At 39.1% G+C, this 144179-nt stretch overlaps 5 protein-coding genes across 7 annotated transcripts; 1 reads left to right on the top strand and 4 right to left on the bottom strand.

The window, feature by feature from the left end:
* Positions 1–8837: 8837 nt before the first annotated feature.
* BIRC2 (baculoviral IAP repeat containing 2) lies at positions 8838–22711 on the top strand. Of its 3 annotated transcripts, none has more exons than XM_088140618.1 (9): positions 8838–9049; positions 12828–13786; positions 13897–13996; positions 15378–15456; positions 16398–16446; positions 18533–18775; positions 21116–21367; positions 21667–21708; positions 22076–22711. In XM_088140618.1, the coding sequence occupies exons 1-9, from the start codon at positions 8856–8858 to the stop codon at positions 22267–22269; spliced, it is 2112 nt and encodes a 703-aa protein (XP_087996744.1). In that variant the 5' UTR covers positions 8838–8855; the 3' UTR covers positions 22270–22711. The 3 variants fall into 3 exon arrangements, with proteins under 3 accessions (XP_087996744.1, XP_087996746.1, XP_087996745.1); XM_088140620.1 differs by having other exon boundaries at positions 8841–9049; positions 13017–13786; XM_088140619.1 differs by having other exon boundaries at positions 8913–9049; positions 11895–13786.
* A 1854-nt stretch (positions 22712–24565) lies between these two features.
* TMEM123 (transmembrane protein 123) lies at positions 24566–52617 on the bottom strand. The gene is made up of 5 exons (XM_015889189.3): positions 52138–52617; positions 44445–44522; positions 33214–33456; positions 31237–31381; positions 24566–28187 (listed from the first exon to the last, which is right to left on the bottom strand). Exons 1-5 carry the CDS (start codon positions 52199–52201, stop codon positions 28163–28165), a joined length of 555 nt encoding a protein of 184 aa, XP_015744675.1. The 5' UTR covers positions 52202–52617; the 3' UTR covers positions 24566–28162.
* A 10061-nt stretch (positions 52618–62678) lies between these two features.
* Positions 62679–73042, bottom strand: LOC103053231 (macrophage metalloelastase). The gene is made up of 6 exons (XM_007434762.4): positions 72745–73042; positions 70402–70625; positions 70155–70300; positions 66964–67086; positions 65079–65240; positions 62679–62969 (listed from the first exon to the last, which is right to left on the bottom strand). The coding sequence occupies exons 1-6, from the start codon at positions 72856–72858 to the stop codon at positions 62953–62955; spliced, it is 786 nt and encodes a 261-aa protein (XP_007434824.2). The 5' UTR covers positions 72859–73042; the 3' UTR covers positions 62679–62952.
* A 12773-nt stretch (positions 73043–85815) lies between these two features.
* Positions 85816–92929, bottom strand: LOC103055014 (macrophage metalloelastase-like). Its single transcript, XM_007443136.4, has 6 exons — positions 92745–92929; positions 91008–91225; positions 90766–90911; positions 89283–89408; positions 87757–87918; positions 85816–86321 (listed from the first exon to the last, which is right to left on the bottom strand). The coding sequence occupies exons 1-6, from the start codon at positions 92850–92852 to the stop codon at positions 86308–86310; spliced, it is 774 nt and encodes a 257-aa protein (XP_007443198.2). The 5' UTR covers positions 92853–92929; the 3' UTR covers positions 85816–86307.
* Positions 92930–126049: 33120 nt separating this feature from the next.
* On the bottom strand, positions 126050–140719 carry MMP20 (matrix metallopeptidase 20). The gene is made up of 10 exons (XM_088140850.1): positions 140594–140719; positions 138269–138513; positions 134780–134928; positions 133868–133993; positions 132802–132963; positions 131609–131759; positions 129431–129567; positions 128385–128541; positions 127180–127283; positions 126050–126150 (listed from the first exon to the last, which is right to left on the bottom strand). Exons 1-10 carry the CDS (start codon positions 140717–140719, stop codon positions 126050–126052), a joined length of 1458 nt encoding a protein of 485 aa, XP_087996976.1.
* Positions 140720–144179: the final 3460 nt, after the last annotated feature.

The raw sequence follows: 144179 nt of genomic DNA on the forward strand, positions 1-144179 counted from the left end.
GAAGATTCCTGGCCTTTTGTCCTCTCAGTTTACGTGCCTCTTCATCTTTAGTGATGGCATCTTCAGCCTAGTCTCACAAGTTCCCCCTTCACCCAAATGATTAAATTGCTAAGGCAGAACTACTGTAATATAAATCTGTCTGGAACGTCCATGGGAAGGTGGGATGGTCAAAAATGTCAGGATGGTGACCACTGCTATGCCACTGAAGCCCTGCCCCTCTTTTTACATGTTTTGCAAGGGAAAAACTCCAACTTAGACACTAGTTCTTGGTTACAAGATGGAATTCACCCTTCTTAGAGCAGTTGCACCTGTTGCTGTAGCCTGCTCACACTTGAAAAGGAGATCTTGGAGAATCTCTAGGAAATTCTGTAGATCTCAACTCTCATCTTCTCTTTTTTGTGTATGGTGAAGCAGCAAAGACAACAGAAATGGAAAGCTGCCTTCAAAGCTGCCTTTCTTCTGCCATGGACAGTCCATTAGTCATTTTTCCCCCCAATCTATTAATCTTTTTTCTCTTCATCAACAATTAATTTCCCTAATTTCAGACCCATTATCTCCCTACTCTCTAATTTTGACCCCAGCTTCTCTCCACACTTCCAGCAATATGAAGGAGAGCAGACCTCAACATACACTATTTCATTTGGAGAGAGAGAGAGAAAAAAAAAGGGGGGGTTCTTATTTGCCACTTTCATTGTATTTGTCAGTTTTAATAACTCTTCCCCCACCCCACCCAATAGCTAGTAAGTGTCAATTGTCCTGCTCTACAAGCCCTTCCTAGTGACACAGTTATGACAGGACCTGCCTTGCTCCTCTCCAGAGGCATCTGCAGCCCCCCCCCCCCCCCAGTAAAGTTGGGCACCACAATTATGAGATTAAAGTCACAACACGTGTAAAAAAGAATGAAGCTTCAATCACATCATTGCAGCTACCATTTTTACTTTTTTGACACACACACACGCATGCACACACACAAACCATGGATACCCTTGCACTTCTCTAAAGCTCTTTATTTCATATTATTGTAAATCCAAGGGATGCCCAAACGAAGTGTTGAGAGGGGACAGACAAAACAGCATAATGAAGCCAGTTATAGCCCTCAAGTCAGACCCTCCCCATTCCTGCTGACTGATGAGTGGATGTTTCTCCCCCCAACATGTGACTCTATATTGTGTTGCCTTACACAAGTGGTACAGTCACAGATCAAGACAACATCACACAGCAGTGACTCAGAATAGCAATGACAGGGATAGGATAGAAATTGGCAATGGGAATGGCAATTTTTACTCCTGTGTTGTTTTATGTTGACTCAGAGATGGGGGTAGCACCAACTCCACACTGGGGAAAGGAAACACTGAAGGATCATTTCTAATCCTCAAGATTGTGAAAGGGAAAAAAGAACAATGGAAGGAGAGAGCCAACCTTGATATTTTTGTGGATTTGTTCTCCAAATCAATAACATGCTTTCCAGCCTCTTTGGGGTGTGTATAAATCCTAACATTGATGAGTTTCATAAGAAGTCACTGAAGGATTAGTCACTTCAGAGTCCCTTCAGACTAGAATTGCCAAATCCATGGAAAAAAACAAAAATTCTTCTTCCCACTCCAGAGTGCAAGACTACATGTGCTCTGACAGCATCATGTTCCCAACAGTGTTGCTGAGTTTCATCAGCACAATTGCTCAAAGTCACACTGTCGGTGAGGCAGAACCCCAAAACATAATAAAATAGCTAAAAAGAAACAAAAAGACCTAACCTACTTCTCCAAGATGGGGGGAAAAATAGAAACTCCCAGCATTGTCCAAGAGTGTGGTGTGTCCTCATCCACTTTGCATCACTACTCCGCCTCCTTCATGACATGAGCCCCCCTACCGTAGTTTATTTATTTAATTATTACATTTGTATGCTGCCCATCTCTCCCAGATTACAACCGTAATGTGTCCCCCTGGACACTCTTGATTTAAAACCTGGGGACAGAGCTCCAGAGAGAATATATATAGGTGGAAGAGAAATCCTGTCATCCTGGGTTTAATAAGCAATTGCTAGCAAGTAATTTGTAGCTGACAACTGCCAGCTGCTAAGGCTGTGATGGCTACTGATTCAGCCCTTCTGGCAAGTACCAAAGCAGTTTCTCCAAATGAAACTTCCATCTAATCCAAACACATACAATACAAAATGCCCTGAGTTACACATGTACATAATGTCGGGAGCACATCATGGCTATGTTTACACAACGTGCTCAGGCAAATCAACAAAAGATCTAAGTGGCCGCATTAGTACAACATACTAAACTAGGTTGGTTTTAGCCTTGGCTGGGTTTTTTCCCTAGTTTAGCAGGTTGTACAAACTCAGAAAGAGCATCTGCCCTCTGAAATGAGCCCCCCTTGAGAGCGTCCTACTCCGATGGCATTCCGGAAGGCCTTAAAGACCTGTCTGTTTTCCCTTGGGGCAGGATGGATGGAGCCCCTTGTTTGCTCTGCTTGACATATGTTGCATATGCTTTGGTGTTCGTTGTCTGGGTTTTCTATCTTGTTTACTTTTATTGTATTTACTTACCTTATTGCCTTTCTATTTCATTTTTTATATTGTGAACTGTCAGAGGCAATCTGGAGCCAGGCAGCACCGAAGTCTAAACAAACAAAAACATCTCACTAACCAGCATGTTGTGAATGCAGCTGAAGAGTAAGACTGCGTGCCACATTAGACTCTTGATTTTTATTTAGGTATTATTTCTCCATAGGGGGTTCCCCCCAAGAAGGTGAAGAGAGCAAAAACTGGTAAAGTTCCATGTCATGCCTGAGACTGAACCTTGTAGGAGTTTCATGGGTCATCTTCAAAAAAAGATAACAGAAAATTCCCCAAATCTGCTACTAATTATCTCTAGAGTAGAGGGCAAATATTTGTGTGAAGCTGTTGCTGTGACTAATTCTCAGGGTATTTTTGATGGATCTTCCCCCTGAAATGCATGACCATGCAGATGTTATATCAGGGCTTTTTATTACTTTCTGTAATCTGCCTTCATGCCTCCATGAAGAACTATATATTGCACTGTGTACTCATTCATCATCAGAAAATGATAGCTTGGACAATCTTTAACCTATAGTCCAATTACTTTACCTATTCTCAAGGCCTCTTACTCCACAGGACAGGGCATAGGTTACACCAGATTGGTATACAAAGTTGCCCTATGTGAAAAATGACAACAACCAATTACTACTACCTAGCTCTTGATTTTTTTTAAAAGAATATTACCAGCATGTCATCTGTAATAATATGGACTAGAAATGTGATCTTATTTAGGCACATAAATTGACAGTCTTCTGGAATGCCTTCTCTTAGGTGGAATGGGATGCTGTAGGTTACATGGCCCGCCTCCCTGTCCCACTTGACACTGTGATTATCACTGTGGTTATTTACATCCTAGCCCTAGCTATCACAATTGTTGTTGTTTTGGTGTCTTCAAATCAGCGTTGACTCCTGCACAAATCCCTGCAGTTTCCTTTGCAATATTTTTGGAAATGGTTTGCCATTGCCTCCTTCCCAGGGCTGAGAGAGAGTGACTGGACCAAGTACACCCAGCTGGCTTTGTGCCTAGGGTGGGACTAGAACTCACATCTCCCAGCTTCTAGCCCGGGGCTTCAACCACTACACCGAAGTAGCTCTCATGCTACATATGCAGTATCTTAACAAACAGAAAAAACAACATGGAATGCAGGCAAGAGCTAGGAAAGAGTGAGACAACCCAGAGATCCAGGAGACAACCCAGTGTTGTCTACCAATCTTCTGCTGAGAACAAGGCACCCCAACATGAGTTCTCTGACAGAGTCTGGCTGGCTTCAAAAAAGGGTTGGACCACTTCATGGAAGTCCTGAGGATCAATGGCTATCAGCCTTGATGGCAGTGTGACTGCCTCTGAAGGCTACCTGGTAGGAGACTCGTGGGCTTCCTTGTGCAGCTGGTTGGCCACTATGAAAACAGACTGCAGGACTAGATGGGCCAGAGGTCCCATCCAGCAGGGTACTGCTTGGGTTCTTACGTTGACTTGGGAACTGATGGTCTACTGAAAAGGGAAAACTTCAGCCCTGCTCCCTTAATCCTGTTGAAAGATTTGGTCTTTCTGGCTTTATTTGAACTGTATGGAGCTCTTCAAATAAAAAACCTGTTATTTAGCTTTACAACTGGGAGCTGGAGAGTTTCTCCTGGCAACCCATTTAAGCCCACTTTGGGTGTCCAATCTTATTCAGCTGTGAAGAACTATCTTCCCCCCCCCACCTCCCGTATGTAAGAAATTCAGGGGTTTTTCAAGCTTCAAATAAATAACTATGCTAAGAGAAAGCTGAATGAATGAAGGAGATGTTTGTTTGAGCTAAGAATGGTGGGGAAAACCATTCTCAGTTATGAATATCCGAAAAAGAAAATGAGAATACGGAAAGGAAAAGAAAAGAAAAAAAAAGCTGAAGTAAAGACTCGATGAAAAGCAATTATGAACCTTCTTAATGCGTAAGGGTCTTTTCCCCAAAAATTGGTCTAAGTATAGCATTCAGAGAAATCAACTGGGTTAAGAGGAGAGTCTGTCATTCCCCCCTCCCCCCAATAAAAAGACATCATGCTATAAAATTCCTCCTCTTTCAGGAAGAAGGCAAAATGCCTTCTGGCCAAAATGTCTTTTTTTTAAAAAAGAACTTTCTTAAGTTTTAAAAAGCAAAAGGATAAAAAAACTAACAAGAACTAATAATCAAGAAGAAGAGTAGAAAGCAAGAAAGCTAGAAATAAAGAAAAGTGGTAGAAAATAGAGAAGAAAAAGAGGAAAAAAGAAATACACAAAAAAAAAACCCTTCCGACTTCTTATATAGCAGATATAAATGAATCATATAATAACCTCTTACTCTAAAACTACATCTTAACATATATATTTTGTATAATCTATTAATTTCATCATCCATATATAATTTCATTATTTTCTGTTTCCTGCAAAAAGTCCAAAAGGGGCTTCCAACTGGCATTAAAGTTAATATTTTTTCTCTGATCAAAACTGTCAATTTCGCCGTCTCAGCTAACTCCATCAACTTTACCATCCATTCTTCCATTGTAGGTAATGTCGAACCTTTCCACCTTCAAGCATATAAAAGTCTAGCTGCAGTTATTATATACAGAAACAAAGATCCATGAGCTTTTCCCAGTAGTTTATCCATCAGTCCCAAAAGGAAAGTCTTTGGGGAATGTTAAGTGCATGGCTGGTTACATTGCTAAATTACTAGTTTCCAAAATACAAAGTACCTTTTCAACACAGGAGCCAGTATAGAAGGAACATTGAAGCAACAGTGCAAGGGGAAACCAAGTAAGGGGAAGTTACATAGAAAAATAAATGGTAATTTATCCAATTCAGAACTGGGCTACTAGGTCCCCCTTCTTGGCTCTGGGTACATCCTCAAATTCTGTCTGTGGGCCTTATAAGACAGGGCTGGCAATGCTGTTCTATTACCAAAGTGAACGTTTCAGTTTTCTGTTCCTGTTTTGGCTCTGGGAAGGCTAAAGGGTAACACTGATACTTTAACCTAATTTCTTAAATCAGTGTTTCTCAACCTTGGCAACTTTAAGATGCGTGGACTTCAATTCCAGAATTCCCCGGCATTTCCCAAATTACTCCTTAAACCTTCAAAAAGGAAAAACAGAGGTCCCACATTTTCGTTGTATCCACTCTGGAAGGTCACATTCAGTCTTTGGGTGGCCTATTTCTGCTCCAGATACATCAAGCTTCCAAACAGAGCAGAAAGGTTGAACTGACGCTGTGATAAGCCATCATGTGGTTTGTTTTGGTTTACTGTTGTGTGTGCTTTGCAAACAATGAATTATGGCTGAGCATGTGTGTGTGTCCAACAAATTTCGGTTCACTGAACATACCATAGTTATGAAAACCATGATTTAGTGTGATGGGTGAATGAAGCCTAACACAATTACAGGCCAGACATTTAAATGACTTCTTTCACAATCAACAGCAGCAATTGTCACAAATATGTTTCTCAAAAGAAAAGATGGCTTAAGGGTTTTTTGGGGGAGGCTAGTTATTTAAGTAGAACCTGCTGCATTTTACAGATTAACACTTCATAAGGTATGCTTCCTTTTGATCTTCTTACATTATATCACCCTTTAATTATACTAAATACTATAGCTATAACTATAGCTGCTTTACAAAGAAGGGTGGTGATGAAGACAACCCTCCCCCCAAAGAAAAAAAAAATCAAGTTGTAACAATAGTCCAACATTTATTCTGTCATGTAAGATCAGGTAAGATATAGCTCTAAAAATCAGCCACATATTCACCCCTTACTACAAATGCCTGACCTTCATATGAAAACTAGAGTCTGTCCGCTAAGTTCAACCTTGGCACATTTTTTCAAATGCTGCTATGTAATAACTTGCAAAGCTTTTGTGTAGTGTAAATATCTAGAAGTAAAACTGCATTGTACCACAGGTTTATTAAACAAAGCAAAACAAAGAAATAGCCAGCAGTGTGATTTTATCCTTTAATCAGTTAGGTTGCACCTACAGTTCCACTGAATTGCCCAAGAAGAAAAGGGTAATGGAATATATACATAATCAACTTACATTTAAACCAGCCTGAAACACTGTGAAAAACCCACTGTGGCTAAAATACATATTTATTAATTTTCACAACATTCTAGGAAGTGAGAGAATCACGAATGTACTTTTTATTGTCACTTACAGAAACATATAAAGTCAGATACCAGATGAGAAACCGTATGCCCTATAGAAGACTATGGAAAGAGACCAAGTCTTCATTAAAAGAAGCTAGTGGTCATGGAACAACAATGTTGGGTAGCCCTCATTCTGAAAGGCTCCTGTTAGCAAGTTTGTTGCACAGCTTACTAAAAAGGCTGTCTGTCTCATATGACATATACAGGAAATAATTCAGGGACTGGAATTCCCCTTCTCAAATGCGTTATGTGAAATGGAAACATACTTCTGCTGGGTTTCCCCTGGACAAAAAGCCCCTAATGTCCTCGGAACTCCGTGTACTTAATTAAATAGTTCTTTCTGTTTCAAAGATTTAACTCTTTTCTACAAAACCAGATTAATTTAAAATGAATGGTGTCTGCCCTGAAATAAACATCAGTCTTGATTTTCTGTATGACCAATGGTAGTTTTTCCACCTTGTGATAACCATAAGATAGTCAGAAACGTTCCCTTTTAATTTACCCCAGACATTTGCTTATCTTTTTTCAACAAGAAAGAGTTGGTTTTCACCTGGAATTCCTAGAAGGGAAACTTTGCATTTCCTCATTTGAAAATGCTCCTATCAACTCACCAAGCAGACTTACTCAAGCCAATCTTTCAGCCTTGCTCCTAGTGACAAATGAATATAATACTGCCAGGATATCAAACTATGTGCTTTTGAGCACTGAGAAACATCACAGGGATACGACTTCTTTCTAACCATCCACCTCATACTAATAAGCATGTAGGCCCTACTGGTGGCTCACATGGAGATCACGTTTCAGATATTTAAGGCATGTGTGTAAACACAGATGTACTATAAATACTGCTGATGCCAACCACATCTAACCCTTGGGAAAATCAAAGGTATGGAGGCCCCCCCGACCTCTCCCTCAATAATGCTGTGGCCATGCAAAATTCGTAGTAGTACATGAAAACTTTGTGCTTGAATCACTTATATAACTCAGCCAGCATGACAAAGGAATTTAGCAACACACCCAGTGATTGGATTCACACCCCACCTTAACCTGACTTCTGAATCGACTCATGTCCTGGATAGGCACATTAAGCCATAAAACTAACCGGTGTGCAAATACCGGTAGCTGCACTTAGGACTTCAAACTGAGCTGGTGGAGTATACAGCGCCCATGTCAAGATGAAGCTCGGGCAGTGGCAGAAAATAGCTCGGAAATCATTGCTCCAGAATGGCCCAACCGTCTGCAAGCAAGAAGCTGGTATCTTCTTTCAGCCGCAGGCCTGCTGCTCTCTTCGGTCCAAGGCAAGAGGGCATGGTCCAGCTGTGGCGTTATTCTAGCTGGAAGCACCCAGAAAGCATTAAGAACTGGGCCTGGGGGGCATGGCACCCCACCAGAACGCACCCCTGGCAACTCTCTTGCCATGCATGCTTTGGATTTTCCCTTCCTTCGGCTTTCTTAGCCTCCGCTCCAGTCCAGGTCCTTCTGATGCGAGTCCCCCCAAGATACAGGACAAATGCAAAACGTGGGAAACCTGACAAACTCGCTGCTGCCTATCTCCAAAAAGCTGGTTCTATTCTCCCCACGCCCAAGTCCTGACGCGCTTATCTGCCACGGGCACTGCCTGCCCCAGTCCAGCAGCCTGCAACTGGGATCCTCGACAGTGTGCCTCTTAGTGTAACAGGAACAATACTAAATACGCAATAACAACAACGAGAGAGAGAGAGAGAGTGGAAGGCGCAGTCTCGCTCGGACTCAGGGAAGTCACGGTTCTTACCCTCCCCCAGGCTACTTAGGACTGGTTTCCCGATCTGTTCCAGAAATTACTCGTTGTCTGGGTTCGCACGACCCACAGGACCTTCCAGGGAGCCAATTAAAAAACCCTGCGGACGGGCACGCTTGGAGGCCACCAGATTAGGGAAAGAAGAGGCTTTAACTCGCAATCCAGGACAGGTGGCTTTCCCTGAACCCGGAAACCAACAGGAGCAACCCGAATTAATTTAAACAAACAAAAGAATAACACGCGAATCCAAGCCACCCGCCCTTCCCAGGTGGCGCATGCGCGCCGAGAGGCAACACCCTCCCTTCTTAGAGCGGTGACGCCACAGGGGCTGTGACTAAAAGGCTCTTCCTCTGTTCTTTCCCTTCGAATGGAATGGGGGCGGAGCCGCTGGGTCGCCTGGAGTTTCCGTTTGTCAAAGCGGGGGCGGGGCTTCGGCCCAACCGCCGCGTCCCCGTCGTTCGATGCTCTTCATAATCCTCCCCTCCACCCCCGCCTTCGGAATATAAAAAGTTTGCGCTCGCCCTTCGCTTTAAGAGCAGGCGGCGTGGCAGCGGCTGTGGGGTAAGCGGGGGTGAATGGGGGTGGGGGCCGCGCACGCGTGGGGCGTGGTGGGCGGGGCTTGCTGGGGCGGTGTCCCTTTAGGGCGCGTTGTCTCGCGAGGGAGGGGGCGGGGGACTGAGGGTTGGGGGGCTGTGGTTGCGAGGGGTGTGTGTAAATCGGGGTACGGTACTTATCTCGGAATAAGCCCAATAGCTGCGTTCACATACAGCAGACTTCTGGATTCGCCTCGAGCTGCGAACTATGATTCCATTAACCATGGTTGTGTACATGCAGCCGCTAGGGCAAGGGTGCGGTGTGAATCCAGCCTCCGAGACAGCCCTGCCCGTTCTTTTGAGGGGACCTCGCTGGTCCCCTAATGCTATGTGAGGTTGGAGCGGGTTAGTGCTGGGAAAGGAGGCCATGAGGAAATCCCAGGGCTAACTACCGGAAGAAGGTGATGACAGACAGGTTCTAGCCAAAAAAATTATAGGGTGCATCCGTGGAATTGCCAGAAGGGAAGCTTGATTCAAAGGAGGATTTACCTCTACTTTTTATCTTCTAGATAGGGTTGAACTGCAACTTCCAGTGGTGGGGATTCTGGAGGCTGCAGTCCAGCAACATCTGGAGGATGACATGTCCCTTGTTTTTCGCAGGATTGAGATAGCCAATACCAGGTCTGAAAGTTTTTGGTCAGGTTACTACAATCTAATGATCTCTAGTTTGTTTGTTTTCTTTGTTTATTTATTTATTAAATTTGTCCCCCGCCCATCTCCCCCCAATGGGGGACTCTGGGCGGCTCACAACACATTAAAACAATAAATAAATATACAATTAAAACCTATAACAATACACATTCACAAAAATACAAGGGAAAAAATCCAGGAGGCCGATGGGTCAAGGCAGCAATGCCAGGCCACTAAGGGACTAGCCAACCCCACACTTGATGCCTGGGAATAATTGGGGATGCAGGCTGATACACCTGGAGAGGTTCATGTTGGGAAGGCTGCTATAGTTGGGTGTTGTTGACTGTGGTCTTTCTGGAAACCAGGTCTGCCATTACTGATAAGATTCCTAGGAGCTTTCAGGGTTTCCTGGAGCACAGTTTCCATTTTTTTTAAGCAAATAGGTGGAATTATTAGGATGAGAATATAATGTTAAAAGAGAGAAATTAAACGCAGTTGTTAATTTGGCTTTTGGAGCCAGAAAGGAAAAGTGACATGCAAATGTCATCTTCAGAGGTAGGAGGATATCCTGATATTTTAGAAGATGGAACTTCTGATAACCAAAGAATTACCAGTGTGTTTTTGATGGACTAAAGCAGCATAAAAAGTACTGCTTTTATTTATTTATTTAATTTATTTATCGTATTTATATAGCCGCCTGTCTCTCCCAAAGTGACTCTTGGGTCTATTTAAGACTAGTATTGGATATTTAACAAAAATCAGCTGAATGTGAACAAGATATGATGAATATAGCAGGTGGCTTCACTTGGACGCCATCTTTCTCTTCTTTTTATATGGTCACTCCAATTCTGCTAATCTGCTGACCCTTTATTCTGTTGCTTTTGATGTTCATCTGATCTCCACTGTCCTTCTTTATAATGCAATCGAATAATAGCTACCCTTCATCATCCTCTGCTTTCCAATGAATATCTTAAGTTTACAACAGGCCATTGCAGCTTTATATAGTCTTAATTATGATTAGTCATTAAGCTTGATCCAAGGAATTTTACATTATTTCAGGAGCTTTGGGGAAATGTGTTTCATCCATTCTTCATTTTCGAGATCTTATCTTTTATGAAGGACATTAGTAACACAACAGTTTTCTTAATAGATTTTCCAGTTGTGCTGAATTGTAAGTTTTTATAAATATCATGCACTGCTAGTTCACATTGAATTGCTGGTTTCCCAGCTGAGTTGGGTTACAACTATTCTGGATCTCTTCTTCTTATTGAGAGACAGCGTACAAGTTTAATAAATGATTATTACCTTGACTGAACCTCATTTTCTTTTGTATCCTAAAGTATAGTTTGCCTTTTTGGTTTGGGCTCACTCTGTAAAACCATTCCTTTCCCTCTCTGTATAAAATGTACCTATTCACTAGTGTTTCCATCATTAGACAAGAGATCAAACACAGTAGTATATGCCAAAATAAAGTGGTAGTGACCAATTAATGTGATCAAAAATTGTGTCAGTCTAAACAGAGTTCTGTGATTTCTTTTTGAGGAATCAAGGATAGCCTACCTGATTCTGTCTAAGTGTTTTGGACTACAATTCCCTCTAGCTGTAGTTATTGGCCATGCAGGCTACCACAAAGAGTTGTAAATGTTTGGAAGCATTAGATCTGGTCCTGAGGTGGATCTTTTCTAGTCTACTGTAGCTTCATAGACAGTGAATAGCAACTTTATTTTAAAGCTGGAAATCCAGAGTTTATTTTTGTAACATGGACATAAAAACTTAGGCATATGTTGCTCTCTAGTGATACCTAAAATGCATAATTGAGTTAAAGTTATTTAATAATTTTGAGGAAACTGTAAGTATGAGTTTAAGATATTAGAGAGTCTTGAGGTTTGTCAGAGCTGTGTAGTCAACTTGAGTTGTTCAGGAATGATATCCTTGAAATTAACACTATAAATTATTGATGATTTAGTATAGATACAATGGGATTTTGTATACCAAATCAGTTTAAGCTTACTTCTAGTCCTTTGTGACTGATGACCCCTAAGTTTAAACTTTTAATCTAAAAATGTTATAACCATGGAATAAAGTTTAAACTTTATTTCTCAAATATATGCATTCTTTATAACAGTATATATACACAGTTAATTGTTGTTTAAAGGAGCTTACGTATTTTTCTTTTCATGCAGGTTTCAGTAACTCGAAATCCATTGTATTTTTCACTTTTTTTAAAAAATTCTCTTTGTGAATACTATATTGTAATATGGCTGCTTAAGCCCCTTGAAAGGACTAGAGTCTGAAGTTTGGGAGATAATTTTATGCATAAATATTCAAATTGCTTTTGCCACTATGCAGGACAACTGCATTCATTTACCAAACACTATCTGCAATGATATGTTAGTTAATAAATTTAAACGATTATTGATTTGTGGTGGAAAACTCCATAAATTGGTTAAATTCAATAACCCTTTAATAGTAATAACGCAACCTGACTGAAAATTCACCACAGTCTTAAGTGAGAATATAAAGAAAGATAACAGTCCAAGGCTATTAAGAGCTATTGGTGACCCAGATTGCTCTTGATCACATTGTTTTATTTATGTGTGCCAAGATAAACCTTCAAGGAGTGTTTTGTCAAGTATTACGAAGTGAAATGATGTATTACTTGATAAGAAAAAAAATTGGTTTCTTATTGTAAGGAGTATTCAGAGATGTGTATTTGATTTAAGTTGGCTTTTCTATAGTACTATACATGTAGTTCCACTTATATCCATTGTTTTGGCCCTGCTCTTTAAGAAATAAAAGTTTAAAAATATTCCTAAATTGTTTTACTTGGAAATAATTCAGATTCATTAGGACTCAGTCCCAATGTATGCAAGCTTCTAATGAAAGCCTTGCTTATTCATACTTCCTTTATTTTAAATATGTTCCTCCCTCTTTTTGGTAAGACTTATGTAATTACAGATGAAGGAAAAGGAACTACAATATTTTAAAGAACTCTGGATTGTGAAAATGGAGGAAATTACCCTGTCAAAAAGAAAGTACTGAATGAATGAATGTGATATTTTAAATTGTGTGTGTGGTGTGTTTTTAAAAGCATTGCATATTATGTTAACTTTCAGGTTTTTATTTTATTATGGCCTGGGAGTTGATCAGAATTGCACAAAACTATCTCCCAAACTTCAGACTCGTCCTCTGCTCTTTTCCTGTTTTATCTTCGTCATGAATGTTATTGGCTCATTTCTGTCAAAACTGAAGAATGATGCAGATGTGACTGAACTGAAGTATGACCTATCTTGTGAACTCTACAGGATGTCCACATTTTCTACTTTTCCACTGAACGTACCAATATCTGAAAGGAGTCTTGCCCGTGCTGGTTTCTATTACACTGGTCTAAAAGACAAAGTGAAATGTTACAGTTGTGGCTTAATGTTGGATAACTGGAAGAAAGGCGACAGTGCTCTGGAGAAGCATAAACAACTCTATCCTAGTTGCAGTTTTGTTCAGAGTCTGACTTCAGTGACTGAACTTGGCTCATCATTTCGTTCTGCCTTTTCACCTCCAACTAACTCTGGACTTACCTCTACGCATTCCCCAATGCAAACATTAAGTTTGGGTCAAGTTGGCTATTACAATGGAAGCTTTTCCAGTTTTCCTCAAGATCCAGTTACATCTGCAGGAATGGAAGATCTGTCGCATTTGAGATCAAAGTCTAGCAACCATGCAATGAGCACAGAAGAAAGCAGATTACTTACTTTCAAGACATGGCCCCTGACATTTTTGTCCCCATCTTCTTTAGCAAAAGCTGGGTTTTATTACGTGGGACCTGCAGACAAGGTGGCTTGTTTTGCCTGTGGTGGTCAATTGAGTAATTGGGAACCAAAGGATAATGCTATGTCAGAACATCGAAGGCACTTTCCAAACTGTCCTTTTGTGGAACAAATTCAAAACAATTCAAGTTTTGCTGTCTTTAATTTGGGCATGCAAATGTACGTAGCGCGTGTCCAATCTTTCAGAAATTGGCCAGTTACAGTTCCGGTTCAGCCACAGCAACTGGCGGAAGCTGGCTTCTATTATGTGGGTAAGTGAACTTGTCCTTCTTGCATGTTTTCGATCTACTCCAGTTTTTGAACAGTTAATTTTACTGTTTGTCTTTCTGTTTAACTACTTCATGAATGTTTTGTTGTTAAGGTCGCAATGATGATGTCAAATGTTTCTGCTGTGATGGTGGACTCCGGTGTTGGGAGTCTGGGGATGATCCATGGGTGGAGCATGCTAAATGGTTTCCAAGGTACCCTTCATTTTTTAAAAATATAATAACAAAGAGCTAATTGCAATACTGCTGCCCTGTTGAATTAAAGGTAGAACTATTCCTGATTTCTTTGAAAAGGATAACTGAGTGAGATCTATTTTAAAATTTTCATGCTGGAACAGACTAGCTTCTGTGTTAGTGTGAAGCATCTTCATCATGAGTGTTTATCTCAGGTACATCCTTAACTTCAAAAGTGGTTTGTGAAGGCAGCAGGAAACGTTGCTATTCAAGAAATAAATCTGAAGTTTTGGGAGAACATATGGAATGAATAGCTGGCATACCTTGTGCTAGAACTGAACTTTAGTTAAACTGGCAGGAATTATTTGAAAGATGGCTTGAAAAGGATTGTGTTTTTCTGGAGATACTGAATACCTTTAAAGCAGTTGTCTCTGCTGGTCATGTGGCTGCTTCTTACACATCCAGTCACAGTTTCTGAAGCTGCCATGTACTACTGGGAAAATTGTATGACTGCTTTACTCATTTGAAAGGAGGTGCTTCATCAGTCTTGCGTGTATTTGCATACTGAATACAAATTGCTATGGGAGAAGTCTTTCCTTCTCTGCTTGGCTGTACAGATTTGGAGCATTTTCTTAGCTGCCGTGGAAAGCAAGATGCTGAACTTTGGTTCAAGTATGAAAGTGTTCCTCCTCTGTAGCTATTTCAAAGGTCCTGTTGGGTTAAACCCCCCCCCCCAACAATATTGACAGTTTTAAAGAACACGAAATATTAAGGTATTTAACAAAGCCATTTTATCTAGGTTCTAATCAAGTATTGTAATGACTGGGTCATACTCCATATGCCAGGATAACTAAAGTTAGATTTTAAAAAAAATATATGATTCTAATCCAGGGAGTGGAATAAATAACTCCTTTTGGTCCATGAAGTAGAGTAAAACCTTAGGAGTTTCCAGGTGAATGAAATCTTGGCTCACCATTCTAGGGATCTGGGCCAAGCTCGGCTTAAGATATGGTTTATACAAAAATACAGTTCTTGAATTTTAATATAACTGTGTCTAATAAAGATTCCATTTGTAGTGAAGATGTTTGGAGCTAGTAATTTTGGAATTACTTTGAAATGTGATAGGATATAAATTGCATATAAAATAAAGACTGTAGGCTGCTAGAGTTGATATAATTAGTTCTGGTTCTCTCGCTGTTCATTGGGTAATGTTTTTCACATACTTCTAAATTCAGTTTAAATGGAATGGATACATTTAATGCTTCAACGTATTTTCCTGGGTCAGGTTTTAATATTTATATCTCTGGCCCACTAAGCAGAGCATTGTGGCTAATAATAAATGTTCTTACAACAGCAGCTATCCTGCATATTGAAATTTAAGCTTGATATACTTTTCTTCTAGTTGTGAATACCTGATTTATAGGAAAGGCCAAGAGTTTGTCCGTCAGGTTCAAGCAAGATATCCCCATCTTCTTCAACAGGTATGCAAATATTTTATTTTCAGTGATAGCATGATTTGCTTTTCTCTTGTTGTATATTCATATAGTACATGATTGGTTTAGAGAATTAACCTATTTTCAGAGTTGTATAGTACCTTGAACTTTATCTGAACAGTTTGTCTTTACAGAATAGGCCAAAGTCTGGCAAATAGCACGTAGAGGTAGAAGTGCGGGTTTAGACTTGCAACCTCTATGCTAGTACTGCCTCTAGCAAGGACAAAATATGCTGCAAAACCACAGCCTATAACAAGATATACATTAACTAAAAATTTGAAAATGCAGGTGTAATATAGTGAGATACTATACTGTATATGTGTCCTTTAAAAAGTTAAATATTAAGCTATCAGACTGTAATACTGAGTAGCTGGAGATCAAAAACAAAATAATAGACATGAACTGTGTGAAAGCAAGTTGGCTGTAGTTGGCGGGCAATTCCTGATGAATTTTGCACACTGTTACACAAACTTGGCAACATTATTATGAGGGGGTTGGAGTTAGAGTAGTAGGTAGATGTATTATTAGCTACAATCAAGTGTAGTGTAGCATGGCAGTTCAAACAAAATACATGCAGATGTTTAGGGTGAAGATTCACCAATTCCCCCCACTTAGTGGCATCCAGATAAATTGAGACAATTCTCAGTTGTTGCAGCCCCATTCTATCTGGAGCAGTGTTGTCCAAACTTGGCCACTTTAAGATGAGTGGACTTCAACTCCCAAAATTCCCCAGCCCCATGCTGGCTGGGGAATTCTGGGAGTTGAAGTCCACTCATCTTAAAGTGGCCAAGTTTGGACAACACTGATATGGAGGAATCATATTGGGAAAGACTGGTTAAACGTGTTACTCTTAGCAAACTGTCTGAACCATGTGTCTTTTCAAACAGCAAAATTTTCCTTCTAAGAATCTTTTTTTGTGTGTGTTGTAGTTGTTATCCACTGCAGATACACCTGTAGATGAAACTACTGAAGCACCAAGTAAGTATTTTGATTGATTTATTTTGTGCCTTTGGGTTAGTGTTGACTCCTGGTGACTGCCTGGACCAGTCCCTGCAGTTTTCTTGGCAAGTAGTTTTTGGAAGTAGTTTGCTATTGCTGCCTTCTTCCTAGGGCTGAGAGAGAATGACTGGCCCAGTGTCAACCAGATGGCTTTGTGGCTAAGGCAGGACTAGAACGTAAGGTCTCCTGGTTTCTAGCCCAGTGCTTTAACTACTATACCAAAGTGACTGTTATCAGTATTTTGATAGCATTTGTAAAACTGGTATGAGAACATAGCACTCAAATGTTAACACATTGATCCTTAATGGTCTGTGGCAATTAGGTTTTGTTATTTTTACCAAGTTAGTAAGATGACTTTGTCATTGTTTTTAAGTCAAAAATTCCTGAAGCTGACCATTCAAATTTAATCTTAAACCAGAAAAATTACAATTTTGCAATACAATCAAATTACACATGCAAAAAATAAGTGAAAAATAACCTGCCTCAGCTGCCTGCTTAAAATCTCAACATATGAAGAACCATATGTATTTAAATCACTGAGGCCCTCTGGTGGTGAATATGTTATCAATATTTTTCTAAATTATCATGAATTGTCTATTTATTCTGGATAAAAGATGGGCAGTTTTCATCTGTGGAAGAGGCTGAGTCTAGATCTTCTAAAAGCAAGTTCTGTAGTTCAGTAGTGCACATAAGGCTTGAATCTGATGCATTATTGTCTAATTATGACCTTTTCAAGCAGTGGGACTAATGAAACTGACATGAGTCTGTAGAGAATAGGCTGAAGGCTTGATATGGCATCTGTATATAGTCACATATTCAAATTCTGTGTTTGAAAAATGCAGCTGGAATACTTATGCCTTTTTAAGGAAAGAAGCCATGGATTTGCACTGTCTTAGATGTGGAATCCAGTGCAAAAGTGATTTTTTTCCTTTGTCTATGTTTAATTATTTTGAATCCCATAAGATACTGTTATATTTTAAATAATTTATTTATATTTCACATTTGCCACCGCCTCTCTCACTGGAAGGGACTCTGGGTGATTTACAGTAAAAGAATAAATATTAATTAAAATACAATATGACAATATTCCTACAAATAATAAATATCTTCCAAGATATTGATGATAAACTAAAAATTATTAGGCTCAGGGAGCATCTTCAAGGTGCCAGTCACCTCCAGCATTGGTTATATCTCCTCTCGCCCCATGCAAATCAGCAGAGCCAGGTCTTCAGTTCTTTCTGAAAAACCTGGGAGGCCCCTCACCTCTGGGGGGAGAATATTCCATACGGCGGGGACAACAGCAGAGAAGGCTCTCCTGCCGGGCCCTGCCAGTCAACATTCTCTCGCCGACAGGGTCCGCAACATGCCCTCTCTGTCTGACTGGGTGCAACAGGTTGATGTGGTTGGGGTGAGACAGACCCTTAGGTAACCTGGACCTATGTCATGTAGGGCTTTAAAGGTGATAACCAACACCTTGAATTGGACCCGGAAGCAAACTGGCACCCAATGCAGCTCCTACAGCAAAGGTGTTACATGTGCCATCCTTGGGGCACCCAAAATTGCCTGTGTGGCCGCATTTTGAACCAGCTGTAGCTTCTGGATAATCTTCAAGGGCAGCCCCATGTATAGCGCATTGCAATAGTCTAAATGAGAGATGACCAGTGCTTGAGTGACTGACTGGAGGGCCTCCTGATCCAGGAAGTGGCGCAATTGATGCACAACACAAAGTTGAGCAAAGACCTTCGTGGCCATGACTAAGGCCTTCCTGACCATGACTGAGTCCAGAAGGATCCCCAGATTACACACTGGGTCTGTCTGGGGTAGTGCAACCCCATCCAGAACCAAGATGGTATACCCCCAGATATAGAGGGACCTTCAATCCATAGCCACTCTGTCTTACCAGGGTTCAGCTGAAGCCTGTTGTACCCCATTCAGAACCCCACAGCCTTCAGGCATCGGGAAAGGGTGGTTACAGCATCTCTCAAGTCGCCCGGGATGGAAATGTATAACTGGGTAAATAATAATAAATAAAAATAATAAATAATGCTATGTTTTCTCTGAATAGTCATTCGTTTTGAACCTGGTGAGAATGCGTCAGAAGATGCAATCATAATGAAAACACCCATGGTTGAAGCTGTTTTGGAGATGGGATTCAGCAGAAGACTGGTCAAGCAAACTGTTCAGAGTAAAATCTTAACGTCGGGGGAGAATTATAAAACAGTAAATGATCTTGTGTCTGACCTTATTACTGCAGAAGATGAGAAGAAGGAAGAGGAGAAGGAGGATCCATCAGAGAAAATAACATCAGGTATATAAAAGTTCCATTGCATCAATTTGATGAATTGATTGTTGCTCTTCCTGCTGTATGATAGTTTTACTGAGAAAGACCCCTTCTCAAAATACCTTTTGTGGAAATATTTGTCCTTGAGTTATTCTTCGTTGGAATGGTCTAATTCAATCCTATTATCAGTTCAAGAAACCCAGAACTAGAATATCCTAATAGATTGTTGTTTAGCCTCTAATTCTATAGAAACAACCTCTAGAAAAAACAATATTTGGTTCTATTGTCTGTTCTTTCTACCCAGAAATGTTCCTTATTCAGCTAAAACCTGTTTCTGCTGTAAGCCCAGTAGGATTGTGAAAGTATAGTAGAAACCCAGAGTTTGCCTTTTTCTCTATTATAATCCTTCAGTCATTTGAAAACTACTATCTTATTTCTCTCAATCTTCTCTTTTCCAGGCTGAATATAACCAATTGTTATCCATATAGGGAAATTGACCATTTTGGTTGCCCACTTCTGAACACATTGTAGTTTATTTTCATTCTTCTTAAAAATGTCCTGAACTGGAAATAGTGTTCTAAATAAGCTATCCCTGTTTACTGGAGAAAGTTCAATCAATTTGTAATACACTTTACTGTCCCTTCTATTCATTTTGGCATAAAGACCTAATGGTACATTTTTTGTAGAAATTCAGAAGAGGAAGACTCTGTTCTCTTCCTTTTAGTCAATAAGCCAATGATGAAGTCCCTAGTGAACAGGGACAGCAATGTTCTCCAGAGGAGAATTGTTGAATTTTCCTCCTAATTTTACTGATGGCAACATGTCCTACCTAGCCAAGTTGAAAGCAATCCTATGCTTTGGGCATAGGATGTTAGTAGTTAGGTTGAAAAAAGGTCTGCTAAATAAACCAGAACAATTCAGTTTGGAACTGGAACAGAGATATTTCTGCAGCTCTAAGTCAAAGACCTTCTATTTCACCTTAGATGGGGCATTTTCAGATCCTAATGAGCTCAGATAACTGAGTGGAAAGGCCACAACATTTTTATTCCAAATTAACTATTTAGCCATGAAGACGGGAGAGCCAGGGAAGCTAAAGGACCCTCAACATAGATTAAGCCAGTGTTTTAGGTGAGCCTCAGCAGAGATCAGATCAGACTCCAAACTTAGCAGGGAGTTGAATGTACAGTGGAGCATACTTAGCAAATCCTCTAAGAATTTTGATTGCATAATTTAAAAAGGAGCCTTGTTACTGTATTTACAAATCTGCATGCCATAAATGAGGTAGCTCAAGACTTTGTCCTGTAGATTTTAATAGCTGCCTGGACATGTTTCTTACCATTGCGACTCTCAAAGCAAAATAGTATTTGTGAAACTTTCTAGACTCATCCTGTGTGTTCTTTCCAGGATGTTAGGGCAGAGAAAGAAACCACAGAACCTTTAAAGGAGTCAGCCTGATTAATATTGATGCTGTCAGTTTTTTAGCACTTACCGCATACAATAGAGCATCTTGACAACAGACTTGTTATAGTTTTGTGATGACTGAAAACAAGGCCATTTTTCATAACAAAGGGCAAAATACCTTCTCAAGCCAACTTGGGATGTTATAAGGTTTTATTGTCTATGTGCAGTAGAGCCAATATAGGGGTATAAGCTAATGGGGGAGGGTGGTGAAACACTGCTGTTGACAAAACTTGCAGTAATTAATTTGTATAAAAGTTGAAAGTAATTAGTGCCATCCTGTGGTTGGATGTAGTTTTTTAATGTATTGATAAAGTTACTCATATTTGTCAGTTTCACCAGCATACTAAATGCTATACTATTATGCTAATTTATGCATAGTATGATTCATTTCTTAAAGTAGATTGATGTCTGAGTTTAAAAATGTTTTTAAAAAGTTCCTTTCAACAAAGGTAGTAGATCTTTTGGATTCTGTGAAACTGGAAAACTGTAGCTTTTATCAGGTAAGAAAGTAATACAGGTAGTCCCTAGGTTAAGTATACCTGGTTTAAGGATTACCCATAGTTAAGAATGAAGCCTTTTGTAGCAAAATTCAAGTTAAATACCCAATGATTCAAGTTAAATATATGATGGTTCGAGTTAATTACACAATACTACTTATACAGTATTATACAATAATACTGTTCCGGCTTATATAAAAATTCGAATTGAGGACAGATCTTGGGAACGGAACTCGTTCTTAAACTGGGGACGACCTGTATTGCATTATATTCTGTCTCTGCCTCCATCCGACCCTTTCCCTGGAAGAGTTCGGAACCGTGGGAAATTTCCATCTTTACTCAAATTTTCTGCTAAGACTGCTAAAAAATGAGTTTACACTGTGTCATCTTTTCATTTATTGTATTTCAGATCTGGCCTTAATCAGAAAGAATCGAATGGCATTATTTCAGCGCTTGACATGCACGCTCCCTATCTTGGAAAGTTTATTAAGTTCCAAAGTAATAAGTGACTTTGAACACCAAGTTATTAAACAAAAAACCCAGACATCCTTGCAAGCTAGAGAACTGATTGATACCATTTTGGTGAAAGGAAATGCTGCAGCAGACATATTCAAAAACTGTTTACAAGAATGTGATCCTGCATTATACAAGGATTTGTTCGGTGAGTTTCCTAGAAAAATGCTTTGAATTTGCTTTGAATTGTCATTTTCTTGAGGAGTAGTAACTTTAGTCTGTTGCAATTCACAACTGTAATAGATTTATGAGTTTTTATAGGTTACTAACAGTTTTCTTCCTCTTATATAAACTAATGCAGAGGAAATTCTGTTGATTAGACATTCCAAAAGCAATATGCTGTTATGTTAATGGTTCTTAAGCAGAGGTGTTAGAGTTTATCTGCATTCTGATGAATTCAAGATAATTTATTATTTGGTCTAACAGTATTTAACTTATTTTCCTTAGTGGAGAAGAATATGACATACATTCCAACGGAAGATGTTTCAGGTAAATACTTAATTTACTACATAAACAGATGCATTTGGAATATAAGGATTGCAGTATTTTTAAGAAAACAGCCTAAGGTGAAATAGCTCAAATTGGGAGTATGAGTGAATACTTAGGAAACTGACATGGACTACTATTTTGAGTATTTTGAAATTTAGTTTGATAAGGATAGAAGCACGCGGACTAGGGAATCTCTGGCGCTAAAATGGAAGATTCTTCATTAGAATATCTCAGCATAAGTTGATGGATTTAGGAAGAGAGGGGTTATGAATGGCAGGGAAGTCAGGAATGCATTTCTTCTTACAATTAAACTAAAGCGTAGTTCAAAATGTTATTTTTTCATATACAATAGAACCTTTAATTGCAGGCTTACCTATGGAAGAACAGCTGAGACGATTGCAGGAGGAGAGAACATGCAAAGTCTGCATGGACAAGGAAGTATCCATTGTCTTCATTCCATGTGGCCATTTAGTTGTTTGCAAAGAATGTGCCCCTTCCCTTAGGAAATGCCCTATTTGCAGAGGAACCATCAAGGGTACAGTGAGGACATTTCTTTCGTGAAGGAGAGAAACCTATTTTTTTCAAGCAAATGTTTTTGTACTTTCTGAATGACACTAAGAGCTAATTCATAATACCTTGATCCCTAAAGTATTTGCAAAATACAATCTAATCCGTGCAGCTCAGTTCTGATGAAGGTCACAAATCTGATGCTTTTGAGGTCAATTATTATCTCTCAAGCGACTATTTAGATTTGTAAATCTGGGTAGGCTGGCCCTTAGTTCCATGGTGGTTTGAAAAGACGTGAGGTGGGTGATGATCTGTCTATCAGTGTTTCCTACTGTTGTTGATAAGTAAAAGAAATTGTTGATGATTTATGACTTGGAGTGTGTTCTGGAGAGTTTGACCTCTGATATAACTTGCTGACTAGTTGAAAATATCTTTTATTATTTACAATAAATAAAATTTTGATGTGGTTGAAACATCCATTCTGGAACTGTTGTATCTGTTCATATTTGTTGTAGAATAATTGGGAACTACAGAGTTAATGATTATGTAGCATAATTCACAAGCATCTTGAAATACAGTGTTAAATATCTTTGTGAAACTAGGCAAATGTTGCTAAATATTATGCAGAAAAAAATTATTGACTTGATTTGCAAACTTTTATTATACTCAACAGATTACACAAATGTAATTAGTATATTAGGAAATATTTTTTAAAAAATTGTTGCTTGCCAGTCTTTTTAGCTATCCCATGCCTGAAGATTGTTCTTTAGAGCAGCTGAATTTCAAGAACAAATTCCTGCCTTCCTACATACCTATTTCTTGGTTTATATATTTAATGGTGCAGCCTCACACACTTAGTTTAAACAGTTTGTAATATGTCTCTTATTTCATATATTTTCCTTTATTGGCACTATAAAGAATTAATGTTGGACTCTTGATCCTTCATATTACAAACCATGCATTATAGCAGAATGTTGTATCTCTATCACAGTGAAGCTACTATGCACACCCACATGGATGAAGACTTCCTTAGTATTTCAAGTAGGAGTCCATTGAAGGTGGGCAGCTAATACATTTAAAGAAATAATAAATTCATGCCACTGTGCTGCACTGAATACCATTCTGAATGCTTTGCAGACCCATACAGCCTAATGTGAACACAAACTATAAACATATTTCCTTATGAACAAATTTTTCTCATAGTTGATTTGCCATGGGATGTTTATCTAGAAAGCCAAAGCTCAGGATGAGTCAAGATTGGTGAAGAGGCCAAGAATGTTCCAAAAGCTTCACATATGTTCAAGATAAAAGAATTGCTAGATATCCTCCTTAGTGAAGATGGTAAAAGCGTAACAGGTACCAAAGTAAAGGCAGAATTTCTCAACTACTTTGACTCGGTCATCTCTGAGCAAAGAATATGTATATTCCACTTGATAATTGTGACGAACTGGCTGAGAGAGCAGGATTCTATCTTAGTTGGAGAGGAACATCAAGAAATACGTACTGATCTTGAATGAGATCTTGAGGCCCAGATGGTTGGCCTCCAAGGCTGAAGTTGCTTGCTGATGATCTAGCTGAACCTGTATCCATATCTGGCAGAAAACTAGAGGAGCAAATGTCCCTATCTTGGGCCAGTCACCCTCCCATTGAATCCTCCTCGCTGGTTGGTGGTTGTGGAGGTAAAATGAAGTGAGATTCCCATGTAAGTCAATGTAAGCTCTTAGAGGAAAGATGGGATATAAATCCAACAATCAGATTTCAAGGACTTGCAGGGATGTTACACAGAGGTGGGGAAAAAACAAAATGTATTGGGGTGCAAATCCCCTACCAGCTGCCATTGTGGCCACTTTCTGTTTGACATGGAATTTGTGATTGTTCACTGCAGAATATTTTCCCAAGACTATCAAGAGACTGGAAAAACAAGTATTTAAAAAAATTATGAATAGTCCTGCGTATATTTCACCTTTTGAAGAGTTCAGTCTTGGAAAGTGGGCCAGGACAAAGAAATGGCTAGAACCTGAAGAAACTAAATTTAATTTAGATTAAATACAACTAATGGTGGGCCATACACTGTGTGCCTCTTCTCTGAATGCCAAAAACTCCAACGGGCTCATAGATGGTCTTCCAGTTGGGGCAAACACATATAAATCCCAACCGGTGGCTTACATCTTCCAGGACCAACAAGTTTGGTTGCCATGTGTGACTTAGGAGATGGGGTAGAATGATTTCATTTGTAGCCCAGTGTTTTGCTGCTCTTGCCTTATACTTTTAATTGGGCAGAGGCCGGACTTTCTTCTAGTGAAGGCAGCAATTCTTGGTACAGCATTCAAATAAGACATGACACAGTGCGTTGTTGGAAGTGTTGCTTACTTTAATGAACTGCCCCCCCCCGCAAAAGCAGAGAATTCTGTCTCCCCACAATAGCTGTTGCCCATACGGACTCAGAAGATGCACAGCAGGGGATGGGGGTCAAAGCATCTGTTCTCTAACATCTCAGCGTCACTTCTTGCACCACAAACATTGCCATCGGGGAAACAGTCCCCTTACTCTGTCTAACACGAGCTGTTCCAGGCTGCTCGGCACAGAGATCTCTCACGCGAGTTGTAACCATGGGCAGACCCATCCCTGAATAAAATTGCTTTTCCTCAGAATCTTTAAACATTCAGAACGGAGTGTAACAAAAAAGGCAATGAAAAGGGTGGACTCATTCCCATATTCAACTTGAAACCTTAACAGTTGCTTACAGACAGGGTGGGCAAGTACAGGCTGTCTGCAGCTGTGCCAGCATCCCATTTGGAGCCTCCAGAAATACCCTAATTGAATAAAACTGACATTTTTAGACATTTTTTCCTTTCCTTGCATTAAAGTTTAAGTGCCAAAAATGGACTCATATTCGCAGTATATAGAATTAAGTATACAGAATTAGCGTAATTCATCCACACACTGAACCATAAGTTCACTGGCTTGCACAATCCATTAATTCACAAGAAAGCCATTGACATTTAGCTGATGTGTCATGTGAACAGGGCCACAGAAGTATATAAAAAAAAAAAAAGTAATAATTAGCCTTCTTTCTGAAGTGGCAAGTCCAAGACATTTTGAAAATGGTAACATTCCTGCATGAACCATTGGTGAAAATGGGCAGAAGCAGGTTCATATGGACCCAGATCAAACATTACAAGACTTCAAGATGGGGGAAAAATACGAATTCACTTCCCAAATTGCCTATAGAGACTGCATTACAGTAGGTTTGTTTGCACATTATGGAGGAGAGGACATGAGCAAACTATTGTGGCCTTCTGCTTATTTAAAAAAATAAAAATAAAACTGCATTATAGAAGTTGGCAAATTGGTAATGCATGATTTGGCCTTTGGAAGACAACCAGTACCAGAAGCATAGGTTAAAAATTGCAAGTTGCAAATTGTTGTGCGTTAGGAACACGTTTCACAACAGCTCCATTCTCTACTGCATCTTCAGTTATATCACTGCAGTCCTAAAGAGATGTGCAATTAGTAGTCAACTTATAGCAAGCAAAGCAAGTACCATGGCCATTAATTATTCTGATACACCAACACACAGACACACAGAAAGAGAGGGAAAGGCACATTTATCTCATTAACCTTGTGCAGTTGTGAAAACACCTTAAAGCGTGCATCCGAACACACTTGTAAAGTTAAACAGCAGAGAAGAAAACTACAAAGAAGTTGCTTGTGTGCAGATCCTATTCAAGTCGTGTATAGGGGTCAAGAGGAGTCTGATTATTCTGAGGGCTTGAGATGGAAAGGAAGATCATACTAAGGGGAGGTAGAACTAAGACCATAGTCCAACAAGACAGATTTCCCCCACCCCCAATGAAAGTTAGTTATCAATACAATGCAATACAGTAAGTGTTCTCTTTCTGGTAACAGTTCCTGAATCTCAGCAGAGATCAAATAAATAGAGTACAAATTCTACTTTTATATCTGGCCATTCCCCCAGCTTTTGTCATTCATAGAAAAAGCTTGCTTGCCCAGTGGAAGAAAGATGGTACAAGTTGTGGGATCTGTCACACAAAAACCCAATCCTTAGCATTAAAAAAATTCTGAGTAATGGCACTTGACTAATACAATATATATATAACCAGGAAGTAATTTGGAAGTTGCAGGCTCTGTGAACTAGAAGGTGTCATAGCCAGAATGCACAGGCCTTTCTCTTGGTGCACACTTTACTCATGTGCAAGAAAAGAGATACAAACTCCATTTAAACAATTATGGTGGAGGCTATCTTAAAACCTGACTGAAGAACAGAAGGAACGATTTCTGATGGAAGTGTAGTTCTGGGGTGGGGTGAGTTATCCCTTTACTCTCCATTAGCAACTTCGGCTTATTATCTACTACTTCAGTTTTAGTGCTGTTATTAAAGAAAGATGTAAGGCAAAATGTTGCACCGGGGGGATGGGTCATAACATTGGAAAGAGTTAGGCTTTCCACCTTTACAGAAATTCCTATTCAAACCTCCTCCATGCAGCAACTTGTGTTAATAATACTTTCCATTGGCAACAATGGAGGCTGCTTTTATGTCTTCTGAAGAAGGAAAAAAAATCTCCCATCTCCAAGAAGGTTGGAGAAGAGCTTGGATGTTTGTCCTCTGAATGTTTGTTTGTTTGTTTATTTTTATTTATCTAACTTGTCACTGCCCATCTCGTTGAAACAAATGTTGGGTTCCTTGTGAGAATCAAGTGAGGGCTTCTTTGAGAATCTAGTGAACCAGATGAGGAATTTTGTGGAGCACATTTATATATTTAAGTTAAGGGAGTTTAAGTTCCCCATGCCTGCTCAATTTCAAGTTTGTTTCATTTCCGAAATATACTCTGGATGTTGGGTAGCATGGAATAATTTGTTGCTACCATTGTTGATTCCCCTTAGATAACACACACAACAGTCAAAGCCTATGATTAAATAATTATTGGTGGAAATGTTCTGGATTTTTATTCCTTAACCAGCTTCTCTACTTTCGTGTGAAAGTGTAAATACAATGTAGTAATTACACAAGTATCTATATTAAGCTGATTAGTCACACTGTCCCTTGTCTAAGAGTTAACTCATATGACCTTCTGCAGGATTATTTTTGACATGGTGACTCCAAATCGAACAGATTTCATTAGATGGAACCCAAATGAATGATTCCAGAATGCTTTCAAACTGGAGGAGATTTTGGCCTCCCCTTCTATAAAAGAGTCTGAAGATGCCTACTTTATATCTATCTGCTTCCGGGCAGGGACAATCCTATTCATTTCTCAAGTTTTAAAATGCATAAAACACATCCACCACCTCAAAAGCTTCAAATCCACCTTTGCATTCCTACCTGTTGCACCTGTTTTTTGGAACCACAAAGTTAAAAAAAAAAATCTTAAACATCCAACAAGGCAAATACAATATTTGAATTTCCCCAGATTGTTAAGGAAACAATATTCCACCATCTCACACAAATGATCTGGAAATACTATTTTTGTGACATCTTTGGAAAGGGAACTCTTATTTGTCCATCAATGTCTGATTTGTCTTCCTGAATTAAAAGACTGGAGATTAAAACATGTCAGAAAGAAAAAGGTTCAGAACCCAACACTTGAAGTTGTATTCTGTTGTGGACTTGTCATCTCTGATCTTCTGTAGATAAGAGCCAAGTGGTTACAATGTTTATTTCAACAGTTTTCAAAAGAGAGTGATTAAAAGCAGGTGCCAATATCAATTCCTTGAAATGCTTCACTGAAGGCACTCTGAAGTATGCAGTCCTTATGGAGTTCCTCAGATTTGCAGGTAAACGCATGTCAAAAAAGGGATGAAACAGTCAATATCAGATCAGATAATGAAAAAAAAAATTATTAAGGCCTGTTTCCCAGAGAGAAAGTGTTCCTAAAAGCAGGAGTACACGTGCGGATGTCTGCTTTCTGTCTTTTCAGCGCAGGCTTTAAATAATGGCATCATGTTCATCACTGGAGGAAAAAAAAGGAAAGGAGCTATGTAATACACATCACTGGAAGCTGAAGTCACAGAATTATTAAATCAGATTAACAAATATGCAGAACTTTCTGGACTGTTTTCTGTGCTGGAAAAAAACCTTATTTAGATCTTCACAAATAAGCCAGGTTCTACTGATCAACACAGTGTTTAAGGTTATCGTGATTGTATATGAACTAACAAAACCATTGCTGGATCTTCACACAAACCATATAGACATCATGGTAAAGTGACTGGAGAGAAGAGATTGGCCATATCATGGGAACAGAACCAATGTAATTCTCCATAACAAATCTTGTTGCTGGGGGTTTCACCCTTTGGCACTCCCCAAAACATGACCAAGGGGTTGAATATTGGGTACTAGGTTATGCAAGCAATTTTATTTGTCAATGCATGTTACTAAATTTGAGCACAGAAATGTCAGTGAGGTACAATGTGGAAAGAATATGGTAATGTGGAAGAGTAATATATCCTCAGTATTATGCATGTATCCTTCTGTCCATTCATTCTAATGGGATACAATTAAATATACAAATGGAAGTAGGAGCGGGAGGGATTATTTCAACAGTAAAAACAATGAAGGTAGAGAACAAGATATCTGGCCAGGGAAAAGGTATTTTGTGGTTTCTTTACCAATAACAGCTTGGTAAAGAAAACTCATATTGTAGCTAAAAAAAGAATCTCCAGGAGTTAAAAACAGCTGAATGCAGGTTGTCCTGCATTTGGCAGAATATTCCTTGCATGAACTGGAATCTACAGCTACGTGTAATGGTATGTGGGAATGGCCTTGGGAAATAGGAGGAAGAGCCACAGACTGGACAACCACCATGTAAAAGTTATCTCAGTCCACAGAAGGGGAGGTGTGGCATGGAAAGCATCTCAGAAGGGACCCTCCCTAGTTTTCCGGACAGGGAAAGGAAAGGAAAGGAAAGGAAAGGAAAGGAAAGGAAAGGAAAGGAAAGGAAAGGAAAGGAAAGGAAAGGAAAGGAAAGGAAAGGAAAGGAAAGGAAAGGAAAGGAGAGATACTTTCAGTCTTGCAAGATTCTGTTAATGTAACCTTTAAATAAATATAGAGTTAATACTCATGGTTATGCTTCTTGTCGGGAATATTGCAAAGGGCTAACACTGTGTGAGAACCACAACCACCACAACAAAAAAACCCAAACCCAAAACAAAACAATGTTTTTGGGAAGGACAGAAAATGCATCCTTTTTTACTGTGCACTTAAAAATAAACCCAACGAGGTTGGTGAACAAAATGGGACGTTCTTGGATTAGAGAGTGCTGGCAAGGAAGCACAAGATAAAGAGTGTGGCTTCCTTCAAAGGCTAAAGGAAAAGTTATTCTATCTTAGGATCAGCTACGTGCTCAGGTATATGGCACAATACTTTTATGAACAACAGCAGGAGGCAAGAGAGCTTGCTTTGAGCTGTAACAGAAAAGGTAGGGTCCAACAAGGGGCTAAAATAGTTCAAAAGACGGGACGTGGCAGAGCTTCTGGCCCCTACCCATGTTGAGCAAATGAAAGGAAGTAATCACAAAATAAACAAAAGAACTCCTATTGTTAGGAAGGGTTACAAAGGGTTTAGCACTATGACATTTCCTCTTGGGCAAGGGCGTGCTAGTCTCGCTTAGCAGAGGAATAAAAACATAAAGAGTTGAGATGAAAGCAACCGGACAAATTCTATTACTAACAACCCGTTCTTAAATTTTGCTATTTCATTAGGATTATGAGCCCAATCTTAGGGCTCACTGAGTCGATTATTAGTGGAGGGAGGATCAAGATTCCACACACTTAGCAGCAGCTAATATTGTGCCAGTTCTCGTGCCTGGGTTTGCAGTAAAAATGTTGGAGAACATGGATGACAACAGCAGAATAAACATCAATGACCTGCAGAAAAATAGAAAACTGCCTTCTACCGGGTCAGATCATCAATCAATTTAGTTTAAGATTTTCTCTGGATCAGTCTCTGGCATGATTTATCTGCTGACCTCAAACAATTCGATCAGTGAGTCTTATGGTTGAGTGATGGACTGATATGGTTGCCGATGCTCAGAAAGATACTAGCTGGCTAGTTGGACAACTAGTCTGAGTTAATACAAAGTGTCTTTCTACAATGAAAAACTCAGTGGAGAGGCCATGCTTTGAATACAGTCACCGGGGTCTCAGGTAGGGCTGGGAAAAACTCCTGTCTGACTTTTAAGTTAGTAGAACTGCTTCTAATCAGTCTAGATAATTACTGGCTATTTCTGTGGTGGGTAGAGGCAAATTAAGAATTGTTCTAGACAATTAACAGAAATTCAATTTTTGTTTTTTAATTCTCCTGAATATAGTTGAACAAATCTGTTATTGTCCAAGAATGTTTAGTGACTGAATGGGCAAACCTATGTTAGGTTTACAGGCACAGAATCAGTGAGACGTTGCCAGACCACTGTTCTTAGCAAGCTTCTGTTTTACTATATTGAATACATACTTAATTTTTCATATTGTCTAAATGTCTGCTTTAACATATGATCCATTTTTTGTCTCAGTCCAGATGTAGAGAGCATAAGTAATGGCCTTAAAGGACAGAAAAAAGAGCCGCTACCAAGGCAACCGTTAGATAAGAGGACCTTGAGCCCGGAGCCAAGAAATTAGGGTAAATATCTCAAACAGGCTCCTCCATAGTTCACACGAAGATAATGTGAGGAACGGGGGAAGCACATTCAGACTTGCAAGATTCTGTTACTATAGCTGTTATAATAAAAGTAGTCCTGACCTATAAGGCATTGGTCTCTTGGTCTGGCCTACCTTGTTAGGCTGGCATCAGATTATGCCTGAAATTACTTTACCTTACCATTAGTTTCACTACTGTGTTAGAAAAATATGGGTGTCAGCCTGTTCAGGTTTCCTGCTAATTTTGTAATAGCTGAATTTTGTATTTTATCCTATTCTCTAGTGCTCAGGCAGAAGATGACATTCTTCCTCAAACCTTGTTCAGTATTACACTTAGAGAAAAATCAACAAATATTCAACCCAACGTACATGGTTCGATATTGAACACCTCTTTTTGTGTGGTAGATTCTGCATCCAATATAGCCAACAGCGAGAAGTCCCAGAGTCAACACAATGCCACCAATGAAGCTGCCGGCACTGAACCTCGATGGGATGGCTTGAACTGCTGAAGCTTCTGGAATGGTTTAAAAAAAGATAGAGCATTCATATACTTTTGCTGAAATATTAGTTTATCTTTTCTTCTAAGTGTGTATATTGTACAGTTCTTGCCTGCAAGCCCTTGCACATTTAATTCTTATCATGTTTTACCATATTTCTTTTTAAGGACACCCTGCAGCAGATGGTAATGTGTAGCTAATGTTGGCTGATCCTGAGAAGCTAAGCAAGTTGGCCATGATTAGTACTTGGTCAGGGGTTTACCAGGAAATCCCAATCTGTCGAACAGACTGGGAAACTGGGTGGGGAGGGGGGACTTCCTGGAGGAAGCCACTGATAAATGCTTCTGACATGTTGCCAAGAAAACTATATCTATGGAAGAACTAGATCAACTCAAAAGAATCTTGATCTTACTTTATTTTTCTAGGACAAGTCTTCCTTTAGGTGACTTTTCCTTTAACATGCAAGTAAAGTGACTTCTGTTTGGTTGCAGGAGCCCATCCCAAGTTGGATTTCTCTTAGCTGACTTTTAGAGCATGAGTGGGCAACTCCCCGAGAACCTCTTTCCAATGCCCCAGGAGACTCCTCCCACCACCCCTAAAGCCTTGAAGACATTGTTTCTAATGATTCTGAAAGAGGAATAACAACTGCAGTGAATGCTCTAGAATAGTATAGTTCACTAAGAATCAGCCATCTCCAAACTTGGGGAAAACAGAAATGCTTGGTCTTGCCTATGTGTATAATGTTGCTCTTTTGTTCATCCTGTCCCCCACACCACCCAGATATATTAAATTAATATTACCTTATGTTTTGGAGGATAATTCCTATCATCTTTCCATATGTCAATGGCATCATTGGGAAATTCTTCCTAATTTGAAGCAAAAATCCGTTCCCTGTAATTGCAGCTAGTTGGCTTTAAATATTCGGAGAGGGATATCATACTACCTCTTCATCTTCTTCTCTCCATTCTACACCTCATGTCCAACTCAAATGTTCCCTCAAAGACATATGGTCTCCAGGCTTCATTCAATTTTTGTTGTCCCCTTCTGGACATATCCTTGTTTATTGACAGCTTTCTCACTCCACATGCCCGACAAAGAAATAAGGGACCTTCCATCTTCCAATGGTTTTGGACTTCAACTACCATCAAGCCATGTCAGTGTAGCCAAATACAAGGGACAGTGGCTGTCAGCTACAACAGGGTTAAGCAACCTGATGTTTTTCATATGTGTTGGAGTATAGGAAAAACATCAGGTTGCTTAGCCCTGTTGTAGGACATGTAAACTAACCTGCATTCAAGAGCTGTTAGAAAAGGGATTTCCTTCTTATTACTGGTGTCCTTTGTAGAATCTGCTTTTGGAAGGGACCAGATAGGTTTGTTCCTTTCTGATGTTTAGGTGCCAAACTTTCTTACTTAGGCAAACTTCTATAGTCGCTGTATTTCAGAACTGTAACTATTGAAGAGCATTAATAAATTGGACAATGAGTTTTATTCTTAGCAAGCAACTGGACTGCCTCCACTGGATGCTGGCTTAGAATTCAGGAACTTGTTGTCCAAATACTTCTGAAATATATCTGGTTGGAAAAGTTATAGCATTTTGGTTGTTTACTACATAGTTTCTCTTGAATCAGTATTGGGTCATAAGTCAGACACAAACCAAATACATGTGAATGTACTAAATGACCCATAATATTCTAATTTATTAGAATGTTCTGGAACAGATGTGCCTTGTCTCTGAGGTTCTGGGAGACTTTCTTTAAAAAGAAAGACAACTAGGATGAATTGAATGAGGTGAGGCACAGATACCATCTAGATAACAATCAAGTAGGAAGTGAATTATCAGTACTTACCTGTCACCAAAGCAGAAGATGGCCCAGTTACAGGAACTGCAATGGTCTTACTGTGCGACCCAGATTCAGTTGGTGAATGCTTTGTACTGGCAGGTAGTGTAGATTTAACTGTTTGGATGGTTATCGCAGGTTTTGCAGCAGTGATGGTCTTGGTGGTGACTGTTGTGATCTTAGAAATCGCAGGAGGATGGGTTGTGGTATTCGTTGATTTTTGGGTGGCATTAGTAACAGTAATGGTCTTTGCTGGTTTAGGAAGATACATAAACTTTGTAAAATAGTGCTTGCATTACAGTGTAAACCAGTGTTTCTCAACCTTGGGAATTTTAAGATGTGTGGAGTTCAACTCTCAGAATTCCGCAGCCAGCCCTGCTGGCTGGGGAATTCTGGGAGTTGAAGTCCACACATCTTAAAGTTCCCAAGGTTGAGAAATACTGGTGCATGTTTATTAACATATCAAAAGGTATAATAACAAGGATGTGCAATTCCTACCATTCTTGGAGCAGAACATTCCAAGAAGTTGCCAATCCAGCCATTCTGGGAGTGTTCCTGCAGTTTTCCAGAAGTAAAAAGTCTGGAACAGCGAATAGTATGCAGGAGAACTAATGGGCCACCCCAGAATGGCCAGATCTCTGTGTTCCCAAAGAAATACAGGATGTTCTCTCCTTGGAATGATAGGTTTTGCACATCTCCAAACCATAAAATACATCTTTAATGAAATAGCAACAGCACTCATAGGGATAACATAGCTTATATACTCCTTATCTTATCCCCTGACAAATTACTTTGCTACAAAGATTAGATACTACTCATTCCTTGATGGGGCTGGTTTACACTGTAATTTCACTTCCATAATACATTTGGGATGTACTTTCCCTAGCAGTCAATAGTTAAATTCTTCTTCACCAGGGGAGTTTCTAGCTTACCAATCGTGAGAAAATACCCTCTTTTCTCCAGAACTTGTGAAACTACATTCCATCCTTTGTTTTCATCTTGGTGAGCCAAGCTTGCTAAGGAGATGAGAAATACCGAAGCACCTTCCTATTCAATTTCTGCTGCAGTTACACTTTCACCGTGGAGGGGACTGATAGCATCAGCTGTAGAAGTGGGCATGCGTCAGAAATATACCAATCATGCATTCCTGAATCATGTACTTTGGAAAACAGAAAGCAAATAGTACCTAATACCTCATACTACATCCCGAACAGAAACGTGTGCCATGTGTTTCATGCCATTTATATACTGTTTTATTGATTTATATTCTATCTGCATGATTTATATGTTGATTCATTGATTGATTGATTTGTATAGTTATATACCGGGAAATTCCTGGGATTTCTAAACCTCTTTGGGCAATAATCCATTTTTTCTCCCTGTTTCCATTATTAATTACTAATGAAGACCGCATTTAACATTTTTTAACATTTAAACATTACCCACCCCAAATTGACTGCAACAAATTGGTACGTACCAAGTTAAATGCAGTCTATCAGCAACATTATAGTGGGAGAAACCACCTACTGTATATATCCTTTTATTGTTATTCTAAGATTAACATGTGACACAAATATCATTAGGAACAGTTCCTGGTACTCCAGTTATATCTGATGTTCTAGCTTAAAAACTATAGATGGCTTTGCAGAATTGTGAGTTTCTGGATTTTTGTCATCTGATCTAACAGGTCCAGCAGAGCAACAAAATAAATCTACTAAGTTGAATCCTGAATAAAGACAAATGAACGTTCTACTAAATTAGATTATCTATTTTATTTTATTTTTAATTTAATCAATTTATCTGGGCCCCCTACCCCACTCCCCAAGTGACTCTGGGCAGCTGCCAAGGGTTAAAAGAACAAATAATATGCCAAAAGGAAAATGGTGAAATAATAAAACATAAGGCATTAAAACATACTTTGCCAGGGACTAGATATACAACTCCTATCATACAGTAGACTCATCTCACTCCCTGACCCTGCACCAAACCAAACCAACTAACCAGCAAAAAACAAGCAAGGTATTACTTAAATGTTAAAAAAAATTATACTGATATATGAGCAACTTATCTAGGGAGCCAGGATGAGAGACACAGCTAAATTTTGGAGTATTACAGTGAGAGACTGCTGACAGAATGAAAGTGGCCAGGGAATGGGAAAATTTCTTCTAATTACAATATGGAGTGGGTGTGACCCCTTCATTATGGATAGTTAGCCTTTGGGTGAGCATCTTAGCATCAAGCTTCCAGCTATTACTTTGGAGGTTAAAACTTTAGATGGCCATGAAAGCAAGAAAGACTCTGAGTGGTGATAACATTCCTATAGATTTCATCAAAGTTAACCCTGATAGATACATACTTGATCTAGCAGCTATGAATGTTTCTATCTATCTATCTATCTATCTATCTATCTATCTATCTATCTATCTATCTGCTTATATACCCAAAGACTGGAAATCAACAATTATCCCACTTTATAAAAAAGAGAATAAATAAGATCCCTTTAATTACAGACCAAACAGTTTGCTGAGTGTTATTAGTAACATATATGCAAGGCATCTACACTGGAAGGTATCCAACTCCAATATTATTAGAGATGAACAGTCAAGTTTTAGGCCAAGATGTCCTAGAGGGAGGGTTTACATTCTATGGCATCTGGTGAAGAAATATATGAATAAATCCAGAGTAGTATTATATGCAGTTGTTAACAAGTCTATGGCTGCTTTTGACTCAATATGGAGACAGACTGTAGAATAAATTTGAAGGTACTTCCACAGATTTGCTAATTACGAGGAAAGAATATGAAAGCTCCTATCTACATATCCACACCAATTTGCAGGTTCATGTGACTAATATAATACCCACTGTGAAATGGCATGCCAAATGCATTTAAAGGGTGACAAATTTGAAATATAAATAAATATAAATAAAATAACATAACATAAATACATGGACATGGATTATATTACCAAGGAAACCAACTATATTCAAGGGCACTTAACACAATATTAAAAAAAAATAACAAATATGTAACATTGTAATACGTATATGCACTTCCGTATTGATCCATTCAATCAATAACAAGACAATGCTTTTAATAGAGTATGATAATTTTAGGTAGTGTGATTTATTCAAGTTAAACTGGAAGCTAGAGGCCATAAATTACTTTATTGCCGCCATACAGTTTTGAATGAAAGGCTAAATTTTGGTTAGAGGTGAGTATAAAAAAAAGTTGTAATCCTTTTCCCACTGAATTTCAGAGACCCTCTGAAATGTATCCATGTACCCCTGGTTAAGAACTCCTGTTTTGTAAGAAGCAGGAGGTCCTCATTACAGATACCAGCGTTATGCACCATAAACAATGGCATTTATTGTGCCCACAGTCTGCTTCCCAGTATATGGTCTGGTCTTTGTTATCTGTCTCTTCTCTTTCCAGTGGCCATCCCATGGGTTTGTTTTGTTTGCTCCTTTGTATTTCTGGACCTTTCCTCATGCCATGGACTAGTCATCACTATTAATATTTTTTCCCCTTTTTCTCTTTAGCCGTGCCCTTAAACATATGCCTGCTTATCCTGTGAAATCTGTTTTGTGTGTATTTGTGTTGAATGTCCTTGTATGTGTGTAAAGTTCTTTTAGGTTTTGGGTACCCTTTTGGGTACAGCTGATCATGGACGGTAATACAGAATGACTGAGTGATTCCCATAAGGATGTTGACTCAGGACTTTGCTTCCCAAGAATAATTTGCACTTTTTAATATGCAAAATTGAAATACGTCAACAAATGCATTGTCTGTGTGAAATGTCCACCAAACAGTGACTGTGAACAGAGCCATTCATTAACTCTTTTGATGGGGAAAAAAGAAAGATTTAGAAGCAGAGTCTTCCCTGCTAGTTTCAGAACTGAAGAGAACCGATTTTATTGCAACTGCAATGAGAACGGAAACAAAACGCTTCATGTTGGTTAGGACTGGGGAAGGAGAAAAAAAGGAAATGCGTGCCTTCAAGTCAGTTTTTTGACTCACAGTGACTGCCTGGACAAGTCCCTGCAGTTTTCTTGACAAGAATTTCAGAAGTGGCTTGCCAGTTCCTTGTTTCTGGGGCTGAGAGGGACTGGCTGAAACTCACCCAGCTGGTTTTGTGCCCCAGGTGGGACCAGAACTCACAGTCTTTGGTTTTTTAGCTTGAAGCTTTAACCACTACACCTAATTGGCTGTCACACCCAGGTACAAATTCCTATTAAATTACAAAGCTCATTGGATGATCGTGAGCCAGTTGCTACCACTCAGATTAGGAACCCCATTGAGATTTGTGACAATAAAATGTGGAAGGAGGGAATGAACCTTCTTTGAGAAGAAAGCCAGGATGTGTATGTCACAAATTGAAATAAATAGCTCTTATCCCTTATTGAGACAGAGCACTAACACGTAGGCATAGTGTAAGCTGTGAAGTATTTGTAACATCTTACGGGGAAGAGCCTGTGAGCCCTCCAGAAATCCAAGGAAAAGAGGAATGCAAATATTTATATGCAGCCACCATATAAATAAAGGACACTGCAGTTCATGTTTTGGTTTACAGTTGTTATAGGACAGAAGGGATAAAACCATCTGCACCATTTCGAATTGCAAATCCAGAGGAGTATTTTCAGAAGGAAGCAGAAAATTCTCTGGAGCAAGTTAGTGCACTGGAAAAAAGTGTTCCAACTCAGGTGGGTGGATTTTATCTCCACCATGTTTAATTATAATCACACAGTTGGAGTTTCTGTAGACCATCTAAAGCAGGGCTTCCAACAAGGGCAACTCCACCACTCTTTTAAGTAATGACTTCAGTGTCAAACTGTCCTTGCCCAAAGAAATGTAAATTATCATTAAATAAAATCTCCCCACCCCTCCACAATTCAAGAGTAGACAATGTTTAAAATTTTGAAAGCATTTGGCACGTACATCTACAGCATGGCTGTCATGGGACAGTTGCCTATTCATAAAAGAGCTGATTTGTAACCAGAAATGATAGGAACTAAGTGAGAAGTATTCTTCATGCAAATAATCTGTTCTGCATGCCTTCTCCTAAACACCTTTTGCACATGAAGTAATATAAGTTGTACCCAACTACCATTATCTTTCACGAGTGGTATTTTAATTTGCAATTTGCTTAAGTCACAATTGTTATTTGCATCAGAGAAAAGAGGGCATCAAAACATATAACTCAGTTGCAGAACCACTCCTGGGGATTTTTGCAGCAGCCTTTATAAAAGGAAGTTGTGGAGAACAGTTATCTTTAGCACATTGCAAACAGATCAGTTGTGGTTTCAAAGATCAAATTGCAGCTTCCTGAAATAAGCCTTATTCGTTTTTCTTGTCATTTGAGAGCCAACTTAATGTCCCCCTGCCCCAAATATCATTTAAAGACAGCATTAATTATGGGTAAAGGACCATGGCATTCTCTTGGTGAAGTACTCACCTTGTGACAATTAGAAATGATCCTCTTGTGAAGCATGTATGAAATATAGGAACAGATACAATAAATGTGTAGATCACTTCTTAAAACGATAAACAAGGCCTGCCCCCCCCCATTGTTTTTCCTTTTACAACATGTGATTTTTAAAAACAGGATAATCACATTGCTCTTTTGCCTACAGCACTATAGAACTAGCTAACGTAACATTTTGTTGTAGATTCTATTACTTTTACTATAACTACAAGGCTCTGATCTTGATTAGGATGACTGAAAGTGATTTGGAGAAGCTTTAACATTCCTCCTTCCACTCATTTTTTTTTGAAATTTGGAGATTTCCTTTCCTTTCCTTTCCTTTCCTTTCCTTTCCTTTCCTTTCCTTTCCTTTCCTTTCCTTTCCTTTCCTTTCCTTTCCTTTCCTTTCCACCCACAGATTCCCCCATGAAGCATGGGAGAAATGGAGATTGAAGGGCAATTCTGATGCAGGATGTGTATATTTCCAAAAAGGATCCTCTTGATCCATGGAACATTCTGGCATATAATAAGCCCACAGATACAACTATGTAGAGGAAGAAAGAAGGTCCATTTTAGAAGTTCAAAAATACAAGCACTGCTTTTTGAAGGCTGGTCCTATAACCATTAAGGCATATTTTCAGCAAACAGGAAGAAATTATTGGGTTGGTTAATGACAGCCACCGTTTAACTAAAAAATGAGTAAGGCTAAATATACTTCATGCATCGCAAGCAATGTATGTGAAGAAAAAGACCCAGAAGCGGCAAAATGCTCACCAATCTTATTCCCTGATTAGCATTCAGTATAAGCTACAAAAGAACCGAGGTACCAAAAGTTGGGGGATAGGCTCAATCTTTGCAAAACACAACCTACATTTGTTTATAAACAGAGAGCAAACCTCATTCCCTTCTGGCACTGAAGATGTTACCTAAGCGGGTAATGAAATGTCTGCAAGAAAGCAACTAAGCTCAGAGAGCCCCAAGGACTCCACAGTTCAACCCTGAGCTTCCTCTTCTATCGGTACCACATATGGGCATCAAATATGTCAGAAAGGATACAAATGGGAGAAATTTGGATGTAGGCAAACGTCCACCAAGGAACAACTATTCTTCTACATGAATGTCTATGACAGAATACCATGCCCACCAGTATCAGATACAAACCTCCAATAAATTGCAGAGCTGGATGGAAAATAGCTCAACAAAGCGGCCGTAAAATGATGCGACTAATGATCATGGATGCTACCTCAGACTCAACAAATACCAACACACCATAGTCAATCTCAAGAAGCAAGTGGAACAAACCATGATCCTAGAACACACAAAAAATACTGACAACTACCATCAAGACAACCACATCACATCCCTAAGACAAGGTGAAAAAAGGAAAACAAAACTCCAAACCAAACTGCTCAAGCTAAACCCCAGAAACCAAGAGGTACCTGAACCCGAATAAGAAGTCAACACGTTCAGCTGACCACTATCCACTGCAGAACACAATGTCCTCCAGAAAGGCCTCAACTATAACATGGACAATGCTAACCAGTCAGAATTCTGTGCAGCCTTAGAGACAGCACTCAAAACCACAGGACGTAACACAGAGACCCAAGAAAACATAAGGCAGACAATCATACCACAGATCAGAAGAACACAGAATCAGAACCAATTCAAAGCAGAGGACCAAGCAGTCCTCAAAAACCTAAAGAAGGACCAAACCATCATCATCCTCCCAGCAGTCAAAGGCCAAACCATGATTATCATGGATACACAATACTTTAGAGATTGTAATGCACACAATACATACTTTAGAGATTGTAACGCAGCGTCTAGAAATTTAACACTTCCACGCATACAACCAAAAGTATGGATCCAGTATGTGGACAACACCTTCGTCATAATAAAAAAGGAACAACTAGAGAACACACATGAAACAGTCAACAACATCTTCAAAGGAATAAAATTTTCTAGGGAAGAAGAAAACAACAACACACTACCCTTCCTGGATATCCACATCAGCAGAGGAAATGATGGCAAATTAGGAACACAAGTCTATCAAAAAACAGCCCACACTAACCAAGTGCTCCATTACTAAATTAACAACCCAGCTTCCCACAAGAGGAGTTGTGTGAGAACATTATTCAGCCGAGCACAAATGCACTGCAGGAACCCAGAACAGCAGAAAAAGGAAACAGACCACATATATAACATCTTCCAACAAAATGGATATCCATACAACTTTATCAAAAAGTGTTTGACCACTCAACCCACTACAGCACAACCAACACAAGTTATGAAAAGGATAACACTGCCATACATCAAAAACGTCTCAGAAACCACCAACAGACTATTAAAACCACATGGCATCACCGTAGCACACAAACCAACTAAAGCCCTCCAAAACATCTTAAGTAAACCAAAAGACCCAGTAGCCCAAGAATTAAAAACAGGAGTCATCTACCACATACGGTGTAAGGACTGTAACAGCCACTATGTAGGACAGACAGGCAGAAGACTAGGAGAGCGCATCCATGAACACCAACAAGCAACCAGAAGACATGATGAAAATTCCTTAATTTCACAACACATGGATGGACTTAACCATAATTTCAACTGGGAAACTGTCAGCATTTTAGACCAAGCTAAATGCAAAAATGCAAGGGAATTCCTGGAAACTTGGTATTCAGACAAAACGTATCAAACCAAAAGAAAATAAGTTTAGTTGCCATAACTCAACCTCCAGATAATTCCACCTGGATGACTGAGAATCTTCATCAACATACTCTCTCTTATTCTGAACTTGTGTAGGCAAAAGGCAGGAAGATATAATGAAGTCCTATTTTCTGCATCTTCAGTACAATATATGAAAAATTGGAAGCCAGGGTAAAGAATTTGTGGACTTCCAGAAATTTCTAAACTACAATGCTCAGCAGCCTCAGTAGCATAGGAATTATATCCTTCTGTGATGTTCTGTAACGTAATTTTTTTCACTCTGTTTGAAGCAGCTTCCATAGCTTTACATCCATTAATTCTGTTGGGAGAGTAATCTCCCTTCTAATAGCTTTTCATATAAGACTTTCTTTTCCTGCAGTCATTCTAGTTTCACTTCAGTTAGTTCTTTCCTTTCCTTCCATGCTCATTTTTTTCCAAGATGCACTCTTGACACTACTAAATAACTAGAAGACCAACATTCAAAACCTCTTATCACGCTTAAATCCTTCACTAGTTTTTTCAATCTTTTTCATCATCAATAATCAAATCAAATCAATCATGGCTTTAGACTTATATTTACTACTTCACCATGTGTACATATGAGCAAATTTACCTAAACCTTGTATTCAAAATAAACAGCCCTTTTTCTAAACAGATATTCACCAAAAACCCAAAATTCTCAGTCTCCAAGTAACCCAATAATCTTTTCAGTATTCTTTTGTCTTGCTCCCACCCATCCATTCATCAAACCTAACAGAATATATTATTTCTTGGATTGCATTCCCTGAAATGTTCCACAATGTTACACAAAACATGTCTCTAGTTTTTCCAATACCGCTATTCACCAGAGCGTAAAATGCAACAATCACCAACCTATGGATTCCTACACTAGAGGACATCAATTCCTATTTTCTGACACAAATTTTAGTTTCTATTGGTGTAATTAAACCTACACCTTTCCACTCCTCTTTCATTCAGACCTTTTTCTTCGTTCCAGACACATAATCTCTATTTTTCTTATTTGTGAATTCATATTATTTACCATTTACTCTTCTTACATTCCAAGTCATAGTCATCACCAGATAGGCCTATAGATATATGTAACTCCCTCCCCACAATAGATTACACTGCCCATTATTGTTTTGGTCATTTGAGATTTCACATAATGCTTTTTAGTATGTAGAGTAGGCTACCAGTGTTAGTCACATGCAACATTGCCTACTAATGGTAAGTTCTGGCATATTTAACCATATACATAATCAAAACCAAAGCTCACTTTTATTCCTGTAGCATGTTCATACTACTCTATGCAAGCTCCAGACTGCCCTTCCAGCCAGTGCATATATTGCCTGCATCCCACCTACTTAGAGGAACATGGGGGGTACTGACACACATTTAAAATGCCAAAATAAACCCTTTTCAGAATTCGCAGAACAACAGATGCAACAACTATGGATCAAAATCTGGCGAAGATAGTTCAAAATATCTAACTTTTTACCAAGTTCTTCTTAATAATAGCAGAGCAGCAAGGAATCCAACCAGTGAATTTCAACTGGTGCTGAACACATGGAATCTTAAATTAAACAGGCACCCACCCCCCTTTCCCCCAACAGGATAATCGATGGGACAACCCCAAAGGGAAATGCCTGAAGTTTGGATTCAATAAATCGTTTTGCAGATTTTATTAGTAATAGGCTGGGAGAGGAAAGGCTTGCACAATGCTTGAGAGCCACTGACAGCAAATTCCCAGAGTTCTCAGCAGTATCTGTGCTGAAAAGGGAACTGTGGGACTGGAAGTCCATACATCTAAATCAGTGTTTCTCAACCTGGGAAGCTTTAAGACAGGTGGACTTCAACTCCCAGAATTCCCCAGCCAGCCCTGCTGGCTGGGGAATTCTGGGAGTTGAAGTCCACCTGTCTTAAAGCTGCCCAGGTTGAGAAACACTGGTCTAGAGGATGCCCAGGTTGGAGCAAGTAAAAGAATAAAGGACCAGGACCAAGGAAAGGAGACATTGAAGAGAGGAGGACTGAAGTGAGGGAGCTCAGAAGGGGAATCCTCAGAAGGATGTGGAGAGAGAATGGCATGGTGCAGGGAAGATGTCTATGCTTGCTATGCTGCTCTTAAGATAGTTCGTGTGCCATCCTGGCTTATATAAATACTTGTTTGGAGGTACATGCTTGTTATTTGACAGATGAGCCCGGTGAATCTAATTAAGCCTACAGAAAACAAGAACACCACCCCTTTTTTTTTTTCCTCCGGTGCAGTCATTTTGCTCCAGGGAGCAAAGGCAGAAAAAAAAGAGAAAGATCAGAAAGGGCCTCTATTAACTCACGGGTTTGAGTTTTTGCCTCTTTCTCTCTGGTATCTTGTAGGCAAGCCTCCACCCAGGCAGATAGCAACAGCAACCTGTACCTCCAGTTCTATGCCTCACGTACAGCTTCTAGCAAATACACAATGCTAAAGCATGATTACAGGGTTACTGGTAGCCCAAGGATTTTGTAACTTCTTCCCTCAAGCTGTAGCACTACCTTCTAGAACAGTGTTTCTCAACCTTGGTGACTTTAAGATGGGTGGATCTCAATGCCCAGCTCCCCATGCTGGCTGGGGGAATTCCGGGAGTTGAAATCTACACATCTTAAAGTCGCTGAGGTTGAGAAACACTGTCCTAGAAATCCTTGCTAAGTTCCCATTACCCTTTTCCAGAAATTATCCTCCACTCTGAAAGAATGGTGGTCACTGCCAGACTTTCCTTTCTTAGCTCTTGAAAGCCAGTGAAATAAAGCCTCTTGGCCATGAAGTGTTTGCCCCCACATCCATGATAAAGGCCTTATACTTTGAATCTCAACCTTTCCATTTAAAAACAGACAGAGAGAACATAGCACTCTTTTGCATGACCTGTCCTAAGGGAAAAAAATAGATACAATCACCCTGAGTGGGAGCACTAACATCTCTATTCCAGGTGTGATTCTTCATAACATATTTGATTTCTTCCTCAAGTAGAAAAAGAAGCATTTAAATTTGCCTTGAAGGGGGTTTGCAAAACAAAGCAGTGAAAGAGGAAGGAAGCTTACCTGTTGTTGAAGAATTACTTACTGTTGAAGAATTTAAATGGGCAGCAGTTGTATGGGTGACATTTTCCTTTGTGTTCTCTGAAATAAAACAGATACACATCAATGTAATATTTGCAATGTTTCCCCCATACAGTAATTTTCAGATAGCTATCCAAGATCTTCATTTGTAAAAAAAAAAAGAAAGAAAGAAAAGGCAATAATACACCGTGATACAACTCTTACACAACATTAGCTGTAGTACACACCTTCCTTACGGAGACTTCCCTAGATCCAGTAGTATTAGACAACAATTGTCCTGTCTCCAATCTTCACTTTTTGTAGATGATTGCTACAAAGCATTCTAGACAAGTGGATTATTTGAACCCTTTTCAATGGGACAGAAACCATCCTGGTTATCTGGCTGATGATGAATGTCAGGGCCTAGATGGGGAGAGTCTACTCCTTCTGGTCCTATTAGACTTCTCAGCGGTTTTCTTTCTCTGCCTCCTTCAAAGTTGGGAACTGGGGGTGCTGGGCTTCAGTGATTTCAGTCCTTCCTTAGCATATAGTTCCAGTTGCCAGCTGGGAGCAAGAGGGTTCATCCTGGTGGCCTCTTACATGTGGTGTGCCACAGGAATCACTTCTCTCCTCCCTCCTTTTTAACATCTACATGAAGCTACTAGGAGAGACCATATGTAGGTTTAGAGTGCAGTATTGTCCATACCACAGTGATACCCACTGGGATGTGGATGAAGTCCTGTCCTAGTATTAGAGACTGTCAGGGTCTAGACAGGACTGACTGAAGTTGAATCAAAGCAGTGCAGAGCTGTTTGTTCACTAAGGATCCCTGTCATCTCTGGTGTTGTCTTCTGAATGGCTGGCCCTGCCCTTGAGGGAGCAGGTCTTGATTGTGAGGTCTTCTAGGACTCACTGCTACTACTAGATGAGCAGGTGAAAACCATGGCCAGGAGGGCCTTTGCTGGTGTACTAATTACAGACTTGCCTGGAGCAAGAGGAGGTTGCAGAAGTAACTCTCAACACTACTTGCCTGGACTACTACAATGTGCTCTGCATGGCCTTTCAAGATCAACTGGAAATTGAAGTTCATGCAAAATGCAGTGGCCCATGTGCTAACTGGCATGAAATGCCATGAATGTATTTCACCTATCAGGGCCTTTTTTGGTTACCAATAGGTTTTTGGGTGCAAATTAAAATGCTGGTTTTAATCTATAAAGTAGGACTGGCTCCTTCAGCTAGAATTGATCCATCTGATACAAATATAATGATAACAATTACTTGTAATTCCTCCCTACTCTGAAGTCAGGGGGTCAGAGGCCAAGAGGAGATGTTCTGTCATGGTCCCCATGTGGAACAACCTTCCACTGGAAATTAGTCTTGACTTAAGCCTGTTGAGCAAGTGAAGCAGTTAAAGTGGAAATTATTTATGGGGCTTTGTAAACTAGTTAAGATAATGTCATAACAAGGTTGTTCATTTCACATCCTTGGGTTTTTATTGATGTTATTATTGTATTCAATATGCAATAATAATGTACCTACTGTGCAGGTTTTACATTTTTATGCACTGCAGAGAGTGGCATGATTGCAGTGATAAAAGAATGTAATAAATAGATGTGAGAAGGATGCAAATTGGTCTGATTAACAATTCATATGAGAGAATTCACATATGAAAAAAAAGCACAGGTTGGCCTAAAATATTTTGCACCCTGCTGAATGCTACACATATGTTTGAAAGTTTTCAAAAACCTCAAGAGGCAAGAAAATAGCACAAAAGCCAATTGTTTCAGGCTGCGCACGCCTACACAGCAGAGTTTCAAATGGGGGTTTTTGCAAACAATCATAGCAACAGCAGGCAGCCTATCTCAATTAAGTTTAGTTAATTAATTAATCAATCAATTAAGTTTAAGCTATGTGACCGCTTACTGGCAACAGTTGTCTGATCTTGGGCAAGCTCAGTATATTTATTATCTTAAAATACATCCCTTCCTTTTTCCACATTTTCCTTTTCAGATTTGTTGTATCATTTAATCTACCACATGCCTGCAGAATTAATAAGATAATGATGATTGTACCTGCATACAGTCAGGTGTTAGCCTTGTCTCCCATTTTCTCTCCATGAGGACTGAGAACAGCTGTCTCAAAAATGACATGGGAACTGGGATGTACTGAGTCTTCTGCAGCATTGAATGATGAAATCTGTCCACTAGAATCCAGTGTCATAACATCTGGAGTTTGTGGTATCTTATAAACAAGGGTAGATTACATTTTTCACCACAAACTCCTTCCCATTAAGATTTCTATAATCTGTCTCATGTTATTAGTATGATGGTATGATGCACTGTTTTCGGCCCAACTTCCACCACCATCCATTAATTTCTCAAGAGTATCCTGAAGACTTATGTCAGAATTTGTATAAGGGGAAAATCCTCATTTTTCTATAGAAACTGTAAAGCCAGCCCCTCCCTCTTTTTTTTTTTTTTAAACTTTTAGAGATTCCTGGGTAAAAGTGGAAGAGAAGCCATGGAGAAAGGGTGGAGGGAGATTTTTTGAATGCCATATATATTACTAAAGACACCTGAAAAGTGTCTTAGAAATTAAGTTTAAGCTTAAGCTTAATTTCTGCGTAGCCTGGAGCAGTGCACATTAATAGGCTGCTACGTTTCTGGAATAATGTTTCAGAATTAAGTTAAGATGTATGTCTATATGAGGCAAGATGGGAGAAACTGTCTTAATCTGCGTAGAATGAGGAACTTAAGAAGAACCTAATTAAAAAAACAACAACAAACATTGGAAAAAATGGATAAAAAGCTGTGGAAGAGCAATCGGCAGGCCAAGTCCAATCTAGCTAATGCCAAAGATATCACTGCAGAGTTGCATGAGTGCTTACTAGTGACAGTTGTGTGACTTTCCATCTTAGGCAAGCTTGGTATATTTGTTATATTAAAATACATCTCTTCTGTTTTCTACATTGTCCTTTTCAGGTTCGTTATATCATTTAATTCAGTGTTTCTCAACCTTGGCAACTTTAAGGTGTCTGGACTTCAACTCCCAGAATTCCCCTTGAAGTCCAGACACCTTAAAGTTGCCAAGGTTGAGAAATACTGATTTAATCTATCACATGCCTGATGTAGGTTGCAGAAATCTTCAGCTACAAAGAGCAGTGTAGTTCAAATGAGATTAATGGTTATTTTAATGTTAGTAGACAAGCCTCTTTCATCACAGTGAGTCTCTACATTTTTCCCATGGCTGATGAAGCACAAGTTCCTCTCACACATACATATTCTATAAAGCTGGAAGGCAGAATTGCTAGAGATGGTGAGAGCTTAGGCTGATTTTTTAAAATCCTTTTCAACAAAGACTTACATATCACAAACGCAATTTTGGAAATCTACCAAGAGAACTGTGGTCTGGATACAACAATCAGCTTGATGAACCTTAATTTACTGGGCAAAATACAAGTCTTGCGTCCAGCCTCTGTCCTGTATTTAAACCATGATTTCTGCTGTTATTTGAACTAGGAGCTGCTTGCAGATCAAGATATGATCCATTTCTGTCAGGTCTAGGAGGTAGACCACATTAAGAGATCAACTCCACAGGAAGACTATAACTAAATTTAACTGAGAAAGGCTATAGTAACAGAATCTTGAAAATCTGTTTGTGTATTAACTTCCCTCCCTCTTATACCCCCTTTGAGTCAGGAAGGAGTCAAGCTGAGTCTCTTCCTGATACTATTGCCTTTCCCAGGGCTTAAAAATGCTTCTGTCTTAATTATTTCTGTAACAGTTTCTGAATATTCTCTTCAAGGCCATCTTGATGGCTGTCTATTATTTCCTAGTTCAGATACCATTCAAAATGAGGTTAACTTCTGCAAATTGTTGTCATGACTTGGATTTGGACTGTCATGCTATCATTATTTAGCATTAAATAAATAAATAAATAAATAAATAAGGCAGCTCCATTATTTTTAACATCCCTTCATCTGTTATTGTTTCCTCTTTTACTTGGTTTTTATATCTTTTAACATACAGTATTTATTGATTGTTTTTAGCCTTGTTGTATGCCGCCCAGAGCCACTTGCCGGTGAGATGGGTGGCTATATAAATTGTATGTATAAATAAATAAATAAATAAGTAAATAAATAAATACATACATACATACATACTTTTTAGCAAGCCTGATTATGCAATTGGAAATATTAATCATGCAGGCACATTGCCCAATTGGAGATGGAAGTGAGAAAGCAGAAAAGCAATGAAAAGATGCAGCTGCCTAATTCTTCTGGTCTTCTGGTACACAACAACTCCTCTAACTTCTGTTTTCAACTATCACATTTCAATATTTAAGATGATAGAAGAGAAAAATCTTAACTGCATGATGTTTCCATCCAGTTTTTGACATGTGAACTTCAGCATAACACTCAAAGGGGAAATGCAGCCCTTGGACCACAAAAGATAGTGTGTTCCCATCTTACAAAGTCTTCCTAAAGCAGAAGGCAACTTGCCCATTCTGGCGCCCTTCTGTGACTCAGCTTCTATCAGCCTTAGCCAACCAGACAGTTTGCATAGAAAACAACAACACAACATTCATACAAGTTGTGTCAATGGCAAAACACAATTCAAGTATCTAATTGCGAGAGTAGGATAGAAACTTCCTTGCCAGATAGCAACAAGAGAAGCTGACACTTGGCACCTTTTTCTTGTCCTGCATCCTTGAAGAAACACTGGCTTGGCTCATGTATACTTTGTGCAATCCTATATATGTCTACTGAGATGCTAGTCCCAGTGCATAAGTAACTGCTGTCTGCAAGAACTTCTTATTTACAGTATGACGCTGTGACCAAGATGTACTTCTTGTTAAAACACTGCAATCCAATTCTTGAAGTTCTATGGAGTGTGCCATAAATACAGTCACACTCCTTGTTTTTCAAGGATATCAAAAACAGTGTATTTCTGATCAGGTTAAGGACCATAAAAGTGTAAAAAAATAATTTCTTTTTTTAAAAAAAGTTTGATGCCTTATTTTCTTTATCACTTCTTACATACTATTTTCGTCTTCCTTGAGTGATCCCACCTGGACAGCAGCCAGGTTGCAGGTATGATTAATTGAATTCATAAAGTTATGGAGCAAATTGGGCAACATGGTACAACAGAGGTCTGACAAAATCAATTCTTACTTATACTGTATATAGGAGTGATCCTCGCTAATCAGGGGTCATGAACCTGCTATCATGAAGGTAAATGAAGTCTACTGAGAAGCTCAGTCATATTTCCTAAGTAGGAAAACATTTTTTGTTTGTTTGTTTAAAAGAAATGTCTGGGGGGAAAATTACCAAAGCTTATCCTTAATAATGCACTAGAGTGATCAAAGTGCACTTGATGTATTGTACAAACACATCTCCTATTGAAATTAAGCTAACCTGAACTCAGTAGGACTTGCTTCTGAGAAATTATGCACCATATCGCACTCAAGCCCAACTTCACTTAGTTTTATTATATTTTCTTTAATCTTCAAAACATGAGCTGCCTTGGAAGAAATCTGCTTATGTGACTTTCTAAGTTGCCCCGCATACTGAGAATGCTCCTTAAAGGATATGTTAGTTCTAATCTTTTTGAGCACTGGTCAAATTATTCTGGGACTGGATCCAGCCCATGGATATCTAATTGCCCATTCCCAGTCTAGGAGTTACTTGGAATGACCTGCTTTTTCAGCCAAAGACCTTCGACCTGCAGTCCATTTGTGGCCCTCTAAAGAGAGGGTTGGGGCCTGCGCACAACAGCAGTGAAAGCCCTAAGCCACTCTCCCGCCTCTCTGGTTCAGACCTTCAAGTGACAGTGGCTCCTTCCCAAATGTTTGTGGCAAGTTCATCAAGTTGCTTGCCCAATATTCCTGCCCAACATACCCAGAAAGAATGGGGGCTTCGCACCTGCTTCCCCCAAACTGTCCACCCATCATTATCATCAGCTCGACCATGCTGTTGGCTTCTGATCCTTTGCTGCCCCCTAGCCCCTGGGACTCTCTGCTTCCCTCCCTCCCTCCCTCCCTTCTTGCCCCAATCTTTTCTTCTCCTTTCTTGCCTGACATCTGACCAGTTGGACAAAGTACACTAATCAGTAATAGGGAGGGTGAGAAGTGAGCATATTTGTTTGTGTATATGCAGCCACATCTCCTTCATACTGTCACAGGCACCTATAGCTTCTGGCACACTTGGGGGATATACTTTCCCTGGTTCAGAAAAGTTTGTCCAAATTTGAGTAGGACTGATTTGATTAGCAGCCAGCCACATGGTTTACAGCCTTACTTGGAAGAAGCAAGTTCTCTAGAAATAAATGGGACTCGCTTCCTTGTCTACAATGAGTTTTGACTCAATATGGAAAGCTGTATTTATGGCTTGGTTTTGATTTTATGAGGACAGGAAGGCCTGGCGCAATATGGTTCATGGGGTCACGAAGAGTCGGACACGACTTAATGACTGAACAACAACAAAATTTGATTTTATGAAGATTGCTCCCCACTGCTGTCAGTGCAACCTTGGAGGAGCCAAAATGCAATATTCCAATGCCTTTCAAAATATGCTGCAGTAATTATGACATATAACCCTGTTAACAAATGAACAATGCAAGCACGCTAGCATCGGGGGGAAAAAAAATAAAGAGTAAAATGTTGCTGAACTATTAGCATTTACAAGAGACAATGAGACTTCCAGAACAAAATTAGTATCTGTCCAAAAGTGAGCCTCTAGAGCAAAACAGAACAATCTCTTTTGATAAATGGGGCTCGAAAGAAAAGTTTACAATGTGGTGTGTACATTTTTGCTGTTCCAGTCAATCAACCGAATCTCCCTCCTCCTGTTCCACCTCCCACCCTTTTCCAGTTTTCTTCCAAACAAGCCATCAGCATTCCCAGGTCAGTGTACATGTAATCCCTGGATTCCTCCATCAATAGGTCTTCCCCTCCTCCAAAGATGTACAACTTTTGCAACCTTCAGGATCTTATAAAGCAGTGTTTTTCAAACTTGGCAACCAAGTTTGAAAAACACTGGTTTAAATGAAGGACAGATAATCCGATGGGTTTTGCCTTCCTTTAAAAAAAAAAAAAGTATCCAAGAACCATCTGTCCATAACCTACCTACATATCCATGATTCCAGTATCTATTTCATTTAGATTTATAACTCACTTTTAACTAGGAGCTCAAGGCAACACGCATGGGGTCTCCTCACCACAAACCTCCCTGACAGGGGTTGGGCTGAGAGTGACGGCCTAAATTCGCTGCTGAGCCTCCCTGACTCAGGCTGGACTCATCCTGGCCCAACACCTTCATCAGCACCCGACTGAACCCAGAAGAGGAAGCGCCGGCCTCTTTTCCAGCGCAGGCACGCCTGACTCCGAGTCGAAACTGGCTTTTCGCACGTCTGCGGGGGAGCGAAGGGACCGCGAGCCGCACGGGCCACCTTCTCCGAAGAAAGCTACCCCAAAGCAGTCCCTTTGAAACCGGCGGCCGGCAAGTGGGAGGGCCGCCTCGGACCCCCCTCTGTCCCCCCGTCTCCCGAAGAGCCGGCGGGGGTGATGGAAAGCGCCGTCCAAGACTTTGGAGAGCCACGCGTTGGGGAAACATGGAAGGAGGAGAAAGTGTGTGTGTCGGCGGGGGGGTCCCTTGTCACTTACTTCCCGGGGAGGGGCGTCTCCCGGGGTCACCTACCCGAAATCCCAGCAAGGCAGAAGGGGGGAAGGAGAGTCAGCAGCAGCAGCGGCAACAGGTTCATGGTGGCCTCGGCGGAGAAGTTCCTCCCACGGCCGGAATGCGGAGTCGTGATGCCCTCCAGCTGTTAGCGCCAGCAAAGACTCCGCCGCTCACCCGCCGCAGCGCCACTTCCCCTCGGCCGCGCGAGAAGGCGCGGCTGCTCGGGTTAGGAGCCCGGGGAGAGCTTCCCACGTGATGCAGGCGAAGGAGGCGGGTCGGCGGGTCCCGGCTCGGGCAGGGGGACCCGGGGGCCGCGATCGGCCTTGCGGGGTTTCCTTTGCCCCCTCGCAGGGGAGACCCCGCAGGCCCGGACCTTTGGCAGCCGGCGGTGGACGCGCCGGCGGTGCCCAAATCCAGGGGCAGCTCCCGAGGGCGGTTTAAAGTCAAGGCGTGCGAACAGGCTTCCCCGCGCCCCTCGGTCCTTGGTGGCGGGTGAATCGCCGCGGTCTGGGACGTTTTCTCTGGTCCAAAGCAGGTCCCAACTTCCCTTTTGTTTCCGAAGTTGCGTGGGCTGCGGGAGAGCGAGGATGGAGCGTTGCAGATCCGGGAGGATCCCGTTTTAACTCCCCGGCGGAGTTTCTTCTCTTCGCTTTCTTCGCTTTTCCTCACTTTCACTTTTTTTAACCCTACAGGCTTGCAGAGATTGAACAGTGTGGCTCGTTTCTACGGTATACGCTTAGGCCTAATTCTGAGCCGTGGTATAATGGATCCTGTTTTCTAGGTTCCCATGGCACGCGGGACCCCAAATTAGCCACGGAGGCTGGATTCCCACCATGCATGAGGCGGGGGATAAGCAACCTGTGGGGTCCCCGATACTGTGAGCTGCCACTTTGCAGCACCCCAGCCAGGATAGTGAAGGGGGGGAACTACCCCGACCCAATGGACAGTGGAGACCACCCAATCTACTTGAGCCAAGTTCATTGAGCTGGGCAGGGAACAGAATAGAAAGTTATGCCCACAGAATGAGGGGAGAGGCAGCTTATGTGATGGCCTTCTTTATGGGAAAGACAGTATGGTGCCTTAGTGACCGAGCACACCCAAACCCATATCCAAAGCAACCCGGTATTTTTAGCCTTTGATTCGTGTGGTCAGCAAGCCTTGAGTATCAGTCACGGGTCTGCAAGGGGTAGACTTCTCCGGAACATAGGCGCTGAGTTTGTGGTTTCACACTCTTAGTAAGCGATTTGCATTTTGCACTGGGGTAACCATTGATTCAAGAGCCAGTCTGGTGTAGTGGTTAAAGTGCCAGGCTAGAAACCGGGAGACCGGGAGTCCCAGTCCTGGCTCAGGCCCGAGGCCAGCGGGGTGACCGTGGGCCAGTCCCTCTCTCAGCCCTGGGAAGAAGGCGGCGGCCGGGCAAACCCCTTCCGAAATCTTGCCAAGAAAGCTGCAGGGACTTGTCCAGGCAGTCGCCAGGAATCAACACTGACTCGAAGACACCAAAACAAACAAACACGCAAAAACAGGGATGCATCTCTGTAGCTATTTTGTTGGGCCAAACTGCTTTATTAATTATTTCCTCCTGCAATAGCCAGCACTGAAAGATTCTGGTATGGACCGTCAGCAAATCCGGAGTGCCCTTGATTCCTTAGTCCTGCACTCAGATGAACTACACGTGCCTGAGTTTGTGGTTTGTATCTTACGGTAACAAAGTCATTGTCCTTTTGCTATTTGCGGTAGAAAACAGGGAAATGCCATTTCCTTTTGTGAGCGAGCTGTGCTGGGCCAGCAAGCTAGGGCAGGCTGTTATTTGCCCTTGGGGTGGGGACAGTGTTGTATAATTTATTTATCAAATTTATATGGCCACCCATCTCACAAGAAGTGACTCTGGGCGGTGTACAACAATTAAATAAAACAATAAATATATAAAACAATCTTTATTAAAAATATAAACAATCATTATTAAAATATACAGACCACCAGGCACAGGAGAGAGTAAAGATTAACCCCAATGATAGAGCCGTCTTAGAATATCACCGGTCCCCTGGGCCCCCCAGGCAGGTCTCGAGGGACTTCCAGAACATTAACAGGAATGGAGTTAACCTCACTTCAGGGGGGAGAATGTCCATTTATTTATTGCTTTAAAAATAATAACAGAAAAAGAAAAGGAATGAAACACAAAAATAATTATCATGCAAATACAGTTTAAAAAAAAGTGCATAAGAAGTGCTTTAAAAAAAGTGAACAAATGGAACAGAAAAAGGAAAAGAAAAAACCCCCAGTGTAATGCATTGTTATAGCAGTTAACAGTTATAATTCTATATACACTTACCTAATGTAAATATTGTTCAAGTACATATATACTTATTTCTATTACACTTATATAACTATCATTCTTTTGGGGGAGAATGTTCCATTAGGTGGGCACCAAGGCCCGTCTCCTGGGGCTTGCCAAGTGTAAGTCCCTAGACGACAGGGCCCGCAGCGTGCCCCCTCTCCCAGTGCTGATGGGTTGGGCAGATGTAATTGGGGAGAGGCGGTCCCTCAGATAACCTGGTCCCATGCCATTGGAGGGATAAACCTACAAAGGAGTTTGGGGTTCAATTTCCAGTCTCCTAATGCATTTTGACAAGAAAGATATTTGGCGGGGGCGGGGGGAAGAAGGCTGATGCAATTTATGGACTGGAGCAGTTTCAGGACACTGTACGTAAGCAAAACCTCCGATTTTCTGGGTCCTGCTTCTCTTCCTTCTTAGAACAGAAATGAACGTTTCTCATCTATTGCAAGAGGCCTTTTTTAACCCAGTCTCTTGTATACAGAGCAGGCTGGACTGACTGGGGTGCAAGTGGCATAGATAAAGAAGCCAGAGAAAGCATTTACTTACTTTATCAGGTTTACATCCTGCCTTTTCTCCAAAAGTTCTTGATCAGCTTTTTGACTGATCGAAACTCTTCTGGCTAATTTGGATTAAGCATCAGTTTGGCTTTCTTCAGAGAGGGACCAAGACCAGACATGGAGGCTTTTTGGAAGGTATTGACTAGATCCCAGGCGGGGCTATTCCTGGGGGAGGGCGAGGGGGACAGGTGACACCATATTTATCATGAGATCATCACAAAAATGACACGTATTTTGCAATTGGCACTGTTTATGCAATGAGGTCATGACACATTTGACTACGCTGTGGCTTGTACCAGGTGCCTGACTCCAGGTTTACATTTTGAGAAAGAAAATAGAATAAACATACCAGTTTCTCCATGGTAGACTGTCTTGATTTCTAGAATTGTTAGAGGTACCTGTACTCTGATACTGTGAGAACTTCTTAAAAATAAATATGGAAGCAGACACATCTGCAGTTCCAGGAACAAGCATTCAATTCCAAGAACATTGGCGCAGTATAGAATTAAAATAATGTAATGATTGTATTAAGTGACCTGTTAAAAGAAGAGCTGATTCACAATATGAAATTGATGCAAGCTCCAAATCCTGGTCAGATATGTCCATTTCTTCCCTACTGCAAAAAAATACAACCTGTAGATGCATTGCTAATCGCTAGAGCAGTGTTTCTCAACCTTGACCACTTTAAGATGTCTGGACTCCAACTCCCAGAAATCCCCAGCCAGCATGCTGGCTGGGGAATTCTGGGAGTTGAAGTCCACATGTCTTAAAGTGGTCAAGGTTGAGAAACACTGCTCTAGATACCCCACCTCTCCTCCAATAGGGTGAGAAGGGGTGCAGATTAATCGTAGAGCCTCTATTTTGTGTACAGTAAATCCCAAATTTAATCCATGGGTTCTCCAGATATAGCTGGGAAAGATTACATACAATCTGAGAGTCCTAAGAACTGTTTGCAGGCTCAGCTAGATGGACTAGGGTCAGACTCAGTGTAAGGCAGCTTCTCATGTTCCTATTCTAGAACATGGGATGTTTTTCCTAACAAATCATGCATTATAAAAATTGTGCTTTTTTAGCACTCCTTGTAGGCAGAAAACTAGTATTATACAGGATAAGACTTGACATTCCATGGTAATTTTCTTGGTTAACAATGCCTCTTAAATTTTCTTGGGAAGAGGGGAAGAGTCTTTAAATACTCAGTTGGGAGTCCTTGCAGTTATCTGAGCTTGATGGTTTTCTTGCAAATGTTTTATTATCCGGCTAGGTAGCATCTTCAGTGCTAGAATGGGATGGGGTTTGCTTTCTCAGTTCCATATATATATACTCTGCACTGGATAATTCTAGAAAAATGTAACTGCTGGTTTCAGTGAATGCTATTAAAAAGCTCAGATAAACTTTGCAAATTGTATAACTGATAGGCCCGTCGTAAAAGCACATGCAGAAAATATATTCTGTGTTGATGACAATCTCAGCTCTGCTGCCACCTAGTGTTACAATTTTTCATTATTTTTCTTCAGACGATTCTACCATAAAGGAATGTTCTTTTCCCTTCTCCCGTTCTATGAAATAGGCCGACCGACATGTTTGGGTTGCAAAATAATTAACAAGTCTTTTCTAAACATTCAAGAGCATTTTTCCAATCATTTGCAATGCACTTCTCTTGTATGAGACACAGACATTTTGCTGGCTTAAATTATTAAGGTGTAACTTTTTAGGGGAGTGATGAGCAATTTTGATGGGTTTCATATTTTTGAGAGGCCTGCGGGAGGTACAGCAGGGGTCGCTTGAAATGATGAGACTGAAAATTTTCTCCCCATTTTTCCATTTTGTAAAGTTTTAGTTTACTTCTTTTGTAAATTGTTATTAAATATATTCAGCCTATCAGAACCTCAAAATCGTGGCTTTATGATTTTGTTAAAGAGCAGCAATTTGGTGGGTTGCTGAGAAATTTTGGAGACTTGATTGCAACTGTAGGAAAGGGGATGTGGGTCTGTACATAATCCCTCTCTTACACAAAGGAGAAAAATTAGAAGAAGAGAAGCTGTAGAAGGCAGTAGAGATGGTATTTGGAAGCCTACAGAAGTTTAGAACTTAAGAAGATTTGTGTATGCATGTAATTAATTTTAATGCACATTTATTTATTTGTAGGATTTTTAAACTGCATCACTCCAAAAGCTATAGGCAATGTACAAAATGTTAATCAAGCAGTCTAATCTAAATTTGAAATTGTGTCTTTCAGTTCAGGAAAGTAAAATATAACCCATCTCAAGTACTGCAGACCCAAGTTGGAATTGATTTATTAATTGATTTATTGTATCAGTTTTGTTTATTGATGTATCATGCTGTGTACGGAATACCTACATGCTTCTGTAGAAAATAATCGTATCCATCACTAAGAAATAATCTTATCCATCACTAAGATAAATATTTAGAGAAACATTCTGGCTGTTTTAGGCTATTCTACAATGACAGCACTTTGAAACCAAAAAAAAAAAAAAAAAGGCTATAAAAATCAGAAAATAAACACCAAGGTCAAGAATCCAAAGGAAAATAGGCAATAAAGCCCATTTACAAAGGTCTGATTTTTACAAAAATTCATTTACAAGTGTATTTTTGTTTTTTCCCATTGGTGTCATCAGAAAAAAGTGCTATCAAGTCTTGCCTATTGAGATATCTGCTCCTCTCTTTTTTCTTCCCTCTCTTTCCATCATGCCACCACAACACGCTCCCTGATGATTAGTTTAATTAATTGCCTGACACCTATGACACCCTGAAGAATAAACAAATCATATGGGCTGGATTTCCATCACACTCTAGGCCAGTGTTTCTCAAACGTGGCAACTTGAAATGTGTGGACTTCAACTCCCAGGATTCCCCAGCCAGCATGATTCAGGACCAAGCTACTCTCCAACTTCAGTCCTAATCCAGCTTAGCCCTGCCACGTGTGGGCGAGTTTATAGGAGCGGGCAGCTATAATAATAATGTGTGGACAAATATAGTCACCCCAAATGGTGAGCATTACCTTGAGAAAGCTGTCATTAAAAGAAGCTTTGGATTTGAAAATCCAGAAGGTGTTGAAAGGAGGACTGGAGATCCAATTCAACCATGGAAACTGTCTCTCCCTGGTTATATCTACTGTTTTGTTATATTCAGCAGGAGATGTGTGCTTTGGGTCCCGTCTGTCAAGGACTGTCATCTGGCAGGACCCAGATGCCCTTTTTGTCATGGCATCTACTCTCTGGAACATTAGTCCCCTGGAGATCAGATTTGCCCAGACCCTGCTGGCCTTCCACAAGGCCTTGAAGACCTGGTTTGCTTGTTGAGCTTGGGGCCTGGAGATGTGGGGGAGCCTGTTGTATGGTTATATTAATTGGTGTTGTTGGCTTCCACTCCCAAGTTGCTATTTATGTTATTTATAGTTGTGTTATATTGTTTTTATTATGTTTTAAGCCACCCAAAGTTATGCAGTTGAGATGGGTGACCATATACATTCAACAAACAAACAGACAAACTCATTGGATGGCTTTGGGTTGCTCGGTCTCGGCACAACCTAGTTTATAGGATTGTTTTTGTATGGATCAAATAAAAGGAGATCTGTAAGTAAGTTGCCTTGAACTCCTGGAGAAAAGGCAGGAGGGAGGGATAAAATCAATTGTAATGAATAAATTATGTATTTGTATGTTTTCCAAAATCCACTGCGCACAAAAGTAGGCACTGAAAAAAACGCTTCTAAGACCGTTGATTTGGATTGTGCCAAGTTACAAACGAAAATAACTAAAGTCTGTAGGACAAAGGTGAGCATCCTTCAGCTTCAGAGCTATATGTGGCTCCAAAATTCCTTTTTTCAGCCCTGGGTGCCTCCTCTGACTACTGTACAACTGCCGAAAACTCAGAACAGATTAGGGGGAATTTCTGCTTATCTATCTCTGAACTGCTTTGGCCACTAGATGGCAGCAAGAGATTTGAGAAGAATCTAGAGCTCCTGGGGATACTAAAAAAGAAAAAAACTGTTTACTGGAGATCATGGGTTGGTCCTTGATTTTCGATTAAGACAGTCACTTAAAAAATGAATTTAGATTCCATAAAATCAAGGGCAACTTTGCTCCTTGAAGAGAATTGAGAATTGTCTCAGCTGGACCTAGGAATCAGAGAAGTCATTTGAATATCTTATGGGGTTTTTTTAGGGCAGAATAGCATTTCAAAGTTCATCTCCAAAAGGTGCTTCAGGACATGAGCACAGCACCTCAAAGTCTCTGCAGATTTTCCCAGGGTTGCACGGCAGACATGGAGGCAGATGAACAATCTAGGAAAAGACATGGCTATTTTAATGTTGCAAAATGTTGCAGACAGGTGTTGCATTCATGTTGTGGCAAATCCCTATTTCTGGAGATTGAATCTGAAGTGCTGCACTTCAAAAGGAATCAAAAAGGAAAAAAATCAAAAGGAAAAAAAAATCAGGGAAGGGGGAGAAAATCTAGTAATAATAAAATAAGAACAGAACCAAACTAGAAATGTTCAGTTTTAGTCCATTTCCAATACTACCAATTCATTTTTTTAATTAACACTGTTTAGGTTCAATAATTAACCTGCTTTGATATTGGAGTGGCCCTTCTGAAGATGTTTTCTCATCAGAGGCTTATTATTAATCAGGCAGGAGGGAGGGGGCTTCTCCTGCATAATGCATTCCTTCCAGGTTGTGGAATTCAGTCCCTTGGGGGCTGTTAAGCCTCCTTTCCACCTTTAGAAGAAAGCCAAGAGATCTCTTTCATCAGCCCTTTGAAAAACAATGGTTTTATTTATGTTTTAATCTACCTTTTCATATCTCTCAGTCTCTCTCTCTCTGCCTGCATGATGGCCAAATTCTGTGTAGCCAAAAAAACTGCATATAGTTTACCTATATGTAGGTTTTTGTAAATTTGCTGATAATTTGTTTAAATAAACATTCTTCTACCTTGTATATTTTACTCTGTATTTATATTAATTTTTGTATGCATCTGTATTTTGATTTTAAGCCCCCTTAATTTGCATATGCATTTAATAAATTAATGAAGGCTAAATCTCTATTAAGACCATATTTGATATGCAATTAAAAGCAAGAGAAATACATTGCCTGGAAATAGAGGGTCATCAGTGCTAGTGAATGTGAGGAACAAACTAGGGAGCAAACCCCACATTCTCTCACACTGATGATGTTACCTAGTTGGGTAATAAAACTTCTGCAAGCAAGCAACCAAGCTCAGAGAGCACCAAGGGCTTCATAACCCTACAGTCATGATCCCAAGGTGGGCTCAATCAGCAACCTGGCCCAGAACCTGGCGAAAGAGTTGGCCTTTAATGCCTTACAAAATGTTGATAATTATCATTCTGATCATTTCAATTTATTCAAGAATGAAATGAATGTTTGCAATGTTCAGGTTGTGGATAGCCTAGAGGCCGTAAGTTATGTCCTTAGTGAATTGAAAGGAAAAGGCTCTATTGTTATGCATTACTAGGCTTGCTTTTAACAGAATCAATTTAGGATCCTTTACCTTTTGAAATCCTTGGAATTAAATTTTCTGTTATTGAAATTTGGTACTCCAGTTTCATGATGCTGATGAAATTTCCAGAAGCGTACCTGAAGGTACATGGCAGTTAAGATTCCATCTTGAAATATAACCTTGTTAAAATAAAGGCATGGAGAGACAATCTAATCCAGATTGGGTTTCTGGTCTAGAGTCCAGAAATAGTCTAGCCTAATTTGATATCTGGATCCAAAGTCAGATTCAGGAAAATAGAGCTCTTATGAGAAGAACACGCAAGTAGATAGATAGATAGATAGATAGATAGATAGATAGATAGATAGATAGATAGATAGATAATAGAGAAATGATAGATAACTTTTTGGCAGAAAAGCTAGATGTTTAGAAGGGTGGTGTATTCCTTTACAATCTTATTTCAGAGCGCCAATAACTTTGAACTTTGAACTGTTATTGTTTTCAGCAATAACAGCCACTGTTGTGGGAAACTGCAGACTGTTTTGTGAAACTGGGAAGAGTTTTTTCTAAGAAATAATGCTCCTTTCTTAATGTTGTAGACTTGATGGTTGGGGGTTGATTTGGAAGTATATGGAGTAGCTCACTGGTCTTTTCCATAAAATAAATCAGCCCTTGAAACAGGTCAACTGGCTAATGCAGTTGACAAAACATGACATACAGTAATTATTTAGGACAAAAGACGGGGTGACAATGAGACGAAGCAAATGGTACAAGTAAGATATTGTCTTGGTCCTCAAGATTTCCCTCCCCTCCCTGGGAGAACTTTGTAAAGAAAACATGGAATGTTGGAATCTTCCGATTCAATCGTGGCGCCTGTATTTAGCAGAGCATACATATGTGGATAGAATTAAACTCATCAAGAGTATCTAGAAACAGATACTAAAAGTCCATAAAATAAAATGAAATGTATAAAGGAAGTTACGTGCTGGAGTGGGAAATCAGTATCCTTTTTGTCCTCAGGGTGGGGGGAAGTAGAGAAAGAAAGCTTTTCTAGTAGGAAGTGGAAGAGGAGCATCTAAGACTATCAATCTTCTAGTCAAGGGGGAAAAAAGCAAGAAAAACAGGAACAAAGAAGGTGCTGTTTACTTGCTCTCTCCACTTCTGATGACCCAAGTGGTCAGTAGAATAAAAAGGTTGAAAGCGATGAAGCTTTTGTAGCTCGTCTCCAACATCCGTGATTAGAAAGATCAGTGGTGGTGTGATTACAAAAGTGTTTTGTTCGGCACTTAATCCAGAGTTCCCATTCTTTCCCTTCCCTGCTATGGTTTCAAGAAAACAATGAAATGTGCTTGTGTCTGTGTGCTGTTGTCAAAGTATCATTATTCACAGCATGTGAAAATCCAGCAAAAGAGGTTGGGAACTGAATTTTACAGAGGCCCAGACATGGAATAGGAATTGATTCCAACTTGTTCAACTTGGATAAAAGAAAATCTGCCCCAAATCCTGGCTTAACAAAAGGTTTACTGGTTCCCTTCTTCCTCTCACCCATTTTTTTTTTTGTTCTTTCAACCTAATATTTACTTATTTATTAAATCCTTTTAAAACTATGTTCATTACAGATGTCAGGACAGTATGTCAGGGCATAACACAATAAAAGTGCTGAAACTAAATAATGATCATCATCAGCAAACGGGGAAAGCACATAAAATCAATTGGTAATGCTTTTGTGAACAAAAATATTCCAGCGAGTGCTGAAAATAATTGCAAAGTTGGCACTGCTTTTATTTATCTGTGTTATTCTAACACTAACCCTTTTCAATACTTGGTGGTAAACATTAGAAGAAAGAAAGAGGGAAAGAGTTCCCAAGGTTGTTGCTGCTAAAATTTGGTGACAAGCGATAACGCCATCAATTTTCTGCAGCAGAAAATAGATTCGAGGGCCAAACAAGATTTTGAGCATCCAGGGCTCATAGAAAATTGGTGCTTAAATATTTTGGGAACTACTTTTATCTCAGAAGGCAGTCCTGCAGTGGCCATAGAGAACTCAAAGAAAATCCTGTAACTCGGGGAGAACATTCTTTTGCTCAGCAACCCTTCTGAATCTATTTACTTATATAAAAAACACGTTTCTTAAACACACATAGAGTCACACTTCCCTCAAGTAAGTTGCTTTGAAAACACAAGTAGAATCATTCATTTAGCCTTTATTATTCATTTCACAATTCTTCCTTCAAAACTGCATGAATTCTTGTGATTTTGCATTGGTAAAATCATGGAATCATAGAGTTGGAAGGCGCCCTTGAGGCTATCCAGTCCAACCTCTAGCTCAGTGCAAAGATCAGTAGAGAATCTCAGACAGGCAGACAGACAGACAGCTATTCAGCCTCTTCTTAAAGGCCTCCGGTGATGGAGAACTCATGATAAATGGGTTTCAATACAAAATAGGTCCGTTCCATTTTTTCCCATATTAATTCGTCTTCCTTCCTGGATGAACGAAATAGGAACAAAAAGGAAGTAAGAAAACGCTCACACAAATCATCTCAGATACAGAACTCAATGGGAATGAAGGTCTTACAGAAATTGGCTTCCCCTAACACATGAACAAACCAATCCTGCTTGGATTAGCCAAGTGATGTCAGCCTCTTGCCAAGCCTTCCAGCCTTCCAGCCTATGACCATGACCCTTGCTCTGGGCAAGGATCAGTATCCTATAGAAGCCAGGGCACAAACAAGCAATTTTATACACAAAGGGTTTTTTTCTTTACTTTCATAGGCAAGCAGGGCAGGGTTGCAGCTCCAAGTATTGTCATCTGAAAGCAATTGTGGACATTTTAGAATGCAACTAAAAAAGTGGGTGCATGAACATGCTGTGCTGCTAACTCAGTTGTCTTTTTTTCTTGGCTAGTTCTTCAGTCAGGCCCTAGTCAGACTTTTTCAAATTAGGGTTTTACTGAAAAAAAGAATACATGTGCACAGGTTCTTCCTTACTCATGTTTCATCCCTGCTCCTGCAGCTTTAGTAAAACCTCTGTTTAACAGGCTTTGGACCTAATGGACAGATTTGCCTGGCAGATATCTTGTGACAATGGACAGTTTTTGTAAAAAATAGACTTCATCTCCATTTAACTGATTTGTGTCCATTAAATGACCATTTGCCATTTGCCTTTGACTCTGTCTGCTGCTACTATTTTTTAGTTAAGCTGAATCTGCTGTAAGTCAACACAATAACTTTACTCTAGGAGAGGTCATAGGAGCATTTTTGGGGGGGGATCGCTTTCTTTAAGGCTCTTGCATTGGGTCTGGCTCAGCATTGCATTTTTCCACATAGGCATAGCTTATTGTTCCTGATGGTTCTTATTTTAAAACAAAATTGTTACAAAGCTCAGATATCCAGACTTGGGCAGAACAACATAAATGATGTAATTCTGCATATCATGTAACTTGATGCAAAAGATGTACATTTGGATTTAATGGTCATTCAGATTTAATGGACAACTCTCCCCTCTAATGCAGCATGAAATCAAGGTTCATTAAAGCTGTATAAAGCATTTGAAAAGGGCATTTTGCAAAGTTGTTAGTGCACCCAAAGCACCTTGAAGTATTAAGGAGGGGTGGATCTTTTAAGCTAACATGGTTTCTTTGAAGGCTCTTTCTGGTAGTCTATCATACACAGACAATTCTTTCACTAGGACTTCTACTGAAGCTAACATGCAGATAGCCTGCAGCCTCTGAGATTAATGTGGCCCTGATTCTATGTTATATTTGGGGCTACCTGATAATTACTTTTTTTTTTTTTTGGCAGTCTTAGTTTTAGAACAACGTTGGCAACTTTAAGATGTGTGGACTCCAACTCCCAGAATGTCTGTGGACTTCAACTCCACAAGATGCGTGTACTTCAACTCCCAGCATTTCTGGCTGGGGAATTCTGGAAACTGAAGTCCATGCAACTTATAGTTGTCAAGGTTGAGAAACACTGTTTTAGAAGAGTAATGAAAACATTCCCAATCCATTAAGCCTTTGGAAGGGAGACCTCATTGTTTAAAAAATAAACACAGTTTCTTAAACCACTTGATATATTTACTACATGTGATGCTGTTACTTACAAGTATCATTTCAATGGAAATAATTTTATATTGATTATATTGTTTCTGACCGTGCTTTAGATCAGTTTTCACATCTGGCCAATATCTTTTCATGAAATACAGAGTTCAGTCCAAAATATGATATACTATAGTATTTCCATAGCATCAGGATGACTGATAATATTCTAGTGCCACTAAATCATCCGTGTTAGTGCTATGATGGTTAAAATTATAACTCCTAATTATTTTTTTCCTGTCGAATAACACATTTCATACATTTTTCTGACATGATTTATTGCTGCCTCAGTGGAAATATCTCCAAAGAATGAGCTGAATCTGTGACCTGATTCTGAAATACACTACTAGTTTTATATGCTGTGAATAAAACCATTTTTGATTTTTTTTTGTTTTGTTTTCACTATTCATTGAACTTTTAAGAAGAAGAGTCACATTAGCTGTGGATCTCTGCAGCAGAATTCAAAATTTGGGAAATATTTTTCTCAGTGAAGTTACCATATAAACTCTGAATTCCTCGCCGATCATCATCTGGAAGACGAAAATTGTTTGGATTCACATAGGAGTAGGTAGGAAACATCAAGGCACCACGGACATCAGAGTGAGCTAGTCCCAGGGAATGCCCAAATTCATGTGCAGCAACAAGGAATAGATTAATTTCTAAAACATAGAAGACAAGGTGAATGCATTTTAAGTATTGGTCTTACAGACTTCTGCATACACAGAAAGATGAATGTACAGGATATTCATACACACCTCTCTGTCATCTCCTAATGAAGCTAAGAGCAAGAACTCACAAGAATTCCACTTCTATTTTCCTCTGAAAACATGTTCAAATGCATTACTCCTCATCAATTTGAAAGGGAATCATTGAAGCAAATACAGACATTGAAATAAATACAGTTCACACCATCAGAGACTGCTAATATCAACTTCCACTATTTATAGATGAAGAATACAAATGTCATATCTGATCTTGGATCACATCAAAGAGGGTTTGTCGCTTATTTTAAGGCAGACCCTCCCAAATTTGGCATGGGATAGAAAATATAAGAAGGTAACATAAGAAGAAGCTGAATGGATCATGCCAAAGAAGAACCTGCTCCTTTTTTTACTGTTGCTCTCATAGGACATAAGAAACATCACACCTAGGAATCATTGACAGATTTAGTGCTGGTTTACACCTACCTGTAAACCATAGCTTTTAAATATGGTTTATTGAATAAAGCACAATTAGCTAATTTTTCACAACACACTAAACCATGAAACGTGATGTTCACACAACACATGAAGTCAAACCACATAGTGACTTAGAGTTATGTGTGAAACAATCTCACTCTCCATGAATTTGCTTTTCAGTGTTAAAGCAATCTAAGCTGGTCCTTGTATCTTGGCCAAGGGCAGCACCTATTCAACTTTAACTGGTCTTGAAAAGCTAAGCAAGATCAGTCATGGTAAGTAGTTAGATGGGGGACCACCCTGGGAATTCTAGGGCATTGGCTAGACTAGAAGTGGAAAAAATATTGGAAGAAGGCAACAATAAACAATAACATGTCAAGAAAACTGCATAAAGTTACAGGAGTTGTGCTGTAAGGAGTAAAGAAGAGTAAATAAAAATATATGCATGGTCATAGGCCAAATGTTCCTATAATATACATATAAGCATATTAAAATGGTAAAATATGTAGCTAGTAGACTTCCAATGTGAAAATGGTCAATCACATTTTATTTAAACCCTGAGTTTTCTTACAGCCATGAACTGAAGAAATTTTATGTTTTAAGCAACTGGTTGCTTTGACATTTGGAAGCACTGAACTCCATGAATTCATCATTTATAAAACAATGCAATATGGGTAGTCCTTGTTGAATGACCATTTGTTCAGCGACCGTTTGAAGTTCTGATGGTGCTGAACACAGGGAACTTGTGATAGCTCCTCATAATTGTGGCCATCACAGCATCCAGCTTCAGGCACTTGGCAACCAGCTTGCAATGACAATGTCGCAGTAACCTGTGGTCACATGATTCCCATTTGCAACCTTCATTGCTGGCTTCTAACAAGCAAAGTCAATGGAGAAGCTGGCAGGAACTCGCAAATGGTGATCATGTGACCTGACTGCAGGATGCTGCGACCGTGTGGGATTCATTTAATGACAACATCTGGGACTGCTGCAATTGCTGTCGTAACTTGGAACAGTCACGTGATGTCACATTTTACAACCATGTGCAATAGAGTTCTTGGTCCCAAATACTGTCAGTAAGCAAGGACTACCTGTGGGATATACTGTTTTTTATTCCCATGCAGCATTTGATGTGGCCAATGAAAGTGACGCAGGTGTATAAATCAGGTAGCAGAGATCTGGTGCACATATTTTGATAGCAAACCTTTATCGACTTCTGACCAGGCCTCATCCTCATCAAAGTGAGCATCACCACCTAGGCCTGGTCCAGGGGCAAAAGCATGTGCCAGAATTCCACCTCTTCCATCAAAAGGAGCATCACCATGATCTAAATGGAAAAGAATCAAAGTGCCATCAGCAATATCAGGGCCTGCATAGCTATTTAAGAAATCTGTACGATTCCTAGTAAGAACTGCTTGTTAACTCTCTCCTTAGGATTGAGGAGGCATTGCCAGAAAGACAAAAAAAGGAAATTAGAGAGAATGATTGTCCCCCACCTCCTTTTAACTCTGGTCCCACCCCTTGTTTTAGCCCCACCTACCACTGGCCCCAGTGATGACATCTGAAGGAATGTGGTCATCAGAAAAAAGTTTGCTCACGCTGACCAAGTCAGCTGCAGCAACTGCAAGATCTACAACTTGGAATTGTCTCATGGAGTGCTTTATCAGACTGGCACAATGTCACAATATCTTTCCAGCATGGGTCCACCTACCCAGGCTGATTAATTGGCCCTCCTGCATCTGGATAATGCTGAAAGGCTTCTTCTTTGCCTTGAAACTTGCCTGGAGCACTATGAATTCTCGCCTAATTGCTTGGTTTTGATTTTATCAGCTCACAGTTTATATCTGAGCTGTATCTTAACGGAATCACAACAGCTTTCAGAATAGTCTCCAAAGGGTTGAATAGGTTGTTACCGAATGACGTTAATGTTTCTTGAGAGGTTTTCCTCTTTTCTTTCCCCTTGCAGCTTTCATACCTCTAAAATTTATTCTGGATGTTCCAATGCCCAGAGCAAATGGGAGATTGTAGAAAAAAGATGGAATCTCATTGCATGTTCTACAGGCTAAATCTATTCTACTGGCCATAGATATTAAAAGTCTCAATATCTCAATCTTTAGACAAAACAGTCTTACTTGGAACAGTCTGACAAAATGTCCCAAGTTCCTTATGCTCTACATAAACACAGAGTTTCTCAACCTTGGCCACTTTAAGATGCGTGGACTTATCTCCCAGAATTCCCCAACCAGCATGGCTGGCTGGGGAATTCTGGGAGTTGAAGTCCACCCATCTTAAAGTTACTGAGGTTGAGAAATCCTGCTCCAACAGAACAAAAAGTCAGAACACCTGAAGTGCTCCATGATGAACAGCTGAGTAATTTTGCTATTAGAAAAAATGGGAACTTGAAACTACTGTAACTCTTGCTCCTTCAATTTTGTAACCAACAGCCACAAAACTAGATGGGTTGGTAGTCCATACTATCTTCTATCCAACCTATAAAAATTGACCAAGGAGATAATTTTTTAAAAAAATTGAAAACATTTAAAAAGTTCTGTTAGGTATCAAAGGATGTGACAATTGAATCATATTTTCCAAATTATCTATACAAATTGCTATGGAAACCTAGCAAAGTGCAATACGCAGCTTGATTCACTTTAGCACATACCATGGACAGTAGTGACAATCACATTTCCCTGGCTAATGGCTGAGACTTTGCTCACTTCGTAATGCAACTTGGCCTTGTGTATAATAGGCAGCCTTAAAGCTTAATAGCAACATAAGCATGCAGAATGCGCACACTGAAGTTCAGTAATAAAAAGAAGGATCAGTCTTTTACAGCCTGAAAATCTCAAGAGCATTTTAGCAACACTTGTATAATGTACAATACACACCTTTGCATTTGCCTAATGGCAACATACAACATGTACAAAATACAACCCACGAATTTTAACTTCCACAATGCAAAGTTTTTTTTTTTTTAAATGCAAGTACATTTATTTAGCAAGTAGCCAGACAGCTCTGAACAATCCTTATGACTTCACCCTTCAGAATTCCATATGCTACAGACATTTCTTTTTTTACCACCCAGGTGATTTAGGGATTGCAGCCTTACCCCAGCAACCATATCTATTTGTGCTTAAATTACTGCCACTTTCCCCTCACCCTAATCTTCATTTATACCCCCACCTCACCACTCCCCATCTTGTCTTGGCCAATAGCAGCAAGAAAGGAACCAACTCATTCTGGAAAAAAAAAGGTTGGGAAAAAAAATTAAAGCCAAGCCAATTACATCTTATCAAAAGAACAAGCTGATTTTCAAGACTCTTGAAATGTTCAAAGCAATGCTGTCTGAAATGGTCCCATTTTATCTTGTGTTTGGAACAAAACTAATGAACTTTGCTCTTGAAATATTTGGAAATGTTTGAGTTAGCAACTTTTGCACATCCTTATGCTTAACCAGTCTATGCAGGATTGAGTTTTAATCAAATAAAACAATGGACGACATTTCCATGTTATTCGAACAGTTAAGCTTAGCTAACGTCAGTTAATCCCTATTATAAAGGAAAGTTTATTTCTAGTTCTATTTATTTATTTTAAAATATATATTGCCCTTCAAAACACAATTTGTTCTCAAGAAACTGAAGAAATGTGTTAAAGATTACAATCTATTTCAATTTGTTTTACTTTCCATAAGGAATTGTGTTCAGCTTTGCAACAGTTTCCATTTTCTTTTTTAAAGTCTCCTCTAATGATTTCACCCCTTTCATGACTAAACCAACCCAATGGACCTGAATGTGTAGAAGCTGTCACCAGGTTTCACCACTGTTCTGGTGACATCTAAGTCACCATCAGATGGTCCTTACGTCAACATGGTGGAGACCACTTCTTCCAATGATCCAGTCTAGTAATGGAGAAGGAGGAACAATATAAGCAGAGTCAAGGACAGGACAGCTTTCCATGAGAATAACATGGGAAAGGTTGGGAATATTTTTCATAGCAAGTAAAATAACTACCAGATGATATTTTCTATGTGGTAGTGCATAAAGGAATTTAGAGCTGACCTTGGGGACAGGAAAAGAATGAGCAAGCTGTAAAAGGAGGAGTTGCAGAAAAGATTACATAGCCCAGAGGTAGAAGGAATCATGAGAAAGAAACTCTAAATAACCCTGTATTGATTTTGTTTAGTATAGGGTAGGACAGACAGAAACTTTGACAGGCTTTCAAGATTTTGTTATTCTACCTTCCTACAATAAAGACCAATCTAGGAATCCCTGTTGTGTCTGTTTCTTAAACCAGCCTACCACAAAGTAGTGACAACACCCATGCTTCAGCAGATGTGAGACATAAACAATAAATAAAAATTATTTTTTAAAAATAGACAAACTGAAGCAGGCTTACCACCATAAGCAAAAAGGATTTCAATATCAGCAGGTCTGGTGGTCCTTCTGAACTGTAGGGGGGTCACATCACTCCACACTTTCAGTGCGTTTGCTATGGCTTTGTCTACTTTGTGTTTAGGCATATCAGGGGTGTAGTTGTTAATCCTTTGAGCAAGGGAGGAAAACACAATACATGCAATTAGGAAATAGACTTTTTCTGTTTGCTTGCTTCTATCTCTCAGAAGTCAAACAGAAATATAACTTACCTGTACGTCAATATATTTTTATTCCATTTTGGTGCTCCTGGAAATTTCCTGAATTCCAAGAGATCTGGAACTCCACACCTGGGCTGTTCCATTACCTTGATTGTTTCAGTATCTATCTTCCCCGTTACAGTCAAATGGAAGAACCTCTGCATTACTCTGATCCGTTCTTCTAAGGTTTGCTTGATTGCTTTATCAATTTGTGGGAAAAAGCGATCAAGGTAAGCCTGCATAACCAAGAATGAGGAAAATCAGAATTTTTTATTGTATGTCTACCTTACTAAACTTCTCAAATACCTACATATGTGTATGTTTGCCCATCCATCCATTCTTCCATCCACTTTTAAACATTATTACTATTTTTGGCAGCTTAGGGCTGCGGTGTGTAGGGCAGAGACTTTATGGCATCACTGAAGTAGGCAGAGCCAGGCTTTCTTAAGTGAAGATCGGTGTTGGGGAGAATAATGATCTTGCTTGCTTGTTTGTTTGCTTGATAAATGAATACAATTTTATTATTCTCCCACTCCCCAACACACACTGAAACTTTTCAGAAAATGGCACCATTGTTGCTTGGTACATTGTTGTTCAAATGAGATGGCATCTCTTCAGACCAAAACAAAGAATTCAGTGCCACAGATTGTGGCTTGCCCAAATCTGTCAGTGAAGTTAGGCATTGATTTTGGGCAGGTTCATTTGAGAAAAGGTGTTCCTGGGTCCCAAGATCTTTAGGCTTTTAAAGGTGAGCAAGATGACTTCATATATTTGAGGGTTAAAAGAGGAGGAGGAGGAGGAGGAGGAGGAGGAGGAGGAGGAGGAGGAGGAGAAGGAGAAGAAGAAGAAGCAGAAGCAGAAGCAGAAGCAGAAGAAGAAGAAGAAGAAGAAGAAGAAGAAGAAGAAGAAGAAGAAGAAGAAGAAGAAGAAGAAGAAGAAGTTGTTGATGGCTATTAAGAATAGAATGGGCAGAAAGCAGATTTGGATTACCCCTAGTAGACTGACAAGAATTACAGATTCCAGTGCAGTGCAGTAACAAAAGGATCCCTCTTCTCTTAACTTCATAAAACTGAAATGAAGAAAGCTAGGGATAACTAGAGGGTGATTTTCTTCTTGTATGAACAATTTGTGAGCCCCATTCAGTTCTGGGACTTGAAACACATTCCTGGGCCCAGAATTGCATGTATGCATCTGGTGCACAGCTTTCCTGAGGAAGAAACCAAATGATTCCCAGGAAATCAGACGTGAAAACTACGTGGCATGGTTGCATCCTTATGTTAAGACCGTAGTGCTTGAACACAGTTTGTTTGTTTGTTTGTTACCAGTTTACAATCTTATCTATATTCTGCCTTTCCTCTAAGAACTCAAGGTAGAGAGTCTTCATGCTGACAACAGCAGTCCTGTGAGACAGGTTATATTGCGATATATGATTGACTCAGTTACACATGTCCACAGTCAAGCTGGAACCCTTCATCAAAGATCTTTCTTTCAAGCGCAGTGCATTTTACAAAGTGAACAACCTATGCAGTCAGAATTAAGGAAACACTATCAATAACAATACAGCTTATTCGAAGAAAATTCCAGACAAGCTGGCAGCCATGCCCTGTAAAACCTTCTTAGAGATTATTATTATTATTATTAATAACAATAATAATTTGTGCTCCATGATGAATATATTCAGAAACGTATAAATAATAGAAATTTAGAATATAAATAGTCGTGCCCTAGGGACAAGTTTAAGAATTGTTACTTATTGGTTTGGCTCTCATTTTTTAATTCCTCATAATTTGTCACTGCACCATTGAGCATGCACCTACAGAATAGAAATGCAGATCAAAGATGTGCATACAAGTGATGAAACATATGCATATAAAGTATGTAAATGTACTTGGATAGAATCGAGTCTTGGAAGAAGTTGAGTTTCAGAAATCAAATATCAAACCTTTATTTAAGTTTCACATGAAGAAAACGAAAGCATGGCCCTGTGTTATAAATAACTTGCACGTATATGTCACTGTTTAGAGTTTCCATAGCATATGTATCAGTTTAGTAAATCTCATAAGAACTCTTTATAGGCAAGATGTGAAAGAAGCATTTTCTAGTTCATTGCACACACTGTTAATTCCTGCACACAGATATAGCTTGAGATAGCATTTACAGCTAACTTAAGCTACATCTCAATCATTTCTTGCACATGTTGAATGCACCTGTAAAAGGAATCATGCATCACTGCATTCTTAATACATTGTATTTATCCCATGACATATTCTCAAAATGAAAAGGTTCTCAGAAGTCAGCAGCAGAGCACTTCTCCATTTCTATGGCATCACAGATAAGATTTGGGTAGTTACATACCTCTATAAATTTCAGGTCCTTGGAGCTGGATAGTGCAGATTGGGGATTGGACAATGGAAAGGCAATGTTGCATGGCAGCAGCATCAGAGCACTCAAGACCACCAAGTGCTTCATGGTGGAGTTTACGAACCAGCTTTAAAGAGGCAAGTCTTTGGTCTTCAGTATCTTGAAGCCCAAGAACACCAGCTTATATAAGTCTGAGTGACCAGTGACATGTTGTAAAAGTCCAGGTGACTCACTTTATGGTTGCTTTTTGTCTGCTTTTCTCTGCATGTTTCTGAAACTTTTTTTGTTCAAGTGTCAGAATTTCAAAATGCTATCAGGAAACACAGCTTGATATCTTTTTGTTCCTCCTTGTTGACATTTCCACTGATGTCATATCAGTGCAGGAGGTACTTCATTTCTCTCCCCCTTTCCATACTTTACTTTCATCTCCTAAACCACAGGATAGAGGGAAGTTGGCTCTTCTAAATTCAGTCCAACACAGCTTCTGTATGACCCAATGTTGTTTGACTTGCCCAATCTTCTTTGTTTGCCACCAAGACTCATTGCAACATTTTGATTTGGTTATTTTATGTATTTTTGGACTTATTCTCTCTCTCTCTCTTTCTCTCTCTTTTGTGGATGTCATTTAAAATTTTAGGATGAGATTGTTAGCTGCCCAGAGCCCTTGGGATTAAAGGACATGCAAATGAAGTAAACAAACAAACAAACATTATCTTCTGTGAAGAGTTGCGGAGAGCTGTGTATGCAAAGAAATGAAAAGCAGGAGGGCCATTCACAGATTAAGATCCTGATTTAAAAGAATACAAAGGGTCATGCTTTGTAAAAGTAGTCATAGTGGATTGCCTATAGGACTGTTGGAAATTTGGAGTACACAAATGCAATGACATCATTGCTGGATGGCACACTATGTCACTGGCTTTAATCACTTTCAGCTGATAAGGTTGCATCCATTTCCTATTGGAGATAGATCTGGTGCACTGGAAACCCTAGGATCAGACTGCTGCAACTATACTTTTTATGGGGCAGCTCTTGAAGATGGCCTGAAAGTTATAACTGAGCTGGAACGCAGCATCAAAGGTGATAATTGGTGGCCCACCCTGCACTGAAACAGCTGCACTGGTTGTAGCTGATCTCTCAGCTTATTTAAGGTGCTATATGCTTTATTGCATAAAGCCTTTCATGGCTCGGACCTTGATTACTAACGAATGAAACTGTATATACATGGAGGGGTTTTAGCCATTTCATCATTTGCCTGAACACAGTGGACTTCAACTGAGGAAAGAATGGGGCCAACCTGCACCTACTCTGCCATACTGTCATGCATTCAGCTGTCCTGTCATCCACTTGCCCTGGGACTTTGAAAAGCAGGCTCCCAGGTTACATAGGGAAATATGGACCCATTTGGGGATTCTCCTTCTCCTTCTCCTTCTCCTTCTCCTTCTCCTTCTCCTTCTCCTTCTCCTTCTCCTTCTCCTTCTCCTCTCTCAGTGTGAACAATCTTCAGACCTCAAACTACCAAATTTTTATCTCTTTCAGAACTCAGCCACATCCAGTTATCAGAGATACTAACTTCCCCTCTTCTTTTTCTTCCTCTTCTTCCTTATCTTTCTGAGAAAGAGAATAGAACCCTTTCCCCTTTAGTTATTTACAACTCCAATTTTACCCCATGTTTTTTTCACTAGATCATGATTTATATAGCAAATACATATAATGCCTTGACATGATAGCCTGATTCCCCAACCTGCTTACAAGAGCTGAATCCTCGCCATATGCTGAATCATAAATGATCCTACCATCTTTTAGCCTAGTCTAGAATCCTGTGCAAAATTAGTCCATAAGATAAGAAAGAGAAACACAACTGGCCTCATATTAAGATTACTTTAAAATATTTGGCTGAGGTGAAGAAGCTAAAGTTAGATATGAATCAAGTGAGGGCTTTGTTCAGTCAGTTTCAGACCCACCCTGTTTCAGAAGAAGCTCATGACTGAGATAAAAATCAAAGAGTGACTCTCTGTCTTTGGTGTAGACATGGTCTTGTGAGAACCAGACTACTTTATCTACTCACAGTCTCACAGAATGTATGCAAGAACTTGGAAAATCCCTCTTTCATGAGGAAGTTCTGATAATAAAGTTATTTGAAAATGAATAACAAATTGTCATTCAGCAACACCTTTTTTTTTAAAGTAAAATATCAATGATTAAACTTGAAATCATTAATGATTGCAGATTTTCATTGGCATGCCATTAAACACCTTTAAGAGTATGCTGGATTCAGTTACAATGAAACTTGGTGCAGATCTCTTGAACTCAGATGGACCAAAAAGAAAAAAAAAAGACCACGTTGATATTCAAACTTCCCCAACTTGGTGGTCCCTGAATATGTTGCATGATATATCTGAAGAGGACCAGTGTGGTGAACCTTGGGTTAGTCTAAGTCTGGATTTAACAATTGGACTGACACAACCTGGTTACTGACTTAACCTATTTTCTGAATTCATACAATACATTGAACCAGACATAAGTCAGATGGGAATTCACACCTGTTAAACACACAACCCAAACCACCTTAGTTTAAAATTGTCCAAACTTAGCAATGTTGTGTGAATCTATCTTTTAAGTCTCTACTAGACAGTTTTAGCACAATGTTTAGTCATTATGTCATCTATTTTTTCAATATCGTAGTTATGATTTATTCTTGCTTTTCCTCTGAAAGAGTCAGATTTCATGTTACAAACTTCACGTTTCTCATCATCCAAGTGTGTGACTTTCACCATGTGTCCCATTGGTCACAAATAGTGAATTGATTTAAAGTGCAGTGGGATGAATAATCGTTCATTTCAATCCTGTTGCTCCACCTCCCCCACAAACTACTCAAGGTAAATTACCAACAGAGCTGTAAAACTTTATAAAAAATAACAAAACAGGAACTTAATATCTGATATGAGAAAATGGAGGCTGCTGAATGTTCAGGCTTATCTGTGAAGCTGTGTCAGATGGATGGGGTCAGGAATGCCTGGGGCACTGATCCCGCCAAAGAGAGTTTGATTTCAGTCCTGCATCACCAATTATTATGTCTCCCTTTCTGCACATTCATTCATCCTGCCCAATGTGCTAACTGAGAAATATTTAATATGATCGCCTCAAACGGGTAGGATAAGGAAAGAGGACTGTTTGTGGGTGTTCATTTGTTTGTTTTGGATATGGAGGGCCAGAAATATATCTTGGATAACTTTAGGACAGCCTTGTCAAACTGGCACCTTTCAAATATGTTTGAAATTTAACTACCAGAATAATACTAATAAATGCCGAGGTTTGGGGCTGATAAAAGATGCTTCAGGATTAGAATGTTTATCATGTGCCAGAGATAAGCTTTGACCAAATCAAAGTGACAATATATATATGGATTTAGAGAACTACAATTTTAGCAGACAGAACATCCATCATTATTCACTTTTCTGGATTTGAAAATGAATGACAGCACTCCTATATGTGCGTGTTTGTGTTGTTGTTTAGTCGTTAAGTCGTGTCCGACTCTTCGTGACCCCATGAACCATATTGCGCCAGGCCTTCCTGTCCTTCACTGCCTCCCTGAGTTTGCTCAGTTTCATGCTCATTGCTTCAGTGATGCTATCTAACCATCTCATCCTCTGCCGTCCTCTTCTCCTTTTGCCTTCAATGCGTGTTTGTGTGTATACACACAATTTTGTTATCAAGTGGTATAAACTATGGTATAAATCTTATCACTTCTGGATGTTTTTCATTTGTTATCTTTTTGCTAGTCATAATCTTAACCCTAATTTGGGGCAACTTTGGTGGAGATCTTCAGAGGCAGGCAGCTTCCCACTCCTGTAATAATTATTTTTTGGATCATGTTAACAATAAAGGTAAATATTTATTGGGAGCATAGAAACAGGTGTGTCAAGAGATTCTCCTAGAATATGGAGAAATACACAACTGGATTTCACATGCCCTTATCAGTGCCTGTACCACTTTTTTCCATCAGAGGAAATGGTTCAGGTTGTACATTGGTTTGGTTTGCTTTTCCAGACAATAATTGGCTTTATTCTCACAGGAGAATCTGGCCAAGATATGTCAAGAAGTCAGGGAAACTCAGGGCACATTCCACATACAAAGAGACACGTGTTCACATATGGTCATAACAGCTCCCCCACATATATATGTATTTTATTTATTGATGTGTGTTTTATATATTTTAAAAATATACCCTGGCTGTTTGGCAGGTCCCATGTAGTTGAATGAGGCACAGTTTGGCCCTGAGACACATTTGATCCTTTTAGTTCTGAGAAAATGGTCAATGTTCATGGGACTGTGAGTTCAGCCACTTGTGCGTAAGATCCATGTCTCTCCTGCTTAGCTAAAGCTGCTGAGAGGTGACACGTAGTTGGGTGAATTCATGACAGAGGGGATGAATTCTTCTCCTAAAGAAGCCATTATTGGACCCAACCCTATTGGACAATTTTTGTCCTGTCTTTCATGTTCCCTTTTTAGGGAAGGTTGTTAAGAAGATGGTTGTGCAGCTGCTTCAGACAACCCTGGAGGAAGCAGCTTATCTGGATCCAGCCAGGTTCCAAGCCTAGGTATGGGATAGAAACACAGCAACACTGATCATGTTGGGGATGACCTCTGGTGGGAGTTCAACAGGGTGGTGCCTTCATTCTGGTTCTATCTGATCTTTCAAGGCTTGTGATGTGTGTGCCAGTTTTGCCTTTTCCTGAAGTGGAAAGCCCTGCTCACAGTCATGCATGCCTTGATCACCTCCCAGATGGATTACCACAATGGGGCTGCCCATGAGGATTGCTCAGAAGCTGCAACTGGTCCAGAATGCAGTGGCATGGGCAGTTATAGGTGTACCTCAGTATAAAGTGTTACCCCACAACTCCATCAGCTGTGCTGGGTCCCAGGAGTTTCTTTGTTCAATTCAAGTACTGGCTGTCATCTATAAAGCCCTTAATGGCATAGGGCCAGGTTACTTGCAGGACTTTCTCTCTCTGATCATTTCTCCCCCTAGATCTGATAGGGTGGGCCTGCTCTGGGTCCCAGGTATAAAACAGTACCATCCTTCCCATTGTCTTGTAAGCTAGTGACAGCCACTACATCTTGTAGCAGTAACTCTCATAATCATAATTTGGCTCTCAGATCTGTCTGTCTTGGCAAGAGGGGTTTGTTGAGGGCCCCACCTCAATCCATAACAGTCTGTCTGGAACCTACTGAAATTAGGATACAATTTATTACATTTTGGGTGTGGGGAATTAAACACTGCTGAGAGAAGATTTGGGAGGTGGTGTTAGACTTTGAAGTGGTGAATGATTGATAAAACAAATGCGTGTGACTTCTTTTGTGCATTTGTGTTTGATGCTTCAAAGATGCTATGGGAGTGCTAAATGTTTCAAGATAATCTCTCATTCAGTTTTTTTAAATAGCTGTCAGGGGATACACCTGCCAAGAAAGTTACTTTTATGATACGTGGTACTTTTATTTTGGGGATAAATACAACGTTTGCTCTGAGAAAACCTTTTCGCTTTGCATTAAACCAAAATTGTATGAGTTTTGTCAGGCTGGCCTTGATTGCTAGGTGGTGCTGTATTGTAAAAACACAGCTAGGCCAAGAACAGAAGTTAAATTTGATTTACTTAATAGAGTAATTATTTAATATTACTAAAGACAATGACTAAGTTAGCCTTCGATATTCACATATCCATCTTAGAGATTCTGGCTTCGTTTCTGCTGACATTATTTGTAGAAGCTATGCGGGTAGACCTTCCTTTTTTCTATATGCTCTCATACTAGAGAGCTTTGTGATTTTATTTGTCTGAGTCTCATGCTAGAGACCACAAGACCACTTTCCTTTAGGGGCATATACAGTCGTGTGAAAAAGAAAGTACACCCTCTTTGAGTTCTATGGTTTTACATACCAGGACATAATAAAAATCATCTGGTCCTTAGCAGTTCTCAAATTAGGTAAATACACCCTCAGATGAACAGCACGTGACATATTACATCATGTCATTGTTTATTTTACAAAAAGAAAGCCAAATGGAGAAGCCATGTGTGAAAAACTAAGTACACCTTATGATTCAATAGCTTGTAGAACCATCTTTAGCAGCAATAACTTGAAGTAATCATTTTCTGTATGACTTTATCAGTTTCTCACATCGTTGTGGAGGAATTTTGACCCACTCTTCTTTACAACATTGCTTCAGTTCATTGAGGTTTGTGGGCATTTGTTTATGCACAGCTCTCTTGAGGCCCCGCCACAGCATTTCAATCAGGTTGAGGTCTGAACTTTGACTGTGCCATTGCAACACCTTGATTCTTTTCTTTTTCAACCATTCTGTTGTAGATTTGCTGGTGTACTTGGGATCATTGTCCTGTTACATGACCCAATGTCGGCCAAGCTTTAGCTGTTGGACAGATGGCCTCACATTTGACTCTAGAATACTTTGGTATTCAGAGGAGTTCATGGTTGACTCAATGAGTGCAAGGTGCCCAGGTCCTGCGGCTGCAAAAGAAGCCCAAATCATCACCCCTCCACCACTGTGCTTGATGGTTGGTATGAGATGTTTGTGCTGATATGCTGTGTTTGGTTTTCACCAAATGGGGCACTGTGCATTATGGCCAAACATCTCCACTTTGATCTTGTTTGTCCAAAGGACAGTGTTCCAGAAGTCTCATGATTTGTTCAGATGCAACTTTGCAAGCCTAAGCTGTGCTGCCATGTTCTTTTTAGAGAGAAGAGGCTTTCTCCTGGCAACCCTTCCAAACAAACCATCCCTGTTCAGTCTTTTTCTAATTGTACTGTCATGAACGTTAACATTTCACATGCTAACGGAGGCCTGTAGAGTCTGAGATGTAACTCTTGGATTTTTTGCAATTTCTCTGAGTGTTGCACAGTCTGACCTTGGGGTGAATTTGCTGGGAAATCCACTCCTGGGAAGATTGGCAACTGTCTTGAATATTTTCCACTTGTGAAGAATCTTCCTCACTGTAGAATGATGGACTTTAAATTGTTTGGAAATGGCCTTATAACCCTTCCCAGATTGATGGGCAGCAACAATTGCTTTTCTAAGATCATTGCTGATGTCTTTACTCTTTGGCATTGTGTTAACACACACCTCAATACTTGAAACCAGCAAACTCCTAAAACTTCGGCTTTTATAGAGGTAGTCACACTTGCTGATGATCAATTGATCAAGGGCATTTGATTAGCAGCACTTGGCTGCTACTTAGCCTCTTCATACCTATGGAAGCAGTAAGGGTGTACTTAGTTTTCCACACATGGCTTCTGTATTTTGGCTTTCTTTTTGTAAAATAAATGATGACATGGTGTAATATGTCATGTGTTCATCTGAGGTTGTATTTACCTACTTTTGAGAAATGCTAAGGACTAGATGATTTTTATTATGTCCTGGTATGTAAAACCATAGAACTCAAAGAGGGTGTACTTTCTTTTTCACACGACTGTATAGCTTTAGATGTTATATTAAGTGCAAGGCCTGTGGGTTAAAATCTAAGGCTATATAAGCCACATCCCCCCCCCCTTATGAGAGCATATAGGAAAAAAGGAAGTAGTTTAATATGGATAAAAAGATAACTGGAACTGAAAAACACAAAACAGAATCTGAAATTGAATTATGTACAAACAAAGAATATGTAATAGCAAAAATGTACACACTTTTCTTAAGATTTGAAACAGAAGAAGGACAGGTTAAAGACTGCCTGACAAAATGGGCTATTAATTTTGGATATAATATACAGATGGACGGGGGAGACAATGTGGGTAACTGGTATTCAGTTTACATTGCGTCATAACTTAAGGGAACATTTTTATAAAATGATGTATTGTTGGTATATGACAGCAGAGAAATGATCAAAAATGTATAAAGGTATTTCAAACCAGTGTTGGAAATGTGAAAAACATGAAGGGACATTTTATCCTGCATGGTGGACTTGTGAGAAAGCTAAGAATTTTTGGATACAAATCCATACGATGGTACAAAGGATTTTAAAGATGAATATTGTGAAGAAACCAGAAGTTTTTTTATTGGGACTTATGGATAATGAATTAGAAAACACTCATGGTAAACTGATTTCGTATATGGTAACAGCAGCAAGATTATTGCATGCTCAACGATGGAAGAATATATTCCCATAGTGGAGGAATGGATTGTGAAAATGTCCGAATTTGCTGAGATGGCAAAGCTGACTTGTCTGGTCAGAGAAAAAACAACAAAAACTTTTCTGAAAGACTGGAAACTTTATATGGACTTTTGCTGAAAGAAAGAAAAAATGATATGATGATTTATGGGTTTGAGGAGTAAAAAAGTTGTGGACTAAGTCAGGGGATGAAGGGACCTGTATAACATCTAAGAGGGATGAAAGATTATAAAATTGTAATTATCTGTTGAAGAGAAGGTTGGAAATCATTATATTTCATAATTTTAGTTTCTTTTTTTCTTTTCTTGAGTCAGTCTTTCTCTTTCTTTCTTTCTTTCTTTCTTTCTTTCTTTCTTTCTTTCTTTCTTTCTTTCTTTTTCTTTAAATTTGTCTTTTACTTCATGTAAAATTCTTAATAAATATAGATTAAAAAAAGAAAAAGAAAAAAGGAAGATGTACTTGCATAGCTTCTATAAACCTCCCTTCCTGCAAGTTACTGGAGCCAGGCCAAAATACTGTATCTCTAAAGCACTGTGTAGTCATCAAATGCAAGGTCTGTGGGTTCAAATCCTGTTAGGGTTGAATGTAGATCATCTGGTATGGAGGAAACCTATGCCTGAAGAGTCCCAGTAAGGATGAAACCAGTTGTGTACTGCCTCCTATTAGTCAGTAGCTAATATAACATCGAAAGGTATTATCTGTGCTGGAATAAGAAATCCCCAATTAGTAGTCTCAATATAGCTTTCCCTAGCCTAGTTTATTTTACTTCTAAAAGCACCAGGCTGTAAAAAACTGAGTCTATTGTGAAAAACTGAGCCTGCACAAAAAGGTTTCTCCAGAATTATTACAGCTGGATTAGCATAACACAAAAACCAGTTTGCATGGCATGTTGCACAAATCCTGTTGGTATGGTTAATTTATGGTTCATGTATCACATGAACCCTCCAAAATAGTTTGGTGAGTACACCATGGTAAAATTTACCATGTTGTGTGAATGCAGCTTAGCTATAGCTGAATGTTGGGAATCAAAAAATGCAATGCTACCAATTCTCTTATCTGAATGGTGGACCTCAAAATAATTGAAGGTTCAGGATAAACTCGATACAAGTCAGCAGTTTCTTTAGTCAGCTTCAAACTCACTCTAACAAAAGACATAAATCCAAAAAATGGAATGCTTATATAGCAGAATCAGGTTGTCTCAAAACAATGAAAAAGTATCTACCACAAAGTCTTATGAGCTTGGAAAATCCTCCTCCCATCACCTAAGACAGTGTTGTCCAAACTTGGCCACTTTAAGATGAGTGGACTTCAATTCCCAGAATTCCCCAGCCAGCATGGCTGGCTGGGGAATTCTGGGAGTTGAAGTCCATTCATCTTAAAGTGGCCAAGTTTGGACAACACTGACCTAAGAAGAGGAAGATAATGTTGCACTATTCTGCTATATCTCTTTTTGAAAGTGAAAGACAAGACACATAACCATTAATTGATTACTAAACCATTTCATTAATTGACCTGTATGTCTTTAAGTCAGTGTACAAAGCCATTAAAATCCCACTGCTGTGGCCATTAAAATTCCACAATGGTGAATTATACTTGTTACCCTTTCAACACAATACAACTGCCAAGTGATGTTTCATGGATGCAAGGTTCTTCACTGTGAGAGTCAGGCCTCCTTCACACAAAGGGCTGCAATTTGCATCATGCTCTGGGGTCCCCATGGTGCAATGGGGCTTTTAAAGTTCTTTGCAGGTGGAGCCACTTAACCCTGGAGAGAACATGAGATGAAGTAGGGGGAGGAATCAGCAAAAATAGTTCTCTTGCTTTGGTTCTCCAGCACAGAAGTTTCTGAGTCCCAATTCCTTCCCCCAATAGAAAAAGCTCTTCAGTTCATAGAGGATCAGCTCTGTATTGAACCAATGAAATAAACTATCCCTAATTAATTCCTTTTTGTTTGTTTATTGCCTTTCCCTGAATGGTCTCAAGGACATTTACTGTATATTAAAGTCCCATAAAAAGGCAAACATAAAACATCACAACCAGAACAGCAAAGTGGAGTCAGAAACAAGAGTTGGGAAAGCAAAAAGGGTGTTGATTATTATTAAATCCACGAAAGGATTTTGGAAACAGGATGGGCTGGCTCTACCATTACAATATAAAGTAGTTGTATTTGCACGGTACAGTTGATTCACTGATCTGTCTCCCAGATAATAGACTCACTTTGTGGCCAGCCCCACACAACACAGGAGGGTTATCTTTAGGTTCTCCTAGTCATCGTGAAAGGATTTTGGAAATAGGATGGGCTGGCTCTACCATTACAATATAAAGTAGTTGTATTTGCATGGTACAATTGATTCACTGATCTGTCTCCCAGATAATAGACTCACTTTGTGTGCCAGCCCCACACAACACAGGAGGGTTATCTTTAGGTTCTCGTAGTCATCACAAAGGTACCTGGAGATGCTGTCACTTCCTCCTTCTTTTAACCTTTTCCCCTTTGGGAAGAAAAAAAAAAGTACATGGACCATTGGAAATTAGTATACCATGGACTAAATTGGGGGAGGCTTCCCTTTTCTCATTTCTGCCCCCTTTTCACTGCTCGCAATGCATTTATTGGGGTGGTTGGAAATTACTAAGGAGAAGCTCTGCTTTTCATCTCTGAGACATTATTTCATACTCAGGAGTGAGGAGAATTGACTAACTACCAAGTACTTCATATGACATGGAGGGAGTTAGTTGATCCAGGAAGCTGACCAGGGCAAGTTGGGACTGTCTGTGGCTATATCTAACCCACTCTACACTAGGTAAATGTGTCTTTTTTGTGTGTATAAGTTAGGGCACCTTTCACTCCCATGATTCAGTTCTATTTTAATCCTGTAAACAGGGCTAGTAAGTGAACATCTCAGGACTGAAGCAAGTTTCGAATAATTCATGAGCAATCAGGAACTATGCTCTTTTGTGTTCTTTTCACTCTGATAGAAGGCAAACATATCCATTTCTATTTCCTCCTTTTTTGTTGTTGGAGTCCACCACTTCTATGATGGAGCTTGCTTAGCACCAGAAGGGTAAAAAATGTCAAGATGGTGGGCATGACGGCATGATAGAAGCCCTACCCCTCTCTACATGCATATGATACACACGCTATTAAAAAGTGATGGAATTTTGATTTGCACAGGCAGGACAGCCATCTTGACTCTTTTGACTCCCCACAGATGCCCATTTTCCACCCTGACAAACAGCTTCCCAAAACTGGTCTTGCCATTTCATAGTACCCTTTTGAGTTCTCATTTGGGTAATATTAATTCTTCCAAGTTTGCATTTCTTTATCGTGGTGTTAGTTCTGTTGGACCTGGCCCATATGTTAGGATGCAGAAGCATAATGTACAACTTCCCATGTACAAATCACCCTTTGCAGAAAAACGTATTCATGCACTCATGGCAACAGATATAAATGTAAAATAAAGGTCAGTAATATGATGGGCAGGGGCTATTTTTTGGTCTAGGAATAATAATTAGGAGGAAGATATTGACCTCCTTTTGAGCAAATCCCCATAGTGTTATTCTTTGTGAACTACATCTCGTTTGAAAGCAATATTTGTATGCTTTACTTTCATCAATTTCATATTATTTTTACCTTTATGGATTTCTTTTGGTGTAAGAGTATGCAAATCACATTCAATCCAATCAATTAAAGCAACTGGAAAATCAGTTAAAAAAAATAAAAATAAACGGATGAAAGATCCTTGGGATAAACCTGGAGTGTGTTTTTAAACAGATGCATCCTGTTTAATGCATCGTGCTGAACCTTTTTTTTTTCAAACAGTAGGGTTTTTCAAACAGCAGGGTTATCATGCAAACTGATATATTACATGGATATATGGCCAAATTTCATAAGTCTCATGAGATCTTGATTATCTTACTCCTGAAATTTGTGAGACAAACACTGAAATCATTGTGGGATGGGGAAAGGAAGGCAAGTGACAAAATGTGTGTTGTAATGACACTAACCCTGTGACTTTTCTACATGTCTTTCATATTGGGATAAAATTACATGCAGTAATTTGTATGTATCATGTATGATGCATGTCTTGGAATGTTCATGTGACTGCAGTTAGTAGTAGACATCTATGAGCAAATCTCTTGAGATTGGCTGATCTTGCAAGATCAGTACTCTCTCTCTCTCTCCTATTAATAGATGTCACAGGCTCAGCAGTACTTTGCTAACCCCTTCAAGCCATAAAGAAAGTATTGGGATAAAATAGGAAAAAACAAGAAAAAGGTACCATTACATATTGATACCTTACAAATAACATCAGTACAATCAGCCTAGCTAAAGTTATTACTTATTACCTGCTTGCATACATTTTGAGGTTTTAATGCATGCTCAGTGCGAAGTAGATAACTAGACAGAAATCATCTTGGCCTCCAATTTGGATGTGATTAGGGAGGTCCTGCTAGCTCTTTCTTCTTTTTTCTTATCGCTTTTCTGAGTGGTATTCTCAGTTACAAAGAATCAAGGAAGACAAGTTGGAAAGGACCTTTGGGATACTCTAATACAGCACCTTGAATGTGGAGGGTACCTGAAAGTCAGCCTGCTTGGGGAAACCAACGATTGCTTTGCCCAATCTCCCCCCCCCCCAAAAAAGAGCTCTATCTCTGATGTCCTGGATTACACTCACCTTGAGCTTCCCTGTACACACACAGACACAACTTGAGGAGAAAGCAGAAACTCATTCATACACAAAGACGCACACATGTACACAAATGCAACACATAGCTGTGCTCTGATTAGACTTCCATAGAGATGCCCACATGCACAGTTGCAACACATTACTTCATTACACACAGGATAAAATACAAATGCTTCCTATGACCACAGCACATAAAGGGGATGGATTATTTATTAGCTATGTATAAGTTGCTCACTTCCAAAAACATCTTGAGTCGCTTACAAAAATAACAAGAAATAATTACAAGGGAAAAAAAATTAACCAGATCCCAGAAGTAATAACTGAGAGACGGAATCTGACATTCTATTAATCCCCAGTCTGTACAGCCAGATCTTGGTGGCTTCCCTGATTGCCAGCAGGGTTGATGTTGGTTTGATGTTGGATGATAAACTGTTCCCAAGAGAAGGACATTTACAGAAAACGCACTCCTTACAGCTGCTAATCTGCATCTTGATTTGCACCAGGAAGCAAATCGACAACCAACGTAGCTCCTGCAAGAAAGGTCTAGTCCAGTAGTTTTTCCCCATTATCAAGCAGGCAGTGAAACGTTTGCTGCTTTTAGTATATTATAAATTTTGTTGAAATAACACTTTTGATGTGCACAAAATATGAATTCTTCTATGCCATTTAAATGCAGTGGGGTTCTTCAATGGTTTCATTTCCTTATTCCTAAGAAAGAAAAAAGAAGGATATTGTTAAGTATAGGTATGCAGTTGTTGTTTTCTCCACAGAGCAAAAAACTAACAAACAAAAAAACACGTACCATGGCATGGTACATTTGTTATATTTTGTTTCTGGTTACTTTTCTTCCCTTTCTCTGCATTAGCTTACTTCTCTGATTTGTTAGGGCTAGTCTGATTCTTCTAGAGTTATTTGCTGCCCCTCCAACCTATTGCACAGCAAGTGTCTTTGACTGCATCTTCTGGAATTCATGAAAACTGTGAATTCTGCACCAGATGGGAGAAATCAGTTTTAGAGCATAAACTTCAGGGCTGGATCCAGACCTCTTAGTATTCGCTGTCCTTTTTTTTTTTTTTTTAAGTGGCCTTGACTACTGCCATAGGCTATTTTTAAAGACAGAGTAATATACAGAGGCTGGCAGTGACTTTAAGGCACACTGCTAGTATCATGCTGTCTTATGTGATCTCCCTGTGTTGGATGCTGTAATAAGCTATGGCAATAAGGGGACTCCAAATGTTGCTGCCTTGTTGTCTGATGAGGAATGCTGAGAGTTACATTTCAGCAACACCACTAGGGCCAGATGTTGTGTATGCCTGGGCTATGAAATTCTAGATTTCCATAAACTCCCACTTCTGAGCCAAGTAGGATATACTCTTATACTAAGTGAGATTATTTGTTCATCTGGTCCACCAATGCCTACTACTTGGACAGATCACAACTTCCCATCTTTTGCTTCCTGATACTTCCAACTGCCATCTCAAAGACTGAGAGCAAAAGGAGAAATGAGAGACCTCTGTTGTGAGACTAGTTCCTCTGAGTTCTCCTCAACTGTCACAGCAGCCATCCTATCACAGTATCTGAACTGTAACCTGCAATTTAAAAATGGTTGCCAAGTAGCTATTCTTCTCCTCATCCCTTTTCCCTTATGGGCCATGCCTTTTTGATTGTAAAACTGAGAGCAGGAATAATTGCTATTTATAACTCTCTTCAGCTTCTTAGTGCTTTTCATCCATTATGGTATGGCAAAAACTTAATTCAGTGACAACTTAACCAAAAAATGGCCAGTACAATGAGTGGCTAAATTGTTGGACTTGGACTGAAGAAACTTAAGTTCAAGTCCCCTTTCATCCATAGACCTCAGTAGGTGACTTTGATCCATTTACTCTGTCTTTGCCCTAATTATCTCACAACATTATTTTGGACATAAAACTAGGGGAAACCTCCCTTTGTAAGCCACCTGGAGTTCCATGACAAAAAGCAGGCTATAAAAACTGTCTGTTCATGACTGGCATTTGTTGTGTACTAGTTGATGGTCACCTTCTAGCCAACAACACTACCCATTAGAAAGCGAGTACAGCCAAAGGTTGGAGACCAGTTAAAATGCACTTCACCATAAGAATTAAAAACTTCATACTGAAATTACCATAGAATCTCTGAATTCTTCGTCTGTCATTACTTGGAAGTCTGAAGGAATTTGGATCTCTGTAAGTATATGTTGGGTACATCAAAGAGCCAACGACATTAGAATGGGTAAGTCCTAAGGCATGACCAAATTCATGTGCAGCAACAAGAAACAGGTTGGTCTCTGAAACAGAGAAGAAGAAAAAAAAGTCAATTAGTAGAAACCATATATGGCCTCATATATCCCAAGGCTATACATAATGCCTTTTCCAGGGTTAGTGCCCCGTTTGACTTTTGAGTAGTGTGGCAGGGATCAGGACAAAAATAGAATTGGATTTAATGTAAGTATAATATAAAATATAATTTTCCTTCAGTTACATAAACTTTACAATCTAGAGGCAAATATTTCCCGGGTCTTCAGGCAACACCAAAGGTTTCAGGTGTCCACATGTGGCCCTGGGGCCTTGATATAACTGTTCTGTATCCTGTCAGTTTTCAGAAGTTTAACCTGAGGCATTAATGGTACAACATGGGGATTTCAACTCTAAAGTATTTTACTCAAAAATATACATTGAGTTGGACTCTTGCTAATTCTTATATACACTACTTGCAATATATGTTGTAGCACAGAAATATGGCACATGAGGTATTGTTCCTCTGTAGGAGTACACTGTCTCTTATGTGACCTCCATGCCTTGCATGCTCTATCTGTGTGGATAGACAGATTTTTTATATGAACATGCCCAATCAGGCCTTAATAAGCTGCCAAGAACATTGCAATCCACTTTGGAAGATTTTGAAATTAATACTTTGGCAAATCAAACTGACTTATGTAAAAGGCTTTATTAAAACTGGGAATATTTCTAGATTTCAAGGACTACCCAGTTTTTAGTTGTTCTCAAAATGCTAAACACAGCTGGGCTTGGATGAAATTGGGGTGGGCACCAGGAAATTCCGCAGCTGTAGGCTAGCCATTTCTATATGGATCCATCTATATGTCTGGATGCATTTATATAGTCATTAGAATGAGGGTACATTTACTTTTATTATTGGCACACAGACAAATATACTCAGGCTGACCTCATGAGTAGCTATTGATACATCTTTAAACCTCTCTCTCTCTTTTTAATTGTCACATTTTTATATGTTTCTTAAGCAGACAAGTGAAAACATGATGGAAGTATATCGAGGCTGTTAGATTACTAAATTCTGATTTCCACTAAGTTTTTGCTTGCAGTTTTGTTGCAGAATTTGCAAATGTTGAATTCCTCCACCATCTTTAGCAGTTCTTTAATTTTGGAATTTGGAGATATTTTCAAGTCTTGGCCTGATGGCTCCTGACTTAGAAGATTCACTCAGAAAATAGCATTTCTCCAGGTGATATTTTCCTAAATTGGCTTCTGTTTTTGATTGCTTCTTGTAATATGCTTTTATCATGATGGTTGCTAGGTTGCAATTGATTACTCTTTGTTTATGACGTTAACAGTTTTGGCAGTAATTTTTATTATAAAGTAGATGGGAAATAACCTCAGTTAATGAGTGACTTACCTCTGTTATACTCTGACCATCTCTCTGCTTCATCAAAATGCGTATCTCCCCCAAGTCCTGATCCAGGGAAGAAAGCATGAGCCAAAATTCCTCCTCTACCATCAAAACGGCCATAATCACCATGGTCTAAATTTGAAATATAACATAACATGAATAACATGTTAGGTTAGCAGCATTACATTGCCATTTTCAACACCCTTATATAGACCCATCCCTTTTTTGAGACTTTCACCATCCATATAATCATGCATAAGAATATGTGCCAGCGGTGACAGTGAGGCAGTGATAACCTCTGGCTCAGGTACAGGTTTCATAAGTCATATCTCCAATGCATCTGTCAAGGAGTGAATGATGGATCCAGAGACAGGAGAGATAGGAAGATTGGAATGTTAGCCAAACTAACTAACCATTTTGGGATCTTTCCCAAGTTGCTCATTTGTTAAAGAATATAATTTTTAAACAGAACCATATCATCTCTAATATACAATGGCTAAGAGATGCTGTTTTAGTAAGGATTTTTCATTTTCTCCTAGGTTCCATTGTTTAAGCAGGAAAGATATCAAAAGAAGGAAGAGCTGTCATGGATTCTTAGGGCCCCCATATTCTGAGGCATGAATCCAAGCAGATGGCACAAAGACTTAAATAAATGTTAACTCTCTGCTTCCACCTAGTAGTTATCTGGGTTTTTAAAGCCCGGCTATGATAGCCCTTGGATATAGTCAGTGATTTGACCCAACAGAGAACACACAGAGTGTAATAATCTGCAAGTCATCAACAATCATCAACCATAATTTTTAAGCCTGGGCTAATATATGTGTGAAATGATCTGAAGAGGGGATGGAAGAGGAAGCCAGCATTGAATGGGAAAGACTCTTCAATCAGTGAAACAATTCCTGATGAATGGCTATGTAGCCTTTGCTTGAGCACATCTGCTGAAAGAGGGGATCCCATCTCTCTTGGTAATTAGTTAAACTGATTATTATTTATTATATTATTGTAATAATTATTAGTAGTAATTTTTCTGCTTGTGGCCAAACAGAATCTGCCTGCCTTTAACTTTGTGTGACATCCTTTCAGGTTTTTGAAGAGGGCTCTCCTTTCCCTCTTCTCAAGATTAAATATTCCCAGTTCCATCAATTTCCCTTCACTGGACAAAGTTTTAAATCCTTACATCATCCTGGCTACCTTTCTGTGAACCTATTCCAGTTTGTCTGAAGTTCTTAAAAAATGGAGCCTCTAGCTGGGTGACTATTTGAGATCAGGTCTGACCAATACAGATTAGAGTAGAACTACTATTTCCCATGCCTAAATGATTTCAATGTAAGCATCAGCCCTACTAGGAAGGAAGGCGCTGTCTGGATTTTACTCCAGTTAGCCTTGAATCCTTTGAATATGATCAGTGAAAGCAGAGAGAATCTGAATAATGCTTCAGAAAGGGACAGGCATGTTTGAGAGCTGGTTGTTATCAAATTGGCAACCTTACCGCCATGTGCAAAAAATATTTCAATATCAGCAGGTCTGGAAGTTTTCCTGAAGCTCAGTGGAGTCACATCGCTCCAGACTTGGAATGCCTTTACTATAGTTTCATCTACCTTCCATCTTGGCAGATCTGGAGTGTAATTATTAATCCTTTGAGCAATAGAGAATGACAAAATATTAATATGTCAGAAATAATGTTACCAATGAGTTCTTTTTATAAAAAAACCCCCTGAGGCTGTAATTAACCTGTACGTGAGCTGTCTTTTATTCCAGATTGTTGTTCCAGCTTTATTCTCTTCTGAGACATCTGGGACTCCACATCGAGTCTTTTTCATTACTGTTAATGTTTCTTTATCCATTTTCCCTGTGACAGTCAAATGGAAGAATTTCTGCATTTGTCTGAGTCGTTCTTCCAGGCTACGGCCATCTTTATGATAAGTTGGGAAGAATTTGTCAAGATAAACCTGGATCATGAAAAAAGGAAATCATAAATGTTTTATGCATTTATTGTACTACGCAACTGCTGTTTTTCTAAATGCATGGGAGGGAACATGTAGTCTATGTGCTGTACTTATATTGATTTGTGTGTGTGTGTGTGTGTGTGTGTGTGTGTGTGTAGTCCTGCCTTAGGCATGAAATCAGTTGGGTGTCCTTGAATATCTATATTCATATTATTCTGTTCATTACTGATTCCTCTCCTTGGTTTACAGGGAATCTTCAAACATAGTTGCTCACCTATTTGATTAATCAAATTCCATAGCATAGCATAGTATTTTTTAGATTAGGTCATTCATCCTTACTCTTTTTCAAATTCTAGGGTTTTTTCCCAGGTTTTTGTGCCATGTTTTGAACAGGGCTTTTCCTCATGAGCAAATTAAAGCACTACCCACCAGTCCTTGATCGGGCAGAAAATTATACTAGTGTAAAACTGGCTATCCCCACTTGCAATCTCTATCCCGCTACAGACGTGAGAGTAACAAACAGTGCTGTCTTTATTTACCCTGTCGATGATGTTAAGGACAGCAATTGGTGATTTCCCACCCTCATTTTTGTCCTTTTCCACCAAATTCTACCAGGTTGTTTTCATTTACCCTGGTGGCTATCCTGTAAATCAAGAACCAAACTTTAATTGATAGGAGCGGTGAAGAGATAATATACTCATCTAATAAGGATGCCAGCTGGGTGATTTATAGAAATGTAGAATGGAAACACCTGGAAGATGTCAGTCTCATAAATGTGACAAATAAATAAAAAATAAAAATTATGGAAGGCTGCTATAGAATTCTTTCATCAACCACTCAATCTTTGAGATTTCTTCCAGGTTTAAAGTTCTGATTATTTAACCCATTTTCATCAGAAGTTAAGCAGAGGAAGGCTGTTCTACCTTTAATGGAGATCAACTGCCCTTCCTTACTCTTGCTAACTTTGCCAACTTTTTAAATCCCAGATTTTTTCCTCTCTCTCTCTCTCTCTTTTTTTTTTTTGCTTTTGACACCACAAGTGATGGTAGGTAGAAAGAAGACGACTTGTGATTTCATGAAAATAAGCTCTCTTTCTCTCTCTCTATCTCTGTGAGTGCTTTGGGAAAGTTCAGCTTCACTTACATAAATGCTTATGTTAAGTTCAAATGTCTTTATATATGTATATATTTATATGCTTCCTAAACAATAATTGAAAGGACTTAAACAATTACAAGAAGATCAGATCAGGATGGAAATACTTTGTTAGGACAGCATGGGATAAGTCAGCATGTGGATGGGAGACCACCATAGAAACCAGCACACATAAACTTGAGTAGCATGATGGAAAAAAGGCATGGTTATAGATGCAGAAATGACGCACTATGCATGCTGTTCACAATACAGAATTGTATTACATAAGTAAATAATTAATTTAAAAATATTAAAACTTCTACCATAGGATAGCGGCATAACAATCACACTGTGATACATATAAGTGATACAAACTTTTGATGGAACTTACTTGTAGAAGTTTTGAGTCTTCAGCACTTGGTCCCTCATTACCAAGATCTATTGGGATAGCAAATAAAGAAGGCAGAAAAATGATGGTACAGATCAAGATGTACTTCATAATGATCCTTATTGCAAACTCAGTGCTAAAAGAGAAGACTGTGGGTCTGTGATGATTTCCATCCAAGGAGGACAAATTTATATAGTGCCAATATGCTTTACTGCTAGCCCCTTGATGACTCATTCTATCGCACTGTCTGTGGTTTTGTGAGTTTATGTAATATTTTAAGCAGTTTGGGTAATATTTTAAACAATCCTGCAACGGGTGAAAAAAAAAAGCCGATGATGTCAGTCCTACACAGGAAGCCATCAACATCATTCTTGTGTTACTTTCCTTTATGAAATCAGAAATAAAGAGAAACTGACTTCCTTAAATTGAGCTACAGATATTTCTTTATTAGGAAGAATGGCTAAACTTTCCTCAGCAAAAATGAATAGTTTAATAATGTCTCCTTTCTGACTGAATAAGGAACAATGAATAATTGTTGCATAATAGGATTTTGGAACAGGTGCGTTTGTGTGTGTATATGTGTGAAAAGGAGAGAGAAAAATTCAGCCAATGGCCATTTATTCATTAAGCATGCCTTAGAATGTTATGTGAACCTAGTCAGAGACACCTGTAGAAATACAGGGACCTAGTTCTATCTTTGTGCAAGGTCTTGGTTTGTTTAGTCAAAACAGGCTTAACCAAAGCTTATTGAATAAATAAAAATTGGCTAGATTCACACACGAACCAGTTTAAGGCACTGGGCTAGAAATCAGGAGACTGTGAGTTCTAGGCCTGCCTGAGGCATGAAAGCCGGCTGGGTGACATTGGGCCAGTCCCTCTCTCTCAGCCCAACCCACCTCACAGGATTGTCATGGTGGTGAAAATAGAGGATAGGAGTATTCAAGAAATGTTGCCAAGAAAACTGCATGGACTTCTCCATGTAGTTGTCAGGAGTGAAGACTGACTCAGAGACATACACAAACAAAAGATGGACATTTCTGTATAAACAATGGGATCATGCAAAACCACTTTATTTATTTCTTCTATTAGATTTAGGAGCTGCCAGACTCCAAACTGAGCCTTATGGTTGAATGTGCTGAATGAGCCCAGTCATATTGTTCATTCATTCAACAATTCCATCAACTCTGGGTGGCTTACAGCATAAAAAGAAACAACTATATTCAATCACTTAAATTAATCAATAAACAAGACAGCAAATCTGGCCAATAGCAACATACAAGCATCCTACAAGGTGCTCCAACCACGCTAACCTAAAACCTGGGAGAAGAGCCAGGTGTTTAAGGCCATCCAAACACCATCAGGGTCAGAACCACCCAGATATCAAGAGAAACCTCATTCCAGAGGGCAAGCATCATGACAGAGAAGGCATTCTTCTGGGGTCCTGATAGATGGCACTGCTTAATCAAAGGAACCCAGAGTGCACCAACTCTGTTGGATTGAACCAGCTGGGCTGACACCACAGGAAATAGGTGATCCCTCAAGTAACCAGGACCTATGTCATGTAGGGCCTTATAGGTCATAATCAGCATCTTGAATTGCACCTGGAAGCAAACTGGAAACCAGTACACTCATGAAGCACAGGTGTCACATAGGCCTACTGAGGCATGTCCATCATTGCTCACACCATTGCATTCTGGACCAGTTGAAGCTTCTGAGTGGTCTTCAAGGGCAATATCAGTCTAGGAAACCAAAATCAAGCAGGCCAATATTGTCTGTGCCATTTTTATAAGGTTACCATTCTGCCCCTGAACTCATTCTTTTATTTGACCATTGTCTTGGTAGCAGCTCTTTTTCCTGTCCCTCAAGGCCATTCCCTTGTTCCACTATGGGCAGGCCTTGAGGGACATCGAGCATATTGCAGTAATTGAGCCCTGAGGTGACTAGGGCATGAGTTACTCTGAAGGGCCTTTGGATCTAGAAATGAGCACAACTGGTGCACCAGGTGAAGCTGTGCAGAGGCCTTCCTGGCTACAGCTGTTACCTACTCACTGAGCAGGCTCTGTGAGTCCAGGAAGACACCCAGATTGTACACTTTCTTGAATGGGGAAGTGCTGCCTCATCCAAGGTCAAAGATGGAATATCCCCAGTTCTAGGTGGCCCAAACATCCACAGCCATTCAGTCTTGGTAGGACTGAGTTGGAGATGGATCCTCCTCATCCAAACCCACAGAGCCTCCAGGCACTGGGCCAGAACCTCAGCAGCCTCACTGTCCAGGCCAGGTTCAATAGATATAATTGGGTATAACTGACATGCTGATGATACCAAACCCCAAACTGGCAGATGACTTCACCCAGTAGTTTTATGTAGATACTGAATAAAAGGGGAGAGAGAGTTGAGGCTTGTGGCACCCCACAAAGGGGGGTGCTGAAGACAAAAACAGAGCTGGGTTGCAACAATCTGGACAATCACAAATGGCAGCCAAAAAAATTAGAGTTTTGATAGTCATAGGTAAAAGGATCTCATATGTATAGGACCAGTCTTTAAATCTGTATGAGATGAAGAAACTGGTATACAACCAGAGCTCTGTCTGTTGGCCTACAGTTATTTTCTACTTTATAAGTAGAAATATAAATCTTTAATAGGATTATTCAGTTTCATTTTCCCTTACAATTCAATTTTTTAAAAATTTCAGTGTCAATTGTACTACTGAGGCATTATTTTACTGATAAGCAGCTTAAAATTGCTGGAAAATAAAAATGAATTCTTTAATTGAATAAAATAAAACAAATCAAATTAATTCTTGCCATTCTTCACTGGCCTCCCTGATTAAACCTGTTCCATGATTTATCTGATTGCCATGACCTCAGGAGAACCCATTGGGGGGGGGGGGCTACCAAAAAAGACAAGATGGTGCCCATGACCATGAGATTGAAACCCCTCCCTTTTTTACATGTGTTGTCCTGGATGATCATGTTAGACAATTAAGTGCTGGAAACCTTCATTCAGCACCACAACAGTTGAACACATTGGATTGCTTTCAGCATCACATTAAGCTATGGCTAGTTTAATAATGCTTACTGAATAAGCCAATAATCTTTGGTTTTGCCCACATGCTAAGCCATAAATAAAGGTTGTACTCATGCAGTGTATTAAGCCAGGACTTAATTTTGTCGCTTAGCACAAGGTGCACTGATTCAAAACCAGACTTTTGAAAGCTAAGCATTAAAAGCTAAGCTGACCAATCGACCAGTATTTGTTTTTATCATATTTGATTTTTTAAAACTGAAGCTATTTTAATCCTGTTAAATGTTTTACAGAATGTATTGACTTTTGGTAAATTCTGATTAAAAAGTATTTCGAATATTTGAATAGGGTTAATATTTAAACTTATCTAATCTCGTGTGATAGCCATGCACCACCCAGAAAGGGAAGCGTCATTGTTCCACTCTGTGCTGCACGGGCAGATCACGCCTGGAATACTGTGTCCAGTTCTGGCCACCACAATATAAGAAAGACATTGAGGAAGTGGAAGAAGGCTGCATCTGGACTAGTGGGTCAGGTTTTGGTTGCCACAGTACAAGAAAGATGCTAACAAACTGGAAAGAGTACAGAGAAAGGCACTAAGGATGGTAAGGGGCTTGGAGGTTAAATATGAAAAATGGTTATGGGAATTAGATATGTTTATCCTAAAGAAGAAAGGCTAAGGGGAGACTTGATAGCAGCCTACCAATATTTGAAGGGCTATGACAGGGAAGAAGGTGTGGATTTATTTTCCATAGTGCCTAAGGACAGGACAAGATCCAGTGGGTGGAGGCTTTGCAGAGACACATATAAACTTAAAAAAAAAAAAAAAGGCATTTCCTGATCATGAGTGCTATTAAGCAGTGAAACAGACTGCCTCCTGGAGTTGTGGGTGCTCCATCACTGGAGGTTTTAAAACAAAGTTTGGACAACCATTTTTCTGGAATGGTCTGAGGTTTCCTGTCCTAGGCAGGGGTTGGGGTTAGAAGGACCTTCAAGATCCCTTCTAATTCTATGATTCTGTTTCTAACTGAATTATATATATTGTTATATCAATATTATATATACACACACACACATGCACACACACACACACACACACATATATATATAATAAAATTAACAGCCAAATACAATATTTTATTGTTTTATTGATTGGCTATATTGTTTACTATTCCTTAAATCCATAATGATTTTCAAATGTGCTTGTTAGTTACCAAATCTTTAATGTTGGTACATTTGAGATTCTGAAGAAAGTTAGAGTTAGGATAGGCAAATCTGTTAGTTTCCCATTTTTGTGAATATCTCAAGTTCAGTTGGTTGAATTTAAGTTTTTTTTTAATGTTCTCAGTACACGTTCTAGGCATATTTTGTGCACATTTCTCCAGACTTATTTTTATTTGCAGTTTTGCAGTTTCTCACAGATGAAGGTTGGCCATAGCCGGCCTTGGAATTTGGAAAGCTATTCAAATGGGTTAGTAGTTGGATAGAAGTACTTATAGGCAAGTTTTGGGAGAAGTAATGGCCAATGACTTCCATGTAATGGCCAAGAAAGCTACACAGATATGTCCATGAAGTCACCAGAAATCAACTTCTACTCAAAGATTTTACCTTCTGCTTATTTTTATCAATAAATTTGTTTGTATGTTATTGTATTAATGAATACATGTGCATTTTACAGACTTTTTCTTAATACACTATTTATTAATTCTTGTTGAAATGCATTGCAGAATTTGGAGGACTATACATTTCAAATGATAACTAAGTTTCAGTTGGTGTATTGGTTTGAAAATGTACATATAGATAAATGGATCTTCCACTGTGAACTAAACAAATGTTTCTGTAATCTCTACTGTTTAGAACCTAAAGCTAAAATATCCAGTCATTTTCTTAAGTGTTTTCCTTTCTTAAAAAATCACTTCATTCATGAAATTAGGTGAGATTCATATGCTCAAGTAGACAATGGCCATGATACCCTTCTTCCATTCTAGCACAGCAGCTTGATTGAAAAGCTCAATTAGACAAACTCCATGATGTCTGCTGTCAGGTGTTTTATTGTTTTATTGTTTTATTGATTGATTAAAAACTTAAATTCAACCAACTGAACTTGAAATATTCACAAAAATGGGAAACTAACAGATCTGCCTATTCTAACTCTAACTTTCTTCAGAATCTCAAAAATGTACCAACATTAAAGATTTGGTAACTAACAAGCACATTTGAAAATCATTATGGATTTAAGGAATAGTAAACAATATAGCCAATCAATAAAACAATAAAATGGCCTGGCACTTTGTACCACGTAAAACTAAAAGAATGTTTGAGTTGGCCAATAGTAAATGCTGAAGATGGAATCTAAAATAGGTGGACTATATGGTGATCATATTACTTGTAAGAATATTACAGCTGCACGTATATTGATTGTGAAAGATGAAGAAACAGAAGTGGCCATGTAAGGAAAACTGGATGAGGAAATTGTGGCTGGGAGTGCTAATGACTAAATTTTCAGATTATGTTTCCCATGTTTGCCACAAGGACTGTGAGAAAACATTATCATTGTTCCTGGACCTATAAACCCATTTAATATTCAAACAAAGTTAATTTTTCTGAGTTAATTTTATTTCTTAATTTCTCTAACCAATAAAAAAAACTCTTAGACTATAAACAGGAAATGAAGTATCTCAGAGGAATGCTTGTGGATATTGGGGCTACAGCACTGGATTAGGATATGGGAAACTCAGTTTCATATCAACCTTCAGCCATAACTGAGACTCCCATTTACTCCAGGGAAGAGATGGACAGATTATTGTAAAGTCTGTGCTGATAGGATTTACATATCTGGATGATGTCAAATTGGGCAGATTATACAAAGAAATGGAGGACTCAACTTTTGGTACCTCTTGGGGAGAAATATGAACAGGAGAATGCTTTGATGTTCACATTTTTCTGGTGGGTATCCTAGAACATCTGATTGCTCATTCTGAGACCCAGGTAGGCATTTGGCTAGTCTAGCATGGTTCTTTTTGTATCTCATACATTCTTGTGAGGATTCTTGGGAGCTAAATGACATCTGCCTTTTACTAATTTAAGTATTTTATTTCCAGGGGAATAATTACAATTCCGATTTTACATATTGCTGATCTTAGTTTATTTCATCTCTTTTGTGAGTCATCTTCAGCACTTAAGGACAGCTGGCAATAATAATACTGCAAAATGGGGACATCAGAAACATATTATACATCAATATATCCTGAAATTTAAATACAGGTATATCACAATGCCTAAAACTCCAATTATTTATAGACTTTATGTATTACGTTGAGTAACTGCCACTGCCATGGCCTGTTGGCTACAAACCAGGAAATATATATACAAGACATGGAAGCTGCCGATGTGAAGACCTGGAAACTCCTCACAATGTACGGAAGTTTCCACCCCACATCCAACATCCAGAGACTCCACACTAGCTGGAAAGAGGGTGGACAGAGTTTGGTGAGTGTCAAAGCCACTGTCCTGGATGAAACCCAGAGCATCCAGGAGTACATCAGTAAGATGGAACCCAAAGATGAGCTATTGAGAATTCTCTCTGAGGCAGCAGCAGACATGGGAGGAAGTTCAAGCAGAGGAAGTGCCATGGCAAGACAAGACCCTGCATGGGATGTACCATCGACAGATGGCTGAGGTGACTGACATCAGGAAATCCTACCAGTGGCTGGAAAGGGCTGGACTAAAAGGCAGCACTGAGGCACTGATCATAGCAGCACAAGAACAGGCACTAAGCACCAGATCCATAGAAGCAGGGGTCTACCACGTTAAATAGGACCCAAGGTGCAGACTGTGCAGAAAGGCCTCAGAGACAGTCCAACACATAGTGGCAGGCTTTAAGATGCAGGCAGGAACAGCGTAGACTGAACAATACAACCAAGTAGCTGGCATTGTGTACAGGAACATCTGCACAGTGTATGGGCTAGACCCTCCCAAGTCCAGATGGAAGATTCCACAGAAGGTCATGGAGAATAACAGGGCTAAGATCCTGTGGGACTTCTGGATCCAGACAGATAGGCAGGTACTGGCCAATCAACCAGACATTGTGGTAGTAGACAACAACCAGAAGACAGCAGTGGTGATAGATGTAGCAATGCCAAGTGACAGCAACATCAGGAAGAAGGAGCATGAGAAGCTGGAGAAGTACCAGGGCCTGAAAGAGGAACTAGAGATGATGTGGAAAGTAAAGGCCAAAGTGGTTCCAGTGGTGGTAGGAGCACTCCTAAACTGGCAGAGTGGCTCCAACAGATCCCAGGAACAACATCAGAGCTCTCTGTCCAGAAGAGTGCACTGCTAGGATACTGCAGCTAACATACTTAACACAGCTAAGACACTGTGCAGAACCCTCAAACGCCCAGGCCTCTGAGGAAGACACATACTACTCCTAGTGGTGAGAGGGATTTTATATACTGTATATAAAAAACGGTCAAGTCTAAGGAATAGATTTCTCTCATGAGATTTCACAAATAACCCAGTGTATTCTATAATCATTTGACAGATCACATTCCTTCTTGGCAGCTTCATGATTCTAACTATCATCTGAATATAATGATGTAAACATTGATGCTGGTGATTAATTTTAATACTCGAAATAGTTTTAATAGATTAATTGAAGGCATGTCGGTATCTGTAGGAAATAGCCTAGACTTTAAGATTAGCTGGATATTCTGCTCACAGGCCTGCCATAAATGGTGGTTAGTTGGCTGGACTTGGGGAAAGGAGCGGTCCTAGCAGATACCAGAAGGCAGCAAGCTGGTGGAAGAGAACAATATGCCACACCAGCACCCCTTTTCACCCTTTAAGTCAGCCTGCTTCCCTAGATACAGGGGGGTTTGTCTTAATTTAAGTGTTAAGGAAGATTCAGCTGTCACTCCACCTGACTCTTATTCATGGAAGGGGGTATCGTCTTGCCACAAAGAAGTGGGATCTCTCATATGTTTGTCTCCTTCACCTTAAAAAAAAAAACTGCTGTGCTGTTGTTAAAAGTTAAATCCTTTTAATACACTTTAAAGTCATTCATTTTTTAATGCTGTGATTTTATTTAATATTATTTATTTGTTTCATTTAACCCCTGCTGGAATCCTGCAGGACTCTTCCCTATGTTTTTTTTTTTAATATTTATCTTTAAAATTGTATTAATTGGTGTTGCCTCAAGGAGCCACTTGCTCTAAAGCTCTTGAAAGCTCTTTACCCAGACCTTTGGTGGGGATGACTGAAGCTTCCTTTGAACTTAGGTTGTTTTCTTTTGTTTCCACCTGGTTCGGGGAAGGTTGTAGAGAAGATGGTTGCGCAGCAGCTTCAGCTGACCCTGGATTAAGTGGATTATCTAGACCCTTTTCATCAGGATTCAGGCCTGGACACAGGAATGGCATTGGTTGCACTTTTGGTTGGTCTCTGGTGGGAGCAGGATGGGGTAATGCATCCATCCTGGCTTGGCTTGACCTCTTGGTGGCCTTCGATACCATCAACCATGGTATCTTTCTGGATCGGCTCCATGGACTGGGAGTGGACAGCACGGTATTGTGCTTGTTCTCTTCCTTTCTATGGGGCAGATATGAGTCAGTGTTGATTGGGCGTGAGAGGTCCCACCTTTGGCCCCTACTATGTGGGGTGCTGCATGGCTCAGTATATTCTCCACTCCTGTTTAACATCTACATAAAGCACTGGGGGAATTGTCTGTCACCATGGGGTGAGGTATCGTAAGTATGCTGATGATACTCAATTATATATCTCCACCCTCGGTGAACAAAATGATGCTACAGAAGTCTTGTCCTGGTCCCTGGAGGCTGTCGGCATCTGGATGGGGAACAGCAGGCTTCAACTAAATTCTGGCAAGACCGAGCGGCTCTGGGTTTTAGGGCCTTCTGGACCTGGGACTTTACCATCTTTGGTACTGGATGGGTTGCACAGTGGGGTCTGGGGGTCCTTCTGGATTTGAAGAGCAGGTGGCAGTTGTGGCTCGGAGGGCCTTTGCACAGCTTCTTGTTGTGTGCCATTTGTGCCCATTCCTGGATCATGAGGCTTTGCTCACAGTTACTCATGCCCTGGTCACCTCCCAAATGGACCATTGTAATGCACTTTACATGGGGTTGCCTTTGAAGAGCATCCAGAAGCTTCAACGGATGCAAAATGCAACAGCATGGGCAGTTATGTGCGCCCCTCTGCGAACTGCACTGGTTGCACTGTGTTGCTTCGGTGTTCAATTCAAGGTGCTGGTTTTGACATTTAAAGCCCTACATGACATGGGGCCAGGTTATTTGTGGGACTGCTTCTCCCTGGTCACATCTACCCATCCCATCAGGTCCAGCAGGAGGGGCAGGTTACGGGTCCCATCTGCTAAAGAGTTTCATCTGACAGGATCCAGGAGATGGGCCTTTTCTGCTGTGCAGCCCCCCCCCCGTGGAACATCATTCCCCCCCTCACCCCCGAGATGAGATTGGTCCAAAAACTTGTTTTTTTCAGCAGGCTTGGGGATCCCAGAGAAATGGGGAGCCTGTGAGGTGGTTACCCTGTATGTAGAATGCTGGTCCATTATCCTGCGGTTTTGTTTTTATTTTGTTTCTGTTTGTACTTGTATCTGTTTTTAACTGCTGTTTTAATTGTTTTAACTGACTGTTTATTGCATGCTGCCCAGAGTCACGTTTGTGAGATGGACAGCTACTGTATATAAATCTGATACATACATACATACATACATACATACATACATACATACATACATAAAAAGATCCTACTCTTTTTTGTTTCTTCTTGTTTTTCTTCTTGTGCTTTTCATAGTTTAAATCACTGATCAACTGTCCAGAGTCGCTAGGAATTGGGTGGCATGTAAATATTTAAATAATAGTAATTATTATTATTACAATAAATAAACAACAGTGAAGATAAAATAATAATGATTTAGCAGTACAAGGCAAGACCCATCTTAATAGAAATCCTATCCAGGCAAATAAAGAGGACCTGCTAAACGCAGGCACATTCTAATCTCTTTCTCTCTCTGGCCCTACTGTCATGCAGAAGTAGCAACAGCCATAGGCAAATGATGCCAGGTGGTGGCATCGGGAAAGATGGAGGGCATGTGGACTCATCTGCACTCCCTAAACTAGCTTCTGCTTGGAGATGCTGTTTCAGCAGTGGTATTAAAGGCAGAGTCAGCTACCAGTTTTGTTGACTTCTATATGGGGTATGGAAGAGGGCACCATGTTGCTCTTTTCCCCAGGCAGCAGCAGCAGCAGACTATGAAATGGGAAAGATCTGCCTTCTCTCACAGTCCTTCTATTCATCACAGGTTCAAACCTGATTATTGTAGAGACAGGAATACAGACATATCTATTTTGGGTTTGCCACAGGGCAAAATAAATTTCTTTATGGAATTGCTACTGTACTGAAGAGGCTCAGAGCAGCAGTGTTTCCTGGGGAGGCAAGATGGTGGTCAGGCACCTCTACCAAAGATCCCACCCCTTTTATATGTGCCTCAGTGTCACATGCACTTAGAAAGGGGTGGGTCTTCTATCACTCTGCTGACTTGGGAGGGGGCTGCATTGCTTGTTTCATGAAGTAGTACGGAAGGGTTGCTTTACACCAACCTTTGCCAGAACAAAGCATTCCTTTGAGGCTTTGCACAGCCTGATTAGGGATGCACCGAGATATTCAAGCCAAGGGCCACAGGAAAAAAACAAAACTCAGTGAAGCCCTTTGCTGATTTCTGAAGGCATTCTTGCTTTACGTTGCCTTTAAATTCACTTTTTGGAAGGGGCGGGAGGAAGAGGTGGCAGTAGAAGTTATTCTTATGTCCTACAATGGAGAGCCAGGAATGAACTGCATTCTGAGCTGTTTTGGGGGAAAAAAAAAAACCCCAAACCCTCAACTAGCCAACTTTGGCTAATCTTGGATGCTGAGCAGGGTCAGTCCTATTTAGTCCTTGGAAAGGAGACCATTTGGAAAATCCAGAACTGATGGGTAGACCAGAAAGATACAACACATCTTGGAAAAAAGGAGTAACAAACTATTTCCAGATGCTGCCAAGAACATGCATGGATACACTCAGTCAAGTTGAACTTGACACAAGTAGTAGGATACTCTTTCAGAGTATATGCGGAAGAGTAGGTAGTGGGATGCCTGCCAATGTTTTTTACAAACCACCTGTGTGCACACTCAAAATGGATGTGCCAGAGAAAAACATGTTTATAATAGTGCTTCTTGGCATACTTACCTCATCCCCAGCTCTTCTGAAAGTTAAAAATCTGAGTAACTTCTGGTCATGCCCACTATGAGTGAGGACATGAATTGTGACACCATATAAGGAAAGAAAACCCAGTTCCCTGTAATCCAGACAGGCCTGGGGGAGAAGTTTGACTTATAGCTGTTACTAATCCATACTATTTCAGTTAGTATTTTAAGAAAAATCAGCAAGATGCAAACTATGAGAAGGGTCAGTTGGAGAAGAATTACCTCTCTACACCAAGGTCAAAGTTTGAGGGAGAAAAGGTAAAGAAGACAAAAAGAAAAGGAAAAAAAATGGCAGAAGAAGTAAACTTTTCATTGGGCACAGTAGTTTAAATTTGAAATGTGCTATGTTTATCTAAGGAAAACCCAATTATAATAAAATGTATAATTTGTATTTATTGTTATCTTTATCCTTAATTGTTTATTTATGTTACAATATTTATAGCTTGCCCTAATACAAACAGAACCTGAGTGGGGCTCAAGAATGTCCAAAGCAAAAATCAACAGTGCAGTTCCTTCAAATTTTCAATGAATGATAAAATATTTCATAGGGCCAAACACCCACTGCTTTACCTAGTTTGTGAAATGCCAAGGAGATAGGGCCATCTGTATTTCCAGGGGGGGAGTGCTCCACAATGAGGGGGGCACTACTGAGAAGGCTTGTTACATGGTCCTCAACCCATGTGCCTCATGAGAAGTGGGGGGGGGGGGGTGGACCAGCAGTAGGCCCTCTCCATGACCAAAAGATTCAATCTGAGCAAGGCATTGACTGATGATTCCTGGTGCTGTTCTTTAAGGACCTTAAAGGTGATACAGCACTTTGAATAAGGTCTAGAAGATGGCTTAGAACCAATGCAGTGACTCCAAAATAGATATTATTCTGATCTGTTGCAGTTGTCCTATTAGGCATCTAGCCACTGCATTTGGTATCAGCTATGGCTTCTTGGTGGTCTCCAAAAGCAGCCCCAGGTAGAACACATTAAAGTAGTCCAATTTATTAGGTGGGAACACAGTCATTCATGAAAGTTCTACTCATCATTATTTTAACTGGGGATACATTTCCTTTTAATTCATCTAGCATTCTGGAACTGATTACACAAAAGCTCATTCAGACATATGGTTATTCACTTGCACTGTGGTCGGCCACCTTTAGTGATTAGACCATGTATCCTCCTAATCCTTTTATGAAGTGCCTCAAGCTACCTGCACAAAATTTAGCAGCAAATTACTAACAACTCTTGCAACTTTTAGTTTTCCTCAAAAAAACAGAAAAATAGCTGCCCTAGGGTTTTGATGGCCTTAATTCATTTTACTAACCCTAAAAACTACAAAAAAGAGAGTGAAGTATTATTTTTTCTCCCTCCCTCCCTCCCTTCCTTCCTTCTAAACAGGCACATAAGTAACATAAGTAAATGCAACCCCGGTGAGACTACACACTTGGATTTTTGAAAAGCCATTAAGAAAGTTCCTCATCAAGGGCTCTTGAACAAATTTGCTAGTCATGGGAAAAAGGACCTGATATTTTATTGATTGCTTAACTGATTAAAGATCAGAAAGCAAAAAGAAAAAAAAGAAAAGAAAAGAAAAGAAAGAAAGAAAGAAAGAAAGAAAGAAAGAAAGAAAGAAAGAAAGAAAGAAAGAAAGAAAAGGAATAAATGAGGATTTTTTTCAAAGGATGGGTCTTAAGTAGAGCCTTCAAGAATCTGTGTTGGAACTAGAGCTTTTTATTGATTGATTGATTGATTGATTATGTACCATCAAGTTGTTTTTGACTCCTAATGACCACATAGATAGATTTTCTCTAAGATGATCTATCCCTAAGCTGGTCTTTCTTCCAATGGTGTACTCATTGCCTCTGTAACTGAGTCTATCCATCTTGCTGCTGGTCATCCTCTTCTTCTCTTTCCTTCCACCTTTCTAAGCATTAGAGGCTTCTCCAGAGAGCTGGGTTTTTGCATAATGTATCCAAACTAGGATAATTTGAGCCTGGTTATTTGTGCCTCAAGTGAGAACTCTGAGCTGATTTGTTCAATGATCCATAGGTTTGTTTTCTTGGTTGCCCATGGTATTCTCAGGAGTCTCCTCCAACACCAAAGCCTTTTAACTTGTTGAGATATTTAGGCATAAATCAAATGGGCAAATGATACCTAATTGTTCAGGATGATTGTGGAGAACTTCAGAATGGTTTCTTTTCAGCCAAATGGCAGACCTGATTTATCTAAGTGTAAAATGGTACATACTGGGGCAACAATATAGGATGATATGATCTGTACTGTCTATATTGAACTAGTTATTGAATTATTTATTTGATTTTTATCTCACCTTTATTTCTGGTCAACTCAAGGTGGCATACATACTTAATGCTCCTGCCTTCCAATAAGGGTTGAGAGAGAAAGAGAGACTAGCCCAAAGCGACCTAGCTGTCTTTCGTGCCAAAGGGAGGATTAGAACTCATGGTCTTCTGGTTTCTAGCCTAGCATCTTAGTCCTTGCATGAAAGAGGTAAAAAGATTGTAGGTTCATAGCAGATAACTCATTAAAGATGTTGACTCCTTGGTGGCAGCTGTGAAAAAAGGCAAATACCATTCTAGCCTATTAGGAAAGAGAATGAAAATAAAACTGCCAATACTGTAATGACATTATACAAATCTGTGGTATATCCATAACTTGAATACTGTAAATTGACCTGGTTGCCTCATTTGAAAGAAAGTTATAATAGAGCTGGAGAAAATGCAGAAGAGAGTTAGTACAGTGAGGTGGGGCTCAAAACTTTTTTGAGGAGGAGAGGCTGGAATACTTGAGACTTTGAACATGGAAAAAAAATGCTTGAGGAGGAAATGACTGATGTCTATAAAATCACTCATGACACGGAGATTTTTTACCCCTCCTTAAAACAGCAGGACAAGGGGCCCCTTAATGAACCTATTTGAAAGGACATTTAAAAGAGAAAAATAATCACACAACACATAAATAACTTGGAACCAATATGATAGTCCCCAAAGATTTCTTCCATCTTGGATTTTAACCTGGGCCAGAGAAGACCATGCCTCCCACTTACATAATGTCTTCCAGTACACCTTCTGCCACCCCCAATTAGTTGTTCTACCAAGGGAGGAAGGAAGGAAGGAAGGTTCCAGCCTATCATGGTCCCAGATTCAGACTCTGAAGAAGCTGCTCCAGCTGAACCAGTGGAATGTCAGCCTCAGGAGTCACCAAGCCAGGAATCACGTGAGGCTAATCAAACATAGGCACCATCTGAACAGCTGGAGCAGTCAGATGATGATGTATGGCTTCCAAATCCTTGGACTCGGCAAGCAGAGCAAAGATGCTCAATGAGGCTTCTTGCCAACCAAGGGAGTAACTCTCTTAATTAAAGACAGCTGGCTGCAGTTTGATTTAAGATGCAGCCATGATTTTGTTGTTGTTGTTGGAAACAACTGTCTGATCTTCTGCTCTGGTGTGTTATTCCTGTAAATCTCTGACCTTGGACTGGCCAACAAACCTGACTTAGCTCTCTGAACTTTGGACTGGATTTTGACTTCTCTTCTACGTGCTCCTGTTGAAAGAAAACTACCCAGGCAAGCTTCTTTCCCAGATACTTTGTTTTGATTTCCTTGTCTGCTGTTTATCTACTCAGCCTTGAGTAAATTGCTATTCTCACCTAGCAAATGTTTGTATGTGAGTTTGCAACCTGAAACAGGACACAGCCTTTTCTCATGCCTTGCAAACTGCCCCAGATGTATGCCAGATGCCAAGCATCCTTGAAACACAGGTTTCCCATCACTACATGCAGTATTTATCCTTACAAAATAAGAGGCCTGGTACATCATTCAGTAGATGTGAGGGATCTTGCAGGAATCGCTTGGGAAAAGTGGTTATGGTAGGAATTTGAAAAAGGCATATTTGGGATGTCAAGGTCCAAAGTAGCTTGATTGGGAAGTTCCCCCCTCACAATTGATTTCCTGGTTTCTCCAGATAGGATTTTGTCAGTTCTTATTTTCTGAGATGCTTGAAGTGATTTTCTCCTGGCAAATGAGTGTTAAGTTAATCCTTGTTAAATGATACATGAAAGCAGTTCAAAGATTCCAGACTGATGTTCCCACAAAAAGGCTGAAGTGTGTGTGTACATGTGTGTGACAGGTCTGCACTGCTGAGTGGGATTTGGATAATAGGGTTAGGAATGAAGATGAACAGAACCTTGAAACAAAATTTACATCGTTTCTTTATACCAAGTTTTTTTTAAGCTTTGGGCTTTTGTTTTATTTAGTAGATAGGTGTATTCAGCATATTGACATTCATGGTTTAACCGTAATCATAATTAAGTAGTCTGCAGGTTGCTTATCCCTGAGTTGGTCAGCATTAACCTAGATAGATCAGTGGTCTGATTGTATAAGACTGCTCCCTATATATTTGGTTTATTTATTCCACGCTGTTTCCATCCAGGCAATTTGCAGAAAGACTCATAAAAATCACAGCCCAACATGTTTAGCTTAGAAAAAATGTGGAAAATCTATGGTCCCCCAAATGTAGCTGAACTACAATTTCCAGCATTCTTTGCTACTAAGAGTTCCAGTTCAACATCTGAAAGGTCCCACCCTTGATTTAGGTTATGCTTTGGGACATTATTGAAAATTAATTGGCAAGTTTGGATCACTGATGGCCTGATTATGTGATCATTGGCATCTCCATGCATTGTAAAGCCTTACAAAAAGGCAACACCAGCGATGCCTCGACAGAATTACTTTTAACAAATTATTCATTTCCCCAAGGACTGAAGTAGTGATTATAAGCTTACTCTGATAAGCAGCAGACTTGTGCTAATGTAATTAAAAAAAAATTAAATAATGCTTTTGGGCCTATCAATTGATGTATCTGGCAGGTCCCAAGAAGTCGTCTGTTGTGGTGCTCTCTGGAACATCTGAACACCTGAAATTAGATTGGCCCCAGTTCTGCTGGTTTTATGGAAAGAGCTTAAGATCTGGCTGTTTGCCCAGGCATGGGAATTGAGTGGTTAGTGAGGCCTGCTTAGTTTGCCATTATTTTGAAGTTTTTACATTCTTGGCTGTCTTTTTTTGTCTCTGGATTATGTGTTGTGCGTTTTTTACAAATATTTACATTGCTATTTTAATCCTAAATTCTGTTCACTGCCCAGAGTCACTTTGACAAGAGGGGCGGCCATATAAAATGAACAAGCAAATGAATAAATATGAACTTTACAACAGGATAGGGTAGACAACCAAGATTTTGGTGGTCAGTGGCAGCAGCTAATAAGTTTAGCTGGGAGAAGACCACAGTAGTATTGAAATGATGATGCAAAGTGAACAGAGCAGCATCATATATGTGAACAGTAGCAACCTGAGACTGCTTTCATCAAAATGAGGAAACGCCATTGCAGGTCGTGATGGCAGTTCCATTTGGGCACGTGTGCAATGTCGGCCTTGTGTTGTGATGCCATGATGCTGCTTGCATTACCCTGATTCCCCTTTGCTTCCTCTATAGATGCTGCTGCTTGTAAGTGAGGTTGGGATTTTCAAGAGTGTTTTGTTGGGTTTGGGGTTGTTTGAAAGATTAGGGATGAGCGGCTGAAATTTGACAGTGCAGCTGGAGAAGACTCCAAAGACTGCTGGTTTAGAGGTTATATTAATTTTGGGGGGAAAGACCACAATAGAGTTATATAATCTTTAGTTCTTTACAGCCTCTGGAGCCTGGGTTGGCCACTGTTACTGAAATTATATACTTGATTTCCTGCCATTTATACAGCCAGGAACTCACCCTTTATGTCCAGGAAGATGTTTTCTTAAGCTTGCAAGTGTAAACTCAGGTGAAGGAAGCAGATATGGGAATGTAGCAATGAAAGTAATAATTCCAGTAATTTCAAATTGTGTAGTAAGCTGGTTGCTGACTGAATTAAAATTATCTATTTATCAAATTAGGTAAGAACCAAAGTGTGAATGATGCTTTAGAAATGGGGACTGCCCAGCAAAATCCATATATTCAGTGCGACTCTGCCAACTGCAACAGCCAGAAGGAACTTGTCGCTGTGCGTCAGAATGTGTCTGTTTCTTACAGCTGAACTTCTCTGCTGTTTGGGCAGTGCTGTGACTCAGCTGCTTTGAGAGAAGTTATCTGAAATACCTCTACTTGCTCAATAAACCAAAATTAAGAAAATCCTTTTTTCTGCATCATGTCTGTACTAGCACATAGTGTATAATTTTACTGATGTATTAATTATGTAATTAATAAATTACATAATTAATAAATCAGGAGCTCCAGATGACATATAGGATGTATTCTATCCTCGTCCCTAATTTTATTTTCACAACACCTCTATAAAGTTAGATTGGGAGAAAGGGATTGGTTCAAAATCATCCAGTGAGCTTCAGAATTGGGTTTCTCCAGTTCTCTTCCAATACTTGAACCATTAGATCACATACCAGAAAAGCTTAGAACTTTTACTCTTATTAGGATTATGTAAACTATTGTAAAACAATTTTCCTGTTTGTTCAGAATATGAGAAAATGCTCAGTGAAAACTTTCTAGATTTTGTGTGTTTGAGTGTATGTGCAGATGAGAATATATTGCATGCAGTTGGGAAGAGCAGCAAGAATAGACAGTTTCTTGCATTCGTGATCATATCATAAAATTGTGCAGATGATGCTGGGTGAGTGAACAAAATCTCATTTGGAAAAACCATCCGTTATCTTGATTACATGACTTGTAAACAGATTGCATATGAATAAAATATTAAGGAGGTATGATTACAGGAGGTGGCAGCATTTCTGTCCTGGTTAGTATTTGGATGAGAGGCCATATTTACCAAGGCTGGAGGGTAAACTGGAAAGCTGAAAAATTAACACAGAACCATGAAATAGCAAACTTCTTCACTGTTACCAAGAAAACAACATTGATATGTCCATGAAGTCATCAGGAGTCCCGTCAGCTCAAGCAAGACTTATCTTTTTTAGAAAGTTTTGATGGGGTGGAAAAAGCAGAATTAGGCAAAACAAGAAAGCTGATATTTTAGTATTTTCATTAGTTCCAGCTCTATCATTTGGTTCAGTGAGATGGGCGGTATTCTCAGATGTGAATGTGCATTCTTAGGTATCCTGTTATTTTCAAGTAAGGTGGAAGTTCAATGCAAAGAGCAAAGTTCTCTTTGGGACTAGGTGTGTGTGTGTGTTAGCATCAGCAACATCTAGCTCAACAGAGCCAGACAGTGGACTAAGTACTATGCTAGTCAAGTGTGAAGAAAAAAAATGAATCCCAGAGCATTGGTGGGACTCCACTTGAATTTTTATACAGTTATTGTATTTCCAAAACAGCTCAAGAGACTGTTCTATTTCCTTGGCAGTAAAAAAGAATCCTGCTGAGACTTGTGTGATACTCAAGGAGTGTAAAAAACAATGAGGTCAGCAGACATTTCCTGAGTTCCCACCTCCTTAATTACTGTTTGTTTGTCTACTTTTGGAAGATACTATGGAGAACCTGATCATTCCTGCTGAGGCCTGGGTCAGAGATAAGAGTTTAACTGAATGTAAACATTCATAAAGGCATCTTTTAATGCCTAGGTTGAAAGATCAAACTGAGAGGAACCTTTACTTTCATGAAGTACGTTTTAATATTTAGCCCTGGGTTTTGAAGCTTTCTGGACATTGCATCCCCAAGATATCTGAAATGTATTGTTTGTCCTCCAATGTTAGGATAAAATGGAACACATTTGGAAAAGAGCTTTATAGCAAGCACTGGAGTTTGTGGTTAAATATGATGTTGCATTGACAAGCTAAAATCATGAGACAGACTTTGGGTTACTAGTTCTTTGTTGCTAAGAGAAAGAAGGCATTCTTCTAATCCTTTCATTCTTTTTATTCTACATCTAGTTCTAGGTCTATTTAAATAAGCAAGACTCCTGATACATTATTATGTGCTGAAGGCAAAATGCTAACAAGAGGAAGAGGGAGAGGAACATGAGAGTAACCGTCAATTGTGCTAGGGAAAACATTGGTATAAAAGTTCCCAGGCCTACCACTACAAGCAGCTGAATATTTCTAGCCCCCCCCCCCCCCACACACACACACAATAGGGAACAAACTAACCTCCTCTGCAATTCTGATACTCTAGGGCAGAGTTTCTCAGCCTTGGCAACTATAAGTTGTGTGGACTTCAACTTCCAGAATCCCCCAGCCAGTGCTAGCTGGGGAATTCTGAGAGCTGAAGTCCACATATCTGAAAGTTGCTGAGGTTGAGAAACACTGCTCTAGGGACATGGTGGAAATTCAAGTCCCTCCCTTCCCAATGATTTTGGTAGGAGAAGACAAGCTGATTTAATCTTCAAGCAAATCTTGTTGAAGGAGTCTGAAAGAGGGTGTTGATGTGCTCTAACAATTGGGAATATGTGTGTGTATAAAAGTGTGTGTGCATGTTGGTGTCACTCTCCAGCCTCTCTTATTTTTATGGGTGCTGAAGGCTTTGTTGTTGGTCTCTCTGTCTGTCTCCCACCTATACTTAACATTACTGAGTGGCAATGAGTATGGGTTGATCCACACTTCCTGCTTATCCCAGCATGAGGACATGCCACTTACCATCCTGGGAGGGCAGAAATGGGTGATGTCATCCTCAATCTACTCCTAGCCCACTGGGAGAGTAACCACCACCCAGGTTTTCTGGACCCACTTCAAAGGTAATGTTTCTCCCTCTCAGCAAGTGCAAGCAGGACACTTTGGGCTGCTTGCTCAGCTTCATTCTGTCTTATGCAAAGGCCTCCATTCTGTTTTGCTGGTGTGTGCCCTGGCAGATATGCCCCTTCTACCCCAGTGTCCACATTCTGCCTTCAATGATCATTTTGTACTGGGATGCTGCACTGCTGGACTGCCTGCCATGAAATCCTGGACATTTGGATTCTAAATAAAAAAAATAAAAAAGTAAAATAAAATAAAATAAAATAAAATAAAATAAAATTTGGGTAAATTGAATTGTGAAATGCTGGCTAGTTCTTTATTCTTGTTGTTATTTCTTTTAATGCATGTGAAATGCTGGCTGTATCTTCATTTTATTTTATTTTGCTTTGTTTCCTTTAACGGGGTAAAATTTGACAAGAGTTCTGCTGAGTTTCCCTTGCGGCCTGAGCGACTGGAAGAGCCATGAAATTGCAGCTGTTCTTTTTCTTTTCTTTTCCTTTTTGTTTTTTAACCCACCCTCAAAAGACATGCCCTTAGAAGGGAAAGCAATTGGGAAAAAGAAGCAGGGAAATCCACCAGTTAAGGGCTGTGTTAACCACAATGCATACAAAATGCCCAGCCATCACTGTGGCCAAAGTGGAGGAAGGGACTGAAATCCAGAAAGGGATTTCTTAAACCAGATTCATTTCCAGCTGCTTTATACATGGGAGGCAAACTGCTGAAGGTGATATAAGGTTAAAGTTTGGTCTTTCATAGTCTTACTTGGAAGTGTAACCATTTGCATGCAAATTATAAATTCTACCACTGAACTGGTGTCTTTCCCTTTTACCATTAACAAGTCATGTTTTTTCCTAAGGGTGTGTACTCCTTGGTCCCTATTATGTGACCTACCAAGGCCGCTCTAATCCTGACTGCTGAAAACAGCCAGCTATTTTGATAAGGGAAATACATGAAAACTGTCAAATAAGCATATTCACAAAACAAAGAACCCTTACAATCTGTCCCCAAAGCTAGCTGTATTCAGGGGTGAGGTAGCCTTGTCCACTTTGCAAACCTAAGGTCCTCTCCCAAATGGCAAGTAAGGTTCTTGGCAACCATAAGTTTGCCCTGTCCTAACTAAGGAATATGATGGGATAGTAATTAACTGCTTGGACTGACTGGTTGAATTAGGTAACATAATTATTGCCAAGAGGTGAACTAAGAATCATTTTTGCATCAAACTGATAACATAATTTTTTCAATGGTGGGATAAGATGCAATTTTGTTTGTACAATCTTTGGATAAATCAGACAGCTGATCTATTAGCTCTTGAGGTGGATTTTTGCCTACTTCTGCAGAAATTGGTTTGTGAATTTCACAATAGTCAGACAAAACAATAAAAACCAGAGAATTACAAAATGAAGACATGTACCCAACATCCTAATATCCTCTGATGAGCATTTTTCACCCTGACTGTATCTCACTTCTTTATTGGAGCTGATGTGCTGTTCTCAAAAATGACTCAAGTGTTTTTTAGACATGTTGAAATCCATTTATAAGCTGTAAATTATGGGAATGGCAAGATATAACAATGAAGAATGTCAAGGGCCTTTTGGAAGGAAGGGAATTACAGACACCTTAAATGTCTTAGTACATGCTAAAAAATGAAATGCCCAAAACTGTTAATGACAAGCAAATGATAATTTAGTTGTTGCATGGTGTCATAGATGTTAGATAAGTTTGACATGTTCAGGAAATATGGAACAACAGCTCAGTGGTAAGGTAATACTAGGAGAAGTAGTATTAGTTATTTATTGTGGTCAAAGAGTGTCAACTTCAACAAACATTAAAACTAGACAATTTAGCTGTATGCATTCTGCAGACAATGTAGCAGAACTTAGAAAAAAGATATAAGTCATTCTGATAAGACAGTAGGTAGTAAAACAGAACAAAGCTAAGTGCCCTGGAAGTTAACTGTTAATGGAATCACATAACATGTACAACTGTCCTTATAGACCAGTGTTTCTCAACCTCAGCAACTTTAAGATGTGTGGACTTCAACTCCTATGCTGGCTGGGGGAATTCTGGGAGTTGAAGTCCATGCATCTTAAAGCTGCTGAGGTTGAGAAATACTGTTATAGAAAATACAATATAAGAAAATGGGCTATGGTTTCAATAACATACAGATTGCGTGGATAGAGCTGCTGTTCATATGGAATTTTCTTATATTTTCCTTCCAATATGGTAACATGTTAAAATGTGCTGATGTCATAGTTCTTCTGTATTTCAATAATTCAGTTTGACTTATATATCTACCTGCACTGAAAGTAATAAATTGAATATCCAGTAGATGCCTCTTGGCAGACAAGGTTGCACATTTGGCCCCTCTCTGTAGAGTGTCTGGCCTAAAATGTGCCTTGTCTTCTGACAAAATGTATTCTGACTCAAGCCATTCCCAGAATGGTTTGAAATTAAGTGATAGTATCTAACATATATCTTACTGTTTATATTCAAAAGTCTTATAGGGTGATAATGGACAGGTTATATCCCTTTTGACTTTTTTTTATAATGTCTTTTTTATAATTTGCTATATTTATACCCCATTTCCCAGGGATCCTTGCAATGCATTCAAGATACAGTATATAAAAAGAGAAGCAATGGCTGTGAATAACTTCTGCTGTTAAAAAACCCACTACCAGGGGTTTTACCAGCTTTACCCTGGTCAAAGTAGCAATTTTGGCACAAAATACAATTGTCTATTACAGAATACAGCCTACTTCGATCTATGAAGCCAATAAAGACAACTCTTTCTGAACACACAATGTCTGAAAGTGTTCAACCCATTCATCAGCAGAAATAGGGCAAAATATGACCCCAAATGGAGTAATGAGTCTCCAAAATAAGGTTGGTGATAACAATTCTTGCCAAGCAGCTCTAGTAGCCATATATACATTTGTTTGTTTTTGCAACAGTTTTTAATGGCTTTTTCTAAAAAATTAAATTCTGAGTGGAAATTAAGCCAGGATTTTTCCTACAGAAAACCCAGCCATAGCTCTGCGGTAAGACATATTGCAGATTACCAGTATCACCAATTAAAATGATGAATGAGTAAGTGATACAAAGATGTTCTTCTGTTTTAGAACTTGAGGAATCAGGCCAGTTAGAATCAAGTCATGAAGAAAGTTGGTTTTATTGAAAGATCAGAAAAATGATCTGTCACATTACATGACAGGAAGCATATGAGGGAATTATTTTATCTTGAAGAAGTAACAGACTCTTGGTCATCTTCAGACTAGGGCTGTAGAGATATGACCTAATCTAGTTTTGGAGCTCAATCAGGAGCTCCAGAAATTCCCAACTTAGTCAGGATTGCAGTTGAGGGAGACTGATATCATGGTATCTGTGTCTGGAGACTGATAAAGACTGATAGATTGTCATGAGAAAACAAATGGATGTGATTTATTTATTTATTCATGATTTTATTTGTTTTTTCAGCAGAATGGGATGAGGTCTGCAGGCAAACTAGAGATTTTTAAGAATCTGAAGCATGCCAAATTTCATAAAAATTATGTACGTTTCTTTAATTGTGTTTCTCCTTTTGAAAAACTATCACCTACATCTACTGTTTGAGGGTAAGATATGCTGAAATTTGCAGCAATAGCAGCCTTTATAGAGAATGATCAGGTTAGATTGCAGATCAATGAGCTTTTATGTAAATAGTAAGATTGTTTATAAGGAATTATATCTTTTACCAAAACAGTTGAAGTTTGACGCAAGAGATTCTCTGGCTTTTCCATAAAAGAAATGAACATTAGACCATGTCAAACTAACTAATGTACTTTAAACATGACTGTTGCACATCTGCCCAGGATAAGACACTAATGATTCTTAGGCTACTAGATTTGGACTGGGAAAATCCAGATAACTACAAAAGATTTGCAGGGAGAAAAGCTCCCTGTTTCAGTCCTTGTTATTTCCAAGCCAAATGAGATCAAGTATGCTCTGCCTGAAAACCTAGAATGCTGCTGCTGCCAGAGTAGAAAATATATTATATTAGATCGTCTAATCATTTGATCTGGCATACAGCTGTCTAAGGGAGCAGAGTATCCTATTTGCTTTATACATTAACAAAATATTCCCATATGTTCAAATTAAACTCTGATGGCTTTCACTTTCAGGCAATGAAGAATTCTGATTGCATGGGCAAGATGTAAATGTGTGTTTGTGAGTGTCTCTGTGTGCATGTATGTGTGTGTATTTCTGCCTGCATGGTGCATTTATTCTACTCTGCATTTTATATTATGCCATAATTAAACCACATAAAGGTGATGACTATTAAGCATGAAGACTATATGAATCACTGCCTAATTAAACATCAAAAAATCCATGAATCAACCACCTTTGGACATTTCCTGTAATGGATGCATTTGTTAGCACAGGCCATAGGTAGGTAGATTTGAATGATCCTCAAAGTTCACCTTGTACCTTCTTGGTGGCCTCCATATGCCACCATTACATTGACAATGCTAGCTGAAGAAGTTAAGAGTTGCAGTCAAAACATTGGAAGGGTACCAGATTGGAGAAGGCAAGTCTAGTTACTGTAAGACCTGCTTTTCATGCATAACATCACAGTATGGTTTAACACTTTGAGACTATTATCCAGTGCCACTGGGCCTGACAAATTTGTCCTGCCCTATAGAATGAGGTTCCCCTTGAAATCCTGATGGTCCCCACCCTGTTGTTGTTTCAAAGAACCTTGAAGACCCAGGCCTTGTGGGAGAGTGTGTGAAGTCCCCTTGATTATGTGGGCTTGGTTCTCTTTCATTCCTGTCTGGTGCTACCCTTGCCATCTTTTATTTTTTTATTATCATCTGTTATTGTATTTTTTTCTTGTTTTTAATGTTTTTACTTAAGCTGCCCAAAACCATTGAGAGTCAGGTGGCATACAAATTTTAATAATAATAATAATAATAATAATAACAACAACAACAACAACAACTATTTTCTTACACAGAATTATAGAGCTTCAACCACTCTATGTATTCAACAGAATATTTATTCAACAGAATCCCACGTAGAATTTAACTATTATGCAGAATTTGCTTTCTTTACTTCTCTTCCTGTCTAGGGCTACCTCTCTAAATAGCAAGCTAAATATATTGGTTAATTCATCCCTCTATAGCTTTTCCTTGATTGATATCCAGAGATGATTATCTAAGAAGATACCAGTATAATATGCCTTGTTGTTGTTGTTTAGTCGTTAAGTCGTGTCTGACTCTTCGTGACCCCATGAACCATATTGCGCCAGGCCTTCCTGTCCTTCACTGCCTCCCTGAGTTTGCTCAGTTTCATGCTCATTGCTTCAGTGATGCTATCTAACCATCTCATCCTCTGCCGTCCTCTTCTCCTTTTGCCTTCAATCTTTCCCAGCATCAGGGTCTTCTCCAAAGAGATCTCTCCTCGCATTAGGTGACCAAAATATCTGAGCTTGAGCTTCATTATCGATCCTTCCAATGAGCAATCAGGGTTGATTTCCTTTAAGATTGACTGGTTTGACCTCCTAGCAGTCCAGGGGACTCTCAAGAGTCTTCTCCAGCACCACAGTTCAAAGGCATCAATTCTTCGGCGCTCGGCCTTTTTATGGTCCAGCTCTCACAGCCATACATTACTACTGGAAAAACCATAGCTTTGACTATGCGGATCTTTGTCGGCAAGGTGACGTCTCTGCTTTTTAATATGCTATCTAGGCTTGCCATAGCTTTCCTCCCAAGGAGCAAGCGTCTTTTAATTTCATGGCTGCAGTCTCCGTCTGCGGTGATCTTGGAGCCCAAATAAATGAAGTCTGTTACTGCTTCCATTTCTACCCCTTCTATTTGCCAGGAATTGATGGGTCCAGATGCCATGATCTTAGTTTTTTTAATGTTGAGTTTCAAGCCAGCTTTTGCACTCTCCTCTTTCACCCTCATCAAGAGGCTCTTTAGTTCTTCTTCACTTTCTGCCATTAGGGTGGTATCGTCCGCATATCTGAGGTTGTTGATGATTCTCCCTGCAATCTTAATTCCGGCTTGTGATTCTTCCAGCCTGGCATTTCTCATGATGTACTCTGCATATAGGTTAAATAAGCAGGGTGACAGTATACAGCCTTGTCGTACACCTTTCCCTATTTTGAACCAATCGGTTGTTCCATGACCGGTTCTAACTGTTGCTTCTTGGCCTGCATACAGATTTCTCAGGAGACAGGTAAGGTGGTCTGGTACTCCCATCTCTTTAAGAATTTGCCACAGTTTGTTGTGATCCACACAATCAAAGGCTTTTGCATAGTCAATGAAGCAGAAGTAGATATTTTTCTGGAACTCTCGTGCTTTCTCCATGATCCAGCGAATGTTGGTGATTTGATCTCTAGTTCCTCTGCCTCTTCGAAGCCCAGCTTGTACATCCGGTAGTTCTCGGTTCATGTATTGCTGAAGCCTAGCTTGTAGGATTTTCAGCATAACCTTACTAGCATGTGAAATGAGTGCAATTGTGCGATAGTTTGAGCATTCTTTGGCGTTGCCCTTCTTTGGAATTGGAACATAAACTGACCTTTTCCAATCCCGTGGCCACTGTTGCGTTTTCCAAACTTGCTGGCATATTGAGTGCAGCATTTTAACACCATCATCTTTTAGTATTTTAAATAACTCAGCTGGAATACTGTCATCTCCACTAGCTTTGTTGTTAGCAATGCTTCCTAAGGCCCACTTGACTTCACTCTCTAGGATGTCTGGCTCAAGGTCAGTGATCACACCAGCGTGGACATCAGGGACATTAAGATCTTTCTTGTATAGTCCTTCTGTGTATTCTTGCCACCTCTTCTTAATCTCTTCTGCTTCTGTTAGGTCCCTGCCTTTTTTGTCCTTTATCATGCCCATCTTTGCACTAAACGTTCCTTTCATATCTCCAATTTTCTTGTAGAGATCTCTAGTCTTCCCCATTCTATTGTTTTCCTCAATTTCTTTGCATTGTTCATTTAAGAAGGCCTTCTTATCTCTCCTTGCTATTCTCTGGAAATCTGCATTCAGTTGCTTATATCTTTCCCTTTCACCCTTGCTTTTCGCATAATATGCCTAGGTGCCATTAATGCTTCTGCCACATAACTTTGCTTACTTTGTGAAACCAATCCTGTTCCTCTTCCAACATAAGAAATTAACAAGCTCTTTTAAAACTCTGCAAAAGGCGCACCTATGATTCAGGCTAGTTGTTGACCCTAAAACCCATCGATTTTCATTAGTGAAGTTGAGCTAATAATCTGAAAGCTCCAAACTGAGGAAAGCCAATGGCCAAATTGGATGGGAATACTTGGAACTGGAGAATGTGTAGGGAAGGGAAGGCTGCCTTAATGCTTCACTGTGTTTTCATTTTACATAGGAAATACGTAAGATACACATTTGATAATAGTCCAAAAGCACTCAATGCAGATAGTGGAAATATAATAGCAATTTTTAATGCAACAAGAGCACTAATAATGAATAAAACAAAAACACATGGTTTACTTCTATTTTCACTTAGTGCTGGGCAGAGAAAAGCTCTGCATTTTTTCCTGCCAATATTCATTGAATTTGATGAAAAAGAACTTGCTTTCAAAATCCTATCAAAGAACAAAAGATTTTTGGAAGTAATTCCCAAGGATGGAATTTGGTGTTAATGCATTTATGAAGTTATGAAGCAACTGAGAGTTATGTTGAATGCCCTGTCTTTCTTTGGACAGTCTTCTCTCTCTCTCTCTGCAGCTTCCCTGGCATCCCACACTTCCATTAAATCCCATGGGAAATGCTCAAAAGAGAAGTCCTCCCAGTGGGCTTTTTAGGAGCAATGTGACTATAACTGCTGGGGTGTGTTGGGACAGGGTTGTGCCCTTGAGAAATTATGGGAGAATGTCTCTTGTTCTGGAGAAGAGGTTCACCAATATCTCTCCACAATTTTGGTGGAGAATTTCAAGAACTTAATTTTAATGTTCTTGAAATTAGTTCTTCTCCATAAGTGAAGTTCATTCTTCTTCTCCATAAGTGAAGTTCATTCTTAGTTCTTCTCCATAAGAGTTCTCCATTAGTTCTTCTCCATAGATTCATTTTTAGTCTTTCAGAACAAAGATGAGGAAGTATTCTTAAAATATATATATAGTATTTGTTTTTAAGCAGAAATCAGCTGTTCATTCTAAAATGCTCTGTCATGGCTTGTTCTTCCTCAAAAAGAACCTTCAAAATAGTCAGATGACTGAAGACTCTCTAAGGCTTAACCCCACTGAACCATGAATAAAAATACAAAAGGGGAAGACTGCTTATTTATATGGTTGGCTGATAATTCATTGCAAAACTCTCAAAAATAGTGAGACTTTCTAAGGCTTGACTAGATTCACAAACTCTGCTCTATTATGTTGTTGTTTTTCCTCTGAAGTTGCACATTGTATTTATCTGCATCTTAAAAACAGCACAGCAGCTGACATTGTAATCACTGAGAATATTTGAAAGAACTGTCAGAACTGTTACAGAATTATTATTATTCTGAATATATCCTGGGTTGGATTACTTCCTCAGTTGAATGAACTTTCCTATTTCTTGCTAGAAAGAATGGAGCAATAGCTTCCTTTAAATATTTATGGAACAATGCCTTATAAAAAATGAGTAATGTAAGATTATACCAAGGCCTTAATGCATTTTAAATCCCAAGTTTCCCTTGGCATACTTTGACATTTTAAGTGCTAGACTAGCCTTCCCTAAATTTCAAATATATTGACCTAGGATTCCCAGATTTTCCAGCTGTAGAAATTAGAGATTGGGGCAAATTATTGTTTTAGTTAACATTTGAAGGCTAATGTAATTTATTTTGCACTTTAACCCACTATATAAACATGTATATTTTCATGAAAAAATGTACAACATGTATAGAAGATAAAAAGTTTGAAAAACAAATTTATGTTGGGCAAAAATACAGAGAAAAAAAAAAGAAATATGCTTACAAAATGCATGCATAATTTTAGTACAAATAGTTCTTTACAAACAGGTGTAATTATATTTGACAAATTTAACTATTTGCAAGAAGGAGAAAATCAAGAGAATCAAACTTGACATATTTACAAAAAAGAAGGAGGCAAATTGAAGAAGATTGTGCTATACTAAAACACTTCCCAGAGAAAAGCAAGGCTGTATTGATATTTTTAATGAATAATGGGAAAATAGCTGGACACTTTGCAGAGTGCCTTTTCTTTCTGAAAAGAACAAGTTGATCAATAGAAAGGAACTTGAGGGATGCCAAGAGGGAAGGGGCAAGAGAATTAAAAACAAAACTTGCAACCCAAATGAATCCCCCAACTTCAAATAAAACATTTTAGAAAAACTCAGAATGTTTGCAATTTCCAAACAGTATTTTACACAAATCACAGTACTGATTTTAGTATAAAATTACTCCACTGGCTTCTAATTGATGATCAGGTGGGAATATTGGGGCCAATGAACAAGGGCTTGAGGATTACCTAATGTCCGCATGTTGCTATTCTTCCACTACAGAAGCACACTCCAAGCACCTTTCTGTTTATAAACGTATGTGTCCATTTAATGAGTCTAATAGTGTGACCCTGAATATGTTTGATTGTTACCAGGCAGGAGATTATATTTGAAATAAGGTTGAGTAAGCCGTTCTAAAATATTATGAAACATTTATTGCAACTCCAAGGGCTTGAATCTCTAATCTCTAATCAACACAAAGAGCCACATTGGCTGTTTTGGCACACAGTCAACAATTGGTTTAATGTAGGATTAGTGTTAACACAGTCTGAGAAAGCTGATATTATGATATTCTATCCTTACTGAGGAGTCTGATTAACTGATTCCACTGTTGAACTACTCTTACTGAGAGGAACTTTTTCCTAAAATTCAGTCAGAATCTGACTTCTTGTAACTTAAAACCAATATTCTGTGTCCTCTACTCTGGAGTGATATTGAGCAGGTTTTGATTTTCTGTGTAACATTATTTAAGATATTTGATGAGTGTTACCCTATCTCCCCTCAGTTTTTCTCTTCAAGACACTTCATTCTTTTCAATCCCTCTCTCTAAGACTTAGTATCCTATTTTCTGATCATCCACTTTGCTTTTCTCTGCTCTTGTTCCTCTTATTTGAATCTTCCTTAAAGTTTAGTTTATTGTTGTTCAGTTGTTAAATCGTGTCTGACTCTTCGTGACCCCATGAACCATATCATGCCAGGCCTTCCTATCCTTCACTGCCTTGCTGAGTTTGCTCAGTTTCATGCTCATTGCTTCAGCGATGCTATCTAACCATCAGTTAGTACTAAGAACTTAACACAATACTATGCATTAGGTGGAACTATTATCTCTTGTAATTTATAAATGACACTTCTATCTATGCAGTGTTTTTTGCAGTTGTATCATACCACTGGTTCATATTCAATCTGTAATCATATTTTTAATTTGATTAGAAATGTTGATAACTATTTGTAATTAAACAATTTATTTATAATGTAAAACTTGGAAGAAGGAGAAAATACAAGGGTTGAGGGATCAGAATATATCTGTTGGGTGGAGAAGTTGAATTCTATTCTATTGAGTGGATATAGACTCCAAGTAAAATAAGCCTTCTTATAAATTTACTTACATCATTAGTATAAATTAGCGTGACCAGTGACCTTCATGTGCTTATGAAACATATGAAGGGTTTTACATTGCTCTGCAGTTTGCTTGCCCTGCAGCTGCCTTGAATAATGTCTTTATCACAGGGATCAAGTTGCCACCATTGCAAACTTTTTAATTGGACCCTGAAGAATGTCATGAAGTGGTTGTGTGTGATTTTCATAATTATTTGTTTGAAGGTATCCTCTTTTCAATTTTCCCCAACCTATATGTGTTAGATTATTGCATCTATAATTCTTAGATAGCACAGTTGCTGGGAATTCTAGTGCAACCAGCCTGGAGTATGTCAGATTGGGATGGGTGAAGAGCCGGGTGGTCCAAGTGTGATTTATGATAAGAAGGGAGAAGGGGAAGGGGAAGGGGGAAGGGCTGAAATTGCATTGAACCCATATAGTCCTAGATTATATGGCAGATAGTAGTTATGTTAGTATTAAAGAGACAATTTCTAATCCACTCTCAGTCAGAAAGCTTACTGTTTAAACTTGGGGAAATCACACTATTTTTCAGCTTAATTACCTACCAATTCAGTGTGAAATAAGAAAGGAGCAACCATTCCACTGTCCTAATTTCTTAGAGGAAAAGTGAAAAAATAACCAAAATAAAATCTGATAATCCAGTACGTGATGATCTATAAAACAACCCTTTATATCCAGTAAAAGCACAGCTTTCATGGGACCGGATTGTAGTTCAAAATCTTTTCCCTTTCCAGAATACTTTTTGACATGGGGCCTATATAAGTACAGTCCCAAACTCACAATTGTCATTAAAACTTCTTTGACTGACGTATGCCTGTTCACAAGGCATACGTTTCTTCCTTCATAGCCCTTTTCTCTGTGACTATTTTTCACCCAGAGGATAATATTCAAAAACAAACACAACCATTACCCCCAAACTAACCAAAAAGAATTAAAAAACAAACATAAAATTTGGCCTTTGATATCCATATAGCAACATAAAGTTGTTATGTATTCAAGTCTTGATTCAATTAAAGTGAATCTCATTTAAGAACCGTTGCTTTTACTGTGCAGATAGTTTATTCATGTATTTTTTTTTTGCTATTTTTGTCAAGCATTTCTTATCTATTGATTTTAAACAAACAATAAATAGTCTCAAAGTAATAATTTTTTTCTTCAAATAAAACAATATAAAATACAAAAAAAATTAAATCAATTTGAAAGTAATAGTAAGGAAATGTACCTCTGATATATGCTTTAATGAACATAAAAAAGGAGTGGAGCTTTAATTGCATGGTTATGGCTGCCATTTTGAATATTTTGACACCCCCCCTCCCCCCATGGATATCCCTGTAAACATTCATGGCTTATTTTGGAAACTTGTATCAGTTTTGTGTAGGTACACAAACTGGGGCAGGCCTCAAAATGCACATCTACCAAGAACAGTAACAAAAATGTCAGACCTTGAGACATTTTGAAACAAAAGAATCAGGCCTTGAGATTAATCACACAAATCCTTTCCTGTAACAAATAATCCTCCTTGGATATTCTTCTACGTGTGGAAGGAGAAGGACCACCATTGGATGGGCTTACATCTCATACACAAAGGCAAGCAAGTATATTGCCTCCAGACAAGAAATGATGTTTGTTCTGTCCATGCTCAGAAGAAACATAATATCCCACTAGAATCACAAAGGTTACAATCTTCTTAGGAGAGAATAATCCATAGCTCTGAAACTGTCAACAGAAAAGCCCCAACTGATTAGCAATTAATTAATTAGCAAACTGGACAGTACGATAAATTCTCTTGAGGAATACTTATAGCTTCTCCTTGGGATTTACAACTTTCTTTGCAGGTAATGAATTGGAGGAGAGCCAGTCTGGTGTAGTGGTTAAGGCATCAGCCTAGAAACTGGGAGTTCATGAGTTCTAGTCCTGCCTTAGGCCCAAAGCCAACTGGGTGACATTGGGCCAGTCCCTCTCTCTCAGCCCCAGGAAGAAGGCAAAGGCAATCACTTCCAAAATCTTGCCAAGAAAACTGCAGGGACTAGTCCAGGCAATCATCAGGATTCAAGAAACTTACTCAAAGGCACCAAAAAAATGAATTGGGAAACACTTGAGAGCATCTGGAGGCTGGTGAACATTTTTTTTTTGGCCACTGTCAGACATTTGAGAACTGATGGTATTATTTTATTAATATCCCCACTATTACTTCTGCTGTAAGCAGTGATGGTTCTTCCATAAACTGTGGCCACAGTATCTCTTCCCAGCACACCACACCCTCTGAGGGATTATGTTATTAATAAGTCATATTCATGAGGAATTATGGGATACAACCCAACATGATCATTAGGACTATTTGGAAGATGCATTGCAGCGAGGGAATGGCAGCTGATGGGAGAATATAGATGGTATCACTTCTGAATACTGAACTTTAGTGATCTAAATATCAGATTAGGATTTCTAATGAGATATTCATATTATTTGGGCAGGCCCATAACACCTATGAATTGGGGATTATCAAAGTAACTGAAATGCTCTTGTGTGGGTTTCTTGAATTGCTGTCTTTTCTTTTGCTTTTTTTTTCTTCCCTGGATTTGAGCTATAACATGGTGCTTTGTCATCATTTTTCTGAATATAAAACCAGAGGAATTGCAGTTCTTTGTTCCTGGCTGACCGTGCCTTGATTTCTGCATCGGCTAACCCATTTGTCATCCTCCGATGTCTACTTTAGATCAGCAGCCCACCCAAGAACTGGATTTCACAATGTTCACCACATCTTCCTTTTCTCTGTCATATTTATAGGCTTTGGGCCCTGAAAAGAAGTAAATGAATCCTAAAAAAAGAAAAGGAAGAAAAAGGAAGGAAAGGATTTTAAAAAAAATCCTATTGTTATTAGGAACTGAATATTTCCAATCTACCACAGATTACTTTATGCAGTGCTGACCTGTGATATTTCTATCTACAAACTCTATTTTTAGTTTTTTTTAAATTTATTAAGGAATAGACAGCAATAAAACAAAAGAATTTAATTATACTAAAGGGATATGTTGCTGCTCCATAAAAAGAGCCGATGTTGCATAATGGCTACATCAGCGTTCTTCAATGGGGTGTCTTTCAGATGTGTTGGGACAGTAAGTCCCAGAATGTGTCATTTAGGAAACTACTGAAGACCTTGTCGTTCTCCCAGGCCTTGGGGACAGGGTGATTGTGCAGCCCTCTGTTTTGGTTTGTCTTGTCTTGTTTTGATTATTTTGTTCTTCTGGTCAGTTGTATATGTGTGTATATGTGTGTCTGTCTGTCTATTGTCTATCTATTGTCTGTCTGTCTGTCTATCTATCACTATCCCTCTATCCACATACATACATACAGCTTCCTAGTTGCCTAGTTGTAGGCCTTTGCAAGTCAGGCGACCTACAAATTCAGTAAATAAATAAATAAATCCCAACCAGTGTAGCCAGCTTTAGGACCTGGAGTCCCAACACATCTGGAAATGCTAGATAAGAACCAGAATATTGGCTTGGGAGTAGGAGGGAGTAGGAAATCCATGTTTAAGCTCATTGAGTTTGGTCCGTTAGCCTATCTACACTATGTATGAATAAAATTAGGAAGAGGAAAATATATACTTTGGAGTAAATGTGATAAATATTTCCTGGGATGTCCAATGATAAAAAAGACAATAAAAACTGAAGAAAGTATGATTTGAAAATCAGAAACACAGGCTACATGAAAAACACTCAGAAAAATTAAATGGCAAAAGGTTTTAATAAGAACAAGAATGTTTAACAAGCTGCTTGAAACAGAGAGGTGCCGGATTTATTCCTTAGTAGTTTATGCATGATCACATGATAGAGGAAATACTTACCATTAACTTCTATAGCAGCATCTATTCGGCCATTAATTCCTGAAAACTCATCCTCAATGCTCTTTGGAAAGTCTTTGTCCATTTTTCGTTTTGTTTCATCATAGCTTGAAAAACAAAGGAACATTGTAAAGAGAAACTTCCATGTATAGATGTAGTGTTTTGATTCACATCAGAAAGTGTTATGTGAGACAAGATGTGATTTTGGAAATTCATTTCACTATGATTCTTGCAATATCACAGGGTTTAATTAAACCTTTTTCTAACTATGCCTTGCTGGATCAGATTGACTATGTTGCTTAAATATGACATTATGCTTACCAACATGTGTTTTCTCACGTCTGTAGGGATTGCAAACCCAAGAAAAGGAGCAGCCTCTTGAAGTGGGGTGTGTGTGTGCATGTGGTAGAAGCGAAGCATCCTTGCCCACTTTGAATCCAAATACTACATAACTCTTGACAATAGCATCTAAGTCAGTGGTCATCACCACACCTCAAAGCAGAGAATTCTAGCAAATTAAGTGTGGGGTATGTGGAGAAATATTTAGCTTTATCTGTTGCATAGATCTTCCTAATTCTATTTTCACTAATCTTACTTAGAATGGTGGTGCCCTTTATTTGTCCATTGGTGGCATCATCTGTCCATTTCTTTGGACAATATCTATAATGTGGAAGATGTACATATTCAGTTCGTTTTGCGTCATGCATATCAACAATTGCTTATATTAGGGCCAAGCTTTTAAATGTTACTAAGTGAAAAGCTCATGAATTAAAATTAAACTCCTATGCCATCTTAGCATATTCCCTGCCAAGAAATAAGAACTGAAGAAAGTTGCCTAGGTAGTTAAGTAATTCATCCCATAAAAATCTAGTTTCAACCTGATCCATGTAAGGAAATCTGTATTGGGCATTTATGTAGCTTTCACATCTGTAAACTAATAAAGAAGAAATTTCAAGGCACATGTCAGGGAATATACTATGCAATCAAAACGAGAAACTTAAAATTATGTAATTAAGTATACAATATAACTTTCTATATCTTGGTTAAATAGAAGTAGGGAATCCCTTTTACTGGCTGAGCCAATATTCAAGTATTATGAACAAGAAAATATTTTTTCCCCTTTGTCTCTTGTTCAGCACTGAAGAATGAACTTTCATGACTGATTTTTTAAAAAACCTCTTTTTATTAAGTGACAGTAATAATGGAACCTGTAAAATTCATCTTCTGCAAAGAAGAGTGTCTTCTTTTCATCTCTCAGGTAGACAGCTGCATCTATGTGTAGCACATTTCTAGGAAACCCAAAATCTGCAATAGACCGAGGAGGACCCTGCATGTGGAATCCACGGGTTGTCCAGTAATGAGGACCTGACAAACAAAAAGTAAATATAAAGACCCTACATATCCTTGCAGTGCAACTGTAATTTGAATTTCCAGTGTTTAATAGGGTATCTGTGGGCACTTCCTCACAGTATCTTTACACTGCTCTGCAATCAATCCAGACCTGTGTGATCTCCTGCCATTGTCTGGTTTTCACAACTGAGCCAATTTATTTCTGACTCAGGTTGAACAAAACTGAGACACCACTGTTTTCATGGACTTATTGTCAGATGATAAAAATAGAGTGGCAGTTGTGCCATGTGGTGTAGATGTTGAGGGCAACCCCCTCTTCTAAGCAGCAGTTTTGATCTCAGAAGCAACTTCAAATAATTATGAAGGGTAGAATAATAATAATAATAATAATAATAATAATAATAATAATAATAGTAGTAGTAGTAGTAGTAGTAGTAAATAATAATGAGGAGGAGGAGAAGGAGAAGGAGAAGGAGAAGGAGAAGAAGTAGTAGTAGTAGTAGTAGTCGTCGTCGTCGTCGTCATCAGGAAATTCAAAACAGCAGTCTGTGCTGCTATTGACACTTTTTCTCCAGAATCCCCTTCAGAATTATGTGGCATAATATGACTGACTAAGCTTAACACAACTTCTCAAGGAAGTGCAGTGCCTCCTGCCTATGATTGAAAATGAGCAACTGCTAGTAGAAACTCTTCTTTTATCTCTGCATCCAAGGTACTGCTGGTACAGGCCCCGTAATTATATGAGGCAAAAGTACAGTAATGGTAGTCTTTCACACCGGCCTGATTTTAAGGTAAACTAGAACCTTGGTTAAAGGATACCATTATACAAATGATGAATAAGCATTCATGTATAGTTTCCTCAGAATGCAACTCCAGATCACAAGTGTTTTCAAAACTGACCAACCCTTGAAAAAATAAGCAACTCCCCTCTCAGCTACTTCATAGGCTGCATCTACATTTGACATGAGCTGAGGGAAAGAGCTGGTGATGCTGAGTGGTTGTACATGGCTTGTGAGTTGAGCCTGCCTTCTCCAGAAGAGCCTGTTGAGAGAGAGAAATATAAAGAGAAGAAAAAGGAATGCTAACTTCACAGCAGACATACCCTTAGACTTTTGAGAGCACATGGAAGCGAGTTTGCAAATTAACTCTGTGGGAAACTTGCTTATTCATAAAATAGGTGCTATGGTGAGCTTGGTCAAGCACAAGGTACACATTTATCACTAAGCTAACCGACACTCAAATGTAGGAGTGTCCAGAGAGAGGCCAAAGGGCCAATATGATAGGTGCAACCATGCATTCAAAGCTCTGTCCCCCTTTGTACATGTGTGTGACATTGAAACCTGAGTTCTAGTTCTGCCTTACACACCAAGCCAGCTGGGTGACCTTGGGCCAGTCATTCTGTCTCAGCATCAGGAAGAAGGAGGCAACGGCAAACCATTTCCAAAAATGTTACCAAGAAAACTGCTTGAACTCATCCAAGCAGTCACCATGAGTCAACACTCATCCCCCCCCCTCCATCTTTTAAAAACTTAGGCAAACCAGGAAGTCTGGAAGGGAGGTGTCTGGGAAGACACGGTGCTCATAAGCCTACCCTTTCCTTCTAAGGATGTTTTAAAATGGGGAACTTCATGCAATACTTAGGAGTTTTATTCACTGGTAGAAGACAAGTCTGGCCAATATTTTTGCTGGCAAAGCAGTTGCCAGAACAAAATAAAAACAAGCAAAACCATCAAAAACAAAGAAGGCCAGACACTACTCTGGTTGCATTAAGGCAGATGTTTATACATATTGTCATGGTTTAAAAAGAGATGGGTAAAAATTTAAAGAGATGAAGCCTTGAAAAAAGGACAGAAAGATTCAGGTAAAAGTAATTTCATTCCCGCCCGCCCCTAGTCCTTTTTTGAAATTCAGAGAAAAATGGAGGTGGGTTGTTTTTTCTTTATTTTACTAGTATTGCTCCCTACCCATCCATTGTTGCATCTCTACACAAAAAAACATACTCATCATATTTTGCTGGACCAAGAAGCACTGAAGACAGTAATTCATGCCTTGGTAACTTCTCATTTAGACTACTGCAATTTGATTTGTGCAGGGCTGCCCTTGAACATGACTCAGAAGCTACAGCAGGCCTAGAATGTGGTGACCCATTTGCTGACCAGCATTAGCTGGTTTAGTCAAATAACAGGACCTGCAGGAACCTTCTTTAGCTGCTAGTGGGCCTCTGGGCCCAAGATACTGCTGGTTACCTATAAACCCCTCTTTGGATTGTCTTCTTCAGGTAGAATCTGCTGCCCTACACATTCTACCAGGGAGAGGATGTTTCAGGACCTACCCGATAGAGATTGGAGGGCTGAGACCTAGAGAATGATCTTCTCAGCAATAGCTCCCTCTCACTGGATCAGCTCCCCCCCCCCCCGGGTAGATATGCTGATGGCCTTTTGCAAAACAGTAAAAACAGTACTCTTCAGGGTGGCATTCAGTAACAACATTTTTTAGTAATAGTTTGTATTAATAGTGTTGATTGTTTTAATGGATTTGATAGGCAGGCCACAGCACATAAATAGAGAGCAAACCCTATCCCATTTTAGCACTGAAGATGTTACCTAGCCAGGTAATGAAATGTTTGCAAGAAAAGAACCAAGCTCAGAGAACCCCAAGGACTCCACAGATTTGATTTTATAAGTATTTTATTGATGTTTTATTGTAAACCACCTAGAACTATGAGAATAGGCAGCCCAGAAACAAATCTTTCTTTACATTACTTTATGTGAGTCATTGCATCCCTTCTCTTTTTTCTCTGCTAGGCATGATAGAAGTCCCACTTGTGGCAAAACTGTTGAGTCATTCCAGAGCAGGAAGCAGAAAGAGGGGATTTTAGTTGGGCTTTTCAGAACTAAAAGTTGTGTGTGAAGCAATGCAATCTTGTCCGAGGGGATGTTGCCATTATTCCAAAAAAGCTAAACCTAAATGCCATATTTGGATCACATAGCTAGAAAGAAGCTTAAAAAAAAAAAATGGACCACGTTGCTCTTCTGATAATATTCGACTGTCACTGAGAGATTGGATTAGCAAAAAGTCTTACCTGTCCCTGAAGAAAAGGAGTTCTTTCCCCAGCGTTGTGACAGCATCAAATGAAAATTTGGAGTCACAGAGGTCTGGATTGTATGGGGTTGGTAGTTTAGGAAAAGGTTGATGTGACACCGGAGGCTTTCGGGATCCAGATTCCCGTGGCCCTAGGAGATCATACAGATTCTCTTTGAATTAGGAGTGAAAACTCATTGTAAGACTGTGTATTAGATATGTACATGACTCACACATTTATATGCGATCCTCCAAAATTAGATAGACACACACCTACCCACGGGCAGATACAGACACACGCACAGAATTATATTAGATTATATATTAATCTATGGAATCTATATGTTAATCTCCTGGATTTTTTATTTATTTATTCAATTTCTATAGCCACCCATCTCAATCCAAGTGACTCTGGGCAGTGGACAATTTCACAATCATTAAAGCCATTAAACTATCAAGAATTATCAAGAGATTGCCAAATGGATTTAGGCATTCTCTCATTTACTAGCATAAATCTGAGGCAAAATTTCAGAGTTCTTCCACAAGATTAGTTCTTGGGAATGTTGTCACTGAAAAGATTTCTGGATTTTGGATTTTCAGATTTTATTTGATTTAGTTAATTCCTCTCCAGAAGTTACCAGTGCCTATTATTCTAATTATTTGGGAAACACTTTCACATATTGTGGGCCTCAGGTTGCCAAGTGGAACCCCTCTGCCTCCAAAACAATGTGTCAAAAAGTAAATATATAAACAATTGCAAATTCATGTACATGTTCAGTGAGTGCATTATGGGATGTTTTTTAATGCATAAAGATAATAGAAAATGTGGGCTTGAGATGATCTTGAAAGAATGTTTAGGACAGAATAGTTGACAAAGAAACCTTAATGTGGCTGGATTTGGGGCTAGAATGTTGGGTGAACCCAGCCAACTATTGTTTCTCAGCAGCCATAGTTTAGCATTATGTCATCAAGTAATGATTCGTAGGTGTTAATCAACTTTCATCTCAACTAATATTAATAAGTCCTACTTTTTAAAAAGGAGATAGCACTGCATAAATGAAGACTGCAAATGTTTTCCATGAGCTATTAAAAATACAAAAAAGACTAGTTGTAAGAAAGTAAATAAAAATAAATCTAAACAATTTTTAAAAATTAAGAGAGAAGCTTCAAAAAAGAATAAGCAATATGTATTACCATATAATGCCTGAATCCCTTTCATGTCATCTTTTGGGAGGCGGAAACCAAAGGGATGCTGATATTTGTAGGTTGGGTACATCAAAGATGACGGATCAGTAGAATGGGCAAGGCCCAACGCGTGGCCAAATTCATGAGCAGCAACAGTGAATAGATTGAATCCTACAGAATCAAAAATATGATGTTAAGATTAGTAATGTCTATAGATTTGCTGGATTCCTTGCTACTGTTTGTGACGATAACTAAGCATCGTTTCCATAAGTGCTAATGGCCAGATGTCTTCTTTATTGTCCTATAATAGTTTTGCGATAACACCAACTGGGATATAGTTTCCAACCAGAATAGGGCTGAAAGCAATATTCTGCAGTATCTGTATGATAAAGTGAAACAATCTGAACATGATGCCATTGTACCAATAGTATATTGTATAAAAGACAGGAAAGCAGGTTTTTTTTTTCACTTTTTGGAACAACTGAACTAGCTTTAGAAACTAGTACTGCTCATTTAAAGCTTTCCTTCTATGCTTAGCATGATTAACTATCAACAACAACAGCAATGTAAGACTTCAAATTTACAAACGAGAATGAAATTCTATATTACTTTCCCAGCAATTTCTCATTCTTTGGGAAAGAATTAAGAAGGACAACATTTATATTCTGGGCTGTTGCAAAATCAAGCTTTGTGAGTCTTAGCATGTGAATGAGACCCCTAGTTCAACTCTTCTAAAGGTATTTTCATGTAATTTAGCCATTGAGACTTGTACATGAAGCACAAACCATATGTTAAAGGGATTGCTAAACCCCATTAACCTATAAGCAGTCAATAGCCCTCATCTTCCATGGTTGGGAAGTACCTAGTAATCAAGGAGGATCTATACCTACAGGATCTACTGAAAAGCATACTTTATTCCAGTTGAACTAAACTCTGTGCATTACAATATACAGTGATTTTTCTGTTCCCTAAGAATCAAGATGAAAGATTTATGGCTGCTTGTGTATTTATTTTTCTGACAGAGGATGGCTTGGAACAAACGTACTTTCAGATTATTATGTAGTTTTATGCCTACCATTCATCCCCATTGTCCACTTCTCTGCATTGTCGAAATGAGTATCTCCACCCAGTCCTTCCCCAGGGGCAAAAGCATGTGCTAGGGTCCCTCGTGGCCCATCAAATGGGTAGGAGTCCCCATGATCTATCAGAAGATAAGAACAAAATGTGACCTTAGAATAGCGGCAGAGTTAGCATATGAATTGCATGATGTTTCCTGTTCTTAGCATACTTGAATTCTGTAAAGTGAAGAGTTTCCATGAAATTTAGCAATTACCGCAAAGACCAAATAGCCACTTCCTTTTAAGACAATCATTGAGAAATTAGGACCTAGCTGCCTTCGACTTGCTTTTTAACCACTAGCATTCAGTGAACCAGAACAGACGCTCCTGCATGTAATCTGAAATAGTATATGCAGAGTCTTCAGATTCTTTGTATGGAACTCTGTATAGCAAAATGAATAGAAGTTGTATATTCAAAGGGCTACTTCACTTTACAAATTGGTTTTAAAATGTGAAATTAGATACATTCCTATCAAAATATAAGCCAAATAAATTTCTCCCACATCCTCTTCTACTTATCCCTATTGGCCACTCTACCAATACTGCATCTTTGCAGCTATTGGCTAAGAATAAAGAATAATGTCCTCCCCTTCACTTCTGCTAGACAAGCCACTTCTAGACATTCATTTACCACTCTTAAATATCACCAAAAACATAGCCAATCAACAGATGAAAGAGTTCCCTAAAAGATACCCCATGTTCACCTTATCCATATTCATATGGGGGTCTCCCAACCCAAAAGCTCCTATAAATCTAGTAGTTGCATTATTTTGAAAATTTTGCAAGCTCTCTCCCAGTATAAAGTTAGCCTTTATAAGAATAAAGGCAAATATTTGAAACTCAACATGACAGATAATAATAGCAGTTACCTCCATTTTCAAATGATATCATGATATCTGCTTCTCCTGAGTTTGCCTTTACGAAGTTCAAAGGGGCAGCAGTGCTCCATGTTCTCAGCCCCATCTCCACAGCTTTGTCAACTTCTGCATGAGTTAGGCTAGATGTGTATTTTTTTACTCTGGAGGGGAAAAAGGCACATTTCTGGATGTACATATGAAAAGATGGGAATGAGACTATAATAGAGAATATGTGCTGCTCAGGGTTGAACTGTGGAGTCCTTGGGGTTCTCTGAGCTTGGTTGTTATCTTGCAAACATTTCATTATCCAGCTAGATAACATCTTCAGTACACTGAAGATGTTATCTAGCCAGGTAATGAAACATTTGCAAGACAACGACCAAGCTCAGAGAACCCCAAGGACTCCACAATGAGACTATAATGCAGCTAGGTAGGAAAAAGGCTTTCAGAGTATGGGAAGCAGTTAAAGAGCAATCATAGCTGTACTGGTCTATGGAGCAAAAAGTCAAAATGGATAGCCAGGTAATCCTTCTATTTAGAACAAACAACTGCAAGTTCTTGAGTTTTTCAGAATTCTTCATCAGGCAAGATGGTACCAAAAACAACGGGCCGAGAAGCCAAAAAAGAAGAAGAAAAAATCTGAAGTTACGCAAGAAAGAGGGAAATAGTTTGATCTTAGTTTGATCTATGGAACATGGAATTATTGTTTATTTTTAAAAGAAGTTAGAGAAAAATCTATGGAAAAATTACTCCATGGGAATGCTTTAAGTTTAATAGAGCACTGAGATGGAAAAGCCTATAAACTCAAAGCTTTAAAGCCATATAATTGTTTACATGACTTTGCAGTGATAATTTCAAGGATCCTCTAGATGGTGCTCTAGTTATTCAAGAGCTATTTATTGAAACAGTCATTTTGATGCTTTTTACCCTAAGAAAATTGACTGTAATGCACACTCAACTGAAACAAATTCATTCAGGATGGAATTGGCACAGGCTAAATGCTCTAATGGTGAGATCATAAATTGGAGAAACAGTCTCACCCATAGGCTTGTCAATGGATATTGATGAAGGAAAAACACTATTTTTTCTATTTTCTTTTTTTTCCCCAGGGCTTTTTAATGAATTCTCCACCACCTATAGAAATTGCATCCTGCTTTATGTGTTTATTTGGCAAGCTGGACACCATTTAATCTGGGCATCCATCAAATTTCTCTGGCTTCCTTGCACACTGTACCAGAATCATGCTCAGACTTCAGTGTTCCACATTTAAGAAGCAATGATCATGGATATTTTCATGAGTGAGGCTCCTAGATTCAATCTCCCCTTTTAGGATAGCTATTTCTCTTTCCCTTTGGTGGGTAAATTCAACATCTCCTATAGCTTTTTTGGAGGGCCATAGGATTGCAGTTTAAATGTACTTGCCAGTCATCTGGTCTCATCCTCAGCTTTTATGGTGGGTCTAGATTTCATGCTCTTCCACTTGTAACGCTCACATTTTTTTTCCTACCCTTTCTGGCATCTTTTTCATTCTTAAAAAAAAATCCCATTAAGGAGGAAAAGATGGAATAATTGAACTGTATTACTTGATTGGCAGTTCTAGGAACTTTCCATCTGGAAGCAGTCTAAGAATTTTAACTTTTAAATTTGTAAACTAAACTGGTACATTGCACTTCACTTGATCAAAGACTTAGACTTAATCTTCCACTTTGTTGCCACTGGAAACGTTCAAAGCACTAAAAGTACCACTTTTATTTATTACATGTATATTTACAGTGAGTTCAATGCAGATTACATTAAATATTATTCCACTTTATCCTCACACTGAGATAGATACGATTAAGGGAGAAAACAATTTATAATCATCTAGAGAATTCCATATATAAACCAAGATTCAAAGCCAGAATATTCTGTCCAACTTTATGCATACCTTCCCTATTCTATCTTACTGGGTTGAGCCTTTCAGGGTTGATGATTGGGGTGGCATACAAGCATTACATTACATTTTAACAACCTCTAGAACACATTATGATGTTCCTGACATTTCATAGAGATCCCGATGCCATTCTATAAAGCAACATGGGGGCCAGTGTGCTGTGTTTTCTGAATATGAAACTTTTAAAACTTTGAATGTGGGTAATGTCAGAGAATGGGGCAAGCCTTAGAAAAAGATTTGAAATTGCATATAGATTATGTTTAAATACAGGGTTTGTGTCAGTATTGCAGCATTCAGGCAAGAGAAGGTACATCACACCCTATAAGTGATACTCTCAAATATAATCAAACCCAAAATAAATTAAAAACTGATATATTTGTAATTAACTCTTTACATGATAATGTAAAACTTAGTACTGTGTAATAAGAACACAGTATTCTATACAATTATAATGCTTATCTTTTATATAGGGAATGCAAAACATATCAAAACCCTCTTGAATTACAATGTACCACATCAACCATAAAAACAGACTACCCATGGACTTGAAACACGATCAGATTTCTTAAACTGTTCAGAAACAGTTTAGGATGTTTTGAGGAGGGTAAGAGAAGCACACTATCATTCAACTTGTATTTAAAATATATAATTTAAATTTAATAATTTAAATGAAAAACTTGGACAATGACAATTCACACAACTAACTTAGGGCCATTTCCTTAATTTCCATGGTTATGGCTACTGAGCTTCCTTGCTTAAGGAGAAACAGCTTTAAAGGGGGGGGGGGAGACATAGAATAGCACAATGAGGACTGAGCATGCTCAGGAGATGTGGAATACTGACTTTTATGGAGAAACAAACCCTTCAAAAAGAAGGGGAATGAGGTAGAATGGCTACAGTCCTGAGTTCCTGTACTCAACACTCTATCATTTTGTCACTTGCATTTTTTTTTTACTGCTGTTCGTTTGTATTATTAACTTTGCTGATAGCTTCCTTTTATTCAGTTTACAAACTGCATCACACTTGATTTGTTCATAGAAAGACAGGATATTTAGACATGCATGTATCCTGTTTGAAATATCATAAGGTTGTAGCTCACACCTTATAACTCACACCTGAATATACAAGCAGCTTCCTTGGAAAGGCATCAGTTGGTATGTTAGTGATAATTGACCCCTGACGGTCATCTCTTATGGTAGTTTTGAATTGAATGAGAACATGCTTCAATGGGACAGTGTTGCAATATAAGTTGTAGCATAATTACAGATAACGTGTTAAAGCCCTATAGGCTACTGTGGTCCCCCTGCATTGGTAATTTATGAAAAAATGAAAGAGGAGGAAAGGAGAGGGGACATATTAAAATCCTAAACCCTCAGTATCACCAAATATCATTTCTGCAGCCAATAAGAGAAAGAGAGAGACATTCTTCCACCTCCCTCAAAGGCCAAATGCTGACATCCCTCCATGAATCTGTAGCGTATAGACTACTGGCAAAACAGAAGAAATCTAAGTCTCAGAATAGCAAACGCAAAAGTAATATAAATATTTCAAGAATGTTAATTCATTACCTGTATGTCAGTGTCCTTTTCTTCCATTTAGGTTCTCCTGGGAAAAGTCGATAGTTTGCTATATCAGGGACACCACATCGAGGCCTCTTTATTATATCCATAGTGCTATAGTCCAACTTCCCAGTGACCCGTAAGCCAAAAAAAGCTTGCATCTGCTGAAGTTTCCTTGTGATGGAATTGCCACCACTGATCATTTCTCCAACTTGGTGTCTTCCTTGTGGTGCATAATATTTGTCAAGGTATTCCTAAAGGCAGAGAGATAAGGGAGTAAGTTGTCCTCTTACACATCACCAACTTCCCCCCCCCCCAAAAGTGGGGGGATGACAAAAGAAGATAAAGATTTTCATAAAATTAGCACATTCTCATTTAAATACTGTATATATCTATATATACTATAATGTATTCCTGTATTTATTTTATTCATTCATTTATTTACCTCTCTTCTTTAAAAATAATCTTCAAGCAGCTTACAATAAAACAAACCAAAAGTACCATACTAAATTCCAAAGTTAAATCATCAAACTAAATTTTGACAACAGTAGAGGAAACTTACAAAATGAAATAGAAATAAAAGTTTGAACCTAGTTGAATAGGTAGATTTTAGTTGATGCCAACAGCTACTAGATTCTCTGTCTACCACAAGTGGATGCTACCATCATCATCATCATCAACAACAACAATAATAATAATATAATGTTTAAAAGGGTTGTGAATTGATGGGTTGTATATTTTTTTGAGTTGTTCAGATGCTTATTGGGGCTAGAAAATTTTAAAGACACTTGTTTTCTCTTTCTGAGAACTATTAAAAAAGATAACTTCTATAGCTATTTAGACTGGACTGGTCTGAGATACTGAGAAATAAAATCCATATAAAGGTTTCCCTAGCCCAATGTGATATAGTTAATTAAATGACAATTTTCTGCTTTTAAAGTAACAGTTTTAATCTCCACATTGACAGTCTCCATTTAGTGAGGTAGCAAATCACACAAGCCATGGTTTGTTCTACCATGGTGTATTAAACAATTCATAATGGCTGGATTTGCATTATACATTAAGCTATAAATCATACTTCATCAGCCCCAATGGCTTGGTTCACACAACTTGCAAAATTCAACTCAAACAACTACATTGTGGCTTAGCAATGTCAGACTCTGGTTTAAACCTATGATTTATTTACCCTTGTTAGGCCTGATTGCATAAGAGTGGAAAAAACACAAAAACATCGGGAAACAAAAATAAATGGAAGCTTTCCTACCATTATCTGGTAAGTTTACCCACAAACTCTGACATTATTTTTTTCATATTAAAATATTCTTCTCCATATGGCTATTTTTATTATGTATTAGGCAGTCTCCTCCAATGTAGAATTTCCCAGATGTGTTGGGACTGCAGCTCTAAAGATTGCCAGTTGCCAACAGATGTTAATCTGGAAGCTGCAAATATTATTGAAATACCTATCATCATTATGTCAAGCAGAAATATGTGTCAGGGGTGTGTGTGTACAAGGGGAATAGATGAAATGTGCAACATGATGCTGTGACATGAATCCTGTGATTTACATATCTGCAAACCCAAGCATGAAAGACTAGGGTTTGCATCGTAAAATGCAAGTGGGAACATAATATTTTTTTTCTTCTTAACATAAGTTAGAGTCATGGTCATTCTCATTCAGGTTAACAATTCCTAAAATTGCTTTCCTAGAGTTATTAAAATGTTATGGAGATTATAGCTTGAATTTATCAATAGCTGGAAGTTTCAAATGATCCATACAGTTGCAGCTTCCATAAAGTGCATGGTTAAGATTTAAAGTGACTTTCCATTATATTTCCAGTCTAAGTCTTAAGATGTAAGGCCCTATTAATATTTAAAGCCCATTTTTCCCAATTGTCTTAGAAAAGGAAATAGTAAAACCACATGTTTTATTTTTATAAATAGTGGCAATGGTATAATCAGGCAGGACTTTGGGGTAGAAGTTTCACTTATATAGCAAAATGAAAAAGTGTGTCACTTAATACAAAAGGGGTTGCTTATTAATACATTTAAAACATCCTCCCCCCATCTCTCCATAGGACCATTAAGTCCAGAATCTAAAAATGACAACTTATAATACTGAATATTGGTTTAACGTTATAACACTTGAACAAAACTCTACTGCCTGTAGAGTATGTCCTGTTGATACCTGCACAACATATTTTTGGTATATGTTAGGCAGCTATGCTAACAGTTAGTCCAGTTCAATTAGAAGACAGGTCTTGAGGAATTTAGCAGGACTTAGGCATCTGGAATTGCAGCCTAAATCATTAAAACATGCAAACCATTACCAACCTGGGCAATGTAGAAATCACTCCAGTTGGATGTTTTTGGCAATGCGAAAAGAGCCGGGGCTGCAGCTGAGTATTTTAAAGAAAATATCAAAAGTAAAGCTGGGTAGAAGATGCAAAACAGCTCCATTTCTTTCTAAATATGACGAGTGGCTTGACAAGAGCAGGCAGAGAGACCCCATTCTTCTTTTATAGAGGAAATCTAGTTTGGAAACTAAGAGCCGAGGTGACTCATGTCTCAGAAGGTAATTACATAGCTTAAAGGTTTGATGAAGGGGTAACACACTGGTACTTAGATAGAGGAAAAGTTGGATTCCTTCTAACTTATTAAAAATCACAGGAAAGAAAGAAACATTGTATTATACTACAGAAATTCAGCATGTTGGATCCAGAAGAGAACATCAGTTTTGTATGTTTGTTTGTTATTTTAAATTTCTATGGAATTTCTATAGAAATTCTATAATTTCTTCTCTATAGTAAGTAATGATACTTATTGCTTCTCCACATTGCAATGGCATCTACAGTCCCCTCTAAGAACCTCTTCTGAATATTAGAGGACTTACTCCAGATAGCATGCCTGAAATATTGTATTAGCCATGAAATGAGCCTTTTTCAAGTGTAATGCCCACCCAAACTGACTCTAACCATTGCATGAAGGGAACTTGGGGGACATCAAGGGAAAAAAACCCCTGATAATAGTGGATTGTTTCTATTATGAAAATTCAGCTATTTTTATTTTGAACCACTAGAAGTAGTCTGATACCATCAAATTTTCATTTATAGACCAAACTGACCAAAATGCTGCCTACTCTTCCAGTTCTAGGTGGCTTACAAGCTATGAGATAAAGCACTGAAACCATAGCATCCATCCATAAAACCAATACATAGTAAACAAAACTATGAAAAACTATAAATAAATCTCTAGCTGCTATCGATTCCAAGTACTCTCTTAAAGAGGACTGTTTCATAGTCTTTTGAACCATTGTAGGATAGGGGCTCATCCAACCTCGTGGAGCAAGCTGTTCCAAAGGGAAAGGGATACCACTGAGAAAGTCATAATCATCCCCTCTGGTTTCTTTCAGGGTGGGCATGAGAGCATCCTCTCCCTATTAGATTGGGTAGGTCTGGCAGATTCTACATGAAGAAGCCATTCTTGTATTTATGTATTCTATAGTAGATACTTATTCTATTATTACTAACATATGCACTCTTTGGTTTTGTTGGTGCATAGAGTGTAAGTAGTACAAAAGTTCTTTCTCTTTAAGGCATGGTGTGACAACAATAGTAATGATGTCATTTGATGCCATAGTTAGCATCATGGTATCATTACTGAAACTGACTACAGGCTTTGAAAACAGCTTTGATCAAAGGCAGTTGGGAAGATCAGTAGGAATAGTGTGATCAAATATGAAAAAGGATCATCCATCTTGCTTACTTCAAGGGATAGCCATTTTCTATCACTGTATACATATTGTGAAAGAAAAAGACTGTTGTTTGAAGAGATAGAACAATCAGTGGGAAGAAGATAACCTGTTGTGCTCTTTCATGAAATATTTATTTATTTATATATCAAATGTGTCAACACCCATCTTGTTGAAACGACTCTGGGTAGTTTACAAAACAGTTAACGTCAGTTAAAATTATAATATACAATAATCTTAATAAAATAAAATAAATAGATCCAAGGATATAAAATTGGCAGTCACTCAATCAAAATGATTGCTTAAGTGAGTTGACCTTGTGAAATCATTTCATTCTTTTGCATGTATACATGACAATAGAAGCAGAGAAGGATCTAAGGATATCTCAAGAGGATGACCCAAAGATATCAACCACAATGAAGCCATTGGTTGTGGTGGAAGCATATGTACAAGGTAATGGACAGAAGGAGGCTTCATAATCACAACACATGCAAAGACTGTGAAGAGGGAAGATTGTCTCTATGCTTCTTGGGCATTCTCTATAGACTGCATGCATCTATTGGAAGGGTCTTCTAATTTATCTACTTTCGTTTATTTTGTAAGTAGTACTTGTACTGCAGAAAGGATGTAAACGTGTTTACCCTTAAAGATGTATGAATAGTTTGACAAACTCCTATTACTGTTAATTATCCTAAGTGTAAGTTTACTGAGTTATATTTTGAAAGATGTTTGTGAACAACCAGTACAATTATAGCCTGGTTTGTGTATGATGTGCAAAATCACAATGAAAGCCCGTACTGGATGCATTGGCAAGCTGTCAGTGTTATTGCACTGTATCGGCTTACTAAATTACATGGTACTTTGACACATAAATCAGCATTTTTCTAAATGAATATGACATCTCTCTGAAATATACTCAGCTATGCTTAAGTATCATGTTGGAAGAAACTAATTCATTGCAGCTGTTGAAGGGTGTTCAAGGGCTAGTGCAGGTTTTTGGACAATCCATGCCAAAGGTTGATCCTTCATCAATTCCAAATAGAGAACAAAGTTGCATCATATTGTTGTGGCACTCTACTTCTGTTGTGCTTCAATTGCCTGGGAGTCCAGCCTTTCTCCCATTCTTGAAACTGGAGAAGACTTTCAGTTGCATCATGCTTTAGCAACATTTGGAGACATTTAGTAGAATACTTTGCATTGTAAGCATGAAAAGTTGATTTCTGGAACAGGATTACTGAAATAATACTGTCTTACTGAGTGTACTAATGATATGTTAAACACTTAGCAAACATGGTATATAAGCATGCTAGGTATTGTTTATTAGCTTCTGTTGGTTTTACTTTTAGAGCTCTTTTTTCAGTTATCTTCTGTTGGCCTCCTAGTTGTCATGTCCTGCATAGCCAGCAAACTCAAGAAACAAGAACCCCACAGATTTCAGAAAAAACATCTTTAATGCTAGTCATCATAATCTTGAAACTACGTAAAAACTTCCCAAATTTCTAACAAGCTAATTAAAGTGGAGTCTGATATGTTTCCTTCCCGTGGCCCTTTTCCTACAGTCAGAGAACTTCTCTTCCTTCATCTGGTTCTCCTAGTCTCTTATAGCTGCTAAGCCCATAAGGTAGAAAGCTGAAGTCTCAAACCACCTCTCCCAGAAGCATTCTGAGTCTTCCTACCCTGCCCTTGCCTCTTACTGTAGAGTCATGGCTTGGTAACTGCTGCCACCACCCATCTGCTAGGGTTACCTCACTTGATGTCTCAGCCTTGGGGTGTGAGAGAGATGGTGTACTTTCCCTCTGAGGAGATAGAGGGAAACAGGCTTTCAAGATTCTGTTGTTATACCCTACATCAATACAGTAACATTCCTGAAATCCTTGCACTGTTTGCTTCCTGACTTGGCCTACCTCAAATGTTGACACTGTTTTTTGGTTTCATTTTTCCTGGACTTCCTGTTTACCATGGATTCCAATGAATTATTTTTGAGGTTGCTGGGAAGATGCTAAACCCCACCCTTTGGGGTCTCAGTCCAGATACTTCTTCCATTTCTGCCTCTAATTCTGCAAGTTCTGCCTCACAATTTAAAGCAACCCACACACCAGAAGGCTACACATAGGACCTAAGCAGTAAAGCAGTATGAGAGTTTGGAAGAGGAGAAGAGGCATCACACAG

Source organism: Python bivittatus, unplaced genomic scaffold, assembly GCF_059951505.1.
Source record: "Python bivittatus isolate LINGU-HERP-01145 unplaced genomic scaffold, Pbiv_v1 ctg000340_np1212, whole genome shotgun sequence".
Taxonomy (NCBI): Eukaryota; Metazoa; Chordata; class Lepidosauria; order Squamata; family Pythonidae; genus Python; species Python bivittatus.

Excerpts from the sequence above, each read along its gene's own strand:
- BIRC2 (XM_088140618.1), top strand. The coding sequence starts at position 8,856 with ATGGAATGGGGGCGGAGCCGCTGGGTCGCCTGGAGTTTCCGTTTGTCA. Across the intron at positions 13,997-15,377 it reads CATGCTAAATGGTTTCCAAG|TTGTGAATACCTGATTTATA; the intron begins GTACCCTTCATT and ends CTTTTCTTCTAG. Across the intron at positions 16,447-18,532 it reads TGAAACTACTGAAGCACCAA|TCATTCGTTTTGAACCTGGT; the intron begins GTAAGTATTTTG and ends TTCTCTGAATAG.
- TMEM123 (XM_015889189.3), bottom strand. The coding sequence starts at position 52,201 with ATGAACCTGTTGCCGCTGCTGCTGCTGACTCTCCTTCCCCCCTTCTGC. Across the intron at positions 44,523-52,137 it reads CTGCCTTGCTGGGATTTCGG|AGAACACAAAGGAAAATGTC; the intron begins GTAGGTGACCCC and ends GTTTTATTTCAG. Across the intron at positions 33,457-44,444 it reads AAGTAATTCTTCAACAACAG|CAAAGACCATTACTGTTACT; the intron begins GTAAGCTTCCTT and ends TTCCTAAACCAG.
- LOC103053231 (XM_007434762.4), bottom strand. The coding sequence starts at position 72,858 with ATGAAGCACTTGGTGGTCTTGAGTGCTCTGATGCTGCTGCCATGCAAC. Across the intron at positions 70,626-72,744 it reads AGGACCTGAAATTTATAGAG|GCTTACCTTGATCGCTTTTT; the intron begins GTATGTAACTAC and ends TTGGTTATGCAG. Across the intron at positions 70,301-70,401 it reads AAAAATATATTGACGTACAG|GATTAACAACTACACCCCTG; the intron begins GTAAGTTATATT and ends CCTTGCTCAAAG.
- LOC103055014 (XM_007443136.4), bottom strand. The coding sequence starts at position 92,852 with ATGAAGTACATCTTGATCTGTACCATCATTTTTCTGCCTTCTTTATTT. Across the intron at positions 90,912-91,007 it reads AAAAGACAGCTCACGTACAG|GATTAATAATTACACTCCAG; the intron begins GTTAATTACAGC and ends TATTGCTCAAAG. Across the intron at positions 89,409-90,765 it reads AATATTTTTTGCACATGGCG|ACCATGGTGATTATGGCCGT; the intron begins GTAAGGTTGCCA and ends TTTCAAATTTAG.
- MMP20 (XM_088140850.1), bottom strand. The coding sequence starts at position 140,719 with ATGGAGCTGTTTTGCATCTTCTACCCAGCTTTACTTTTGATATTTTCT. Across the intron at positions 134,929-138,268 it reads AAAAGGACACTGACATACAG|AGTAAAAAAATACACATCTA; the intron begins GTAATGAATTAA and ends TTTCCCCTCCAG. Across the intron at positions 132,964-133,867 it reads GTGGACAATGGGGATGAATG|GATTCAATCTATTCACTGTT; the intron begins GTAGGCATAAAA and ends TTGATTCTGTAG.